General features: G+C 32.6%; 3 protein-coding genes and 1 non-coding gene across 4 annotated transcripts in view; 2 read left to right on the top strand and 2 right to left on the bottom strand.

Moving 5' to 3' along the window:
• Positions 1-381, bottom strand: part of LOC139886177 (3-oxoacyl-[acyl-carrier-protein] synthase, mitochondrial-like) — a 3,056-nt gene extending 2,675 nt beyond the window's left edge. Inside the window, exons 1-2 of the mRNA XM_071869925.1 lie at positions 239-381; positions 1-102 (exon numbers count right to left, since the gene is read on the bottom strand). The exon at positions 1-102 is cut by the window's left edge and continues 128 nt beyond it. Coding sequence (XP_071726026.1) covers positions 1-102; positions 239-362 — 226 coding nt within the window. The 5' untranslated portion in view covers positions 363-381. The remainder of the gene's footprint in view (positions 103-238) is intronic.
• Positions 382-1,269: 888 nt separating this feature from the next.
• LOC139886179 (uncharacterized) lies at positions 1,270-4,531 on the bottom strand. The gene is made up of 8 exons (XM_071869927.1): positions 4,382-4,531; positions 3,489-3,941; positions 3,315-3,395; positions 3,093-3,179; positions 2,902-2,997; positions 1,884-2,687; positions 1,744-1,783; positions 1,270-1,650 (listed from the first exon to the last, which is right to left on the bottom strand). Exons 2-8 carry the CDS (start codon positions 3,930-3,932, stop codon positions 1,499-1,501), a joined length of 1,704 nt encoding a protein of 567 aa, XP_071726028.1. The 5' UTR covers positions 3,933-3,941; positions 4,382-4,531; the 3' UTR covers positions 1,270-1,498.
• A 53,935-nt stretch (positions 4,532-58,466) lies between these two features.
• Positions 58,467-58,573, top strand: LOC139887292 (small nucleolar RNA R71). The gene has a single exon (XR_011773129.1). It is a non-coding gene; the product is annotated as a small nucleolar RNA R71 (small nucleolar RNA).
• Positions 58,574-70,019: 11,446 nt separating this feature from the next.
• LOC139853725 (GDSL esterase/lipase At4g26790-like) lies at positions 70,020-118,927 on the top strand. Its single transcript, XM_071843091.1, has 5 exons — positions 70,020-70,105; positions 70,268-70,312; positions 71,848-72,157; positions 114,103-114,598; positions 118,731-118,927. The coding sequence occupies exons 1-5, from the start codon at positions 70,020-70,022 to the stop codon at positions 118,925-118,927; spliced, it is 1,134 nt and encodes a 377-aa protein (XP_071699192.1).
• Positions 118,928-144,179: the final 25,252 nt, after the last annotated feature.

The raw sequence follows: 144,179 nt of genomic DNA on the forward strand, positions 1-144,179 counted from the left end.
TCAAGTCTTGAATAGATAAAGCCCTAATTCCACTTTCACCTTTTATTAAACGATTCCATGTAGTTTCAACTCCACAACCTAATGGTGTAACCATTCCTAAACCTAACAACAATTCAGAATTAAACACACAATTACTCACTAAAGTTTATTACTGCAAAAACTAAGTTCTACTAAACTGTCATTACATACGAATATCAACGTGAATAACTCATTTTGGAGAGAATTGAGATGAAATTACCAGTGATGACAACTCTTCTTTGAGGGGAAAATGGAGGTGGATTGAAGGGTTTACTTGAAGATGAGAATGAACGATGAATTTGGCGATATAATTGTGAAGATTTAAACCACCATCGTGTGTTCATGGTAGCTGGATTCTTACCAGAAATTGTAAAATTTGTTAAAACCCCTGATAACTGCCTGCTAGTTTTAGCTGACTGACGATGTTTATCTTGTTGTTTTTAGCCCCTGTTGTTTGAAAAAGATGTTACTTTACCCCCCTTAATAAACTAAGTATATTTATTTTATTTTTTATTTTTTTAGGTGAAAATAACGATTACTTAAATAAAAACGAAAAACATTTTCGAATAGAAAACGTCTTCAACAAAGGATACAAAACAGAACTCCGATGAGACTCGTACCTAGAAAACGACAAACGTACAAGTTATCTATACCTCGCCTCATCTTTAGAAAACCGAATCAAAAATCTAAACAACTTTGGGTTCATCAACAAACAAAACATAGACCCGCATGACACTACCAAACACGAAAACGAACAAACCGACTCAAACTTCTTGGAGGTTTTATTATTATTATTATTATTATTATTATTATTATTATTATTATTATTATTATTATTATTATTATATTGCAAAAATAATATATTTAAATAAATAAAATGAGTAATACTTTCTTTCAAAAGATGAAAACTCTCGTACAAGAAACAAAAATTACAAATAGGAAGAAACATCATAAAGTGTCATAGTGAGGTGCAGTTATCTTTATTAAGAAAAATAATAATAATTCAATCCTTCTCAAGTCAGGTTTTGAATTTTTTTAATGTTATTTTTTTGTAATATAATATTTGATGAAAAAAAAATATACCAAAGAAAAATACATATTAAACCGAATCCATTCATATAATTTTCATTAAATATTATATAACACAAATAAAATTGTTATTTTGTAGCGTAAAAATTAACAATAGGAGTAACATTCAATCGGATTTTTATTATGTATTTTCTCATAACCAAGGACCAAAGCCACAAACGATTAACAATAATATTACGTATTTCACATAACCAAAGACCAAAGCCACAAACGATTAACAATGTTCATACAACATGACCGAATTCACTACCCCATTGTTGTTGAAGGTTTCTGAAAATGTAAATACCACAAACCCTATTATACAATTTCAAACACTCCAATATCTATGTACAACAAAAACATATATAACAAACCACAACCAACTTGCTGTCTTTTCAACAAGAACAATAGTCTAGAAAGCAATGCATGTCTCCAAAGAGGATTTAGCAAGCCACAACAAGCCTGGATCACTCCTCTTCAACACCAAGTAACTTTCTGCTTTCCCTATCTCATCTTGAACTACATCTTCACAAAAACCAATCAAAAACAATATCTCCATTGCAGCTGCAAAACCACAATCATTAAACAAACTTAAAAACTGAAATAACTGTGATAACATATAAAATGATGATCGGAAAAAAAAAGAATGATGCTCACCATTGTAGCTAGCTATGTTCTTCTGAATTACAGGGTTAGCCTGCAGATACATCAATCATTAAATTAGATTATTAGTGTATTCAGTAATGAAAATTACAGTGTCTTTTTTTTTTCTTAGTATGAAAACTCATAGCACAAACCTTGCGTAATTTCTTGAATTTCGTTTCATTAGGGTGTTCAATAACGTTCTTGACTATCTTAACGAGAGTCTGAAAAACCAAGGAAGCCACTGATGGAGTAACTTCAGATTGCAAGGTCTCAATGGATTTTTTCAGCCGATTACAAGCAATCACAACTGGATCTTGAATTCTCTGTAGTTCTTCATCTTGCAGCATACCATCATCCGGGTCAGGCTCGTTGATTTCCCTCTTAAGTTCATTTTCAAACCCACCAACAAAGGTTTCCTTAATTTCTGCAGTAGTAACACTGTTTCGGGTCAATTCTTCACATGGTTCAGATTCCATAGCTTTAATGTCGATACTATCATCCGGGTCAGGCTCATTATTCTTGTTCAGTACTTCATGGTCATCAGGGTCAGGTTCATTAGTTTGTTTTTCACTAATGTCCATGGCAACTGATTTAGTCATGATCACATCCATAGAATCATCAGGATCAGGTTCATCATGTGTTTCAGATGTTGTTAAATGATTATTTGATGCAACCACTAAACGTTGGTAAGCAGCAGCGACTGAAGATGCTCGAGCATTAGCCAGTGAACTGGAAACTTGGTTCCCCCCAAGTTTATGAGACAAACTGCTACTACCACCAGTACTGTTACTACTACTATCAGCAACATGAAACTCGTATCCAAATTGTTGTGTCTTCTGGGACCCACTTAACGTGTGACCCGTGGATCTAGTCCAGTCCAGAGCAGCAGCTTCTTTATTAAGCTGACTATCCAGAGCATAGAACTTCGCATCATGTTCAGAGAAAACCATATGGGCCTGAACAAAAACCAAGTGAGTTAATGATATGGATCCGTTTACTAACAAACGGTTTAATTCAGGATTATGTCTCATTTCCAACAGGTGAAGCGGGTTAAATGTATAAATAAAGAGGGAATGGGTCGAATGGAAACAAAGAAGCCTAGACTAATTAGAATCATTTGTTACAGCAAAATAATACAGGTTACAGAGTATGAATGATATTAAAACTTACAAGTTCATGCAGAAGGGTCTTCTTAATGCTCTGATATTTTCTGAAACCTTTCAGATCATCAGTTCGAAGACGCAAAGATATCTCCTCCCCATGATTCTATACCACCAAATTATAATCAAAAAAGGAATATTAATTACACTTATACAACAGAAACTAGATGTTTAGTTACCATTATTCAGAGTGAACTTTACCTTGTTAAAACCAAGGATGCACACAGGACTTACACCAACATAACCTTCTGGAGCCATCTCAGTCATGATTCCCACACGCCACTTATGCTTTACATCAATAAAAGAGACCACCATTAGTAACATAACTATAGACCTATTAGCGCATCCCGTTCTGTTTGATATTTATTAATAGTAATTTTAATACTACAGTGTATCTAATCTGATTGCTAATACAGGTAATACCTTATTCATGATAGCAACAATTCCTTTATCTGCAGCAAGTGTGTGCATTAGTCGAAGTGCCTCTGAAGCTGGAGGATTTAACTATAAGACAAATATAATCATGTCATTTTCTTGAAAACATTGTTATAAAGAAGCTTAGCATTAAAATAGTAACATATATTATCAAAAAAATACCTCGATCCCTGGAAGTTCAAGCGTTTTAAAATCACCAAAAACATAGTTTCCTTCCGGAAGCTTCAACGGTGCATCAACTCCATTTGACATTCTTCTAATACGCTTCTCCTCTTCATCAAATCCAGCTATTCTCATATCCATCTTCGCACTTTTTAAAACTTGATCGATCTCTTCTTTCGGTACCCCCATCATCTGTATTGATTTCCCCTCGATGATGGAAGCTTCCTGCAAACTGAGACGTGCGTGCACATCCGAGAAAGGAGATAACAATTTCGATGATTTCTGAGATTTGACAATAAGCTTTAAAGTATCTGCTTTCACTCCTGTAAGTATTTGTAATTCGTGCCCTAATTCTTTGAGAGTGGCACTTGCATTCATACTCACGACGTACTTCTTTCCTCTCCATGTAACCATTATTTCATGATCATTTCGTTTTTGCTCCATTTTTACCTCCTGCAAGAAGGAACCAACTATTACTAACCATAAAACATGACAAAACCCTAGGTTTATTCGAATTTAGGGAAATCGCAGGGTTACCTAAAGATTGAAATTCACTTAATCCAAAACAAGCAATCAATAACTTGAATTTTGGTGAGTCAACAAAATCGAAAATTCAAACTATACTCACCATAAACTATCAAAGTACATACTTAGGGCTCCAAATTGAGGTTTAATTTCATTTATTGATCAATTGCAAAATTAAGGTTTTGATCATTCTAAATTCTTAAAAAAGCACAATATGTATAGCAATAAGCAATGGAATTTCTAATTTTGACAACATCCAAGGTAACGAATTAGATATTAATCGTACATATATCACCAAAAAAAAACTTAGATCAAACGATAACCAGTAAATTTACTTGAACAATCGATGTAAAATTAAGCGAAATTACCTTAATTTGGTACAGATTGAAGATGGATCGTGGGGATTGTAAGAAAGATTTGGTTGTAGGTAGCTAAAATCAGGAAATATAATTTATGATTGTATTGTATGGTATGTATGTGCAATGTAAATTTGTGTGTGTGTTAGAAGATGTATATGTATGTAGCTTGAATAAGGGGGAAGTATGGGATGGGGTACGTAAATCCTGACGTAAGCGTAAGAGATGGTTCCAGATGGGATTGACTTTCAACTTCCCTAATCAAAACCCAAACGGTGGTTGACTTGTTTGAACGCGCACCCAACTTTCAAAAAGAAAAAATTAAGCCATTGATACTTGTTGATATATACATGCGGTTGAAAAAAACCTTAACTTTGATTTTTGCATTGTTAGTACTTGTGTTTTGAAGAATTTTCGTGATTAGTATCCCATGATAATGTTTGTCAGGACTTTGTAACAACTTCGATTTTTTGTTAAATATTTAACGGCCGTTACATAAACTCTATGATTAGCTATATTAGAAACTTTTTTTTTTTCTAAGAATATTTAAGAGTATATAAGAGTATATTATGTGTTCTGTATTACACAAATTACATTCTTCGGGTTAGAAATATTTGAATTTTTTTTAGAAAAATTACATCGGTTAGTATAAGCGGGAACCGACATTTATGACTTACAAAACTTCCAACAATTAATTATATTAATTGGTTGTGTGCATTATAGAATTCCTTATATGTGTAGAATTTCTACGGTTAAGGTTTCTATAACATAGAGGATGTTAGATAGCGTGAACTGCGAAATCACTAGAAATTGTATCGTACGAGCGTGAGAGGTTTCATGTCGTTTTGTGAAAAATGAAAAGTTCCGGGAAGCCCCTAAGAACTTCCCCAATACCGACTCATGTCCCCTCCCAATATATTTTTGATTGTTCCTTAAGTCACTAAATAATTGAGAAACCTATAAATTGGTAACCAAATAACTTTAACCTAATTTCTTATGATCATAAAAAAATTTCTCTCCTCTCTTCTCTTGCTTCCAAATGACGGTTCCCGCTTTCACTAAGCGAGGTGGTTTTTAAAAAAAAATTCAAATACTTCTAACCCGAAACATGCAATCATGTAATACAGAACACGTATTAAAAAAATATATTCTTAAATGTTCTTGGAAAAAAATAAATAATTTCTAATATGGAAAATTGCAAAGTTTAAGTAACGTTCGTCGAATATTTAACCGAAAAATCAAGGTTGTTACTAGTTATCGTTAAAATGTGACAGACGTTACCATGGGGTACCAACCACGAAAATTCAGCAAAGCACAGGTACCAACGATGCAAAAAACAAAGTTTATTCCTCTGACGAGTTAATGTTTTTATATGGAGGTTAGTTATTGATCAACTCCCTTCGAGCTTGAATTTTCCTATATGAGGATTTGATATTGATGATATTAGATGCGTATTGTGTGGGTACCGGATACAATCAATTGATCAAGTCATTTTTTCTTGCTTCATTGTTTGCGATCTAGAATAGAATTTGTAGATGGGTATAAATTCAGCTACCTGTTTTCGGCAATTGTTAGGAATGGTTACACTGGTTCAATAGCTAGCATTATTCATCCGATGCCAAGAACAATTTTTACGTGATTTTTGCTGCTGCAAGTTCCTCAACAATACTATACTCGCTAATTGGTCGATGAAGAAAGAGATTCTTTTTTTATTCCACTTTTATTGTTTCATTCAATTGAATACATAGTAGAAGTTGTTGGAATTTATGTTGGGACTCTTGACTCATGAAGTCGTTGTAAGTTGTTTTTATCTGTAACATCCCAAAAAAATAAGGTAATATTTTATAAAGTATTAATTGTTACATTTATGTAAGTATTATGTTTGTATTATAATGGTTAATATTTAAAGCTTGTTAAGTTAAAGTTAAGATGGACTAAGGGTGCAAAGTTAGTTTAAGGACCTCCCATATTATGATTTTAGTGGGGAGGGAAGAAAGTGTAAATAAGGCAAAGACAATTTAATTAAATTGGTTAAATGCTGAAATCTCATTATCAGTTGCAAAAAAAAAAAAAAAAAAAAAAAAATACAGAAAGTTAGTGTGCTTGTGTGTGAGTGGAGACCCAAACAAGGAAGAAGGAGAAATCCTCCGGTGGAAGATTTGAAAACATACAAGTAGAAATTCATGTAATCTAGTGTGCTTTAATCATCATAACAAATTGCAATTCTTCAATTTCTTCTCCATTTGTGCACAATTAGGGTTCTTAAATCCCTAAAGACAAGGTATGAACTTCTAAGTCAATGTATCACTAAATTAGGTGTTTTAGATGAATCTAAAGCTTATAAGTTGTTGTATGTTGTGAGTGTGCACATTTGTATGATTAAAAACGAATCTTAATTGATGTTTGGATGTAAGTTCATGTATGAACTTGCTATTTGAGCGTGTGATATGAAAATGATGAATTTGGTGTAACTAATAGTCTAGAATCAAGTCATGCACACTAGGTGTTGGATGAAATGCCTCAATGAAGATGATTATGAGATTTAGCTAAATTGTGAAGAAGAAAGTTTATGTTTTGAATTGTTGAAATTGTTGTTAAGAAGGTTAAGTTCTAAATTGTATGGATTAAATTAGAGAACTTGAATATTGAAGAAAAATGATACTTTATGAATGTTCATGTACTATGATAAGTTAAAAAGGGGGATTAAGAAAGATTAAGTTCAAATGTGTAAGTATATGAAAGTGTTGTAAGCATTTGAAAGATGTAAATTCGTTTCAATTATGTCAATGACGAGATTAGCTCATGTATAGGTGCTAATCAAGACAAAGGAACTTCAAGCGACCAAGGAATCTCTTTTAACCAAGGTGAGTTTATAGGGGGTAAATTGGGCGGGTCAAGAGTGGCTTAGTGTTCCCAAATTGCATCCGTGCAAGAGGGTAACGACTAAGTGCACTAGATGGATAGCTTAGATAGGATTATTAGGCATGCCTAATAATTGTATCTATGGTTGATGATTAGCTTAGGCAAGGTCATTAAGCTTGCTTAATGATCTTGTCTATGGTATGACCTAGCTTAGACACTTAGGGTGTCTATGTATGTATGCATTATGATTAAGGTTAGCTTAGGCATATGTGTATCCCTGTGGTCATGTTTAGCTTAAGCACAATTACTAGGGTTGACCTTAGTAAGTTATGTCTATGGCAAGAAATGGAGTCGGATCCGATAGTAAGTAAGCAACCTTCGGGTTAGAAAGGTCAAGTGATGCATTGCTTATACTCAATGATATGTGTTCTTTTATTCGCCTATAACTCACTAAGCATGAAAGTTTACCCCTATGTTATGTTTATGTTTTTATAGGAACGAAAGGACACCGCGAAGGAAAGAAGCCTATTTGAGGATAGAGGAGCATTGGTCATATAGTAAGTGGTAGTGCAAGTCCCTATTTTGAATCTAGCTCTATTGATACCGCTTATCGACGTTAAAACTTTTGTACTCATAAACTATGTTACTTTTGAGATTTGGGACCAAATTTTATGTTTAAGATGTGTAAACGTGTTATTCATGACTAAATGGTTTTCATAATGTTTGACGATGTAAGAAACTGTTTAACTAAGTTTGTTTATGTACTATGTTGTTAAAATGGTGTTGGGTGAGGAAGAAATGATGAAAATGTGATTTTTAAAGAAAGTTAAAGTTTAGCGCCGCGACAGCACAGGGCCGCGCCGCGACCCCATTCGCCGCGCCGCGCCCTTAGGCGTATTTTGATAACAGGAGGAATGTTAAACTAGTCCGGAATCTTTTGTCTGGCCGCGCCGCGCCGTGCCCAGACTTGCCGCGTCGCAGCATATCACTGGGATGGGTGGTCAACCAAATTTTTTTAAAAAAATTATCGTTTTCAGAGCGTTAAAAGTTGGTATCAGAGCTATGGTGTAAGGAACTTGGATAATACACTATAAGGATTATCTAGGCTTAAACCATCGTTGATAGAAGATAAGCGGTTTAGAACTTGCATGATAGATAAGATTAAAGGATTATGCCATGCTCCATAGGAAAGAGTTTATTGACGAGACCTATAGGATTGTGAATGATTCAAACAAGAATGTAATGCCCATTAACCATGAGTCATAAATGATTAAGTGCGTAATAAAATGGTGTAATGACGACCGGCATTACATCATTATAGTACGCATGAACATCTACTATGGTCATGGTGAAATGAGTTGGAAATCCTTTCGGTCACTTAAGTTATGCTCAATTGTTGACACATGTGTTTGAACTAATGGGTTGGATGTATTATTTCAGAATGGCTATTGTATCTCCTAATAGAAGCAATGAAGAGGACGATGAGTATGTCCACACCCCGTCAAGAGAGTCCGTCGAAGACTCGCAATCTGAATCTGATGAAATTACGATGGAAAATGATCTTTCGGGGCAAATAGGGCAAGCCTTAGTGCGATATGTGACGACCCGAGAATTTTCGATCAAATTTAAACTTAATCTTTATATGATTTCGACATGATAAGCAAAGTCTATAATGTTGAGTCTCAAAAGTTTTGAACTATTTTCATGAGATCATTTGACCTATGACTGTTTCCGACGATTCACGAACAATTAATTGTAAATAAATATGTACATATATATATATACATATATAAATGTAAATATATATAGTAATTAGAAATAATAAAAGTTAATCATTAAAAATTAAGAATGTGAAGTAATATACGAGATAATAAAGTGGTTATTAATTTAAAGCTATATATAAATATATACGACTTCTATACAGAAATATTATGATATGCATATTGGAGTATATATATAAAAGATATAAATATGTATTATATATATATATATATATATATATATATATATACATATATATATACATATTATATAATTATTAGACATTACATAATTAGTAATATGTAATATTAGTATATTAAATTATAAATTGAAATATAGTTGTTATATCAATGTTATTATTTTTATTATTAATATATTAATATCAGTATTATTATTATTAGATACATATAATATATATATGATATTTGATACATTTAATTGCTAATATTATTGTTATTAGTAATATAATTATTATTATTATTATTATTATTATTATTATTATTATTATTATTATTAGTAGTCAAAATTATGATTTTAGTTACTATTAAGATTATTATTATTATTATGACTACCATTATCATTAAGATCATTATCATTATTAATATTTATTATTATAAAAATAATACAATCTATTGTTATTATCATTAATAATATCATTTTTAAAATTATTATCATTATTATCATTTTTGTTAAGATTATTATTAATTATAAAATTATTATTATTATTAGTATCGTTATTGTTACTAGTAATATACTTAATTATTTATTTATACTAATTATATATTATATATAAATTATGAAATCGGATATAATGGAAGTCTGTTAAAAACATCACGATCCAAAAAGAATTTCATGTCTCTAACTGTGATTCCAGTCGAATACAGTTCACAATTAAAATCCAAAATCAGTTATAACTCATAATCCACTTTTATTTTTTTTTATCATATTTTTGTCCTTGAGAATATTTTTCTGTCGATCTTTTTTGGCATTATAATTGATACAATTCAGTGACTAGTGTTACAAATAAAATCACATTATCAAATATCAATCCCAATTATCCTTTTACAGCTTTCAATTTGAGAGAATTAATCAGAAAACCCAGCAAATCAGTCGATTGCTCTGTTCGTTGTGTCCTCAAATCAAATACCACGAATTCAATTTAAACTTCAAAATCTTTTATTTCAGTTAAGTTTGAAATCATCAAAGTAAACTATCTGGAAAGTTTAAAGATCCAATTTTATTTATTGAATCTCAATTTTGAAGTCAAAGTCGAATTTCAAAAAGTCAAACAAATTATTCATAGTAAAATTAGTAATCGTTCTGATGTTTTAATTCAAACTGATGGTCCAGATAGTTTCTAATAACGATTTAAAATCTTTTTCATTAAGGAATCGTGGTCTAAAACGTTCTTGAATTTAAGTTTGATGTTTGAGTTAGTGATGTTCATCGCGAGGCTTTCAAACTCAAAGTTAAACATATACTTCGATTGTTTAAGAATTGAAATGGGTAAATTATTTGGGTCTGCAAGGAAGGAAGAAGAAGGTGAACAGAAAAGACGAATTATACATATATTAGGGTAGTATATTTATAGAAAAACATAAATGGTTCTATGGTTAAGGGTGTGTGCGGTTAACCGAGAGGTCTCGGGTTCGAGCCCGGTCTTGGGCAATTTTTTTTTATAAAAGCATTTTTTTAAAGGTATACACTTTAATTTTCATTTCCATTATTATTATTATTATTATTATTATTAATATTATTATTGTTATGTTGTTATTATTATTATTATTATTAATTAATGTTATTACAAGTATTAATAATGTTATTATTATTGTTATTATTATTAATTTTATCATTTTAAGTATTATAATTATCACTAGTAATATAGTTGTTATTATTATTGTTATTACCAATGAAAGTATTAGTTACCATTTATTATTACTATCACAATTATAATTACAATTATGAGTATTATTATTAATATTGCTATTACTAATATTATTAATATTACTAGTAAGTATTATTATTAATATTATCACTTAGTATTATTATTATTATTATTATTATTACTATTTATAAAATGAGTATTGTTATTAGTATTATCATTATTATCATTAATATAGTTATTAGCGCTGTTATTACTAAACATATTATTATTAGTAGTAAAAGTATTATTGTAATTACTAGTATCATAATTATTATTAGTATCATCATCATATTCACAATCCTTATTATCATTATCACTAATATCAGCAGTAGTAAAATTATTACAGTATTACTAATATCAGTATTAGTATTATTATTAATACCATTATTACTAAAAGTAACATTATTTTAAAATTTTCGTCTTGTTAAAACTAGTAATATCATTAAAAGTAACATTTTTAGTATCATTATCATTATTATTATTATTATTATTATTATTATTATTATTATTATTATTATTATTATTATTATTATTATTATTATTATTATTATTGTATCATCAATATTATTAATATTAAAAACTACTATGGTTATGAAGATAAAGGTTTTGAAGGTATTGTTAAAGTTATAAGCATAAAATAAAGACTATATATATATATATATATATATATATATATATATATATATATATATATATATATATATATATATATATATATATATATATATATATATATATATATATATATATATATATATATATATATAATTTATACACATAACCTAACTACATTAATATTTCCATATATAAAATGAAATATATATAATGAAACTTACTAATTTACTACATATATAAATTACACCACTAATAATAATACATATATTTGTTCGATTTCAATTACGTATGTTAATATATATACAAATAATATAGGTTTGTGAATCCAAGGCCAACCCTACACTTGTTCAATGTCGTCATATGTATTTTTACTACAAAATACATTACAGTGAGTTTCATTTGCTCCCTTTTTAAATGCTTTTGCAATATATATTTTTGGGACCGAGAATACATGCGTTGATTTTATAAATATTTGACGTAATAGACACAAGTACTTAAAACTACATTCTATGGCTGGATTATTAAACCGAATATGCCCCTTTTTAGTCTGGTAATCTAAGAATTAGGGAACAGATACCCTAATTGACGCGAATCCTAAAGATAGATCTATTGGGCACAAAAAGCCCCATCCAAAGTATCGGATGCTTTAGTACTTCGAATTTATCATGTCCGAAGGGAGTCCCGGAATGATGGGGATATTCTATATACATCTTGTTAAGGTCGGTTACCAGGTGTTCACCATATGAATGATTTTTATCTCTATGCAGTTTGCGAAATGCCTGATATGAGATGTATATTTATGGAAAAATGAAATCTTGTGGTCTATTAAAATGATGGAAATGAATGTTTATGATAAACTAATGAACTCACCAACCTTTTGGTTGACACTTGAAAGCATATTTATTCTCAGGTATGAAAGAAATCTTCCGCTGTGCATTTGCTCATTTTAGATATATTACTTGTAGTCATTCATGACATATTTCAAAAGACGTTGCATTCGAGTAGTCGAGTTCATCAAGATTATTATTAAGTCAATTATAGTTGGATATATTATGAAATGGTATGCATGCCGTCAACTTTCGATGTAATAAAAGTTTGTCTTTTAAAAACTAATGCAATGTTTGTAAAATGTATCATATAGAGGTCAAGTACCTCGCGATGTAATCAAATGTAATGTATTCGTCCAGATGGATTAGGACGGGTCATTAGACGATACACCCCAACTCTTCTAGAAAAGATAAAGAAGTTGATTAATGAGCAATTAGACGAAAAGTTAAAGACTCTTATGATGAATAATCCCGTGTTGAGAGGAGAAGGGGGAAGTGGGGTGAGACAAGAGGAAGTAGAAGTCCCGAAAAGGAAGGATGAGCGTTTTGAGTTCAAAAATTTTGCAAATTGTCATCCACCGGAATTTAATGGTAAAGTTGATCCGATTGTTAGTCAAAGGTGGATCGACGAGATAGAAGAAACTTTCATGTTGTGCGAATGTCCTGAACACTTAAAGGTAATTTACGCGGCACACCAAATGAAGGGCAGTGGTTATGAATGGTGGAATTTTATAGTTAAGTCACATGGACGGAATGTGACAACAAGTTTTTCATGGTAAAAGTTTCGTGAGATGTTTATGGATCAATTTGCTCCACCCGCCGAAGTTTGTAGGTTAAAGTCCGAATTCATGAATATTGAACATTGGAGTAAATCCGTAACCGAGTTCAATGCCGAGTTTAATGATAAGTCTTGTTTTTGCCCGGATTTTGTTTCAAGTCCTAAGTTAATAATGGACCACTATCATGAGAAGTTAAATCCCGAAATAAGTGAGTTCATCTATAAGAGTACATATAAGACCTTAGCTGAAATGATGAAAAAGGCTCTTGTGAGGGAACATGAACTTAAGAAGAAAGCCGCGTTTAAACAAAAGTTGGATCAAGATTCAAAGTCAATGCAAAACATGAGCCCGAAGAAGGTAAGTTTAATTCTGACTCCCCACAAAAGTCAAAAGGGGGTTTTGCGCCAGGGAAAGGTAGTGGTAAAGAAGTAAAAACGTGCAATAGATGTGGTAAAAATCATGCGGGCGAGTGTAAAGTGAGTACTACTGATTGTTACTCATGTGGAAAATCGGGTCATATAGCCGCCGAGTGTCTTAAGAAAGGGAAACAGTGTTATTACTGTTTTGAAAAGAGTCATTTTTAAGCTGAATGCCCTAAATATAAAAAGGATCTAGCAAGTGGTGGTGTTAAGAAGGAGGTTAAAATGGAACCAAAGATGAGTCTACCAAGAGCCCGAGCCCATCAGATTACCGCTTCGAAGCGAAGGAATCCCAAAATGTGGTGTCAGGTACCTTTATTGTAAACTCTTTACCTGCGCATGTTTTGTTTGATTCTGGTGCTACGCGTTCGTTTGTTTCTTATTCTTTTTGTAAACATTTTGACATGACCCCAAGTATGTTAGAGCATCCTCTAGAGGTAGAGATAGCAGACAATAAAACCGTTATGGTATATAGTGTCATTAATGGACGTGAAATTATTTTGGATGATGAGAAGTTTGCTATAGATTTAATACCCATGCATATGGGAGAATTTCAAGTAATTGTAGGTATGGATTGGCTAGATGACAATGAAGGAATAATATTATGTCGAAAGAAGATTGTATTAGTTCAAGCACCAAGTGGAAAGGTTATTTGGATTTATGGGGAACGGGCTAGATGTGCTATTCCTATATGTACGTATGCTAGAGCCAAATGATTTTTGTCCCATGGGTGTTGTGCATTTCTGGCACATGTGATCGATGATTCAAAGAATGTTTTTGGGATAAATGATGTACTGGTAGTTAATGAGTTTACGGATGTGTTTCCGGATGAATTGCCCGGTGTTCCTCCCGAACGAGAAGTAGAGTTTCGAATAGAGTTGATTCCCGGAGCCACGCCAATTGCCAAAGCACCATATCGACTAGCTCCGTCGGAAATGAGGGAAATGATGACTCAACTACAAGATCTGACAGATAAAGGTATCGACTATCGTGAATTGAATAAAGTCACTATTAAGAATAAATATCCATTACCGAGGATAGATGACTTGTTTGATCAATTACAAGGGGCATGTTTCTTTTCAAAGATAGATCTAAGGTCGGATTATCATCAATTAAAGGTGAAGGAAGAGGATATCCCTAAAACGGCTTTTCGCACTAGGTATGGTCATTATGAATTCGTGGTAATGCCTTTTGGGTTAACTAATGCTCTGGCCGCGTTTATGGATTTGATGAATACGGTGTGTCGACCGATGCTCGATAGGTTTGTGATTGTATTCATTGACGATATTTTAGTATATTCTAAAGGGAAAGAGGAGCATGCGGTGCATTTACAACAAGTGTTAAAAACTTTAAGGAAAGAAAAGTTGTTCGCTAAGTTATCTAAGTGTGAGTTTTGGCTTCGTGAAGTTCAATTTTTAGGACATGTCATTAATAAGAAGGGTATTTGTGTTGATCCGACGAAGATTGATGCGATAATGAGATGGGAACCGCCTATGAATCCCACCGAAGTTAAAAGTTTTCTAGGCTTAATGGAGTATTATCGATGGTTCATACAAGATTTTTCTAGAATAGCCACCCCACTCACAAAGTTAACCCGTAAGAATGTGCAATAGAAATGGGAAGAAAAGCAAGAATGGGCATTTCAACTCCTTAAAGAGAAACTTGTTCAAGCTCCTATACTAGTCTTATCGGAAGGGAATGAGAATATGACAGTTTATTGTGATGCTTCTAAGAAAGGTTTGGGATGTGTGCTAATGCAAAACGGGAAAGTCATAGCTTATGCTTCTCGACAATTGAAAATACATGAAAAACGTTATCCCACCCATGATCTAGAACTAACGGCCGTAGTCTTTACCTTAAAAATATGGCTTCATTATCTTTATGGTGTAAAGTTCTCCATCTATACCGATCATAAATACTTAAAGTACTTTTTCGATCAAAAAGATTTAAATGATAGGCAAAGGAGAGGGCTCGACTTGGTGAAAGATTACGATTGTGAAATTTTGTACCACCCCGGGAAGGCTAATGTGGTGGAGGATGCTCTTAGTAGGAATTCGAGCCACCAACCAATTAAGGTAATGAGTTTAGTCATGGTAATATCACCCCAAATATTCGATAGTATCCGAGCAGCGCAAGATGAAGCATTAACCCCCGAAAACGTGAGGAAAGAAAGAATCAAAGGGCAAGTTAATGATTTTATAGTAGATTCTCGTGGTCTAAGTCTTAGATATGGAAGAATTTGGGTACCTTTACAAAGTGGTGCTAGAAGTGAGCTCCTTGACTTAGCTTACAAATCTAAGTATTCGATTCACCCCGGTGCTACGAAAATGTATAGGGACCTAAGGAAAGACTATTAGTGGCCAGAAATGAAGAGAGATATAGTAAAGTATGTTCATAAGTGTCTTACTTGCCTCCAAGTAAAAGCCAATCATCAAATGCCGTATGGTAAACTTCAACCACTAGAGGTACCAGTATGGAAATGGGAGCATATCACAATGGATTTAGTGACTAAGTTGCCTAAGACCCCTCGGCAACACGACGCCATTTGGGTTATTGTTGATAGACTGACTAAGAGTGCATTATTTTTGGCAATAAGAGAAGCTTCATCGTCGGAAACAATGTCTAAATTTTATATGAAGGAGGTTGTTGCAAGACATGGAGTGCCGGTTTCCATTGTTTCGGACCGTAACACCCGATTTACCACACGATATTAGAGGAAATTTCAAGAAGAGATGGGCACCAAGTTTCATGTATGCACCGCGTTTCACCCACAAATGGATGATCAAAGTGAGTTAACTATCCAAACTCTTGAGGATATGTTGAGGGCGTGTATCATCGATTTTGGTGGTAGTTGGGATACTCACCTACCTTTAGTTGAATTTTCGTACAATAATAGTTATCATTCTACCATCGAAATGGCACCTTATGAGATGTTGTATGGGAGAAGGTGTAGGACCCCAATATGTTGGGGTGAAGTGGGTCAAAGGGAATTAGGAAGCACGAAAGTGGTGCAACAAACAACCGAAATAATTGATCAAATTCGTGAAAGAATGAAAGCGGCACAAGATCGACAAAAGTCATATTCGGATAAAAGAAGGAAGCCGATAGAATTTCAAGTGGGTGATAAGGTAATGCTTAAGGTTTCCCCGTGGAAGGGTATAATTCGTTTTCGAAAAAAGGGAAAACTGGGTCCAAGATTTGTGGGACCATTTGAGATAGTTGTGAGAGTCGGGAAGGTAGCTTACCGTTTGGCCTTGCCCGATGAATTGAGTAACATATATGACACATTTCACATGTCACAATTAAGAAAGTGTTTAGCGGATGAATCAACGTATGTTCCACTAAATGAGATTGAGGTTGACGATAAGTTAAGATATGCGGAAAAGCCAATAAAGATTTTGGATCAAAAGATTAAGCAATTAAGAAATAAGTCGGTGATGTTGTTGAAAGTTCTATGTCAATTTAGAAGGGGTTCCAAATGTACATGGGAACCCAAAGAATGGCTTATGAAGTATTATCCATCGTTGCACCAAGAGTGGTTCGCGAGGACGCGAACAATCTAACGGGGGGAGAGTTGTAACATCCCAAATAAATAAGGTAATATTTTATAAAGTATTAATTGTTACATTTATGTAAGCATTATGTTTGTATTATAATGGTTAATATTTAAGGCTTGTTAAGTTAAAGTTAAGAGGGACTAAGGGTGCAAAGTTAGTTTAAGGACCTCCCATATTATGGTTTTGGTGGGGAGGGAAGAAAGTGTAAATAAGGCAAAGACAATTTAATTAAATTGGTTAAATGCTGAAATCTCATTATCAGTTGCAATAAATAAATAAATAAATAAATAAAAAATACAGAAAGTTAGTGTGCTTGTGTGTGAGTGGCGACCCAAACAAGGAAGAGGGAGAAATCCTCCAGTGAAAGATTTGAAAACATGCAAGTAGAAATTCATGTAATCTAGTGTGCTTTAATCATCATAACAAGTTGCAATTCTTCAATTTCTTCTCCATTTGTGCACAATTAGGGTTCTTAAATCCCTAAAGACAAGGTATGAACTTCTAAGTCTATGTATCACTAAATTGGGTATTTTAGATGAATCTCAAGCTTATAAGTTGTTGTATGTTGTGAGTGTGCACATTTGTATGATTAAAAACGAATTTTAATTGATGTTTGGATGTAAGTTCATGTATGAACTTGCTATTTGAGTGTGTGATATGAAAATGATGAATTTGGTGTAACTAATAGTCTAGAATCAAGTCATGCACACCAGGTGTTTGATGAAATACCTCAATGAAGATGATTATGAGATTCAGCTGAATTGTGAAGAAGAAAGTTTATGTTTTGAATTGTTGAAATTGTTGTTAAGAAGGTTAAGTTCTAAATTGTATGGATTAAATTAGAGAACTTGAATATTGAAGAAAAATGATACTTTATGAATGTTCATGTACTATGATAAGTTAAAAAGGGGGGATTAAGAAAGATTAAGTTCAAATGTGTAAGTATATGAAAGTGTTGTAAGCATTTGAAAGATGTAAATTCGTTTGAATTATGTTAATGACGAGATTAGCTCATGTATAGGTGCGAATCAAGACAAAGGAACTTTAAGCGACCAAGGAATCTCTTTTAACCAAGGTGAGTTTATAGGGGGTAAATTGGGCGGGTCAAGAGTGGCTTAGTGTTCCCGGATTGCATCCGTGCAAGAGGGTAACGACTAATCTAGTCGGCTAATTTGAGTTTTTCCACGATCCTTTGGTATTGACATTGGTCGGCTAATTTGGCTTCTTCCTCCATGTATAGCCTTTGATTTGAAATCATAGGGGTGTCAGCAGGCTTGCAATCAATCATACCTGTTTCAGCAAGAAGATCAAGGATATATTTCTTTTGACAAATAAAGATTCCCTTTTGGGATCTCAAGACTTCAATCCCTAGGTAGTATTTAAGGCCACCAAAATCCTTCATTTCAAATTCTTTACATAAGTTCGCTTTTAATTTTGAAATTTCCTCTTGGTCGTTTCCGGTAATAATCATTTCATCAACATAGATTATGAGACATGTGATATGATTGTTTCTTTGTTTTAGGAAAAGTGTATGGTCGAAATTACTTTGTTTGAAACCGTAGTTTTTCATTGCTATAGTAAACCGCCCAAACCAAGCCTTAGGAGATTGTTTTAAGCCATAGAGAGATTTTTTAAAATGACAAACTTCCCTTTCTTTAAAGGTAGACGTGAATCTGGGAGGTCTCTCCATATAGACTTCTTCCTTGAGTTCTCCATGTAGAAAGGCATTTTTAACGTTGAATTGATGAAGTGGTCAATCTTTGTTTGCTGCTACTGAGAAAAGAACTCTGATTGTATCGATCTTGGCTACTGGAGAAAAGGTTTTTGAGTAGTCAACCCCATAAGTCTGAGTGTATCCCTTTGCCACAAGTCGGGCTTTGTATCTTTCAATAGTTCCATCGGCTTTGTGTTTAATGGTAAACACCCATCGGCATCCAACTGGTTTCTTTGATTCAAGAAGTATACATTTTTCCTATGTATCTTTAGCCATAAGGGTTTCCATTTCATTTTCCATTTCTTTCTTCCTGTTAGGTGATTTTAGGGCATCTTCAACGGTGTTAGGAATTTCTTCAGAGTATATTGCAAAAGTAAAATGTTTTGCTTCTTGTAATAGATTTCCTTTGGCGATGTTTACCATTGGATATCTTGACCTTGGATTTTCTCTTTCGGGAGAATACCTTTTTGGTGGTATTCCCCGATTAACTCTTGGCAGGAAGAACATATTGTTCTTGTGGTGGTTCGGGTTCAGGTTCGGTTCTTTGATCAGGTTGACTTTGTTGATTAGGTTGTTCCTCAGTTTGATTGGTTCTTTCATGTACTGAAGAATTCATCTCATTCTCAAGGTTAGTAGTATTAGTTTCAAAAGATTCAGAACTAACCTCAGTATGATTGGGAAGATCATTGTCGGTAGTACTGGCAGGTGGGTTATTATGAGTCACTTCTTTGGATGATAGTAGATCAAGCCAACTCACAGTGTCACTGGATTTCGACTCCCCCTCACTCGTGTGTTGGGTATAGAAGTATTCGGTTTTTAAGAAATCACACTTCATAGAGGTGAACATGTGTTTTCTTTTTGGACTGTAACACCTATACCCTTTTTGATTAACCCCATAGCCAACAAAGACACATTTTTCAGCACAAGGGTCGAGTTTAATTCTTTCCCCTTTGGGAATATGAACAAACACCGTGCATCCAAATATCCTAGGTTTGAGAGTAAGGTTTGACGGAGGTTTATAGAACTTGGCTAGTTTTCCCAAGGGGATTTTTAAATTCTAAGGCTCTGGTCGGGAGTCTATTAACAAGGTAAGTTGCCGTTGCAAGGGCTTGGGGCAAAAAAGACTTCGGAACATTTGACTCTATCATTAAAGCACGAGTTATTTCAAGAAGGATTTTTCCTTTCGAAAACACCGTTTTGGTGAAGAGTATGAGGGCATGTAGTTTGATGAATGACCCCTTTGGTTTCGCAAAAAAGTTTCATTTGAGTGTTGACTGAGACGACCCGTCCTAATCCATAAGGACGAATACAATAACATATGATTACATCGCGAGGTACTTGACCTCTATATGATACTGAAGTTAAAGCAGAGGGGTACGAAATAGTTATATTTTTATTGAAAAATACTATTAAATACGATACAATTTTACACAAGTTATTTATTTATTTATAGAGTGGATATACCTAAACCTTGCTACAACACTTATAAGCAGTGTACCTAATCGTACAGTAGTGTAGTTTTTAGTAAGTCCGGTTCATTCTACAGGGAGCAAGCCAATTTTAACGCTATATTTTTAAAACTATATTTGTATACATATACATATATATATATATATATACATATACATATATATATATATATATATATATATATATATATATATATATATATATATATATATATATATATATTTTTCAAAATGATAAGATATAACTTTAATATAAAATGCTTTGATTTAAAATAATACTATCATATATATATATATATATATATATATATATATATATATATATATATATATATATATATATATATATATATATATATATATATATATATGTAGTATTATTATTATTATTATTATAAAAGGGGGTTTTTACCGTTTAATGACCGGTTTGTCAATTTTAAAACTTTAGTTACAATTAAAACCTAATGTAAAATATTAAATATACAAATAACTTAATTTAAAGCGTAAAGTAAATAACGATAATAAAAGTGCGATAAATAAAATTACGATAAATAAAATTGCGGTAATTAAAAAAGTACGATAATTTAAAGTGCGATAAGATATAAAATAAAGGAATTATGCTTATTTAAACTTCCGTAATCATGATGTTCAACGTGTTGATTTTAATTTATTACCATGGGTTAATTGTCCTTTGTCCTGGATTATTCAATATGTCCATACAGTTTTGTCCATAATAGTCCATCAATCATAAATATAAAGTGCGAGAGTCCTCGTCAAATTATCTTTATACCCGAAGTCAAATATTCCAACTAATTGGGGACTCGAACTGTAACAAGGTCTTAATACTTTGTTTAATGAATACACCAGGTTATCGACTGCATGTAATCCAAGGTTTTACTACTTTGTTAACAATTACACCAATTACCCTTGAATGTAATCCACCCCTATTTTAATGAGTCCATTAACCATTAATCCATTCCCGTGTCCGGTCAAATGAACAATAATTCGTATTTATAGATATCCCGCCCACCGTACCCGATTAAGCGTATGTGGTTATATATAAATATGTCAAATTGTAATCTTTATATTAAATTAACGAGGTATCGTTTAGTTAATATAAAGCCCATTAATAGCCCATAGTCTAATTTCCACAAGTGTCGTTCTTTTGTCCAAACCCCAATTACCCACTCGTGTGTTGGGTATAGAAGTATTCGGTTTTTAAGAAATCACACTTCATAGAGGTGAACATATGTTTTCTTTTTGGACTGTAACACCTATACCCTTTTTGATTAACCCCATAGCCAACAAAGACACATTTTACAGCACAAGGGTCGAGTTTAATTCTTTCCCCTTTGGGAATATGAACAAACACCGTGCATCCAAATATCCTAGGTTTGAGAGTAAGGTTTGACGGAGGTTTATAGAACTTGGCTAGTTTTCCCAAGGGGATTTTTAAATTCTAAGGCTCTGGTCGGGAATCTATTAACTAGGTAAGTTGCCGTTGCAATGGCTTGGGGCAAAAAAGACTTCGGAACATTTGACTCTATCATTAAAGCACGAGTTATTTCAAGAAGGATTTTTCCTTTCGAAAACACCTTTTTGGTGAAGAGTATGAGGGCATGTAGTTTGATGAATGACCCCTTTGGTTTCGCAAAAAAGTTTCATTTGAGTGTTGACTGAGACGACCCGTCCTAATCCATAAGGACGAATACAATAACATATGATTACATCGCGAGGTACTTGACCTCTATATGATACTGAAGTTAAAGCAGAGGGGTACGAAATAGTTATATTTTTATTGCGAAATACTATTAAATACGATACAATTTTACACAAGTTATTTATTTATTTATAGAGTGGATATACCTAAACCTTGCTACAACACTTATAAGCAGTGTACATAATCGTACAGTAGTGTAGTTTTTAGTAAGTCCGGTTCGTTCCACAGGGAGCTAGCCAATTTTAACACTATATTTTTAAAACTATATTTGTATACATATATATATATATATATATATATATATATATATATATATATATATATATATATATATATATATATATATATATATATATATATATATATAAGTATTATTATTATTATTATTATAAAAGGGGGGTTTTTACCGTTTAATGACCGGTTTGTCGATTTTAAAACTTTAGTTACAATTAAAACCTAATGTAAAATATTAAATATACAAATAACTTAATTTAAAGCGTAAAGTAAATAACGATAATAAAAGTGCGATAAATAAAATTACGATAAATAAAATTACGGTAATTAAAAAATACGATAATTTAAAGTGCGATAAGATATAAAATAAAGGAATTATGCTTATTTAAACTTCCGTAATCATGATGTTCGACGTGTTGATTTTAATTTATTACCATGGGTTAATTGTCCTTTATCCTGGATTATTCAATATGTCCATACGGTTTTGTCCATAATAGTCCATCAATCATAAATATAAAGTACGAGAGTCCTCGTCAAATTATCTTTATACCCGAAGTCAAATATTCCAACTAATTGGGGACTCGAACTGTAACAAGGTCTTAATACTTTGTTTAATGAATACACCAGGTTATCGACTGCATGTAATCCAAGGTTTTACTACTTTGTTAACAATTATACCAATTACCCTTGAATGTAATCCACCCCTGTTTTAATGAGTCCATTAACCATTAATCCATTCCCGTATCCGGTCAAATGAACACTAATTCATATTTATAGATATCCCGCCCACCGTACCCGATTAAGCGTATGTGATTATATATAAATACGTCAAATTGTAATCTTTATATTAAATTAACGAGGTATCGTTTAGTTAATATAAAGCCCATTAATAGCCCATAGTCTAATTTCCACAAGTGTCGTTCTTTTGTCCAAACCCCAATTATGGTACAAAGCCCAATTACCCAGTCTTAATATTTCGCCCAACATCATGATTACTTCGATTTAAATAAGCATAATAATAACTTAGCTATGAGACATTAATTTAAAAAGGTTGAACATAACTTACAATGATTAATAATATCGTAGCGTTACACGGACAGAATTTCGACTTACACACTTACAAATTCGCCACTATAACCTTATTATTATTAAACTTAAATTAAAATTAAAATTATAAAATATAAATATATTTTTACGTATATAGAAAAGAAAGAAAAAGGGTAATGAATCGATCAGAATGCGCGGCCTTTTATAGGCCCACGTTTCACTGTTGAGCTCCGCGAGTGCGGAGGTTTTCTTCATCAAAGCTCTGCGAGTGCGGAGGTCTGGAATCTAGCTCATAGATCAAATTCAAAACGTGAACTGCGTATAATTATAATATATAATAATATATATAATTAATTATATATTATATTATATTCTTATGCATAGTTGACTTGTAATTTTTGGTCCGTTGCATCGCACGCTGAAAGTTAGTTCATGTCTCGGTTTCGAATTTTCGAACACCTTTTCGTACAATTTAATATCTTGTACTTTGTGTTTCACGGCTTATACTCTTGTAATTTTTAGACGTTTCTCATCAATAATTTGAACCACTTGAATTGTACTTTGTACTTTTTAGCTTTTTGGTCATTTGCGTCTTCAAATCATCGAATCTGTCTTTTGTCTTCACCTTTTATTATTTAAACGAATATCACTTGTAAATAGAACAATTGCAACTAAAATCTTGTCTTTCTTGAGGGATAATGATATGAAATATATGTTCGTTTTTAGCATTATCAAATATTCTCACACTTGAGCGTTGCTTGTCCTCAAGCAATATAGAACTTGAATATAGCTTTACAAGAATCACTTCTTTATTCTTCACACTTTGTACATCAGTGATTTCTATACGGCGGTATGAACAATGATAGTAACGTTGTGGTTTACAGTCTCACATGATTATAAAAATTTAGATCTTTTAAGGAAATTGGATCTTTATGAAAATATTTGATCTTTTTGAAAATTCAATCTAGCTTTTACCCTAGATAAGTTTTCCGGAATAACCCTTCACCGGTGCTTGCAAATTGTTTTTGTGGGTTTTGTGGGTTTCAGATTTGAAAATTTTAGCTCAAAACTTATGGTTTTGTGTCACTCACTTGCTAACCTTGTATTGGGAAAGCAACACGTCCAGTTTACTTGCTCCGTATATTACCTTTCGGTAAACTACCGTCCGGTTGTAAAGGAAAGTGTTGAACATGCAACTGTTAAGGCGATGTCCCGTGACCTGCTTTTGATTATGGTCTATATCGTGTCGGATGCAATTACTATCCTTGATAGGAGAAATAGTAAAGATCACCCTATAGTTTTTCGGTCTGGCACAAGGTCCTGTCTTCGACCATGCTATGCAACCACCGTTCTTACGGTTGACACCTGATTTGGTTCAGGTGACCTAATGAATTCCGGTGAATTCTTAGGATTTTACGTTCAATGGTAATGAACGCATTGAAAATAGGGTTTTAGAAAACAAATTGGTTTGTAATTTGATCAAAATATTTTCTCGTTCAAGCTCGAGTTTAGATATCATTGAATTTCATGAGTTTGAATTCTCAATCTTTATGGTCAATCTCAAGGATTGAGTAATATCAGTCTTAAAAGCTGATTTTTGATCTTTAAGGAGATTATCCTTTCTAGGGATCTGATTCATTAGTCTTATAAACTAATTTGCATGGTGGCCCCCATTGTACGAGACAGATCCTCTCATGGTTAGGATAAGTCTGACCACTTGGCGACCCTGTTTGATGCTGAGGTCCGTGGATTTCCAGCTGATTTTCGAGAAAACTTTTCAAGGTTTTTCGTAGACTCTACAACTGGTCTGGACGACAACTTCCTGACCTAAATCAAGAAGCGCGTGTCTTTTTCTCGGAAGACTTTACTTCCTTTTAAATCAAGTGGCACATTTCTTTCAAATATACTATAAGAAATCGGGTAAAACTTATAAAATTGTCCAAAACAAAAGCATCTTCAATTATTTGTACAAAAATATATGATATATGTTCTAAATAACTTGGTAAAATTTTCCCACACTTGGCTTTTATTTTCCTTTCTTTGCCTTTTTATTTTCCTCTATTCCATTTTAAATGAATTCAAGCGTTTTGAGTTGTTTCTCAATTTATGTCCTTTCCGAGGTAACAATAATTTCGGTGTTAACACCTAGTTTTATCGTTTATAAATATGTATAAACATAATTTTGAGTTCATTTAGTTGAAAATTTTTACTAGAATTGGGTAGTCAGTATATAAGACTAGGGTTGTTCTTTATTATCATAGAGCACTAGATTCTAATACAACTACTGCGTTACTAGTATTATTAATGGTAACCAAGTGTTTAAATTTAAAATTTTAAAAATCCGAAAGAATTTAACCCCTTCTCACACTTAAGATCTTGAAATGCCCTAATTTGCAAGAAATCAGTACAATTTAAATTATTGAGGGTGATTAGCGTAAAAAATGATTAAATTTTACCAAAGTTTCCAAACATATTGTTGTTTATGTTGAATGATAAATGGTGCACATCATTTGTTCATTCCTGCAGTTGTTATTTCACATATATTTTGCATCTTGTCGTCAAAATTAGTTGCTTTTGCTGAACTTAATGTCAGTCTTTGAAAATGCGCTGTTTTACCCTGTTTTGTATATGAGATAAACTACAAACATATATATACATATTTTTGAAGTTGGGTATATCACCCCACATTCAAAAATTATTAAAAATCTAATAATAAAAGTTAGAAAATTATAAAAACTATTATAGTATCAAAAGAAATATTAAAAGTATAAAATTACAAGTTACCAAATAAATAAAAATAGGCATAAAAGAAAATTAGGGTTGATGAGGATGGTGCCAGTAGAGATTCCATTCATAGCCGTATGTGCTGTAGAATGCTTGAGTTGGGTCATATGTAGGGTACGGTGGTCGGGTCTGTATAGTCCAGGGAGGAAATACGGGCTTTGGAGTAGGAATGTAGTTTGTATTTATGTGTGCACAATGTCTTATGATTTGGTTTTGATGATACTGCCAATCTTGAAATGCTCGTTGTCTAGCCATTTCATCCTCATGTTGAGCCATAAAAATTTGCATTTCTGTCATCTGATTCCCCCCTCCCGCATTACCTTGCTACTGATCTCTTTCGACCTGTGGATGATGGCCATCATATGGTGCTGCAGCTTTATGTCGTTTCTTTAAAACCTTAGCACCATGATATACTTTCAAACCAATTGTTTCACGGGGTTCTGGTGCTGCAATTATTAATCCCCCCTGACTTCTATCGACACCGTGATACTCAGCAATTAAAGTAACAAAGATACCACCTCCTATTATACTATTAGGCCGTAACTCCTAACCATAGCTGATAAATAATAACCCACACAATAGGTATACTCATAGCGCTATGTGGGTCTCGAATGCACATGGGATAAAATAAATTATTCTCATTTACTTTTTCTTTGTTCTTACCTCGCTGTGTAATCGAGTTTGCTAAGAACCTATAGATTACTCTTAGCTCAGCTCTATCAATATCAGTATAAGAGTTATTCCTCCCACGAAATCGGTTATGCCTAGTCATTCTACTCCATATTCCTTTCATATCAAAATTTTCATCAACCCTCCTACCATTAACTATTAACCTTTGACAATCAGTAGATGCTAGTTCCTCAGGCGTATATATACACAAAGCCTGAGCCATGTCTAGTAGAGACATATGGCGCATCACACCTCCTAATAAAAATCTAATAAAACTCCGATCGGTTAAGGTAGCTACCCGATCATTTATTTTAACATTACATAATAATTCCACACACCATTCTCTATATACACGCCTACGTATATTAAACAAACGTTCCCAATCATTAAAAGTAGAATTACCATACCTTTGTGTAAGTAATTCTCTGATTAGATCGGCCAATCCCACTGTTTCTAACGGTTCCCAATCTATTACTCTGGGTACTTCAACAACATTAGACTGAAGGGTGTGCAAGTTCCTCTGATATTTTGGATAATCTATCCAATGTCGGTCAAACATTAAATTAGGGTGTAAATCTGCCAATTCTATATTTGAATATGAAATGAATTGATGCGGTAGATTATGTCTATATTGGTCGTTAATCTTCTGTTCTTCTGCATTCTCAGGAGGAGCATTGTGAGCCTGGGATGCGGATGAAGATTCACCCCTTTCAGTCTGCAAAACACATTAACACAATTTTTGTGCATCCAAATATGCATTAGTGTTAGCAAAATCATAAATCAAAACAATCATAATGACATGTTTAATCCATATTAAACTTTATACGCATTTTCATAATATTAACAATTCTACACTTTTACAAATAAACATATATGAAAATGTATACAATATTTGATAATGCTAAAAACGAACATATATTTCATAGCATTATTCCTCAAGAAAGACAAGCTTTTAGTTGCAATTGTTCTATTTACAAGTGATATTCGTTTAAATAATAAAAGGTGAAGACAAAAGACAGATTCGATGAATTGAAGATGCAAACGACCAAAAAGCTCAAAAGAACAAAAGACAATCAAAGAGGTTCCAATTATTAATAAGAAACGTCTCGAAATTACAAGAGTACAAGATTCAAAACGCAAAGTACAAAATATAAAATTGTACGCAAGGACGTTCGAAAATCCGGAACCGGGACCAGAGTCAACTCTTAACGCTCGACGCAACGGACTAAAAATTACAAGTTAACTATGTATATAAATATAATATAATATATAATTAATTATATTAATTATATATATATATTATATTTATAAATAAAAACCGTCGGCAGAGAAAGACTCCAAGGGACTGAGCTGTAATTTCATTCTCCGCGACTCGCAGAGTTTGAAGGCAAAAATGCCGCGAGTCGCGGAGCCCCAAAAGTCGACTTTTTCTATAAAAGCAACCGAATTCTGATCGCAAATGATAATCTTTTTCTTCTTCTCTCATATATACGTAAAATATATATATATAATTTATATTTTAATTTTAATTATAATTATAATTCTAATAATAAGGGTATGTTAGCGAATGTTGTAAGGCTGTAAGTTGAAATTCTGTCCGTGTAACGCTACGCTATTTTTAATCATTGTAAGTTATGTTCAACCTTTTTACATTAATGTCTCGTAGCTAAGTTATTATTATGCTTATTTAAAACGAAGTAATCATGATGTTGGGCTAATTACTAAAATTGGGTAATTGGGCTTTGTACCATAATTGGGGTTTGGACAAAAGAACGACACTTGTGGAAATTAGACTATGGGCTATTAATGGGTTTTATATTTGTTTAACTAAATGATAGTTTGTTAATGTTAATATAAAGATTTACAATTGGGCGTCCCTATAAATTACCATATACACTCGATCGGACACGATGGGCGGGGTATTTATATGTACGAATAATCGTTCATTTAACCGGACACGGGAATGGATTAATAGCCACTAGAATAATTAAAACAAGGGTGAAATTACATTCAAGGGTAATTGGTGTAATTGCTAACAAAGTAGTAAAACCTTGGTTTACACGCAGTTGATAACCTGGTGTACTCATTAAACAAAGTATTAAAACCTTGTTACAATTCGAATCCCCAATTAGTTGGAATATTTAACTTCGGGTATAAGAATAATTTGACGAGGACACTCGCACTTTATATTTATGACTGATGGACTGTTATGGACAAAAACCAGACGGACATATTAAATAATCCAGGACAAAGGACAATTAACCAATGAGCATAAAACTAAAATCAACACGTCAAACATCATGATTACGGAAGTTTAAATAAGCATAATTCTTTATTTCATATTTAATTTCCTTTATTTTATATTTAATTGCACTTCTAATTATCGCACTTTTATTTATTGTTATTTAATCGCACTTTTAATTATCGTACTTTTTAATTATCGCAATTTTATTTTATCGCACTTTTATTGCAATTTCATTATCGTTATTTATTTTACGCTTTAAATTAAGTCTTTTATTTATTTAATATTTTACATTAGGTTTTAACTGCGACTAAAGTTTTACAATCGACAAACCGGTCATTAAACGGTAAAAACCCCCCCTTTATAATAATAATATTACTTATATATATGTTTGTATTTTTATAAAAGTAAACTAATATAGCGTTGAGCTTTGTTTAAAAAAGATTCCCTGTGGAACGAACCGGACTTACTAAAAACTACACTACTGTACGATTAGGTACACTGCCTATAAGTGTTGTAGCAAGGTTTAAGTATATCCGTTCTCTAAATAAATAAATATCTTGTGTAAAAATGTATCGTATTTAATAGTATTTCCTGCAAAAATTTAATACTATTTTGTATACACCCCCTACGACATCAATATTCCTTAGCATTCATCTTCTAAATCATGTCAAAAATAATCATTATAGCAATTAAGCGAGTTCCAAATGGCATTCATATTAATTAAATCGAGTTCATGCATTTTTGACTCAAAAAGTCCACTTTAATATTCAAAAATCATGTTTAGGATCAAAGTTTTGATCATTTAGCAATCTAAACATGTTACACTACTCAATTTAGTATAAACTAACAACAAAATTCGGCAATAACCCGTTTATGTCAAAAAGCCCCAATTTTGCTCAAGAACACGAACCCTAGATTACTCAAAATTTGAAGTTTAAGGCTTCTAATCATGTTAAATAGCATCAATCTAGGTTATACAAGCATAATACACAAACAATTTAAGCATAATTAAACTAGAAATCATCAAAATCAAATTAGGTATAAATTTATTCAAGAACACTAAAAATCCGAATTAAAGAGTATTTAGATGTAGAAATTACCGATCTCCTAGAGTAACTTCTTGGTAGGATCCTTCTCAACATGATTTTAGCACGGACAGGAAGCCCTAATCCTGCATTTATTACGGATTATTATTAATTATTATTATTATTAACCCTAATTATTATTATTATTATAATTAAGTTTATTTTTAATTTAAGTTTTATTTAATTTATATTTTAGTTAAATTAGTTTAATTAAATTGTAAAATTAATAGTTTTATTAAATAAATAATATAAAAATAATATTTTTATAAAAATTGTAATTTTTACAACTTTTTGTATATTTTTATATTTTGTCCCTTTTTAATCATTGTAGCGTAATATTTGTATTTTTCGCTCATATTTAATTTAAACTTAGTTTTTGCCATAGTCATTTTTACTCCTAGATTTTTAGGCTTTGCCGTAGAATTCCTTAAGTGCTTTTTCTTTAGACTAAGATTTAGGTACTTTAGAATTTTGCGACGCCTTTTTAAGTTTTAGTTTCTTTTTAAGTTATTTCCATTTGGGATTTAGTTTTTCCTGTAAGCTTTAATATTTTTAGACGACTTTTACCTATGTATCAATTATCATTCCAATTAGTAATTTCAATTTGCGATTATAATTTTAAGTTAGTTGTAGTAATAAGGTTAGGTTAGTCAAGTATTTTTAAGTTTTATAAGTTTCTTTTATTTTTTCGTCACCTTTTATTTTTCAACCATTTTTTCTTTTTCGACCTTTTTCGACGAACTCTTTTTCTTTCTTATTTCTCGCTATTCTAGTTTTAGGACATAGATTTTTATTCTACTTCTTATCTAAATTTCTTAAAATTACGAAAATTTATTTTAAGTGGTTAAATTAATAGACATCAAAATTTTCTGGTTCGTAGTAATAGTTGGATTTGTACGTGAACCGGGTTATTGGAGCCAAACAGTCCTCAATTATATTGAGACCAAACGAATCCTGCCCCTCTGCTGCATCTTTTGGCTATTCGAAACGTGGGCAAAATCAGAAAAGTCTATTGATTGGATAACTTATTATAATTTTTCTTTCCTTTTTAAAACTAATAGGATATTCAGTGAATGCACCGAGCAAGACGTTCAACACCTTTTGTACGTTCACCACCTGTAACTAGATCAAGACATTTAGCAAATATAACCGCCGTTGATTTTTCTTTAGAATCGTCATCCAGTCGACCAAGTACTTCAGTTCAAATTTCCGATAATCCATTTTTTGAACCCGACCTCACAATTGAGAATCCGGAGAATATTCAGGAACGGTTCGTAGATCCTGAACCATTAAACTTTCCTCCGGAGCCACCAATCATTCAAACAGAGATTGTTGAGGAACGAACCATTAAATCAGAATCATCTAGTGATACCGATTCAACAAATTCAATTATGGAGAATCTGGAACCTTTAAGTATGGAAGACCGAATGAGAGGTAAACGCACTGGCCAAGGTCACGCAATTACTCATCCAGACATTAATGCGCCAGATTATGAAATCAAAGGACAAATTCTACACATGGTAACTAATCAATGCCAATTTAGTGGTGCGCCGAAGGAAGATCCAAATGAACATCTACGTACCTTTAATAGGATCTGCACACTATTTAAAATCCGAGAAGTGGAGGATGAACAGATATATCTCATGTTATTTCCCTGGACTTTAAAGGGAGAAGCCAAAGATTGGTTAGAATCGTTACCTGAAGGGGCGATTGATACATGGGATGTTTTAGTTGACAAATTTCTTAAACAATTCTTTCCTGCATCTAAAGCCGTAAGACTTCAAGCAGAAATTGTTACGTTCACACAGAAGCCAAATGAAACTCTATATGAGGCATGGACAAGATATGGAAAGTTGTTAAGAGGATGTCCGCAACATGGTTTAGACACCTGTCAAATAGTACAAATATTCTACCAAGGATGCGACATCACTACAAGGAAAGACATAGATATAGCAGCTGGTGGTTCTATTATGAAGAAAACCGAAACTGATGCTTACAAAATTATTGATAACACTGCTTCCCACTCACATGAGTGGCACCAAGAAAAAGATATCATTAGATCATCTAAAGCAGCTAGAGCCGATTCTAGCCATGACTCAGATTCTATTTCCGCAAAGATAGATGCTGTGGAGAGAAGAATGGAAAAGATGACTAAAGATATTCACTCAATACGAATTAGTTGTGAGCAGTGTGGAGGACCACATTTGACAAAAGATTGTCTCAGTATTGAATTAACAATGGAACAAAGAGAGAATATTTCATACATAAACCAAAGGCCTGGAAATAATTATCAGAATAATTATCAACCGCCAAGACCGATTTATAATCAAAACCAAAATTATAACCGAAATATTCCATACAACAACCAACAAGGTCCTAGCAATCAACAAGTATCCAATAATACTTATAATCAGCAAAGACCTAATTTTCAAAACAAACCACCACAACAAACCGATGATAAAAAGCCGAATTTAGAAGATATGATGACGAAGCTAGTTGAAACTCAAACACAGTTTTTCACATCTCAGAAACAAACCAATGAACAAAATGCTCAAGCATTTAGAAATCAACAAGCTTCTATTCAAAATCTGGAACAAGAAGTAAGTAACCTAGCAAGGTTAATAGGTGAAAGAAAACCGGGAAGTCTACCTAGTGATACAAATGCTAACCCCCGGAATGAAACAGCTAAAGCTATTACCACAAGAAGTGGTACAACACTTAAACCACCTGAAATACCTGTAGCTTCTGATGAAGCCATTCCTACTCCACAAGAACCACAACCAGATCAAGATAAGGAAAAAGAACCGGTAGTTGAAAAGGTTAATAAAGATAACACAGTTAAGGATAAACCTTATGTTAAACCATATCAACCACCACTTCCTTACCCGAGTAAAATGAAGAAAGAGAAACTTGAAGCCGAGCAATCCAAATTCTTGGATATGTTTAAACAGATAAATGTAAATCTTCCTTTCATTGATGTGATTTCAGGAATGCCTAGATATGCTAAATTCTTGAAAGATCTAATTTCAAATAGAAAGAAAATGGAAGAACTCTCAGCTGTTACTATGAATGCTAATTGTTCAGCAGTGCTGTTGAATAAGATACCAGAAAAATTATCTGATCCAGGAAGTTTCACAATTCCATGTTTTCTGGGTAGTCTTAGTTCAATAGAAGCATTGGCAGACTTAGGCGCTAGTATAAATCTAATGCCGTATTCACTATACACTAAACTAGACCTTGGAAAATTGAAATCAACCAGAATAAGCATACAACTAGCCGATAGATCAATAAAATATCCTAGAGGGATAATGGAGAACATGCTAGTTAAAGTTGGTACTTTAGTATTTCCAGTAGATTTTGTTGTTTTGGACATGGAAGAAGATTCTCAAGTTCCTCTCATATTAGGAAGACCATTCTTAAACACGGCTAAAGCAATGATAGACGTGTTCGGTAAGAAATTAACCCTAAGTATAGAGGATGAGAGTGTTACCTTTTCAGTTGATAGAGCAATGCAACAACCACAATCTACAGATGATACATGTTATTATATTCAAACTATAGATGCACATGCAGAATTATTAGAAGAATTTCCAGAATTACAAGGAACGGGAGAATGTTCTTTAGGAGAAGGTAATGAACCAATTGATGAAGCTGAAATGTTAGCTACACTTATAGCTAATGGATATGAACCAACAACAGAAGAAATTCAAATGCTAAAAGAAGAAGACAGATATCGATACAAATCATCGATAGAAGAACCTCCTAAATTAGAGTTAAAGCCACTTCCAAACCATTTGGAATACGCTTATTTACATGGTGAATCTGAATTACCTGTAATAATATCGTCTTCTCTTACTGAAAATGAGAAATCACAACTCATTTCTGTGTTGAAAGCTCATAAACCAGCCATTGCATGGAAGATTCATGATATTAAAGGAATAAGTCCTTCGTATTGCACATATAAAATCCTTATGGAAGAAGGTCATAAAACATATGTGCAACGCCAACGAAGACTAAATCCTAATATGCAAGATGTAGTTAAGAAAGAGATTATTAAACTGCTAGATGCAGGTCTAATTTATCCAATCTCTAATAGTCCATGGGTAAGCCCAGTTCAATGTGTGCCTAAGAAGGGTGGCATGACTGTCATTACAAATGAGAAAAATGAGCTTATTCCTACTAAAACTGTAACAGGATGGCGTGTGTGTATTGATTATAGAAAATTAAATGACGCCACCAGAAAAGATCACTTTCCCTTACCTTTTATTGATCAAATGTTGGAAAGATTAGCCGGAAATAGTTACTATTGTTTTCTAGATGGATTTTCCGGATATTTTCAAATTCCAATAGCACCCGAAGATCAAGAGAAAACCACATTCACGTGCCCTTATGGTACTTTTGCTTACAAACGCATGCCATTTGGACTTTGTAACGCCCCTGCAACCTTTCAAAGGTGTATGATGGCGATTTTTCACGACATGATAGAAGAATGCATGGAAGTATTCATGGATGACTTTTCAGTCTTTGGTGATACATTTAAATCATGTCTAGTTAATCTGGAACGAATGCTAATTAGATGCGAAAAATCAAATCTAGTACTTAATTGGGAGAAATGCCATTTCATGGTTAAAGAAGGCATCGTTCTTGGACATAAAATTTCAAAAGAAGGAATTGAAGTGGATAGAGCTAAAGTAGATGTAATTGCTAAACTTCCACATCCCACCAATGTTAGAGGAGTTCGGAGTATTCTAGGGCATGCCGGTTTTTACCGACGTTTCATAAAAGATTTTTCTAAAATTGCCACCCTATGAATAAACTCCTAGAAAAGGATGCTCCATTCATCTTTTCAGATGAGTGTATCAAATCTTTTAATATTCTTAAAGAGAAACTCACTAATGCGCCGATCATGATAACACCAAATTGGAATCTACCATTTGAACTAATGTGCGATGCAAGTGATTTTGCAATAGGAGCCGTTTTAGGACAAAGGATTGAAAAACGATTTCAACCTATATATTATGCTAGTAAGACATTACAAGGAGCACAAACGAACTATACAACTACTGAAAAAGAACTCCTTGCTATTGTCTTTGCTTTTGACAAATTTCGATCATATCTCGTTCTAGCAAAAACGGTGGTCTATACCGACCATTCTGCTCTTAGATACCTATTTTCAAAACAAGATGCTAAACCAAGATTAATCCGTTGGATCTTACTCTTACAAGAGTTTGATATTGAAATCCGAGATAAAAGAGGAGCAGAAAATCTCGCCGCTGATCATCTTTCTCGTCTTGAAAATCCTGAGTTAGAAGTTCTAAATGAATCGGCCATACAAGACAACTTTCCTGATGAATATCTATTGAAGATAGATTATAATGAAATCCCATGGTTTGCAGACTATGCAAACTACTTAGTTTGTGGATTCCTTGAAAAAGGATTATCGTACCAAAGACGAAAGAAATTCTTCAGTGATATAAAACACTATTTCTGGGAAGATCCACATCTGTTTAAAAGTTGTCCCGATGGAATAATACGCCGATATGTATTTGGAGATGAAGCTAGTAAAATATTAAACCATTGTCACACAGGACCAACAGGAGGGCATTATGGGCCTCAACTAACAGCAAGAAAATTTTATGAAGCTGGATTCTATTGGCCTACAATTTACAAAGACGCACATCTTCTTTGCAAATACTGTGATGCATGTCAAAGGGCCGGAAAAATAAGTCAACGTGATGAAATGCCACAAAATGTCATCCAAGTATGTGAAGTATTTGACATTTGGGGTATTGACTTTATGGGTCCATTTCCAAAATCTCATAATAATCTATATATACTCGTAGCCATTGATTATGTATCTAAATGGGCGGAAGCACAAGCTCTCCCAACTAACGATGCACGAGTTGTAGTCAACTTTTTAAAACGTCTTTTTGCAAGGTTTGGAACACCGAAAGCTTTAATAAGTGATCGGGGTACTCATTTCTGTAATAATCAACTTGAGAAAGTTCTTAAAAGATATGGAGTAACTCATAAAATCTCCACCGCATATCATCCACAAACAAGTGGACAAGTTGAAAACACCAACCGAGCTTTAAAACGTATTCTAGAGAAAACCGTAGGATCAAATCCGAAGGAATGGTCCATTAAATTGGAGGATGCACTCTGGGCTTTTAGAACAGCCTACAAAACTCCAATTGGAACCACACCTTTTAGGCTTGTTTATGGGAAAGCATGTCATCTTCCAGTAGAAATTGAACACAAAGCATTTTGGGCTTTGAAGACATGTAATCTTGATTTACATGAAGCCGGACGTTTACGATTAAGTCAACTAAACGAATTAGAAGAATTAAGACATGAAGCATACGAAAATTCGTTAATCTATAAAGAAAGAACGAAGAAATGGCATGATAAAAGAATCAGAAGTTCAAAAGAATTTAAAGAAGGAGACAGAGTTCTTCTTTTCAATTCACGATTCAAGCTATTTCCTGGAAAATTGAAATCAAGATGGTCTGGACCATTCATAGTCAAAAGAGTTTTCCCATACGGAACGATAGAATTAATAAATTCAAATGGGATTGAATTTAAAGTTAATGGTCACAGAGTTAAACATTACATACATGGTCCGATGGAAGTCGACAACGAAGTTAATCACAATTTCGATACCACAGCTAACTAAGTGTGGGGAGAATCAAGTCTTTAAAGGATAATATGTATTTCTGTTAGAGTTAGATTGTCTGTTTTCATGTAGTTCTCGAAAATGGAACCCGAATGGTCTTTCCCTAGCAGACCCTAAAGAACTAGTCTTCTCCCCCCATTCTGAATTTTTATTTTTTTTTAGGTTTTTACAAAATGAAGACTGCCTGTGAACTAAACCATGGTCTAATGCTACACGCTTTGATCACTAAACATAATAATGACATACTCCCGAGTGAATTAGTATCAGTAATCAGAGAAAGAATGGACGGAGTTAGAAGAGAATCCAGATGCGAAGATAATAAGTTACAATTTGGTAAAGGAAAATCAAAATCCGCAGCAAAAAGAAGAGCACGACACCTAGAAAGATGTCACAAATGCGGAAAATGGTCACATGGAGGTAAATGTTCAAATAATCAAACCTATTCAAATACCGAATTTGTTACTTTATGCAGAGACGGACCGTTCATATGTTTAGAAGAAAAGACACTGAATGCTCGAGGTTACGCCTATGTAGCCATGGAAAACCAATTAAACCGACTATCTTATGAATGGGATAGATCATATAACTAAGAAATCTATCTCACAGGTATGTCTGTACAGTTTTTATTTTTATTTTTATTTTTAACCTTTTGATAATAAACGCTAATTTGTTCGCTAAAAAGTATTAAATTGGTATTGAATAAAATTAGGTTTGGCGACCGAAATTATTGATATCATTCAAAAATTTATTACATCACTGCGAAATTTAACGTTTATTCTTAAGGTATAAATATCTTTAATCAATCAACCCAAAATATTTTAAAAATTCGTCATGAGTTAAATTAGGTCTTGGAACCGAAATTACTTTACCGAAAAGAGGGGCGCATATTTTTGATAATATTTGATTGATTAAAGTGGGATAAAAAGACAAAAAGATTTTTAATTTTATTTTTACCATATTTTTAAAATTAATATTTAAATCTTAAATTAATATTGTAAACTTTGTAAAAACAATATATTTAAAATTGTAAATATTTGAAAAATTAATATAAGTTTGGTGTGAATTTTTAAAGTATGAATTTTTAATTTTATGCATTTTAAGTTTGGTGTGATTTTTTAATATTAATTTTGAATTTTATATTTAAGTTGTGTGAATTTAAAAACAAAAATTTACTTTATCTTATGATTTTTAAAATTCGTCGTAAGTTGAAGACTAGGTCTTTGAACCGAAATTGCTTTAACCAAGGGAGGGATGAGAACTTTTATTATCAATGTTTTTAATCTTATTGAATTAAAGTATGCCAAAAACATTAAAAAACCCAAAAATCTTAGCTTTTAAAACAATCGCTACAAAAAGACAAATTTTAAAATTTTGTCGAGGGACGGACTAGGACATCGATCCGAAACGACCTCGTCCTAAATAACAAAGGAAACAAAATTTTAAAATTAAGTAATTAATTGTTTTATAAATTAATGATTATAAAAAAAAATATATATATATATATCAAACTCCGCGACTCGCGGAGTTTGAAGAGTAATTCACCGCGAGTCGCGGAGGGATCAAAATACAGAAAAAAATATAAACGCATAACAGATCAGTCCCAACCCAAAACAAAAACATACTGCGAATTCTGCACGAAAAAACCCGAGAAAAAACCCCCAAAATCACAATTTTTAACCGTTAATCACCAAATCTTTTACTAAAATCATGTTGAGAAGGATGCTATCTAGGAATTACTCAAGAAAAACGGTAAATTTCTACACCTAAACACCATTTAATCCGAAATTTGGTGTTCTTGAGTCATTTTTTTCCCAATTTGATTTTGATGCTTTTTAGTGTAATTAGGCTTAAATTGTTTATGTATTATGCTTGTATAACCTAGATTGATGCTGTTTAACATGATTAGAAGCCTTAAACTTCAAATTTTGAGTAATCTAGGGTTTGTGTTCTTGAGCAAATTTGGGGCTTTTTGATATAAACAGGTTATGGACGATTTTTGTCATGAATTGTTGCTAAAATAAGTAGTGTAACATGTTTAGGTAGTTAAATGATCAAAACTTTGAGCCTAAATATGATTTTGAGAATTAAAGTGGACTTTTTCAACTCTAAAATTCATGAACTTGATTTTTGAAAGATAATGCCATTTGAGACTTGTTTAATTGCTAGTAATGATTATTTTGACATGTTATTTGAGTTGAATGCTTATGAACTTGGCGAACATTTTCGTATATGCTTATTTGCAAAAGTGTAGATTTGATAAAAATGTGAAAATGAGCTTAAGTTTGATATAAATTGATCATGTCATTGTAATTATTTTGATTAATGATTTTGCTGACACTAATGCATATTTGGATGCACAAAAATTGTGTTTGATGTGTTTTGCAGACTGAAAGGGGTGAATCTTCATCCCAAGCCCGCAATGCTCCTGCTGAGAATATGGAACAACAGGAGGTGGATAACTACTACAAGCAGGATATACCTCATCCAGTCATGACCTTTTCTGATATGCACTTGGAAGAGTTGCACCCGAACCTGAGATTTGATAGACTTTGGATAGATTATCCAAAATATCAAAGGGGTTTGCATACTCTTCATTCTAAGGTTGTTGAGGTACCGAGGGTTATAGAATGGGGACCCTTAGAAGCTGTAGAATTGGCCGGGCCAATTAGGGAATTACTTGTACAGAAGTATGGTAATTCTTCTTTTAATGACTGGGTACGTTTATTCACCATGCGTAGACCTGTATATAAAGTATGGTGTGAAGAATTGTTATGTAGTATAGAGTTGAATGATCAGGTAGCTAGTTTAACCGATCGTTCTTTTATTAGATTTTTGTTAGGCGGTTCGATGCGCCACATGTCTTTACTGGACATGGCTCAGGCTTTACGTATATATACGCCTGAGGAGTTAGCATCCGCTGATTGTAGAGGGTTGATACTAAACGGTAGAAAGATAGATGAAAATTTTGATACACACGGTGTGTGGAGTCAAATGACAAGCCATCACCGTTTCAAAGGGAGAAATTACTCTTATTTGGATATAGATAGAGCCGAATTAAGAGTGATACATAGGTTTTTAGCTAATTCGATTACATAAAGGGGTAAGAACAAGGAAAAAGTAAATGAACAGGATTTGTTTTACCATATGTGTATTCGAGACCCACAAAGCGCTGTAAGTATACCATATTGTGTGGGTTATTATTTATCAGCTATGGTTCGGGGGATGCGACCGCATAGCATAATAGGAGGTGGTATTTTTATTACTTTGATTGGTGAATATCTCGGTGTGGATATAAGTCGGGGGGGATTATTAGTAGAAGAACCAGAACCCCGCGATACTATAGGTTTAAATGTATACCATGGTGCGAAAGTTTTGAAGAGGCGAAATAACGCCGCAGTACGATACCATGGTAGACATCCACAGGTGGAGACCAACAGCAAGGTAATGTAGGAGGGGGGAATGAGATGCAAGAAATGCAAAGGTTTATAGCTTCTCAGGAATACGAAAATGCTAGACAGAGAGCATTTGAAGATTGGCAAGTTCATCAGAACCAAATCATAGCTCATTGCCAACATATAGGTAGAAACTATATTCCTACACCGAAACCCATATTCCCTCCCTGGTCTATAGGGATGCAGCCACCATATCCTACGTATAACCCTGCCGAAGCATTCTATAGCACCTATGGTTATGCCTGGAACCCCTATTGGTACCAGTATCATCCCTAGTATACTTATTATTTTTTTTTATTTTGTAATTTGTAATGATTGATACGTTTAATACTTTTGTTAATATTGTAATCATTTTTATAATTTTCTAACTTTTATTCTTAGATTTTAATAATTTTTGAATGTGGGGTAATATACCAAACTTCAAAAATATATATATGTTTGCAGTTTATCTTATGTACACAACAGGGTAAAACAGCGCATTTTCAAAGACTGGCATTAAGTTCAGCAAAAGCAACTAATTTTGACGACAAGATGCAAAATATATGTGAAATAACAACAAGACGGAATGAACAAATGATGTGCACCATTTATCATTCAGCAAACAAACGCCAATATATTTGGAAACTTTGGTAAAAATTTAATCATTTTCACACAAATCACCCTCAATAATTTAAATTGTTACTGATTTCTTGCAAATGAGGGCATTGCAAGATCTTAAGTGTGGGAAGGGGTTAAATTCTTTCGGATTTTAAAATTTTTTTACTTTATACACTTGGTTACCATTAAAAATACTAGTAAAGCAGTAGTTGTATTAGAATCTAGTGCTCTCTGATAAAAAAGAACAGCCCTAGTCTTATATACTAACTACCCAATTCTAGTAAAATTTTTCAAAATTTTCAATTAAATGAACTAAAAATCATGTTTATACATATTTATGAACGATAAAACTAGGTTTTAACACCGAAATTATTGTTACCTCAAAAAGGACATAAATTGAGAAACAAACCAAAATGTTAAAATTCATTTAAAATGGAATAGAGGACGATAAAAAGGAAAATAAAAGCCAAGTGTGGGAAAATTTACCAAGTTATCTTAAACATATGTCACATATATCTGTAACAAATAACTGAAAATACTTTTGCTTTGGACTAAACTAAACTGTTTTACCCGATGAAAGAAAAGAAGAGATGGATCTACACGATGAATCAATTCCATCATTAAAAGGAAGTAAAGTCTTCCGAAAAAGAAACGCGCTTCTTGATTTAGGTCATGAAGTTGTCGTCCAGACCAGCTGTAGGTTGACGAAAAATCTAGAAAAGTCATCACTAAAATCAGCAGGAAATCCACGGACCTCAGCATCAAACAGGGTCGCCAAGTGGTCAGATTTATCCTAACCATGAGAAGGATTTATCTCGTACAATGGGGGGGGCACCGTGCAAATTAGCTTGATAAGACTAATGAATCAGATCCCCAGAAAGGATAATCTCCTTAAAGATCAAAAATCAGCTTTTAAGCCTGATATTACTCAATCCTTGAGATTGACCTTAAAGATTGAGAATTCAAACTCATGGAATTCAATGATATCTAAACTCGAACGAGAAAATATGTTGATCAAAATTACAAACCGATTTGTTTTCTGAAAACCCTATTTTCAATGCGTTCATTACCATTGAACGTAAAATCCTAGGAATTCACCTAGGAATTCATTAGGTCACCTGAACCAAATCGGGTGTCAACCGTAAGAACGGTGGTTGCATAGCATGGTCAAAGACAGGACCTTGTACCAGACCGAAAAATCATAAGGGTGAGCTTTACTATTGCTCCTACCAAGGATAGTAATTGCGTCCGACAAGTTATAGACCATAATTAAAAGCATGTCAGGGGACATTGCCTTAACAGTTGCTTGTTCATCGCTTTCCTTTATAACCGGACGGTAGTTTACCGAAAGGTAACATACGGGACAAGTAAACTGGACGTGTTGCTTTCCAAATACAAGGTTAGCAAGTGGGTGACACAAAACCGCAAGTTTTGAGCTAAAATTTTCAAATCTGAAACCCACCAAACCCACAAAAATATTTTGCAAACACCGGTAAAGGTTTATCCCGGAAAACTTATCTAGGGTAAAAACTAGATTTAATTTTCAAAAGATCAAATGTTTTCATAAAGATCCAATTTCCTTAATGGATCTAAATTTTTATAGTCATGTGGGACTGTAAACCATATCGTTACTACCATTGTTTATACCGCCATATAGAAATCACTGATGTACAAAGTGTGAAGAATAAAGAAGTGATTCTAGTATTTTAAGACGATATTGCTTGAGGACAAGCAACGCTCAAGTGTGGGAATATTTGATAATGCTAAAAACGAACATATATTTCATAGCATTATTCCTCAAGAAAGACAAGCTTTTAGTTGCAATTGTTCTATTTACAAGTGATATTCGTTTAAATAATAAAAGGTGAAGACAAAAGACAGATTCGACGAATTGAAGATGCAAACGACCAAAAAGCTCAAAAGAACAAAAGACAATCAAAGAGGTTCCAATTATTAATAAGAAACGTCTCGAAATTACAAGAGTACAAGATTCAAAACACAAAGTACAAATATAAAATTGTACGCAAGGACGTTCGAAAATCCGGAACCGGGACCAGAGTCAACTCTTAACGCTCGACGCAACGGACTAAAAATTACAAGTTAACTATGTATATAAATATAATATAATATATAATTAATTATATTAATTATATATATATTATATTTATAAATAAAAACCGTCGGCAGAGAAAGACTCCAAGGGACTGAGCTGTAATTTCATTCTCCGCGACTCGCGGAGTTTGAAGGCAAAAATGCCGCGAGTCGCGGAGCCCCAAAAGTCGACTTTTCCTATAAAAGCAACCGAATTCTGATCGCAAATGATAATCTTTTTCTTCTTCTCTCATATATACGTAAAATATATATATATAATTTATATTTTAATTTTAATTTTAATTATAATTCTAATAATAAGGGTATGTTAGCGAATGTTGTAAGGGTGTAAGTTGAAATTCTGAACGTGTAACGCTACGCTATTTTTAATCATTGTAAGTTATGTTCAACCTTTTTACATTAATGTCTCGTAGCTAAGTTATTATTATGCTTATTTAAAACGAAGTAATCATGATGTTGGGCTAATTACTAAAATTGGGTAATTGGGCTTTGTACCATAATTAGGGTTTGGACAAAAGAACGACACTTGTGGAAATTAGACTATGGGCTATTAATGAGTTTTATATTTGTTTAACTAAATGATAGTTTGTTAATGTTAATATAAAGATTTACAATTGGGCGTCCCTATAAATTACCATATACACTCGATCGGACACGATGTGCGGGGTATTTATATGTACGAATAATCGTTCATTTAACCGGACACGGGAATGGATTAATAGCCACTAGAATAATTAAAACAAGGGTGAAATTACATTCAAGGGTAATTGGTGTAATTGCTAACAAAGTAGTAAAACCTTGGTTTACACGCAGTTGATAACCTGGTGTATTCATTAAACAAAGTATTAAAACCTTGTTACAATTCGAATCCCCAATTAGTTGGAATATTTAACTTCGGGTATAAGAATAATTTAACGAGGACACTCGCACTTTATATTTATGACTGATGGACTGTTATGGACAAAAACCAGACGGACATATTAAATAATCCAGGACAAAGGACAATTAACCAATGAGCATAAAACTAAAATCAACACGTCAAACATCATGATTACGGAAGTTTAAATAAGCACAATTCTTTATTTCATATTTAATTTCCTTTATTTTATATTTAATTGCACTTCTAATTATCGCACTTTTATTTATTGTTATTTAATCGCACTTTTAATTATCGTACTTTTTAATTATCGCAATTTTATTTTATCGCACTTTTATTGCAATTTCATTATCGTTATTTATTTTACGCTTTAAATTAAGTCTTTTATTTATTTAATATTTTACATTAGGTTTTAACAAAGACTAAAGTTTTAAAATCGACAAACCGGTCATTAAACGGTAAAAACCCCCCCCTTTATAATAATAATATTACTTGTATATATGTTTGTATTTTTATAAAGGTAAACTAATATAGCGTTGAGCTTTGTTTAAAAAAGATTCCCTGTGGAACGAACCGGACTTACTAAAAACTACACTACTGTACGATTAGGTACACTGCCTATAAGTGTTGTAGCAAGGTTTAAGTATATCCGTTCTCTAAATAAATAAATATCTTGTGTAAAAATGTATCGTATTTAATAGTATTTCCTTCAAAAATTTAATACTATTTTGTATACACCCCCTACGACATCAATATTCCTTAGCATTCATCTTCTAAATCATGTCAAAAATAATCATTATAGCAATTAAGCGAGTTCCAAATGGCATTCATATTAATTAAATCGAGTTCATGCATTTTTGACTCAAAAAGTCCACTTTAATATTCAAAAATCATGTTTAGGATCAAAGTTTTGATCATTTAGCAATCTAAACATGTTACACTACTCAATTTAGTATAAACTAACAACAAAATTCGACTGCATGTAATCCAAGGTTTTACTACTTTGTTAACAATTATACCAATTACCCTTGAATGTAATCCACCCCTGTTTTAATGAGTCCATTAACCATTAATCCATTCCCGTATCCGGTCAAATGAACACTAATTCATATTTATAGATATCCCGCCCACCGTACCCGATTAAGCGTATGTGATTATATATAAATACGTCAAATTGTAATCTTTATATTAAATTAACGAGGTATCGTTTAGTTAATATAAAGCCCATTAATAGCCCATAGTCTAATTTCCACAAGTGTCGTTCTTTTGTCCAAACCCCAATTATGGTACAAAGCCCAATTACCCAGTCTTAATATTTCGCCCAACATCATGATTACTTCGATTTAAATAAGCATAATAATAACTTAGCTATGAGACATTAATTTAAAAAGGTTGAACATAACTTACAATGATTAATAATATCGTAGCGTTACACGGACAGAATTTCGACTTACACACTTACAAATTCGCCACTATAACCTTATTATTATTAAACTTAAATTAAAATTAAAATTATAAAATATAAATATATTTTTACGTATATAGAAAAGAAAGAAAAAGGGTAATGAATCGATCAGAATGCGCGGCCTTTTATAGGCCCACGTTTCACTGTTGAGCTCCGCGAGTGCGGAGGTTTTCTTCATCAAAGCTCTGCGAGTGCGGAGGTCTGGAATCTAGCTCATAGATCAAATTCAAAACGTGAACTGCGTATAATTATAATATATAATAATATATATAATTAATTATATATTATATTATATTCTTGTGCATAGTTGACTTGTAATTTTTGGTCCGTTGCATCGCACGCTGAAAGTTAGTTCATGTCTCGGTTTCGAATTTTCGAACACCTTTTCGTACAATTTAATATCTTGTACTTTGTGTTTCACGGCTTATACTCTTGTAATTTTTAGACGTTTCTCATCAATAATTTGAACCACTTGAATTGTACTTTGTACTTTTTAGCTTTTTGGTCATTTGCGTCTTCAAATCATCGAATCTGTCTTTTGTCTTCACCTTTTATTATTTAAACGAATATCACTTGTAAATAGAACAATTGCAACTAAAATCTTGTCTTTCTTGAGGGATAATGATATGAAATATATGTTCGTTTTTAGCATTATCAAATATTCTCACACTTGAGCGTTGCTTGTCCTCAAGCAATATAGAACTTGAATATAGCTTTACAAGAATCACTTCTTTATTCTTCACACTTTGTACATCAGTGATTTCTATACGGCGGTATGAACAATGATAGTAACGTTGTGGTTTACAGTCTCACATGATTATAAAAATTTAGATCTTTTAAGGAAATTGGATCTTTATGAAAATATTTGATCTTTTTGAAAATTCAATCTAGCTTTTACCCTAGATAAGTTTTCCGGAATAACCCTTCACCGGTGCTTGCAAATTGTTTTTGTGGGTTTTGTGGGTTTCAGATTTGAAAATTTTAGCTCAAAACTTATGGTTTTGTGTCACTCACTTGCTAACCTTGTATTGGGAAAGCAACACGTCCAGTTTACTTGCTCCGTATATTACCTTTCGGTAAACTACCGTCCGGTTGTAAAGGAAAGTGTTGAACATGCAACTGTTAAGGCGATGTCCCGTGACCTGCTTTTGATTATGGTCTATATCGTGTCGGATGCAATTACTATCCTTGATAGGAGAAATAGTAAAGATCACCCTATAGTTTTTCGGTCTGGCACAAGGTCCTGTCTTCGACCATGCTATGCAACCACCGTTCTTACGGTTGACACCTGATTTGGTTCAGGTGACCTAATGAATTCCGGTGAATTCTTAGGATTTTACGTTCAATGGTAATGAACGCATTGAAAATAGGGTTTTAGAAAACAAATTGGTTTGTAATTTGATCAAAATATTTTCTCGTTCAAGCTCGAGTTTAGATATCATTGAATTTCATGAGTTTGAATTCTCAATCTTTATGGTCAATCTCAAGGATTGAGTAATATCAGTCTTAAAAGCTGATTTTTGATCTTTAAGGAGATTATCCTTTCTAGGGATCTGATTCATTAGTCTTATAAACTAATTTGCATGGTGGCCCCCATTGTACGAGACAGATCCTCTCATGGTTAGGATAAGTCTGACCACTTGGCGACCCTGTTTGATGCTGAGGTCCGTGGATTTCCAGCTGATTTTCGAGAAAACTTTTCAAGGTTTTTCGTAGACTCTACAACTGGTCTGGACGACAACTTCCTGACCTAAATCAAGAAGCGCGTGTCTTTTTCTCGGAAGACTTTACTTCCTTTTAAATCAAGTGGCACATTTCTTTCAAATATACTATAAGAAATCGGGTAAAACTTATAAAATTGTCCAAAACAAAAGCATCTTCAATTATTTGTACAAAAATATATGATATATGTTCTAAATAACTTGGTAAAATTTTCCCACACTTGGCTTTTATTTTCCTTTCTTTGCCTTTTTATTTTCCTCTATTCCATTTTAAATGAATTCAAGCGTTTTGAGTTGTTTCTCAATTTATGTCCTTTCCGAGGTAACAATAATTTCGGTGTTAACACCTAGTTTTATCGTTTATAAATATGTATAAACATAATTTTGAGTTCATTTAGTTGAAAATTTTTACTAGAATTGGGTAGTCAGTATATAAGACTAGGGTTGTTCTTTATTATCATAGAGCACTAGATTCTAATACAACTACTGCGTTACTAGTATTATTAATGGTAACCAAGTGTTTAAATTTAAAATTTTAAAAATTCGAAAGAATTTAACCCCTTCTCACACTTAAGATCTTGCAATGCCCTAATTTGCAAGAAATCAGTACAATTTAAATTATTGAGGGTGATTAGCGTAAAAAATGATTAAATTTTACCAAAGTTTCCAAACATATTGTTGTTTATGTTGAATGATAAATGGTGCACATCATTTGTTCATTCCTGCAGTTGTTATTTCACATATATTTTGCATCTTGTCGTCAAAATTAGTTGCTTTTGCTGAACTTAATGTCAGTCTTTGAAAATGCGCTGTTTTACCCTGTTTTGTATATGAGATAAACTACAAACATATATATACATATTTTTGAAGTTGGGTATATCACCCCACATTCAAAAATTATTAAAAATCTAATAATAAAAGTTAGAAAATTATAAAAACTATTATAGTATCAAAAGAAATATTAAAAGTATAAAATTACAAGTTACCAAATAAATAAAAATAGGCATAAAAGAAAATTAGGGTTAATGAGGATGGTGCCAGTAGAGATTCCATTCATAGCCGTATGTGCTGTAGAATGCTTGAGTTGGGTCATATGTAGGGTACGGTGGTCGGGTCTGTATAGTCCAGGGAGGAAATACGGGCTTTGGAGTAGGAATGTAGTTTGTATTTATGTGTGCACAATGTCTTATGATTTGGTTTTGATGATACTGCCAATCTTGAAATGCTCGTTGTCTAGCCATTTCATCCTCATGTTGAGCCATAAAAATTTGCATTTCTGTCATCTGATTCCCCCCTCCCGCATTACCTTGCTACTGATCTCTTTCGACCTGTGGATGATGGCCATCATATGGTGCTGCAGCTTTATGTCGTTTCTTTAAAACCTTAGCACCATGATATACTTTCAAACCAATTGTTTCACGGGGTTCTGGTGCTGCAATTATTAATCCCCCCTGACTTCTATCGACACCGTGATACTCAGCAATTAAAGTAACAAAGATACCACCTCCTATTATACTATTAGGCCGTAACTCCTAACCATAGCTGATAAATAATAACCCACACAATAGGTATACTCATAGCGCTATGTGGGTCTCGAATGCACATGGGATAAAATAAATTATTCTCATTTACTTTTTCTTTGTTCTTACCTCGCTGTGTAATCGAGTTTGCTAAGAACCTATAGATTACTCTTAGCTCAGCTCTATCAATATCAGTATAAGAGTTATTCCTCCCACGAAATCGGTTATGCCTAGTCATTCTACTCCATATTCCTTTCATATCAAAATTTTCATCAACCCTCCTACCATTAACTATTAACCTTTGACAATCAGTAGATGCTAGTTCCTCAGGCGTATATATACACAAAGCCTGAGCCATGTCTAGTAGAGACATATGGCGCATCACACCTCCTAATAAAAATCTAATAAAACTCCGATCGGTTAAGGTAGCTACCCGATCATTTATTTCAACATTACATAATACTTCCACACACCATTCTCTATATACACGCCTACGTATATTAAACAAACGTTCCCAATCATTAAAAGTAGAATTACCATACCTTTGTGTAAGTAATTCTCTGATTAGATCGGCCAATCTCACTGTTTCTAACGGTTCCCAATCTATTACTCTGGGTACTTCAACAACATTAGACTGAAGGGTGTGCAAGTTCCTCTGATATTTTGGATAATCTATCCAATGTCGGTCAAACATTAAATTAGGGTGTAAATCTGCCAATTCTATATTTGAATATGAAATGAATTGATGCGGTAGATTATGTCTATATTGGTCGTTAATCTTCTGTTCTTCTGCATTCTCAGGAGGAGCATTGTGAGCCTGGGATGCGGATGAAGATTCACCCCTTTCAGTCTGCAAAACACATTAACACAATTTTTGTGCATCCAAATATGCATTAGTGTTAGCAAAATCATAAATCAAAACAATCATAATGACATGTTTAATCCATATTAAACTTTATACGCATTTTCATAATATTAACAATTCTACACTTTTACAAATAAACATATATGAAAATTTATACAATATTTGGTAATGCTAAAAACGAACATATATTTCATAACATTATTCCTCAAGAAAGACAAGCTTTTAGTTGCAATTGTTCTATTTACAAGTGATATTCGTTTAAATAATAAAAGGTGAAGACAAAAGACAGATTCGATGAATTGAAGATGCAAACGACCAAAAAGCTCAAAAGAACAAAAGACAATCAAAGAGGTTCCAATTATTAATAAGAAACGTCTCGAAATTACAAGAGTACAAGATTCAAAACGCAAAGTACAAAATATAAAATTGTACGCAAGGACGTTCGAAAATCCGGAACCGGGACCAGAGTCAACTCTTAACGCTCGACGCAACGGACTAAAAATTACAAGTTAACTATGTATATAAATATAATATAATATATAATTAATTATATTAATTATATATATATATTATATTTATAAATAAAAACCGTCGGCAGAGAAAGACTCCAAGGGACTGAGCTGTAATTTCATTCTCCGCGACTCGCGGAGTTTGAAGGCAAAAATGCCGCGAGTCGCGGAGCCCCAAAAGTCGACTTTTTCTATAAAAGCAACCGAATTCTGATCGCAAATGATAATCTTTTTCTTCTTCTCTCATATATACGTAAAATATATATATATAATTTATATTTTAATTTTAATTATAATTATAATTCTAATAATAAGGGTATGTTAGCGAATGTTGTAAGGCTGTAAGTTGAAATTCTGTCCGTGTAACGCTACGCTATTTTTAATCATTGTAAGTTATGTTCAACCTTTTTACATTAATGTCTCGTAGCTAAGTTATTATTATGCTTATTTAAAACGAAGTAATCATGATGTTGGGCTAATTACTAAAATTGGGTAATTGGGCTTTGTACCATAATTGGGGTTTGGACAAAAGAACGACACTTGTGGAAATTAGACTATGGGCTATTAATGGGTTTTATATTTGTTTAACTAAATGATAGTTTGTTAATGTTAATATAAAGATTTACAATTGGGCGTCCCTATAAATTACCATATACACTCGATCGGACACGATGGGCGGGGTATTTATATGTACGAATAATCGTTCATTTAACCGGACACGGGAATGGATTAATAGCCACTAGAATAATTAAAACAAGGGTGAAATTACATTCAAGGGTAATTGGTGTAATTGCTAACAAAGTAGTAAAACCTTGGTTTACACGCAGTTGATAACCTGGTGTACTCATTAAACAAAGTATTAAAACCTTGTTACAATTCGAATCCCCAATTAGTTGGAATATTTAACTTCGGGTATAAGAATAATTTGACGAGGACACTCGCACTTTATATTTATGACTGATGGACTGTTATGGACAAAAACCAGACGGACATATTAAATAATCCAGGACAAAGGACAATTAACCAATGAGCATAAAACTAAAATCAACACGTCAAACATCATGATTACGGAAGTTTAAATAAGCATAATTCTTTATTTCATATTTAATTTCCTTTATTTTATATTTAATTGCACTTCTAATTATCGCACTTTTATTTATTGTTATTTAATCGCACTTTTAATTATCGTACTTTTTAATTATCGCAATTTTATTTTATCGCACTTTTATTGCAATTTCATTATCGTTATTTATTTTACGCTTTAAATTAAGTCTTTTATTTATTTAATATTTTACATTATGTTTTAACTGCGACTAAAGTTTTACAATCGACAAAACGGTCATTAAACGGTAAAAACCCCCCCTTTATAATAATAATATTACTTATATATATGTTTGTATTTTTATAAAAGTAAACTAATATAGCGTTGAGCTTTGTTTAAAAAAGATTCCCTGTGGAACGAACCGGACTTACTAAAAACTACACTACTGTACGATTAGGTACACTGCCTATAAGTGTTGTAGCAAGGTTTAAGTATATCCGTTCTCTAAATAAATAAATATCTTGTGTAAAAATGTATCGTATTTAATAGTATTTCCTGCAAAAATTTAATACTATTTTGTATACACCCCCTACGACATCAATATTCCTTAGCATTCATCTTCTAAATCATGTCAAAAATAATCATTATAGCAATTAAGCGAGTTCCAAATGGCATTCATATTAATTAAATCGAGTTCATGCATTTTTGACTCAAAAAGTCCACTTTAATATTCAAAAATCATGTTTAGGATCAAAGTTTTGATCATTTAGCAATCTAAACATGTTACACTACTCAATTTAGTATAAACTAACAACAAAATTCGGCAATAACCCGTTTATGTCAAAAAGCCCCAATTTTTCTCAAGAACACGAACCCTAGATTACTCAAAATTTGAAGTTTAAGGCTTCTAATCATGTTAAATAGCATCAATCTAGGTTATACAAGCATAATACACAAACAATTTAAGCATAATTAATCTAGAAATCATCAAAATCAAATTAGGTATAAATTTATTCAAGAACACTAAAAATCCGAATTAAAGAGTATTTAGATGTATAAATTACCGATCTCCTTGAGTAACTTCTTGGTAGGATCCTTTTCAACATGATTTTAGCAAAAAAAAAAATTGATGTTTAACGGTGAAAAATTTCGAATTTGAGAGCGTTTTGTGTGTGTTTTTCGCAGAAAATTGGGTGTGGTGTGTTGGGGACTGGTCTGTTCGACCAGTTAACCCTTTCTGGGTTTTTCAAACTCCACTAGTGCAGATGTGGGTGCCTTTCATGTTCCGCGAGTGCGGATTTCTTTTTCTTTTTTTTATATAAAAACCTTTAACTAATAAAACATAAATTAATAAATTTTAAAAATTTGTTTCATTTAAGAATGAGGGCGTTTCAGATCGTTGTCCTAGTCCGTCTCTCGACAAAATTTTAAAATTTGTCACTTTTTAAGCGTCGTTTTAAAAGCAAAGATTTTTGGTTTTTTTTTTTTAATGTTTTTGGCATACTTTAATTCAATAAGATTAAAAATAATGATAATAAAATTTCTCATCCCGCCCTCGGGTAAAGCAATTTCGGTTCAACGACCTAGTCTTCAACTCACGACAAATTTTAAATATCAAATTTTTAACTTAATGAAATAAAGTAAATTTTTGTTTTTAAATTCACACCAAACTTAATTTTAAAATACATAAAATTAAAAATTCATATAAATATCATTAATATTTTTATACATTAATTTTACTAACTTATATTAAAAATATTGATTTTAAAAATTTGCATTATATATTAATTTTAAAAACAAGGTAAAAATAAAATTAAAAATCTTTTTGGTCTTTTATCCCACTTTAATCAATCAAATATTATAAAAAATATACGCCCCTCTTTTGGGTAAAGTAATTTAGGCTATATTACCTAGTTTTACTCCTGACGAATTTCTGAAATATTTTGGATTGATTGATTAAAGATATTTATACCTTAAGAATAAACGGTAAATTTCGCAGTGATGTAATAAATTTTTGTATGATATCAATAATTTCGGTTTCGCATACCTAATTTTATTGAATATCAATTTAATACTTTATAGCGAACGATTCAGCGTTTATTATCAAAAGGTTAAAAGCAATAAATAAAAAATAAAAACTGTACATACTTACCTATGAGATAGAATTCTCAGAGACCTGCTTTAGCCGACTCATAGGAGAGTCGTGTGATTTGGTTTTCCATAGCTACATAAGCGTAACCTCGATTCTTTAATAACTTTTCTTCTAAACATATGAACGGTCCTTCTCTGCATAGAGTAACAAATTCGGTATTTGAATATGTTTGATTGTTCGAACATTTACCTTCGTGTGACCATTTTCCGCATTTATGACATCTTTCAAGGTGTCGTGCTCTTCTTTTTGTTGCGGATTTTGATTTTCCTTTACCAAAATGTGTCTTATGATGATCTTTCCTGAGTTCTTTCCTTACTTCGTCCATTTTTCCTCTTATGAATGATACCAGTTCACTCGGGAAGATGTTATTATTATGTTTAGTAATCATAGCGTGTAGTAGTAGACTATGGTTCAGATCAAAGGAATTCTTCATCTCGTAAAACCTAAAAGAAATAAAAATTCAGAATGGAGGGAGAAGACTAGTTCTTTAGGGTCTGCTAGGGAAAGACCATTCGGATTCCATTTTCAAGAACTACACGAAAACAGAAAATCTAACTTTAACAGAAATACATATTACCCTTAAAAGATTCGAATCTTCCCACACTTAGTTAGCTGTGGTGTCGAAATTGTGATTAACTTCATTGTCAAGTTCCATCGGATCATGTATGTAATGTTTCACTCTGTGACCATTAACTTTAAATTCAATCCCATTTGAATTTATCAACTCCATTGTTCCATATGAAAAAACTCTTTTGACTATGAATGGTCCAGACCATTTAGATTTCAATTTTCCAGGAAATAGCTTGAATCGTGAATTGAAAAGAAGGACTCTGTCTCCTTCTTTAAATTCTTTTGAACTTCTGATTCTTTTATCATGCAATTTCTTCGTTCTTTCTTTATAGATTAACAAATTTTCATATGCTTCATGTCTTAATTCTTCTAATTCGTTTAGTTGACTTAATCGTAAACGTCCGGCTTCATGTAAATCAAGATTACATGTCTTCAAAGCCCTAAATGCTTTGTGCTCAATTTCTACTGGGAGGTGACATACTTTTTCGTAAAAGAGTCTAAAAGGTGTGGTTCCAATTGGAGTTTTGTAGGCTGTTCTAAAAGCCCAGAGTGCATCCTCCAATTTCATAGACCATTCCTTCGGATTTGACCCTACGGTTTTCTCTAGAATACGTTTTAATGCTCGGTTGGTATTTTTAACTTGTCCACTTGTTTGTGGATGATAAGCGGTTGAGATTTTATGAGTCACTCCATATATTTTGAGAACTTTCTCAAGTTGATTGTTACAAAAATGAGTACCCCGATCACTTATTAAAGCTTTCGGTGTTCTGAACCTAGCAAAAAGATGTTTTAAGAAGTTGACTACAACTCGTGCATCGTTAGTTAGGAGAGCTTGTGCTTCCGCCCATTTAGATACATAATCAATGGCAACGAGAATGTAGAGATTATTATGAGATTTTGGAAATGAACCCATAAAGTCAATACCCCAAACGTTAAATACTTCACATACTTGAATGACATTTTGTTCCATTTCATCACGTTGACTTATTTTTTCGGCCCTTTGACAAGCATCACAGGATTTACAAAGTAGGTGTGCGTCTTTGAAAATTGTAGGCCAATAAAATCCAGCGTCATAGACTTTCCTTGCTGTTAGTTGGGGCCCATAATGCCCTCCTGTAGGTCCCATGTGACAATGGTTTAAGATTTGACTAGCTTCATCTTCGAATACGCATCGGCGTATTATTCCATCGGGACAACTTTTAAATAAATGTGGATCTTCCCAAAAATAGTGTTTTATATCACTAAAGAATTTCTTTCATTTTTGGTACGACAATCCTTTTTTAAGGAATCCACATACTAAGTAGTTTGCATAGTCTGCAAACCATGGAATTTTATTATAATCAATCTTCAAAAGATATTCATCAGGAAAGTTATCTTGTATAGCCGATTCATTTAGAACTTCTAATTCAGGATTTTCAAGACGAGAAAGATGATCAGCGGCGAGATTTCTGCTCCCTTTTTTTTTATCTCGGATTTCAATATCGAACTCTTGTAAGAGTAAGATCCAACGAATCAATCGTGGTTTGGCATCTTGTTTTGAAAATAGGTATCTAAGAGCAGAATGGTCGGTATAGACCACCGTTTTTGCTAGAACGAGATATGAACGAAATTTATCAAAAGCAAAGACAATAGCAAGGAGTTCTTTTTCAGTAGTTGTGTAATTCATTTGTGTTCCTTGTAACGTCTTACTAGCGTAATAAATAGGTTGAAATCATTTTTCAATCCTTTGTCCTAAAACGGCTCCCATTGCAAAATCACTTGCATCACACATGAGTTCAAATGGTAGACTCTAATTTGGAGTTATCATGATCGGCGCATTAGTGAGTTTTTCTTTAAGAATATTAAAAGATTTGATGCATTCATCTGAAAAGATAAATGGAGCATCATTTTCTAGGAGTTTATTCATAGGAGTGGCAATTTTAGAAACATCTTTTATGAAACGTCAGTAAAAACCGGCATGCCCTAGAAAACTCCTAACTCCTCTAACATTGGTGAGATGTGAAAGTTTAGCAATTACATCTACTTTAGCTCTATCCACTTCAATTCCTTCCTTTGAAATTTTATGACCAAGAACGATGCCTTCTCTAACCATGAAATGGCATTTCTCCCAATTAAGAACTAGATTTGATTGCTCGCATCTAATAAGCATTCGTTCAAGATTAACTAGACATGTTTCAAAAGTATCACCGAAGACTGAAAAGTCATCCATGAAAACTTCCATGCATTCTTCTATCATGTCGTGAAAAATTGTCATCATGCACCTTTGAAAGGTTGCAGGGGCGTTGCAAGGTCCAAATGGCATGCATTTGTACGCAAAAGTACCATAAGGGCACGTGAACGTGGTTTTTTTTTGGTCCTCGGGTGCGATTGGAATTTGAAAATATCCGGTGAAATCGTCAAGAAAACAATAGTAACTATTCTCGGCTAATCTTTCCAACATTTGATCAATGAAAGGTAAGGGAAAGTGATCTTTTCTGGTGGCGTCATTTAATTTTCTATAATCAATATATACTCGCCATCCTGTTACAGTCCTAGTAGGAATAAGCTCATTTTTTTCATTTGTGATGACAGTCATGCCACCCTTCTTAGGTACGCATTGAACTGGGCTTACCCATGGACTATCAGAGATTGAATAAATTAAACCTACATCTAGCAGTTTAATAATTTCTTTCTTAACAACATCTTGCATATTATGATTTAGTCTTCGTTGGCCTTGCACATATGTTTTATGACCTTCTTCCATAAGGATCTTACGTGTGCAATACGAAGGACTTATGCCTTTAATGTCATGAATCTTCCATACAATAGCTGGTTTATGAGCTTTAAGCACAGAAATGAGTTGAGATTTTTCATTTTCCGTAAGAGAAGACGATATTATTACATGTAATTTAGATTCACCATGTAAATAAGCGTATTCCAAATAGTTCAGAAGTGGCTTTAACTCTAATTTCGGTGGTTCTTCTATCGATGATTTGTATCGATATTTGTCTTTCTCTTTTAGCATTTGAAGTTCTTCTGTTGTTGGTTCGTAATCATTAGCCATGAGTGCGGCTAACATTTCAGCTTCATCAATTGGTTCAGTTCCTTCTCCTAAAGAACATTCTCATGTTCCTTGTAATTCTGGAAATTCTTCTAACAATTCTGCATGTGAATCTATAGTTTGAATATAATAACATGTATCATCTGCAGATTGCGATTGTTGCATGGCTCTATCAATAGAAAAGGTAACACTCTCGTCCTCTATACTTAGGGTCAGTTTCTTACCGAACACGTATATTATTGCTTTAGCCGTGTTTAAGAATGGTCTTCCTAATATAAGAGGAACTCGAGAATCTTCTTCCATGTCTAGAATAACAAAATCTACTGGAAATACTAAAGTACCAACTTTAACTAGCATGTTTTCCATTATCCCTCTAGGATATTTTACTGATCGATCTGCTAGTTGTATGCTTATTCGTGTTGGTTTCAATTCTCCAATGTCTAGTTTAGCGTATAGTGAATATGGCATTAAATTTATACTAGCACCTAAGTCTGCCAATGCTTCTATTGAACTAAGACTACCCAGAAAACATGGAATTGTGAAACTTCCTGGATCTGATAATTTTTCTGGTATCTTATTCAACAGCACTGCAGAACAATTAGCATTCATTGTAACAGCTGAGAGTTCTTCCATTTTCTTTCTATTTGTGATTTGATCTTTCAAGAATTTAGCATATCTTGGCATTCCTGATATCACATCAATGAAAGGAAGATTTACATTTATTTGTTTAAACATATCCAAGAATTTGGATAGCTCGGCATCAAGTCTTTCTTTTCTCATTTTACTTAGGTAAGGAAGTGGTGGTTGGTATGGTTTAACATAAGGTTTAGCCTTAACTGTGTTATCTTCCATAACCTTTTCAACTACCGGTTCTGTTTCCTTATCTCGCTCAGGTTGTGGTGCCTGTGTAGTAGGAATTGAGTCATCAGAAATTTCAGGCATTTTAGGTGGTTTAAGTGTAATACCACTTCTTGTGGTAATGGCTTTAGCTATTTCATTCCAGGGGTTAGCATTTGTATCGCTAGGCAGACTCCCCGGTTTTCTTTCACCTATCAACCTTGCTAGGTTGCTCACTTCTTGTTCCAGATTTTGAATAGAAGCTTGTTGATTTCTAAATGCTTGAGCATTTTGTTCATTAGTTTGTTTCTGAAATGTGAAAAACTGCGTTTGAGATTCAACTAGCTTTGACATCATGTCTTCTAAATTTGGCTTTTTATCATCGGTTTGTGGTGGTTTAATTGGAAAAATAGGTCTTTGCTGGTTGTAAGTATTGTTAGATACTTGCTGATTGCTAGGACCTTGTTGGTTGTTGTATGGAATATTTCGGTTATAATTCTGATTTTGATTGTAGTTTGGTCTTGGCAGTTGATAATTATTCTGATAATTATTTCCAGGCCTTTGGTTCATGTATGAAATATTCTCTCGTTGTTCCATTGTTTGTTCAATACTGAGACAATCTTTTGTCAAATGTGGTCCTCCACACTGCTCACAACTAATTCGTATTGCGTAAATATCTTTAGTCATCTTTTCCATTCTTCTCTCAAAAGCATCTATCTTTGCGGACATGGAATCAAAGTCATGGCTAGAATCGGCTCTAGCCGCTTTAGATGATCTAACGATATCTTTTTTTTATGCCACTCATGTGAGTGGGAAGCAGTGTTATCAATAATTTTGGAAGCTTCAGTTGCGGTTTTCTTCATAATGGAACCACCAGCTGCTATGTCGATGTCTTTTCGTGTAGTGATGTCGCATCCTTGGTAGAATATTTGTACTATTTGATAAGTGTCTAAACCATGTTGCGGACATCCTCTCAATAACTTTCCAAATCTTGTCCATGCCTCATATAAAGTTTCATTTGGCTTTTGTGTGAACGTAACAATTTCTCCTTGAAGTCTTACGGCTTTAGATGCCGGAAAGAATTGTTTAAGAAATATTTCAACTAAAACATCCCATGTATTAATCGCCCCTTCAGGTAACGATTCTAACCAATCTTTGGCTTCTCCCTTTAAAGTCCAGGAAAATAACATGAGATAGATCTGTTCATCCTCTACTTCTCTGATTTTGAATAGAGTACAGATCCTATTAAAGGTTCGAAGATGTTCGTTTGGATCTTCCTTCGGCGCACCACTAGATTGGCATTGATTAGTTACCATGTGTAGGATTTGTCCTTTGATTTCATAATCTGGTGCATTAATGTCTGGTTGAGTAATTGCGTGACCTTGGCCAGTTTGTTTAGCCCTCATTCGTTCTTCCATACTTAGAGGTTCCAGATTTTCCATGATTGAAATTGTTGAATCTGAATCATTAGAGGATTCTGACTTAATGGTTTCTTCCTCGACAATCTCTGGATGCGTGATTTGTGGTTCAGGAGGAATGATTAGTGGTTCAGGATCTCTGAATTGTCCCTGAATATCCTCCGGATTCTCAATTGTGAGGTCGGGTTCAAAAAATGGATTATCGGAAATTTGAATTGGAGTACTTGGTCGACTAGATGATGATTCTAAAGAAAAATCAACTGCGACAATATTGGCTAAATGTCTTGATCTGGTTACAGGTGGTGAACGTATGAAAGGTGGTGAACGTTTTGCTCGGTGCATTCACTGAATATCCTATTAGTTATAAAGATAAAAATTATATAAGTTATCAAATTAATAGACTTTTCTGATTTTTGCCCACGTTTCGAATAGCCAATAGATGCAGTAGGTAGCCAGGACCCTTTAAATCGGAAGCCCACAACTCGCCACTAACAAATCCAACTATTACTACAAACCAGAAAATTTTGGATGTCTATCAATTTAACCGCTTAAAATAATTTTTCGTTTTGAAATTTTAGAGAAGAAATAGAAAATTCTATGTCCTAAAAACTAGAGTGTCGAGAAATAAGAAAGAAAAAAGTGCGTCGAAAAATCTCGAAAAATAAAAGGTCGAAAAATTAAGCGTCTAAAAATAATAATAAAATAGCGTCGAAACTTAAAAGTCTAAAAACTAAATATTAAAACTTGCGTCTAAAGGAATTAAAGCTTAAAAGGAATTCTAAATCCAAAATGGCAATAACTTAAAAGTCACTAAAATCTTAAAATGGCGTCGCAAAATTCTAAAGCACCTAAATCTTAGTCTATAAAAAAAACACTTAAGGGATTTTACGGCAAAGCCTAAAAATCTAGAAATAAAAATAAACTACGGCAAAATACTAGATTAAATCTAATTACGAACGAAAACTATACAATTACGAATAAAAAGATATAAAATATAAAGATAACACTTAAAGTTATAAAAATACAATTTTTATAAAAATATTATTTTTATATTACTTATTTTATAAAAGTATCAATTTTATATATAATAAAACTAATTGAAACAAAAAAATACAAAATAAAATAAACTAAAACTAATTAATAAAATAATTAACCCTAATTAGGTTAATAATAATAATAATAATAATAATTAATTAAAAACCCTAATTAGCATTAATTACGTACTAGGTTTGCTGCCAGAGCAGGCTCCGCGAGTGCGGATGTCTGCTGCCCAATATCTCCGCGAGTGCAGGGGATGTAGATTCAAACGAGTAGCAGGCTCAAATTCGTGCAGTTTCAACGTTTAATATTTTTTTTTTACTTTTTTACTTTTAATTTTTTTTATGTTTTTAGTTTTTATAAAATATAACTTAAATAAAACTTATATTTTAACAATTACTTATTAGATTTTTATAATTCTAAAAAAAAAAAATTAAACTTTTTAATTAAAACACCTAAATAGATATATATATATATTTTTATGTTTTTATATTTTTGTTTAAAACTTTTTATATTTTTACAAAAATAGATTAAAAACTAAATATATTTTTTTATAGCGTTTCGCTTCGGCGTTGTATTTTCCCCAGCAGCGGCGCCAAAAATACTTGAAGTTAAAGCAGAGGGGTACGAAATAGTTATATTTTTATTGCGAAATACTATTAAATACGATACAATTTTACACAAGTTATTTATTTATTTATAGAGTGGATATACCTAAACCTTGCTACAACACTTATAGGCAGTGTACCTAATCGTACAGTAGTGTAGTTTTTAGTAAGTCCGATTCGTTCCACAGGGAGCTAGCCAATTTTAACGCTATATTTTTAAAACTATATTTGTATATATATATATATATATATATATATATATATATATATATAAGTAGTATTATTATTATTATAAAAGGGGGGTTTTTACCGTTTAATGACCGGTTTGTCGATTTTAAAACTTTAGTTACAATTAAAACCTAATGTAAAATATTAAATATACAAATAACTTAATTTAAAGCGTAAAGTAAATAACGATAATATAAGTGCGATAATTTAAAGTGCGATAAATAAAATTACGATAAATAAAATTGCGGTAATTAAAAAAGTACGATAATTTAAAGTGCAATAAGATATAAAATAAAGGAATTATGCTTATTTAAACTTCCGTAATCATGATGTTCGACGTGTTGATTTTAATTTATTACCATGGGTTAATTGTCCTTTGTCCTGGATTATTCAATATGTTCATACGGTTTTGTCCATAATAGTCCATCAGTCATAAATATAAAGTGCGAGAGTCCTCGTCAAATTATCCTTATACCCGAAGTCAAATATTCCAACTAATTGGGGACTCGAACTGTAACAAGGTCTTAATACTTTGTTTAATGAATACATCAGGTTATCGACTGCATGTAATCCAAGGTTTTACTACTTTGTTAACAATTATACCAATTACCCTTGAATGTAATCCACCCCTGTTTTAATGAGTCCATTAACCATTAATCCATTCCCGTGTCCGATCAAATGAACAATTATTCGTATTTATAGATATCCCGCCCACCGTACCCGATTAAGCGTATGTGGTTATATATAAATACGTTAAATTGTAATCTTTATATTAAATTAATGAGGTATCGTTTAGTTAATATAAAGCCCATTAATAGCCCATAGTCTAATTTCCACAAGTGTCGTTCTTTTGTCCAAACCCCAATTATGGTACAAAGCCCAATTACCCAGTCTTAATATTTAGCCCAACATCATGATTACTTCGATTTAAATAAGCATAATAATAACTTAGCTACGAGACATTAATTTAAAAAGGTTGAACATAACTTACAATGATTAATAATAGCGTAGCGTTACACGGACAGAATTTCAAATTACACACTTGCAACATTCGCCACTATAACCTTATTATTATTAAACTTAAATTAAAATTAAAATTATAAAATATAAATATATTTTTACGTATATGTGACGATCGCTCCAAATCCATATGGACGAACACGTCATTCATCGATTTCATTGCGAGGTATTTGACCTCTATATGATACGTTTTATAGACATTGCATTCGTTTTGAAAAGGTATATCATAAATGAATATTTAAATTCAAAGTTTTCAACATCTGATGATTTCTACATATAGACAATCACCGTAAATAATGGTTTACAATAATACTTTCATTGATAATGCAGTCAAAATAAGATACATGGTGATGATTTGGTGAATGCAATGTTTTCTTGAATAAAGTATGTCATGTAAGACTCCATGCACATAGCTTGTCTAACATATAAGCAAACAGCGGAAGGCTTCTAGGAACCTGAGAATAAACATGCTAACAAGTGTCAACACAAAGGTTGGTGAGTTCATAGTTTTAGTGTTTCGTATAATCTGTATATAAAAGTGGATCACAAGATTTCAGTTGTTTCATCCAGAAATGTTTATCAAAATATTCTACAAGATTGAGCACCCTGGTAACTAAACTTAACGTATATATAATTTGAACCCTTTGTATAATCATCTTAATAATACACGCAAACCAACGTGTACGCTTCTCAAATAGCATACATCCGTTAAAAGGCTAGTGCTCTAGCTCGGACGGGGATATCAAGCCCTATGGATCCATATACTACTACTCGCGCCCACCAGTTCTTATAACTGGCAGTTACTAGTTACCAAAGTTAAGGGATTTTCGATTTAAACTCAGTATAGAATTTAGTATGTACTTGTGTCCATTGTTTTTAAAATAAAGTTCATGCATTCTCGGCCCAAAAATATATATATTGCAAAATCATTTAAAAAGGGAGCAAATGAAACTCACCTTAGCAGCATATAAAGTCGTTCACCAAAATGTGACTGAAACTCGGATTACCAAATAATCGTAGATCTCAACCTAGAGAACATATGTTGGTCAATAAATGTCTATCAATCTAGGTCAGGTCATAGTGTATAACAATCCTAATGCTCAAGATCGACATACAAAAGTTATCCAAAGTCGTTTCAAAAAGTCAATTTTGACAATAATTCAAAATTGACTGGTCATAGTGTATATGGATTCATTTACTTGGCTGGTAATATTCAAAAATCCAATTTATCAATCTTACAAACAAGTTTCAAAAGAAATTTCAATCAATGTCAATCATAATTCAGTTGATCATATCTTTTAATTCGTTCACCGAAATTACGCGATTTCTAAATGAAAAGTTATTGATTTTTTGCCAGCTTTCCAAAAACATGCATATCATATACCTTTTATCAGTAATATATGTATTTACTTCGTGATTCATCATAACTGTTTAATGACAAAATTTAGCATACAAGCATGCATAATTATATATACTCGAGCACTAGACATGGATACACAATTAATATATAAAAGATAAGATATGAATGCTCACGTATCAATATTGTGATCCAATATTGCAGGAAAGTACGTATACGCAACAGAGATGATAAACACTAGGTTTTTCTTGCGAATAATACCCATGAATATTACCCATAACTTCCATAGTTATAACCCATAATTTCCTTAGCTCTATCCCGTTTGAAAACCTATTTTGAAAGTGACACGCTCATGACCTCGTCGTAGTATTTTATGTATAAATAATAATACTACTAATACTATTAATAATGATAAGATTAATAATAATATTAATCTTAATATTAATAATAATAATAATAATAATAATAATAATAATAATAATAATAATAATAATAATAATAATAATAATAATAATAATAATAATAATAATATATAATTTAAATATATACGGAGTAAAATGATTGAGGAAATAAACTGAACGAAATCGAGTTTTTATAGTATGTGGCCTGCTACAGTACCCCATGCGATCGCATGAGTTTTCAGTGTTTTTGCCATGCAATCGTATGGCCGCCTTATCCGTTTTTGTTTGCTAGTTCGTCGACATCAAATAGTGTTACTGTAGCAAATAGTGTTTTATTGTAGTAAATAGTTTTTTACTGTAGCAAGTCGTTTTCACTGTAGCACTGTAGCAAAGTAATGTTTCACTGTAGCAAATAGTGTTTTACTGTAGCAAATAGTGTTCACTGTAGCAAAGTCATTTTTACTGTAGCAAATAGTAATTTACTGTAGGAAAATCGTTTTTACTTGTACATATATATATATACATACATATAATCGTTCATGAATCGTCGAGAACAACCGAAAGGTATTTGAATATATGAAAGTAGTTCAAAAATTTTGAGATTCAGTTTTACAGACTTTGCTTATCGCGTCAGAAATGTTGATCATACAAAGATTAAGTTTAAATTTGATCAGAAATTTCCGGGTCATCACAGTATATAGAAAAGAAAGAAAAGGGGTAATGAATCGATCAGAATGCGCGGCCTTTTATAGGCCCGCATTTCACTGTTGAGCTCCGTGAGGGCGGAGGTTTTCTTCATCAAAGCTCCGCGAGTGCGGAGGTCTAGAATCCAGCTCATAGATCAAATTCAAAACGTGGGCTGCGTATAATTATAATATATAATAATATATATAATTAATTATATATTATATTATATTCTTGTGCATAGTTGACTTGTAATTTTTGGTCCGTTGCGTCGCACGCTGAAAGTTGGTTCATGTCTCGGTTTCGAATTTTCGAACGACTTTTCGTACTATTTAATATCTTGTACTTTGTGTTTCACGACTTGTACTCTTGTAATTTTTAGACGTTTCTCATCAATAATTTGAACCACTTGAATTGTACTTTGTACTTTTTAGCTTTTTGGTCATTTGCGTCTTCAAATCGTCGAATCTGTCTTTTGTCTTCACCTTTTATTATTTAAACGAATATCACTTGTAAATAGAACAATTGCAACTAAAAGCTTATCTTTCTTGAGGGATAATGCTATGAAATATATGTTCGTTTTTAGCATTATCAGATACAGTACATTTTACAAACATTGCATTCGTTTTTAAAAGACAAACTTTCATTACATCGAAAGTTGACGGCATGCATACCATTTCATAATATATCCAACTATAATTGACTTAATAATAATCTTGATGAACTCAACAACTCGAATGCAACGTCTTTTGAAATATGTCATGAATACTCCAAGTAATATCTCTAAAATGAGCAAATGCACAAGGTTTCTTTAATACCTGAGAATAAATATGCTTTCAAGTGTCTACCAAAAGATTGGTGAGTTCATTAGTTTATCGTAAACATTCATTTCCATCATTTTAATAGACCACAAGATTTTAGATATTTAATTGTACACGTAACTCGAGTACATAATAACACGCGTAACCCGCGAATTAAAATTCATTCATATGGTGAACGCTTGATAACTGAACTAACAGGATGCATATAGAATATCCCCATCATTTCGGGACTCTCATCGGATATGATAATCAAAGTACTAAAGCATTCGTAACCCGAATGGGACTTGTCGAGGTCCATAGATCTATCTTTAGGATTCGCGTCAATTGGTGGCAATTATAATAAACACCAATTCTTAGGCTACCAAGCTAAAAAGGGGCATATTCGATTCGATAATCCAACCATAGAATGTAATTTCGATTACTTGTTTCTATTTCGTAAAACATTTATAAAAGCAGCGCATGTATTCTCAGTCCCAAAAATATATATTGCAAAAGCATTTAAAAAGGGAGCAAATGAAACTCACTCTACAATATTTTTTAGTAAAAATATTCATACGACGATACTGAACAATGCAGGGTTGGCCTCGGATTCACGAATCTATATCAATTGTATTTCTATTAAAACATATAATAAAAATATCATAATTTTCATTTATTAATATATATATTTTGTAGTTAAAATATAAAATTTATACTAGATTCCATTTAAAATCATATACTTTATTTTATATCTTAAATTATATATTATATATTTATTTTGTATATAAAATATTAATTTTTGTTATGTTATATGTATTAAATATATCATTTATATATTAATAATAATAGTAGTTATAATAATACCAAAATAATATTAATAGTGGTAAAAATGATTATAATACTTAATATTATTAATAAGATAATAAGGTTAATAATTCTATTAATGATAATAATAATAATATTAATGATAATAAATGTAAAAATTTTTATTTTATTGTTAATGATCGTTATGATATTGTTTTTAATAATTTTGTAATAATAATTCTCATGATAATACAACTAATAATACTTAGGTTAATATTAACAATTCTATTATAAAAAAATTACTAATACTAATATTTACAAAAATAATAATAATTTGTATTATTTTTATATTAATCATAACAACAATGCTAATAATAATAATAATAATAATAATAATAATAATAATAATAATAATAATAATAATAATAATAATAATAATAATAGAAATAAAAATAAAAGATTATACCCTTTGGAAAGCTTTTATAAAAAGATGCCCTAGACCGGGCTCGAACCCATGACCACTCGCTCACACGCTAACACACAAGACCATTGCTCTGCTGCAGTTTTTCTGATTTAAATCCCAACCCAATTAATATAACTCATTTTCTGTTTATGCTTCTTCATCTTCTTTAATAATCAAACAATTTGACGAAAGTGATTATCATTAACAAGGATTGGTTTTAGGTTTAATGACAAAACAGAAACATTTCATCAGAGTAATTGAACTTAACAGAAAACAAACAACAACAAAAAAAAAAATATAATGAAAAAGGCCTGCTGCTGGCCGTCGCTGCTTAAGAAGAAGAAAAAAAATTGATTTCATTTTCGAGTACATTTTAGCTCAAACTTATAACATAAAATAGGTTGTAATCCACTCCTTGAAACTATTGGTATCGTTAATTGCAGTTTATTCGCAACAACAAACTCGAATTTCCTCAAGAACGAATTCGTTGACTTTTCTTCATAAACTTTTACTTCGAAATTTATAATCGATTGGAAGAATTTGAGTACGAAAATTTGTAGATAGTTCAACTATAAGTATCCTAACATCTGCATTGTTGGATTTTCAAAATTGATTTGAATTTAAGTTTTTGACTCAAACATGACACGAGCAGGGGTATCGGTTGTAAAAAAAAATCAGATAGGTATCAGATTTTTGCAGACACAAGTGATATTGAAGATGATAAAATCGAAAAGGTGATTGATTATATGTGTGGGTCGACAATTCCCTCACAAGCAGAATAGAAGATAGGAAAAAAATGAAAGTTGATTGTGATATGAATTGATTCGGTATAATATATCTGTCTTTATAAATCTTATATAATTATTATTAATAATTAATGAATTTCAATATATTATTCATAATAATACTTTTAATATTATAAATAATAATAAAGATAATAATAATATTAATAAGTAATAATAATATGTTATTTATCATAATAATAATAAAATTATAATAATAACATTATTAATGATAATAATAATAATACTAATTATAATAATATTAATTTTATTAGTGATAATAATATTATTAGTAATATAACAATTTATATATATATCAAATTTCATATTTATATGCATATATACATATTACATATATTAACCTAAACTTTTAAGTAAAATAATATGAATCAACTACACAAACACACTACCCCACTTCAATCAATTTACCTATCATGATTTATGGAATATGATTAAATGATTAATACTATAATAATAATAAATAATAGTAAAAACGTGAGATAGAATGGTGATGTCTAGTCGCCCCATTATGTTCAATCCGTGACTTGTATTATTTTGTTTTTAATTCTTGATTCTAATTTGTATGTAATTGTGTCATAAGTATGTAAATATATATATAAAGAATTTAGATTAGATAGATGAGAGGAGTAATACAGTTGTTAGGCGGATTATTAGGTAGATGAAAGTTAAAAGAACATAAAACAAAACAGAACTTGTACTGTACTTGATTGATCGAATTCATTAAGTCATGGAGTAATAATCATAACAATATAATAATAAATATCTATTTCAATTAAGTCACATATTAAAGAAACGGTTGATTACATCTCAGTAGCCTTACATTTTTTGTCTACTTTAAATAATTCACATCCACTAGTTAGATCATAATCATTGAAAGTTACTTTTATTCATTTGGATCTATCTAAGATGTAACTTAATTATTAGTTAAACTATAATGTTATAAGTAAATTACGTTTCGGGCTGTTATAAAATGATATCTTTAAATTCACAAAGTAAAGCTTAAGTTAATCATTGTCGAAGTAACCTTAAACTATATATGAGTTAAGAGTAAAAGGTATAGATTTTTAAAACAAAAGGGCTATATATTTTCAATACGTTATAAATACATTTTAAATAACACGTTTTATTTTATCGTAAGTTATTAATTCTATCAATTAAATCATTTATTATTTCAACTTATTATATATATATATATATATATATATATATATATATATATATATATATATATATATATATATATATATATATATATATATATACAATTAGTTATTCGTGAATCGTCGAAGGTAGTCGAAGGGTAAATGAATATATAAACATAGTTCCAAAATTTACGAGACTCAACATTACAGACTTTGCTTATCGTGTCGAGATCATAATAAGATTAAGTTTAAATTTAGTCGAAAATTTTCGGGTCGTCACATTGACAAATTCTCCACCATTATCGGATCTTAAATTTTTATTTTACTTTTGAATTTGGTTTCAATCATAGCATAAAAGGTTTTCAATTTTTCAAATACTTCGGATTTGTTCGTTAAAAAATATGTTCTTTTCATTCGCGTGCAATCATCAATAAAAAGTAAGAAATATCTAAGGTTATGCCCCCATTTACCTGTGCGGGTCCCCAAACATCAGAATGAATTAAAGCAAAAGGATGTTCAGATTTAAAATCACTAGTTTTAAACGAGCTTTGATGGATTTTAGCCAAAATACTAGTTTCACATTCAATAACTTTATTTGAAGAAAACAGACTTGGAAATAAAATTTGTAAATAACCAGCAGACGGATGTCCTAGACGTCTATGCCATAACCATTCTTGTCTATTTGAAGTCCCATGAGCAAGCATGGTTGTACCATCTTGAGTGACTTCATCCACATAGTATAACTCATCCCGTTCAGTACAACGACCAACAATCTTCCCGGTTCGAATGTCCTGCAAGATACAGAACGTTGGATGTAATAAGATGGAACAATTAAGTTCTTTTGTTACTTGACTAAGATAGAAGTTTGTGTGAAAGAGCGGGAACGTAAAGACAATTTTTTAATTTTAAAGTTGTTGATATTTCAATCGTTCCCCTCCCTTGACTTGAACACTCCCGCCATTAGCTGTTTTAATTTGCGTTTTATTTGGTTTTGTCTCTGAATAAAAATCCATTTTATCAAAAGTGGTGGCACCAAAATCGACAATCCATTCCTTATTTTTCGTTTTATTAGAAATAATATTAGCATACGAAACATCGTTAGTTGGAAAGGACTGATTTTGCAAATCTTTTTTATTTTTAGAATTGGAACAGGACTGAACATGCAAAACTTCTTTAACCTTGGGCTTGTTTTTAACACTATGGGACTATTCAAGGTAAGTTTTATCCTTTGAAGGGCTATTTGTGAACTTCTTATCAACTAGGGGGTTGATTTTATTAAAACACCTAAAATTAGGGTTTTCATTTAAAGAAAAGTTGGGGAAGGGACCCTTTTGCAAAACCTGGAATCGATTTGGGGTTAAAAACCCTAGATCGTTCAATTGATCTGTACTATTGGGTTTGGGTACAAACCCTAACCCTATATCGTTCAATTGATATGTACAATTGGGTTTGGGTACAAACCCTAGTCCTAAATTACCTCCACCTGAAGATGATGAAGGTTGTTCGGCTACCATTAATCTGAATCCTCCCTGAGCAGTGGTGGTGCCGGAGTTTTTGATCTCTTGATTACCTCTGGTTGCTGCCATAGTTGTTGCTACCGATGCTTTCCCTTTTTTGTGACCATCGTTCAACCATTCAGGTATCCAATTCGCCTAAAGCATTGATCCTTGGTGTGTTGTTTCATTACACACTCTTCACATATGTGATTATCTTTATCTTTGGATGATAGATAATTTAAATGGCGTTGGTCCTTGAAACGAGGCCATGGCCATCTGCTTCTTTGATTTTTGATGCTGGTGCAAGTAGCCCAGAAGCTATGCCTGAGTGATTGATGGGTTCGATCTTGTTGCTAAAGATATTCTGGTGAGCGTTTTCTTTTCTAATAGCAGTATAAGCACCTTCAACCATTGGTAAGGGCTCAAGTCTGAGCAATTCCCGTTTGATATTATCATGTTTATGATCAACATCACTCAAAAATTGAAAAAGTTTTCGCTCTGATCTAATATTGTTATATTTGATAATATTGTTTGGGTGTTCCATTGGATTTGGTATCCCTTAATTCAGTTTCGCCCCAAATCCCCTGTAAAATTAACCATAAATCTTCAATTGATTTACCTTCATGTTTGATGTTGTTTGCACTGACGTGTAGATTAAAAGTTTGAAGTTTATCTTTGCCAGAACTATAAGTTGTAACAAGGGCATTCCACAGTGATTTTGCAGTTGAGAATTGTGTGAGATTACTTGCAATTTGGGATTCAATATTTTGGATCACCCACGAAAAGACAACCAGATCATCCTGGTTACATTTTTGATTGTTGTTTGCTGGTGGATCCTCTGTAAGGTGATTAAGGAGGGCCTCGGATTTGCCTCCGATGGCAACCTTAATCATCCTTGACCAAAGTGAAAAATTGAAATTGTTCAGGTTAACACTGATATTTAATGAGTCAGGTAACCTTTGTGGTTGGTTTTCATTGTTGGACTGAAGTAATCTAGCCAATTGGCTGGTTAGTTCAGTGATGAGTTGATTGTTGGGATTTTGAGTGTTGTCTTCTCTAGACATGTTGGCTTAATCGAAGGAACAAAGAATGAAGAGATGAAACAGTGTTAACAATGATCTAAGATTATTAACACATCTCTGATGCCATGTTTCGAATTGAAAACAAAAGTATTGATCGTTTATTGATTCAAAGAATTGATAAGCTTGAATTGGTGCTTTTGTTCTATTACAACAGTCCCTATTTATACAGAATGAGGCTAACAGCTCAATGCTAAAAACGTGGAACAAATCCTCTATTTCTGGAAACAATGCTGGCTTGATTGTATGCTATGCTGTCATATGAGTAATACTCCCTCCGTCCCATTACAAGTGTCCACTTACTTTTTGCACACAGTTTTAGAAAATTTCACTAACTTCATTCTCCACCAGTCAGAAATCTTCTCTCTCCAGAATAACCTCTTCTCATTGGTTGATACACAAAGTGAACACTTGAAATGGGACATCCCAAAATAGAAAGGTAGACACTTGTGGTGGGACGGAGGTAGTATGATGATATTTTTCTGATCCCCTAAAATCTTTAAACTTTACTGTTTTTTGATTTCTTTTTTATTTCTAACGGAGGTTATTCAATTCAAATATCAAATATATCAAAATATAAGAACAATAGTAATTTCCGATGACCATTATTCCATTAATATAAGAACAATGTTACAATTAGATAAACTTCACAAATGAGTTAACGATTGACATCAATCGATCAAATCATTTGTTTTTTCTCTCTTATAATTCTTACTCCTTTTTTTCATTGAAGATACATGTCCTTTTGTAAACTCATTTTTATAAAAAACTTATGAACTTATAATTTCTCCTAATATATTTAATTACCATCTAATATAAGTGCATTAAATATCATTCGTCATTATTACATCCAGCAAACTTTTGCTCTCCAACGCCAATCCTCATTTTTCTTATTTATACTCACATTCTTACTATTACTCTCACCATTTTTCACACCAAATATGAAATTCTTTACATGTTTTGCTTTTGCTTTCATCATTATCAAAATCAGTACTATCGAAGCCAAGGTACCGGCCATGATCGTGTTTGGTGACTCCTCAGTCGATGCTGGAAACAACAACCATTTACAAACTGTTTTAAAGAGCAATTTTCGGCCTTATGGTCGTGATTTTTATGGAGGAAAGGCGACCGGCAGATTCTCAAATGGGCGTGTTCCGACTGATTTTATTTCCGAGTCATTTGGTTTAAGACCATTTGTGCCAGCTTACTTTGATCCGGCTTACAACATATCGGATTTTGTTACCGGCGTTTGTTTCGCCTCTGCTGGGACCGGTTACGACAATGCCACGTCAGACGTGCTTGTAAGTTTTTCCATTACTCATTTAAGACGATTTATACACGATCAGAAATCGATTTGGAGATGACATTATGTTTATGATGACATTTACTTTTTTGTTTTGTTTTGTTAATGTTTTTACTTAAAGCTGTGAAAAGTTGAATATTTGTGCTGTAAGGACACTATGTATCTGTCTACAAATTAAGTAATTAATCATAAATACTAGGCGATTGTATTAAAAAAATTACCAAACGAATGGCTTCTGATAAATATTCTTATTAGGTAAAATGAATATTAACATCAATATTTGTATATGATTATAATTATATGCCTAATTTATCCTCAAATTAAAGAAAAAATAGGAGTAAGAACTTGCTTATCGTAGGATTATCGTAGGAATGAATTAATTAAATATAGTAATAATTAACAAATTTAAATTAAGATATTACATGTTAGCAAATACCGCAAATATTACACGTTTCTTTTTTGTAACGTGAAATTCTATGAAGAGCTCTCACATATTAGGTAAGCCTCGAACATCGAAAACAGATACGTCACCCTCATATTGGATAAAGCACATTTCACTATGTTGGAAAATGATCTGATGAGTCAAAATGTTTTTGCAGGAGTTTAGAGTCTGAATGTTAGAGTCTGGAGTTGCAGAATCTGTTTGTGTGAACGGTTTAATTACTTGGTAAAGAAGCTATGGGAATTCTGGAGATCTGGATAAATATTTAGAAGATCACGTTTTGATTTGATATTATCTCTAGAAGATAAACACTGATTTGTTTAGAATATTAATAAGTTTTAGTTTATCTTTTCCTATCTTTTAGTCAAGTAGTTTTGGAAACCAAATCTTGGAGATTTGGTTTAACCTTGTATAAATAGGGGTACGATGTTCATTGTATTTTGTATCTCTCAAGCACGATTACTTTGTCTTTCATATTATATATCATTCGTGTTCTCTCAATTTTGTTCATATAATTTGTATCTATTGTTTATTGAGAGTTTAATGTTCATAATCAAGTTATTGTGAACTAATAACTGGTATCAGAGCGGGTTTGGTGTAAATCCAATTCGGTAATCTTAAAACGATCCATATATTGTTCAAAGATGTCCTCCAGTACCATCCCAACTCCAGTTATGGCTGGTAAAGGAGTGCCAATTTTCGATGGCACAGACTTTGCAACCTGGAAACTAAAAGTTCTATGGTTTCTTGGTTCGATTCATGAAGATGCTGAACAAGTCCTTACAGTAGGACCTATTATACCTGGTACAATGGTTGAAGCTGTTCCTGCTACAAGTACTGCTTCTGCTCAACCTGCTTATCTTCGTGAAAAACCAAGAGATAAGTGGACAGAAGCAGAAGCCATAAAGTTCAAGCTTGATAGCAAGATAAGAAGTATTATAGGTAATGGTGTTACTGTTCCAATTCTCAGGAAGATCAGTCATGCTAAAACTGCAAAAGCTATGTGGGATCTCTTGCTTAATGACTATGAAGGTGTCACAGTTGTTAAGACTCAGAAGAAAAAGAATCTGATAAGGTGTTATGAAAATTTTGCTGCTCAGCCTAAAGAATCATTGAGTGATCTTCATTCAAGATTCCAGGTTCTGATTAATGATCTTGAAAGTGTTGGTGTAGAGAAAACACAACAAGTGTTGTGTCAAAAGTTCATTGAACTGTTACCTTCAAACTTTGAATCTGTGATTACATCAATGGTAATCAGTGAAAAGATAGACACTTATGAACTAAGTGAGTTGTTTGGCATATTGTCAAACTTTGAAGAATCACAGTTGAAGAACAAGATCAATGCTAAGAGAGTTGTTAAAGATCCAGAAGCTGCATTGATAGCTACTACTAAGAAGAACAAGCAATTGTTCTCTAGTTACTCTAGTAGGGTTGATTCTGAATGTGATGAGACCTCTGATGATAGTGATTCTGATGTAGATGAGGAGATTCAGGATCTGGAAAGTCAAGTGGCTCTTTTGACTCAAAGGATTGAGCAGAAGAAGTTTGGTTTTAAGAAGGGTAAAGGCAAGAGTTCTTTTGATCCAAAGAAAGCTAAATGTTTCAAGTGTGGCAAGGTAGGTCATATAGCTGCTGATTGCTGGTCCAAGAGTGAAGGAGGTTCAAGTTTCAACAAACCTGTTGACAAAGCAAGAAAGTATAAACTCAAGTACAAGAAGATGAAAGGTGAAGCAGAAAAGTTGAAGAATAAAGAACAGGAGAAAGCATTGTACACAGAAGCATGGGAAGATGAAGATTCATCATCTGATGATGAAGAGGATAAGTGTCTGATGGCTATAATTGAAAAGGATAGTGAGTCTAGCAAGTTTGAGGAAGATTTGAAAGCTATTGAGAAGATGGATAAAGACTCTACTTGTAACAAAGGTTCTGCCTATAAGGTACAAAACTTTGTAAACTATCTTAATAATGAAAAAGTGAGAATGTTTCAGTATTTGTTGCTTGATTTCAATTGGTGCTTAGAAGATAGTGACAGGTTAAGAACACAGATCATTGAGCTTAAGAACACCATCAAAGATAAAGATGCTGAAATTAAAGTATTAAAAGAATGTGAGGTAGAACTTGACACATACAAAATGGCATATTCAGAAGAAACTAAACGGTTAAATACTGAATTAGGAAGATCAATTAAAAAGGCAAACCATTATGAAAATATTTGCAAATCTTGGTGTGTTTCTTCCAAAAAGAATTCTGATGCTATTGCTAAGCAAGTACCAAATGATGTCAAAGCTATACTTGGTGAAAACTACACATTAGATAATAATGTGGAAGTTGATCCTATTATATTTAAGCCTGACATTTTACCAAATACTTTTATAAAATTTGATGGTGAGAGAAAAATTTTAACTAATGCTTTTGTAAGATCAACTGAGTTTGTAAAATCATTAGAACCTGTTAAACCTTCAGAGACTATAATTTTAGACTGTAGAAATCCATCAGAGTCTGAACTATTGAAACCTTCAGACTCTAACAGTTTAGTCTCTAAAAGTGAAAGTGTATGTTCTGACCTAGAATCTGACACCCAAGAATCAAGTAGCATAAGTGATACTGAATCATCTTCTGATAGTGTCACTTGTCCAGATCCTAAATGGTCAACTAAAAGAAAGTCAAAGTCAAAACAGGCTAAGACTATTAAAAAACTGAAAAGGAGAATTTCAAAGCTTAGTGAAAGATTAAAGGGTCAAGAAAAATTCTCAAAATCATCTTGTTTTCCTGAAAATTTCAAAAAGGTATGGAAACCTAAAGTTTGTGAAAATAAAGGTGTTTTGAAAACAGTGATGGATAAGTTGATCTGGATTGGTAACAAAGCTTTTGTATGGAGAGTTAAATACACTCCATCTGAACCCACTGCAAAGTGGGTTCCCCCTAAGATTTAATCATTTTTCTTTTGCTTGTGTCTTGTGTAGCAGGGTAATAAGTGGTATTTAGACAGTGGTTGCTCAAGACACATGACTGGATGCAAAGAGCATCTTGTAGGGTTTGTAGAAGAAAAGGGTCCTTCTGTGAGATATGGTGATAATTCTGTTGCAAAAACTATTGGTTATGGTACTGTTATTGCTGGAAGTGTGTCATTCAAGAAAGTTGCTTTAGTTGAAGGGTTAAAGCATAATCTGCTAAGTGTGAGTCAAATTGCTGATGAAGATTGTGAGATCAGAATAAGAAAGAAAGCTGGAATTATTTATGATCCTAAAGGAAGACCAACTCTTGTTGCCTGGAGATTTCAAAATGTGTATATGCTGGATTTGGATTCTGTTGATTCTGAAATTGAAACATGCTTGTATTCTCAGTCTGTTCCAGAACTTAATTGGCTTTGGCATAAAAGGCTATCTCATCTGAATTTTAAAAATATTAATGAGCTTTCCAAAAAGAAGCTTGTTAGAGGTTTGCCTCAGCAACCTTTCAAGAAAGATAAACCTTGTTCTACTTGCATTATGGGTAAACAAACCAAAACAAAGTTTCCCTCAAAATCCCTAGCTACTATTAGTGATCCACTTCATATGCTTCATATGGATCTTTTTGGTCCAATGAACACTAGTAGTCTAGGTGGGAAAAGATACACTTTGGTTGTTGTTGATGAGTATTCAAGGTTTACCTGGGTTATCTTTTTAGCTGCAAAGAGTGATGCTCCTGAAGAAATCATTAATTTAATCAAGAAAGAGCAGGTTCAAAAAGGTGTTCTTGTTAAACAATTGAGAAGTGACCATGGCACTGAGTTCAAGAATGTTACTTTAATTGAATTTTGTGAAGAATCTGGAATTGGTCAAAATTTCTCAGCTGTTAGAACTCCACAACAGAATGGAGTTGCTGAGAGAAGAAATAGAACACTTATTGAGGCAGCCAGAACCATGTTATGTCAATCAAATGTTGCACTCAGATTCTGGGCAGAAGCTGTCAATACAGCTTGTTATACTCAAAACAGGTCATTAATTGTGAAGAGACATGGCAAAACTCCCTATGAATTGTATCATAAAAAGGTGCCTACTATTCATTACTTTCATGTATTTGGATGTAAGTGCTATATTTTGAATCAAAGGGATCAGCTTGAAAAGATGAGGCCAAAATCTGATGAAGGTGTGTTTATTGGTTATTCTTCTGTGTCTAAAGCATATAGAGTGTATAATAAGAGGAGGATGAAGATTGAAGAATCCATTAATGTTTCCTTTGATGAAAGTCCCATTGAAATGGATCAATCCTCTAGTTCTGAGCATTCTGCACTTGGTGAATTGTCAAATTTAATTTCTGGTAACAATACTCAGACTCTAGATTCAGAGTCTGAGACAGATGAATTTAATTTGTCTGGACTGAAACATTCTGCAGATAATGCTCTCACTGAAGAAGTTCAACAAGAAGATGAGCCAATTGTTATTCATGAAGATGATCAACCTTCCAATACTACTGTGAATCCTGTTGTTCCTATTAGAAAATCTTCTAGAAATATTGTTATTCCAAAGCATCTTGAAGATTATGTTGTAGATCCTACTGGTTTACCTAAAACTGGTTCTTCATCTCAGACACCTGTGTCTGATTTTGCAATTGCTAATTATTGTTTCTTCTCAAATTTTCTTTCACTCATTGAACCCAAAGAAGTAGATGAAGCATTGTCAGATAATGATTGGGCTGAAGCTATGACTGAAGAATTGACAGAGTTTGAAAGAAATGATGTGTGGGAATTGGTTCCAAAACCTGAAGGTAAAACTGCAATTGGCACTAAGTGGGTTTATAGAAACAAGGTTGATAAAGATGGTATTGTGGTTAGAAACAAAGCAAGGTTGGTGGCTCAAGGGTATAGACAAGAAGAAGGTATAGATTATGATGAGACATTTGCTCCTGTTGCTAGAATTGAAGCAATCAGATTGTTTCTAGCTTATGCCTCAGATAAAGACTTTGTGGTGTTTCAAATGGATGTGAAGAGTGCTTTTCTGAATGGTATTTTGCAAGAAGAGGTGTATGTGAAACAACCTCCTGGTTTCAAAAATAAGAAGTTTCCAAAGCATGTTTACAGGTTGAAGAAAGCTTTGTATGGTCTGAAACAAGCTCCCAGAGCCTGGTATGATACTCTGTCAATATTTCTTCTAGAAAAGAAATTTTCTAGAGGAGCTATTGACAAGACTCTATTCATCAAAAAGGAGAAAGGTGATGTGTTACTGGTTCAAATTTATGTTGATGACATTATTTTTGGGTCTACTAATTCAACTTTGAGAAAATGGTTTTCAGATATAATGTCAAAAGAATATAGGATGAGTAATTTGTGTACTCTAAACTATTTTCTTGGGCTTCAAATTAAGCAAAGTCAAGAGGGTATTTTTATTAACCAAAGTAATTATGTTTCTGATATGCTTACTAAGTTTGGTTTTAAAAATTGTTCCACTTTAAGAACCCCAATGAGTATTTCTGAAAAGCTTGATAAAGATGAATCTGGAAAACCAACTTGTCAATCAACCTATAGAGGTATGATTGGATCTTTGTTATACTTAACTGCTAGTAGACCTGATATAATGTTTGCTACATGTATGTGTGCACGTTATCAGTCAGATCCTAAAGAGTCTCATTATAAGGCTGTGAAAAGAATTTTTAGATACCTGAAAGGTACTCCTAACCTGGGTCTTTGGTATGCTAAAGACTCAGGGTTTGATCTAATTGGTTATACAGATGCAGACTATGCAGGTTGTAAGTTAGACAGAAAAAGCACATCTGGTGGTTGTCAATTGTTAGGTGGCAAATTGGTGAGCTGGTCAAGTAAAAAGCAGAATTCAGTTGCTACTTCAACAGCAGAAGCTGAATATGTAGCTGCAGGGAGTTGTTGTGCTCAATTGCTTTGGATGCAACATCAGTTATTGGATTTTGGATTATCATTAACCAAAACTCCAATCATGTGTGATAATGAAAGTGCTATTGCTATTACTGAAAATCCAGTGTTTCATTCCAGGACCAAGCACATAGAGATCAGACATCATTTTATAAGAGATTGTGTTGAGAAAGGCAAAGTGGTTTTAAAACATATTGGCACAAAAGATCAACTGGCAGATATTTTTACAAAGGCACTTCCTGAAGAGAGGCATTTCTATCTTCTAGAAAAACTTGGTATGATAAATCCATCAACAGAAATGTTGACATGTGAAGACACTCTCTAATCTTGTTGTTGTAAAAAAAAAAAAAAAAAAAAAAAAAAAAAAAAAGAGTCTGATTTTCAGAGTCTGGATGACGTCATATTTATCCAGAGTCTGAGGTTATTTATTTCTTTTATTTTTTTTATTATGTATTTTAGTATATTTTTTTTTGTTTTTAAAAGGGGTAAACGGTAAATAAGTTGGAGGGTTAAAAGTAACTTTTTGAAATCTTGTTAGATATAAATATCCCTCCATCTGTCACAATCGATTTCAATCTTTGAAACCCTAAATCCCCTTTTCGATCTTCAAGTTCAAAATTCCCTCAATTTTACTGCAATTCTCCTTCGATCGATTATAATGGCACGCACAAAGTACATTCCTTATGTTCTGGTACCCACTCCAAACATGATCCGAGCTGTAGAGATCAAAGCAAACAAAGATGTTATGGTTTCAGCAAACAATCGAGTTGCTTGTAATAGTATTCCAGAGAATTTTGTGAATGAAGGTTATGAAGAGGTGATCGAGTTCATGCATAATCATCCACTAAGGGATGCATTCTTCAAAACGACCATAATGTTTCCTGAGTTGTTAGCCGAATTTTGGTACACCTGTGTTGGTGATAGAGAAGCATGGACGCTTACAGGGACTTACAGAAACGGTAACAACACACTTGTCCTTACTGAAGATCATCTAAGGTTAGCTTTAAACTTTCCAATGAGAAACGATTATGTTAGAACGACTTCTAAATCAGCTGCTAGATTAAGCTTTAATATGGTAGGTCAACAAGTGACTGATTCAACTGTTAAAACAAGTATGTTTTCACCTCGATGGATGTTTGTTTTGTCGAATGTTGTAAGGAGTTTGAGTTTCAAAAGTGGTAGCTTGACTGAAATCAATGATTTTGAGGCTTACTTGTTTCATGCTATTGTTACTGGGAGGAATATCGATTTTGCAAGGTTGTATTTCAATGAGATGTTGTTGTTAGCTGAAAGAACACCCAGAGATCATAATGTTCCATTCATAAGGGTTTTAAGTTTGATGATAGAACAGGCTATTACTCCTAATTTGTATGATGGGTTGAGGGTGTTCAGGGTTTATGAGTTTACAGCTGTTCCTGAGTGTAGCACAAGGATGTTTCACAGTCACATCCACAACAATGAAATTGGACTCACTCCAGCTATGCTTCAGTGGATCAACAATGGTCAACCAGCTCAACCTGGTCAACCAGATCAACCTTTAGATCATGAGCAATCAGGGTCTGAAGGGGAATCACATGCAGGGTCTGATCAACCAGGGTCTGCAGGTGATCAAAACATTGATCAACCAATTATAGAATCTGATCATTCTGATTCTGCACCCCCAGTTACTCCACCACATAATGATCAACAAGCAGAGCAGGCAGAAGGCATGAATGAGGAACTCCAACTTGATTCAAACCCACCTTCTCCCACTGCTCAAGAGGTCCACTCTCCATTAAACAACCTTATGAGCTTACCAACTCATATTGAGAATATTCACATGTCTGAAAACCTAGTTGTTTCAGCACCCATAGATGCACATCAAACATCTATTAGGCAAGGTGCTGCAAGTGCAACTCCATCACCTCTGCTAGAGGTTGGTGAGGGGAGTACTTTAACCCAGCCTAAACCATCTAGGATAGTGAGCTTGGATAACCTCATTACAGTTACTGAATTAACCCCCTCAGATAACTTAAATCAAGTCCCAATCCTGGACTTATCAAACCAAACTCAAGACCAATCTATGGCTAAACCTACCTCAGACATCAGTCTGCCACTCCACTCTCCAAATGTCCAATCCTTACACATTCTTGCACAGGCTGCCAATGCTTCATTCAGATCACAGGATGAAGTACAAGTCTCAATAACTTCTTTGTCCAAGGATCACTCTACTTCACAACAGGTAAGTGTTGAGGACATACAACCTTTATTAATCCCAACTGGTTCTACATTGCAGGCTGAGGCACCAGTCACAGAGGTTGGCTTTTCTCAAGCTTTGACTTCTATGGCTCAGGAGTTTGATGACAAGCTTCAGGGTGTGCAGTCACAAATTAATAAACTTCATTCTAACTTTAATAATAATTTGGTTTCAAATAATGAGGTGTTGGAGGTTAGGAGGTTGGTTGGGATTGTACAGGGTTCTGGTGATATTGCAGGTTTTGGTGATCGATTGAGCAGTTTGGAGGCTAAGATGCAGGGTGTTGAAGAAATTAAAGAGTGTTTTGCTGGTTTTGCCTCAGATATCAAGTCTATTAAGGATGATCAAGCTGAAATTTGGAGATTCTTATCTGCTCTCTCTCAAGATGATGTCAAAAAGGGGGAGAAACGAAAGAGGTTAGCTGCAGGTGGTGATGGTGAGTCTTCCAAAAGGGCTCATATTGAGGGGGAGTTACAGGTTGAGGGGGAGAATAATGATAATGAAAGAACTGAAACTGAAGCTGAGGTTATCGAAACTGAAGTTGTTGATGCTGAAGTTGTTCCAATGGTTGAAGATGAGATTGTTGTTAGAGATGATGGTGATCAAGTTAGAGATGATGGTGATCACGCAGTTTCTCAAGAAAATGTTGAAAATGTTCAAGTTGTGGTTGCAAATGTAAGTCAAATGGGTACAGGTGATGGTGTTGACACAGGTGAGGATGTACAAATGAATGTTGAAGAGTGTGGTGCTAGTGTTGATCAATCTGGTGTTCAAACCGATGTTGGTGAAAGTGGTACTCAAATCATAGTTGGTGGTCAAGAAAGTGTTCTTGATATTGCTGCTGCTCAAGAGAGGCTGAGGTCTTTGATGAATAAAAGTTTTAGGTTTAAAAGGTATGAAGGAGATGTTGTCAGTGTTGAGATTGTGAAGATTGAAACTGAGGTGAATTTGTTATTAACCATGACCCATTTGTCTGATAGAAGAATAAAGGTGAAAGTGAGTCATATTTTGAGACTTGGTTTTTGTGAATGGAGAGGGTTGGCTGTTTGTATTCAAAGATGTGAGGGAGATAAGGAAATTGTTGATGAAGTGTTTAAGAAAGTTTGTAATTTAGTTCATCTTGTGTTTGAAGAAGGTTTTATTAGCTCAAAGGACTATGAAGTTTTCTGTAGTATGTTTAATTTGGAGATGAAAGAAAGAAGGTTTAGAGGTCATGTTGGGAGATACTCTGTTCCAGAACATTTGCAGTTTATTGATGAAAGCTATGTTGAGTATTTGGATGCCTTAATGATCAAAACGACTGGAAATCTAAGAATGCTGATTAGAGTGGATCAGTTTGAAGGTGCAGATATTAATTTGTTGCTTGGATTGTTGACCAGGTGCACAACTGAACAGACTCATCCTTTTAGAGTTAAGTTGTTGAAACATTTGCAGGGTAAGTTGCCCATGTTGAAGAAAATGAGATATATGAAGAGCAAGTGTAAGTTGATTGAGAAGGAGCTTACAAAACTGAAGGAGTAGAAGAACAGGTAGTTTTGACATTATCAGATAGGGGGAGATTGTTGGAAAATGATCTGATGAGTCAAAATGTTTTTGCAGGAGTTTAGAGTCTGAATGTTAGAGTCTGGAGTTGCAGAATCTGTTTGTGTGAACGGTTTAATTACTTGGTAAAGAAGCTATGGGAATTCTGGAGATCTGGATAAATATTTAGAAGATCACGTTTTGATTTGATATTATCTCTAGAAGATAAACACTGATTTGTTTAGAATATTAATAAGTTTTAGTTTATCTTTTCCTATCTTTTAGTCAAGTAGTTTTGGAAACCAAATCTTGGAGATTTGGTTTAACCTTGTATAAATAGGGGTACGATGTTCATTGTATTTTGTATCTCTCAAGCACGATTACTTTGTCTTTCATATTATATATCATTCGTGTTCTCTCAATTTTGTTCATATAATTTGTATCTATTGTTTATTGAGAGTTTAGTGTTCATAATCAAGTTATTGTGAACTAATACACTATAAATTTCTAATTAGACTCTCGTGATGACCACTTGAGCAAAGCTTTAAGTGGCTCAATATTACATGTTTGGATGATATCACATGTATGTATGTACATATTGGTTTCGGAATATATTTTCTTGACATATGTATTTTCTTATCATTTTGCATGGTAGTATTTGTAATATGATAGTACTCCGTACTATTTACAATTTCATGATTGAATTGAAGCATAAATATACAGGAAAAGCATAAGTAAGTGAATACTAGTACCTTTGAAAAATTAGTTTTTGAATAATTTAAAATCTATTACTATACGCCTATAGCCCGTTTGTCTAATATCTTATCTTTGAAGCTTAAAATCAACTACCTATATAACGACATACTTATCATTAAAATATTATTTTTACATATCTCGTTTGTCTAAAATCTTACAGTTAATAGTTATAAATTTAATATAATTTAATGCTCTGTTTCAACAAAAAATTATTATTTTAGTTAAAAATTAATTATACTTGCTCAAAGTATTGAACAGTGAAACACAAATGCATGAAAAAGCAGATATAACTCACCATCACTAAATAGTTAGATTATTTAGTAACGTGGTTAATGTGTGGAGAACTTTGATTGTATTTGTTTTTTTTTTTCTTTTTATTTAGTAAATAGTTAGATTATTTACCAATTGAAGACATGGGAACCGAATGATTATTTTCCACGAGGAGCTCGTTAATGGTGTAGTAGTTAAACGAGCCCATATTCCACCATTTGAATATACGCTCCCAAACCTCGCTAGCATGGCTACAAAAAATCAGTGTATGATCCACCGACTGTGACGACCCGAAAATTTCCGAACAAATTTAAACTTTATCTTTATATCATTAGATAAATATTTCAAACATATATATTACGTACAAATTTACAATTCTAAATAAAAATATATATATATTTTAACTTAGTCATAAAATGTCCCAATTTAAAATAATATATTTTGGTAAACAACGAGTCACTGATTTATAGAAGCAAATAACCAAAACACTCAAATAAATAAAGTTATACTTTGAGTAGAATTGTTTTCATTGTTTAAATCTATTGTTTTTATAAAGGTACGAGTCACTAAACGTAAAAGGCTAGTTTTCTCAGCGTACGAAACATCGTTCGAAAAACCGAAAGTGGTATATGAGTCGAGTGACAACGTACGAGTCATTTGAATAAAAATTACATTTTTACTACGCACGTAAATATAATATAATATGTAATTAATTCTAAAGATTAAATATATTATATATTAAATAATATATATATAACAACACTCATATTTCAATGCCTGAATTGACTAATTTGACTATATGGTTGTTATCCATACGTAATATATAATTAAAATTGACATTGATCAAATATTTATTTTTAGTCGACACTTTTTGTTAACTAAAGTTTACACTAATTATATAAAATAACTTTAGTTAATATTAATGCGTATTATATTTAAAACTATATGTAACATAATTATTAATTAAATGATAAGTTATTTTAATCATTATATATATTTTTAGCTTATAAAAAAATAAACATAAAAAGAAATAAGATTTTTTTTTATAAATTAAATAATGAGCCCATGAATTTTGACTAAATATTTTCAAAAACAAAAACTTATTAAAAACATTTTTAACATGTTTTTATTATTTTGTCTAAATTGGCACCTTTATTTTATTATTTTTTTTCTTTTCACCAACCATTTTTTACATATAAATACATGGCTCCTCATTCATTTTTTCTTGCCAAACTCAAAAACTTAAGTTATTCTCTCAAAACTTTGAAGAAAATTTGAGGTACTTTCTATTTTTATTAAATTTTTTTCAATATTGTCATTTATATTTATATTTATTGTATATTCTTTGTAAAATTCAAAATTAATTATGTTTATATGTTATAATTAGTATTATAAGTGTTATGATGCATAAAAATAATTTTGATAATTTATGGAATATTATTTATAATTAAATACGAATTATGTAGTGTTTAAACGTAAAAACAATGTAAAATTTGTAATAAATACTTTTAACCAAAAATAAAATATATATAATTTTTTTCTGAGTTTTTAAAACTTATATACATCTGAAAAAAATTATAAAAATAATTACTTGGGTCTAATTGGTATTTATTATATAATTAAACTCTATTATTATGTAATTCGAAGGTAAATTAAGAATAAATATAAAATAATAAAAAATATTTTTTTATATATTTTTCTACAGGTTATTAGACTGATAGAAACTTATAAAAATTATAAAAATAATTATTTGGGTTTATTTAGTAATTATGTAGAATTAAAATTATTTTGTGAATACATTAAGGGTAAAAACAAAAATAAATACAAAAATATAATAAAAACATTTTCTTAAATTTTTCTACTAATCTATATGATTAACTAAGACTATAAAAATTATGTATGTAATTTTTAGATATTTAATTTATTATTTAGACATTTTTGAATAATGTTCGATTAATAAAAACTATTATTTTTGAAGTAATTTAGGTATTTATTTAAAGGTAATTATATTTAATATATATAAGACATACTAAGGTATAATAACTAAATATTAAATAAAACTTAGGTTATATTATCACATATATAATTATTAAGTACATTAATAATTCGTTGTGTGTAATTGTGTATACACCTAAAGTGAAGGTTAATCAAAGATAATGTATAATTCATGTGAACTTCATCGCTACTCACGGTCGTAAGTGAATGATGTCTAGGTTTCCATTTATGGGTAAGCTTGTGGATCTCGAATGCCATGACTTAGATTCTGGTCAAGAATCCAGGGCCCCCGGTTACATCTGGTCATTCCTGACTTATTTGATAGCAACGAAGTTTGAGTAGAGTTGTACAACGTCTTGCTAAAGATTAACCCGAACTTTCTAAAATTGGAAAATTACTATAAGTGGAAACTTTCCATAAATAGTAACCTTCCGAAAATGGAAATTCTTTAGTGAACCATTACTATCAATATAGTACTATATACTATTGTCTGTTAGGCAATGTCTGATCATACGTTCTATCTCTAGGTTGAGATCTCGGTCACGTCCTTCCGTTCAATTCTTTCGTGTGCTACTAAGGTGAACTTCATAGCCTCACTTTTTACTGTTTCATTACTGTTTTACAACTTTTGGGGTGAGACACATGCTTGCTTTATAAATGTTTTACACTTAGACACAAGTACTAAATTGTTAACTATGCTGTCATGCTTTGATTCATGCTAAATCCCTACCGTAATATCGTCAATTGCTACGTTTAAATGCAAACTTAATTATTGTGAGTAGGCCTATTGAGAGTAACGTCTCTAACCATTCGACCGTTGGTCTTTGGTTACATAATAATGATTCCACAACACTGACAGTACAAGGTGTCATAGGGTAAACTTGTTTAGTAGCGATATTACAAAATGCAGCAACACTTTTAGATTGATATTTCTATATCAATCAACTTTAAACTAAATCTTGTGGTCTAAAACTTTGGATATTATTTATAAACCTGTGAATTTCACTCAACCTTTTTAGTTGACACTTTAAGCATGTTTTGTCTCAGGTGATGATTGAGCTAGCTGTTTGCAACTTTGTGATGATATATTTGATGCTTGCATGGAGTCCACATCGCATATTATATTTTAGTTCATAAACATTTATTTTACGTTTTAATAATAATGTAAACATGTATTACTGCTTCCGCTGTTTTATTAACAAAGGTTTTATTTAAAAAGTCTCATATAGAGTCGTTCTCGTTTATACAACTGTGTTATGATATGATTGGTCACAATTACCCCTGGTCCATTTTGGGGGTGTGACAGATTGTTATCAGAGCAGGCTGATGTAGAGAACTAGGATTGCATTTTATGTGTGCCTTATACAATTAGGTACCTTAGCAATGTAGGACTACAACTTTTCTTGACTATAGTGCCTTTAATTGTTGCCTTAAACTGTTAAATGCTACACTATACTTTAGAAACTTTACTTATCTTAGAATGCCGAGCCAACCTAAGAACTCTGCTCACTTTCCTAAGTACTATTCAATTCCGCCACCACATTTAAATGCGACACCGTTCTTGACATTCCTATGTCATCTATCATAGTTTTGTGTATTACATATGTATTACATGAAATGTTATCCATGATTTTTAAAACTCCTATATTTGTTACTATTCATACTCAAACGTATATAACTCCTTGTTATATCACGTACCTATATGCTTTATGCCTTTATGCATCGGTTTGTGAACCAGAAAATGTCATTGAGTTATCTCAAAGACATTATAATGTCATCACTACTCATATTCATTACTTTTAAATCTTTGATTTCTCGTTATTTTTTTATCATTGAATTTTCTTGACGGATGGCGTCTACGAAACTCTAGAATAGAAGGGTTTGGATTATTGATTTAAAGGATCCTATAGCTCAAGCCGTAGACCTGAATAGGCCATTACGAATTGAAAGTCTTTAATCGAAAGATTATCAGATTACATACTTATCATTTTATGATCTTGACACGTCATACTGCTATTATTGGAGTATAGACACATCATATCTTATTATATCTTATCATATCTATCTTAATAGACTTTGTCTAACACTTTTTCTAAATTTCCTCCGTCAATTACGGAAATCTTTTTGCTATATATACGTATATCAAGAAGACAAATATATCATTCAATATTCAACACTCATCTTATAACAAAAACCCTTATTCCGATCAGATAATATGGATTTCTCACTTGATTCCTTGAACTCCTCAAGCTCTAATGGCAGCGTAACCGGAATGAACCAACCAATTAGTCATCACCTTTTCTGGATGAATTGGGGGTGGGTTCGTAGTCTACTTAATCAATGGAGAAGTGAAGAAGGTGATCCTTTTCACCCACCACATTGCCCTATTGGCGAAGAACCTGAAGCACTTACCGGCGAACCCGTTCAGAACACTATTTTCACCCTCATTTCCAGGATATCCAGTCACGAATATATAATATCTAGAATTTCAGATCTTATTCATCCCCTTGTCCGAACCGCCAATCATCCCGGAATAATAGAAGAAGTCAACGAGCTTCGCGCTCGAGTAGTGGCTTTGGAAAATATGGTGCAAAACCTACGAGCACCAGCAGCAACACCAGCAGCATAACCAGCACCACCAGTACCATCAGCATCACCGCCAACAGCATCAGCTTCACCAACAACAACATCTGCATTTCACGCCTCAACATCACACTCAGTACCTCAAACATTAACATCATACGCCCCATAGATACCAAGAAATATTAGTAATAATGAGTTAAGATGTATTGACTCATTCTTTCTGAATAATTATATATGTATACTTTATATATATATGGTTTGGAACAATAATAAATATTTTCGTACTAAGCTATTACGTGTGAATCTTAACTAGTAAATACTACTCGGATAATTCATATCACTAATATGCTATGATGTACATCCTTCGTTAATGACTTAACAATCGTTAATCACTGCTTCAGCACACTAAACTCCATTTTCATAATAAATCAAGTGTATTATTCAAATACATGTTTGATTTTACACTTCCATTTTCGATGTACTCAAAACTTTCTAGAAAACATTATTCATGCCTTGTGAATTTCATAAGAAATCCACGAGCACCAACATCATATACCGAGATATATCAATAACAATGAACGATGAAGTATTGATTCATAACTTCATTAGCGAAATATTTCGCGACAATTATTAAATCTCTAAGGTTTTGGAGATTATTAATTCTCATTTCAACCGTAAATCAAATGAGTTTAATATTATATTAACTCATTAAATCCATGATTACATCTGAAAGAAAATATATATGTACGTATATTTTCATAAAGATTGTAGTTAAATATTCTGTTGTACAAACTGTTGACGGTGAAAATATTTTAACGGGTAGGTAATACCCGAGAAATATTTATATCTCACATTAATATGTTACACCGTACATTCTTCAATTCTGATTCAACAGTCATTAACTATACTACTTACATCCACATATGTATCCGTTCACTAAAGAACAACCATTTTCATACAAATTCAAATACATATTCTGATTTTGACATATCGGAATTTAAGTAAAACTTTAGCAAGTGTTATCTTCTTAAAGATCACTACATTCATGAATTATATTCATTCGTATTCTATGATGAATTATCACATCAAACCACCGAACTTACCATTCCTTACTTTTGAAAATCACAAACATTTCTTCATCAACTGTTAGATCCATTGATGGATGCATCTTACGCTTAAACACTTCAAATTCAAAATTTTTGAAAACATCCTTTGAATCTTGACGATCACAATCAGCGTTCAATCATCTAAAAATGAAATTTCTTGAAACCATCTCAGATTGATAACCGACGATTCAAATATGGCTGCATTAAATGCAGAGGAAACAGCCAAATTGTAGATGGCCTAAATAGCCAGGAGTTTGATGATAAAGAATGGGGTATTGGGAACGCTCGATAGAAAATTTGGTGCTGAAAAATGGATTGAGCAAACCATGAAGGAGACCGTGGACAAATCACAAGGATTAAACCTGTAATCAAAGAATCTAGATGATTCGATTTCTGATGAAAATCACAAAAGATCTCCTTACGCATTCTAAATCCTTACAGAAGAATTTTTCTCGTTATCATTTGATCTTAGAAAATTATAAGATATCATCGTATCTTTCGTTATAAATATCCTCCATATTTCTGAAGATACATTCATAACTACTCTTGTCCGAAATTATTTATCACTTCACACTTTCTGTGTTACATAATAAAGGAAACTGTTTTAGTTTCTATATTTCTATAACATACAAGTTTAAATTTTGAATAATTTGAGGTAGTGTTGGGAATTGAATCATGAGTTAGTATAATATAATGATGTCAGGCCAACGTGATTATATTACAGTAAGTCATGCTAAATTTTTAATGGAAGATGATGATTCATAGACTTTATAATCATCATTTGCCATGTTACATGACTTTTACATTCTACTTAACCTCTGAACATATCAAGAACATATATTCTTGATAGTTCTATCCTTAGTAATTCTAGTAATTTGACAAATCAAATCGTGCTATTACCTTTCCTTCTGCTTTATATATTATGATCATTTGAAACTCTATACCTACGAATTCTAGACCATTATTCGCTTGACTTGAAGTCGGGAAGGAAAAACAAGAACATAGAGCTCCGACATATAAGGGAAAATATAAAGCCCGATAACAACACGAAAATTACAAACCGTGTATATCAATGCGTATAGCAACATAAAGACACGGGAGAATTAAAAACACTATAACCCCAGGGTAATTGTAGAAGTAAACAGATTCCTCTGGGGGTAAATGAAAAAGAAGAATGACAGAAACGATAGTCAGAAAAATATCCAGGATAAGAACTGGATGGAGCATTTTCACAATCTTTGGAAGTATGAATCGAGAAAGAAAGTATAGAAGTGGTGAAGATAATGAAACAAAAGAAGCTAATTTATAGAAAATTCTAGACACAACAATCAAGGCAATTTTAATTTCCTTAATTACCGGAGAATCAAATCTTATACAGATTATAAAGATTTCCTTTAAATCCCTTGAATTCCGGAAATCACCTTTAATTATGTCAAAAGTTAAGGCAAACTGATATTTTCTTATTTCAAACTTTTAAGATAACTTCATTTATACTCTTCCTATAATCGAACCGTTTTATCCATATTACCCAATGTTGATAAAACAATATTTTCAACTTATATTCATCATTCTTGTTGTAAAGAATGACAATCTCTATCAAATTTCATGACTATGATTTTCATGAACTCCTTTCTATTTTGTCTACCCTAGCGTGGTGGCATAAACGCTCAAGGTTTAAATGAGCTCGATATTATTCATAACACATTTTATATATCCAATTTACTGAAATGACTTGTATAACATCATCATTTTGAATGATCTCCGCATTAATAATAAAATGCACTTCGTAGAAGAACTTGTAGAAATTATGGTTTGTATGATTTTAATTCTTGAAACAGAACAATATTCTATCCGTTAGAATTCACGCAAGGCCCCGAGCATACCTGGGAACGTGAAAACCAAATAAAACGTAAATATCCTCGTCTATGTACGAACAACACCGATTAATGGCAACTAAATTTCGGGACGAAATTTCTTTTAACGGGTAGGTACTATAACAACCCTCATATTTCCATGCCTGAATTGACTAATTTGACTATAGGGTTGTTATCCATACGTAATATATAATTAAATTTGACATTGATCAAATATTTATTTTTAGTCAACACTTTTTGTTAACTAAAGTTTACACTAATTATATAAAATAACTTTAGTTAATATTAATGCGTATTATATTTAAAACTATATGTAACATAATTATTAATTAAAAGATAAGTTATTTTAATCATTATATATATTTTTAGCTTATAAAAAAATAAAAATAAAAAGAAATAAGATTTTTTTTATAAATTAAATAATGAGCCCATGAATTTTGACTAAATATTTTCAAAAACAAAAACTTATTAAAAACATTTTTAACATGTTTTTATTATTTTGTCAAAATTGGCACCTTTATTTTATTATTTTTTTTCTTTTCACCAACCATTTTTTACCTATAAATACATGGCTCCTCATTCATTTTTTCTTGTCAAACACAAAAACTTAAGTTATTCTCTCAAAACCTTGAAGAAAATTTGAGGTACTTTCTATTTTTATTAATTTTTTTCAATATTGTCATTTATATTTATATTTATTGTATATTCTTTGTAAAATTTGAAATTAATTATGTTTATATGTTATAATTAGTATTATAAGTGTTATGATGCATAAAAATAATTTTGATAATTTATGGAATATTATTTATAATTAAATACGAATTATGTAGTGTTTAAACGTAAAAACAATGTAAAATTCGTAATAAATACTTTTAACCAAAAATAAAATATATATAATTTTTTTTATGAGTTTTTAGAACTTATATAGATCTGAAAAAAATTATAAAAATAATTACTTGGGTAGAATTGGTATTTATTATATAATTAAACTCTATTATTATGTAATTCGAAGGTAAATTAAGAATAAATATAAAATAATAAAAAATATTTTTTTATATATTTTTCTACAGGTTATTAGACTGATAGAAACTTATAAAAATTATAAAAATAATTATTTGGGTTTATTTAGTAATTATGTAGAATTAAAATTGTTTTGTGAATACATTAAGGGTAAAAACAAAAATAAATTCAAAAATATAATAAAAACATTTTATTAAATTTTTCTACTAATCTATATGATTAACTAAGACTATAAAAATTATGTATGTAATTTTTAGATATTTAATTTATTATTTAGACATTTTTGAATAATGTTCGATTAATAAAACACTATTATTTTTGAAGTAATTTAGGTATTTATTTAAAGGTAATTATATTTAATATATATAAGACATACTAAGGTATAATAACTAAATATTAAATAAAACTTAGGTTATATTATCACATATATAATTATTAAGTACATTAATAATTCGTTGTGTGTATACACCTAAAGTGAAGGTTAATCAAAGATAATGTATAATTCATGTGAACTTCATCGCTACTTACGGTCGTAAGTGAATGATGTCTAGGTTGCCATTTATGGGTAAGCTTGTGGATCTCGAATGCCATGACTTAGATTCTGGTCAAGAATCATGGGCCCCCGGTTACATCTGGTCATTCCTGACTTATTTGATAACAACGAAGTTTGAGTAGAGTTGTACAACATCTTGCTAAAGATTAACCCGAACTTTCTAAAATTGAAAAATTACTATAAGTGGAAACTTTCCATAAATAGTAACCTTCCAAAAATGGAAATTCTTTAGTGAACCATTACTATCAATATAGTACTATATACTATTGTCTGTTAGGCAATGTCTGATCATACGTTCTATCTCTAGGTTGAGATCTCGGTCACGTCCTTCCGTTCAATTCTTTCGTGTGCTACTAAGGTGAACTTCATAGCCCCACTTTTTACTGTTTCATAACTGTTTTACAACTTTTGGGGTGAGACACATGCTTGCTTTATAACTGTTTTACACTTAGACACAAGTACTAAATTGTTAACTATGCTGTCATGCTTTGATTCATGCTAAATCCCTACCGTAATATCGTCAATTGCTACATTTAAATGCAAACTTAATTATTGTGAGTAGGCCTATTGAGAGTAACGTCTCTAACCATTCGACCGTTGGTCTTTGGTTACATAATAATGATTCCACGACACTGACAGTACAAGGTGTCATAGGGTAAACTTGTTTAGTAGCGATATTACAAAATGCAGCAACACTTTTAGATTGATATTTCTATATCAATCAACTTTAAACTAAATCTTGTGGTCTAAAACTTTGGATATTATTTATAAACCTGTGAATTTCACTCAACCTTTTTGGTTGACACTTTAAGCATGTTTTGTCTCAGGTGATGATTGAGCTAGCTGTTTGCAACTTTGTGATGATAGATTTGATGCTTGCATGGAGTCCACATCGCATATTATATTTTAGTTCATAAACATTTATTTTACGTTTTAATAATAATGTAAACATGTATTACTGCTTCCGCTGTTTTATTAACAAAGGTTTTATTTAAAAAGTCTCATATAGAGTCGTTCTCGTTTATACAACTGTGTTATGATATGATTGGTCACAATTACCCCTGGTCCATTTTGGGGGGTGTGACAATATAAATTATGTATCATATGTAATAATGGAAGTGTCGGCAGCGTTTAAAATCATGGATATGAGCTGGAGAATGCTTGCATGCGATCGCATGCACATGTAGTAGATACCCCATGCGATCGCATGGGGTGAGTTAGATGGCCAAGTGTATTTAAAAGCTCGATCGTCTCATTCTCTGATTCATTTTCATTTTCAATCTCTCGCATCTCTCTACATATATATATATAATTTAAATATTTTTATTATTATTAAGATTAAGATTATTATTATTATTATTATTAATCTTAATATTATTTAGTATTAGTATTAGTATTATTAGGTAGTGTTATTATTAGTATTATACATAAAATACTACTACAAGAGGTACGCGCGAGTTATTTCAAAACACGTTTTATGAGCGGGATAGGCTAAAGAAATTATGGGTTATAGCTATGGAGGTGATGGGTAATGTTCATGGGTATGCTTGTGAGATCAATTTAGTGTTTATCATCTCCGTTGCGTCTACGTACCTTTCCTGCAATATTGAATCTCAATATTGATATGTAAGAACTCATAATTTAATTTTTACATATTAATAGTGTATCCCTGACTTGTGCTCGAGTATATAGGATTATGCATGCTTGTACTTTTGATATTGTCCTTAGATAGGTTATGTTGAATCTTGAATTAGTTACCTATACGGTTGAGATAAGGTATAAGATATGCATGTCGTTGGAAAGCTAGCGAAAAATCAATAACTTTTCATTTAGAAATCGTGTGGTTTCGATGAACAGATTAAAAGATATGGTCAACTGAATTATGATTAACATTAGTTAGAATTGCTTTTGAAACTGTAAATTAATATTTAAACAACTTGTCTATGAGATTGATAAATTGAATTTTTAAATATTACTAATCGAGTAAATGAATTTCTATATAAGGCACGTCTCGTCTTGTTGAGCAATTGTCAAAGTTGACTGTCTTATCATGTTATAAATCTTTATAAACACTACAATCTGATTTTACAAGTATTGGAAAACTATGTGAAATAATAAAATATGTTCGATTGCCATGATAATTCAAATATAATATAGCTCCTGAAATAAATAATATCTTGAGTTTGATAAACTATAAATTCGTTCAATTATCTTGACTTATATTATGTTAATAGACATGTATAGATTTAAAGATCATATTGGGTAAGATTAACTTTTGAGATGACTTTTGTTAACTTTTGTATGTCGGTCTCGAGCATTAGGATTGTGATACACTATGACCAGACCTAATTTGTTAGACATGTATTGACCAACATATGTTCTCTAGGTTGAGATCTACGGTTATTTTACATTCCGAGTTTCGGTCACATTCCGGTGAATTACTTTATGTGCTGTTAAGGTGAGTTTCATTTGCTCCCTTTTTAATTGCTTTTGAAATCTATATTTTTGGGCTGAGAATACATGCACTTTATTTTAAACGCAATGGATACAAGTACATACTAAATTCTACACCGAGTTTGAAGCGAAAATCCCTTAGCTTTGGTAACTAGTAACTGCCGGTTATAAGAACTGGTGGACGCGAGTAGTAGTATATGGATCCATAGGGCTTGATATCCCCGTCCGAGCTAGAGCACTAGCCTTTTAACGGACGTATGCTATTTGAGAAGCGTACACGTTGGTTTGCGTGTATTATTAAGATGATTATACAAAGGGTATAAAATATATATACGTTAAGTTTAGTTACCAGGGTGCTCAATTTCGTAGAATCTTTTGATAAACGTTTCGGATGAAATAACTGAAATCTTGTGATCCACCTTTATATACAGATTATGCGCAACATTAAAACAATGAACTCACCAACCTTTGTGTTGACACTTTTAAGCATGTTTATTCTCAGGTTTCTAGAAGTCTTCCGCTGTTTGCTTATATGTGATATAAGCTATGTGCATGGAGTCATAAATGCTTTAAATCGAGAAAACGTTGCATTCACAAAATCATCACCTATCTTATTTAGACTGCATTATCAACGGATGTATTATGGTAAACTATTATTTATGGTGATTGTCTATATGTAGAAATCATCAAACGTTGAAAACCTTAGAAATTGATATTCATTTATTGTGTACCTTTTGAAAAGAATGCAATGTTTACAAAACGTATCATATAGAGGTCAAAACCTCACTATGAAATCAATGAATGATGTATTCATCTAAAGGGATTTGGACTGGTCATCACACCGACTCCAGGCTATCGTCACAAAGAGGACATCGGGTACTATGAAGATCAATTCCACGATTGTCTAGCTCGACTCTTACCGGTAGTTTTTTCTTTATCGCTCGCCAAGCAAATAGTTCCACCTTTTTCGGGACGACCTTATTATGAATTGTTTCCTGATGTGAAGAACACTCGAATAGAATCTGCTCATCAATGACTTTCGACAGCCCTTTGACACTAAATCCACGATTGAGATCTAAAGACCAAAGCATCTTGTCGACACTGCCATTATCAATTTTTGCAGATGACAGGATGTTTACAAGTGCTTCTAGCTCACGAACAGCTCTTCCTGGAATTGCACGCCTCCACTTCCAATTAAATATTCCTTCAGCATTTAATGTCATACGTTCACGAACAGAAACATCGGGATCAAGCTCAAGCTTAAATAATCTAGGAAAAAGATTACAAAGCTTATCATTGCCAATCCAATGTTCCTTCCAAAATAGAGTGTTGCTTCCATTACCCACTGATTTCACGAAGAAACTCTTGAAGTCCACCTGCAATTTTTTCATCTCCTTTCCTGCTAAAACAATGTTATTCCAAATGCCAAACGAACGAGACAAAGCATCATCCAAGAGCAATCCACCGCTAGCGCCATGGATACTTCGAATAACCTTTATCCAAAGAGAATCAGTTTCGGTTTTAAACCTCCACCACCACTTCGCAAGTAACGATAAATTTTTACCCTTTAGAGACCCAATGTTTAACCCCCCATTCCCATACTAATTTAGAACAAGATTCCATTTAACCCACGAAAGTTTAGATCCCGAACCCGACCAGCCCCAAAAGAAAATTCGTCTTACTCTCTCAAGAATTTTTAATACACACGAAGGGGCACGAAATAAAGAGAAGTAGTACGTTGGCAAACTCGAAAGAACCGATTTAATTAGCACCAATCTTCCCCCCATTGACATCGATCTCATTTTCCAACCCGAAAGTTTACTATTGAATTTATCTATAACCGGGCTCCAATCTTTTAAAGAATTCATCCTTGCGCCAATAGGTAGACCGAGATAAGTAAACGGAAAGTTTCCCACTTGGCACCCCAAATGACGAGCAAGTTGAAAAGTATCAGACTCTTCTACCCCCATACCATACACATTACTCTTTTGAAAGTTGACTTTTAACCCGGATGCAAGTTCGAAACATTTAAGAATGTTCCGAAGATTACACGCATTAGAGTGACTCCACTCTCCAAGAAAAAGAGTGTCATCCGCGTATTGTGAAATGTCCCGTTCATATTGATTATAAACGTTCCATATTAATTAATTTCGTCGCGAGGTTTTGACCTCTATATGAGACATTTTTCAAAGACTGCATTCATTTTTAAAACAACCATAACCTTTATTTTATCGATAAAGGTTTAAAAAGCATTACGTAGATTATCAAATAATGATAATCTAAAATATACCGTTTACACACGACCATTACATAATGGTTTACAATAAGAATATATTACTTCAAAAATAAGTTTCTTGAATGCAGTTTTTACATAATATCATAAAAGCATGGACTCCAAATCTTGTCCTTATTTTAGTATGCAACAGCGAAAGCTCTTAATAATCAACTGAGAATAAACATGCTTAAAATGTCAACAAAAATGTTGGTGAGTTATAGGTTTAACCTATATATTATCAAATCATAATAATAGACCACAAGATTTCATATTTCAATATACATCCCATACATAGAGATAAAATTCATTCATATGGTGAACACCTGGTAACCGACATTAACAAGATGCATATAAGAATATCTCCTATCATTCCGGGAAATCCTTCGAACATGATAAAAATGAATTCGAAGTACTAAAGCATCCGGTACTTTGAATGGGGTTCGTTAGGCCCAATAGATCTATCTTTAGGATTCGCGTCAATTAGTAGATCGGTTTACTAATTCTTAGGTTACCAAGCAAAAGGGGCATATTCGGCTTCGATCATTCACCCATATAATGTAGTTTCAATTACTTGTGTCTATTTCGTAAAACATTTATAAAACTGCATATATTCTCATCCCAAAATATTAGATTTTAAAAGTGGGACCATAACTCACTTTCACAGATTTTTACTTCGTCGGGAAGTAAGACTTGGCCACTGGTCAATTCACGAACCTATAACAAATATGTACATATATATCAAAGTATGTTCAAAATATATTTACAACATTTTTAATACATTTTAATGTTTTAAGTTTATTAAGTCAGCTGTCCTCGTTAGTAATCTACAACTAGTTGTCCACAATTAGATGTATAGAAATAAATCGATATATATTATCTTGAATCAATCCACGACCCAGTGTATACACGTCTCAGGCTAGATCACAACTCAAAGTATATATATTTTTGGAATCAACCTCAACCCTGTATAGCTAACTACAAACATTACTGCATATAGAGTGTCTATGGTTGTTCCAAATAATATATATAGATGGGTCGATATAATATGTCAAAAACATTTGCATACGTGTTTATGGTATCCCAAGATTACATAATATATTAGAATACATGTATAATACAATATAAGTTAGCTAGGATATGATTAATATAAATTTGTTTCCAATTTTCACGTAGCTACAACAAGCAAAAATATCCAATCTTGTTTTACCCATAACTTCTTCGTTTTAAATACGTTTTGAGTGTTTAAAGTTGCTATGGTTTCATATTGAACTTAAGTTTATGAATCTAAACAGAAAAAGTATAAGTTTATAGTCGGAAATATAGGTTACAATTCGTTTTTGTAAAGGTAGTCATTTCAGTCGAAAGAACGACGTCTAGATGACCATTTTGGAAAACATACTTCCACTTTGAGTTTAACCATGTTTTTTGGATATATTTCATGTTCATAAGAAAAATGATTTTCCCAGAAGAACAACTTTTAAATCAAAGTTTATCATAGTTTTTAATTAACTAACCCAAAACAGCCCGCGGTGTTACTACGACGGGGTATATCCGATTTTACGGTGTTTTTCGTGTTTTCCAGTTTTAAATCATTAAGTTAGCATATCATATAGATATAGAACATGTGTTTAGTTGATTTTAAAAGTCAAGTTAGAAGGATTAACTTTTGTTTGCGAACAAGTTTAGAATTAACTAAACTATGTTCTAGTGATTACATGTTCAAATCTTCGAATAAGATAGTTTTATATGTATAAATCGAATGATGTTATGAACATCATTACTACCTCAAGTTTAGTAGGTAAACCTGCTGGAAGTGACAAGAAATGATCTAGCTTCAAAGGATCTTGGATAGCTTGAAAGTTCTTGAAGTAGAATCATGACACAAAAACAAGTTCAAGTAAGATTATCACTCGAATTAAGATAGTTATAGTTATAGGAATTGAATAAAATTTTGTATATGAGTATTACCTTGATTTAGAATAATATCTTACTGTAAAATACAAGGATTTCTTGAGATTGAATGATCACTTTACAAGATTGGAAGTGAGCTAGTAAACTTGGAAGTATTCTTGATTTTATGAAACTAGAACTTGTAGAATTTATGAAAAACACTTAGAACTTGAAGATAGAACTTGAGAGAGATCAATTAGATGAAGAAAATTGAAGAATGAAAGTGTTTGTAGGTGTTTTTGGTCGTTGGTATATGGATTAGATATAAAGGATGTGTAATTTTGTTTACATGTAAATAAGTCATGAATGATTACTAATATTTTTGTAATTTTATGAGATATTTCATGCTAGTTGCCAAATGATGGTTCCCACATGTGTTAGGTGACTCACATGGGCTGATAAGAGTTGATCATTGGAGTGTATATACCAATAGTACATACATCTAAAAGCTGTGTATTGTACGAGTACGAATACGGGTACATACGAGTAGAATTGTTGATGAAACTGAATGAGGATGTAATTGTAAGCATTTTTGTTAAGTAGATGTATTTTGATAAGTGTCTTGAAGTCTTTCAAAAGTGTATAAATACATATTAAAACACTACATGTATATACATTTTAACTGAGTCGTTAAGTCATCATTAGTCGTTACATGTAAGTGTTGTTTTGAAACTTTTAGGTTAACGATCATGTTAAATGTTGTTAACCCATTGTTTTTATTATATCTAAAGAGATGTTAAATTATTAAATTATCATGATATTATGATGTATTAATATATCTTAATATGATATATATACAATTAAATGTCGTTACAACGATAATCGTTACATATATGCCTCGTTTCGAAATCATTAAGTTAGTAGTCTTGTTTTACATATGTAGTTCATTGTTAACATACTTAATGATATACTTAATTATCATGTTATCATGTTAAACATAGTGTATCAATATCTTAATATGATTCTTATGTAATTAGTAAGACGTTGATATAACGATAATCGTTATATATATCGTTTTCGAGTTTCTTAATTCAATAGCTCATTTTTATGTATATAACTCATTGTTAAAATACCTAATGAGATACATACTTATCATAATATCATGTTAACTATATATATATCCATATATATGTCATCATATAGTTTTTACAAGTGTTAACGTTCGTGAATCACCGGTCAACTTGGGTGGTCAATTGTCTACATGAAACCTATTTCAATTAATCAAGTCTTAACAAGTTTGATTGCTTAACATGTTGGAAACACTTAATCATGTAAATATCAATTTCATTTGATATATATAAACATGGAAAAGTTCGGGTCACTACAGTACCTACCCGTTAAATAAATTTCGTCCCGAAATTTTAAGCAGTTGGAGGTGTTGACGTATCTTCTGGAAATAAGTGCGGGTATTTATTCTTCATCTGATCTTCTTGTTCCCAGGTGAACTCGGGTCCTCTACGGGCATTCCATCGAGCCTTAACAATTGGTATCTTGTTTTGCTTAAGTCTTTTAACCTCACGATCCATTATTTCGACGGGTTCTTCGATAAATTGAAGTTTTTCGTTAATTTGAATTTCGTCTAACGGAAGAGTGAGATCTTCTTTAGCAAAACATTTCTTCAAATTCTAGACGTGGAAAGTGTTATGTACAGCCACGAGTTGTTGAGGTAACTCAAGTCGGTAAGCTACTGGTCCGACGCGATCAATAACCTTGAATGGTCCAATATACCTTGGGTTTAATTTCCCTCGTTTACCAAATCGAACAACGCCTTTCCAAGGTGCAACTTTAAGCATGACCATCTCTCCAATTACAAATTCTATATCTTTTCTTTTAATGTCAGCATAGCTCTTTTGTCTACTTTGGGCGGTTTTCAACCGTTGTTGAATTTGGATGATCTTCTCGGTAGTTTCTTGTATTATTTTTGGACCCGTAATCTGTCTATCCCCCACTTCACTCCAACAAATCGGAGACCTACACTTTCTACCATAGAGTGCTTCAAACGGCGCTATCTCAATGCTTGAATGGTAGCTATTGTTATAGGAAAATTCTGCTAACGGAAGGTGTCGATCCCAACTGTTTCCGAAATCAATAACACATGCTCGTAGCATGTCTTCAAGCGTTTGTATCGTCCTTTCGCTCTGCCCATCAGTTTGTGGATGATAAGCAGTACTCATGTCTAGACGAGTTCCTAATGCTTGCTGTAATGTCTACCAGAATCTTGAAATAAATCTGCCATCCCTATCAGAGATAATAGAGATTGATATTCTATGTCTGGAGACAACTTCCTTCAAATACAGACGTGCTAACTTCTCTATCTTGTCATCTTCTCTTATTGGCAGGAAGTGTGCTGATTTGGTGAGACGATCTACTATTACCCAAATAGTATCAAAACCACTTGCAGTCCTTGGCAATTTAGTGATGAAATCCATGGTAATGTTTTCCCATTTCCATTCCGGAATTTCGGGTTGTTGAAGTAGACCTGATGGTTTCTGATGCTCCGCTTTGACCTTAGAACACGTCAAACATTCTCCTACGTATTTAGCAACATTGGCTTTCATACCCGGCCACCAAAAATGTTTCTTAAGATCTTTGTACATCTTTCCCGTTCCAGGATGTATTGAGTATCTGGTTTTATGAGCTTCTCTAAATACCATTTCTCTCATATCTCCAAATTTTGGTACCCAAATTCTTTCAGCCCTATACCGGGTTCCGTCTTCCCGAATATTAAGATGCTTCTCTGATCCTTTGGGTATTTCATCCTTTAAGTTTCCCTCTTTTAAAACTCCTTGTTGCGCCTCCTTTATTTGAGTAGTAAGGTTAGTGTGAATCATTATATTCATAGATTTTACACGAATGGGTTCTCTGTCCTTTCTGCTCAAGGCGTCGGCTACCACATTTGCCTTCCCTGGGTGGTAACGAATCTCAAAGTCGTAATCATTCAACAATTCAATCCACCTGCGCTGCCTCATGTTCAGTTGTTTCTGATTAAATATGTGTTGAAGACTTTTGTGGTCGGTATATATAATACTTTTGACCCCATATAAGTAGTGCCTCCAAGTCTTTAATGCAAAAATAACCGCGCCTAATTCCAAATCATGCGTCGTATAATTCTGTTCGTGAATCTTCAATTGTCTAGACGCATAAGCAATTACTTTTGTTCGTTGCATTAATACACAACCGGGACCTTGCTTTGAGGCGTCACAATATATCACAAAATCATCATTCCCTTCAGGTAATGACAATATCGATGCCGTAGTTAACTTTTTCTTTAACAATTGAAACGCTTTCTCTTGTTCATCTTTTCATTCAAATTTCTTCCCTTTATGCGTTAATGCAGTCAAGGGTTTTGCTATTCTGGAAAAGTCTTGGATGAACCTTCTGTAGTAACCAGCTAGTCCTAAAAACTGGCGTATGTGTTTCGGAGTTTTCGGGGTTTCTCACTTTTCAACGGTTTCAATCTTTGCTGGATCCACCTGAATACCTTCTTTGTTCACTATGTGACCGCGGAATTGAACTTCTTTCAACCAAAATGCACACTTTGAAAACTTAGCGTACATTTTTTCTTTTCTCAGCAACTCTAGCACTTTTCTCAAATGTTCTTCGTGCTCTTGATCATTCTTCGAGTAAATAAGTATGTCATCGATGAAAACAATGACAAACTTGTCAAGATATGGCCCACACACTCGGTTCATGAGGTCCATGAACACATCTGGTGCGTTAGTCAATCCAAACGGCATAACCATAAACTCGTAATGACCGTAACGCGTCCTAAAAGCAGTCTTTGGAATATCATCCTCCTTCACCCGCATTTGATGATATCCAGAACGTAAATCGATCTTCGAATAAACAGACGAGCCTTGTAGTTGATCAAATAAGTCGTCGATTCTCGGTAGTAGGTAGCGGTTCTTGATGGTAAGTTTGTTCAACGCTCGTTAGTCGATACACAACCTGAATGTACCATCTTTCTTCTTGACAAACAAAACAGGAACTCCCCATGGTGATGTGCTTGGTCGAATGAAACCACGCTCTAAAAGTTCCTATAACTGACTTTGTAATTCTTTCATTTTGCTGGGTGCGAGTCTGTATGGAGCACGAGCTATTGGTGCAGCTCCTGGTACAAGGTCTATTTGAAATTCAACGGATCGATGTGAGGGTAATCCCGGTAATTTTTTCGGAAATACATCGGAAAATTCTTTTGCGACGAGAACATCACTGATGTTCTTTTCTTCAGGTTTAACTTCCTCGATGTGTGCTAGAATGACGTAACAACCTTTTCTTATTAGTTTTTGCGCCTTCAAACTACTAATAAGATTTAACTTCGAGTTGTTCTTTTCTCCGTACACCATTAAAGGTTTTCCTTTTTCACGCATAATACAAATCGCATTTTTGTAACAAACGACCTCTGCTCTCACCTTTTTCAACCAGTCCAAGCCAATTATTAAGTCAAAACTCCCTAACTCGACTGGTATTAAATCAATTTTAAACGTTTCATCCCCCAGTTTAATTTCTCTCTCCCGACATATATTATCTGCTGAAATTAATTTACCGTTTGCTAATTCGAGTAAAAATTTACTACTCAAAGGCGTCAATGGGCAACTTAATTTAGCATAAAATTCTCTACTCATATAGCTTCTATCCGCACCTGAATCAAATAAAACATAAGCAGATTTATCGTCAATAAGAAACGTACCCGTAACAAGCTCCGGGTCTTCCTGTGCTTCTGCCGCATTAATATTGAAAACTCTTCCACGGCCCTGCTCATTAGTATTCCCCTGATTCGGGCAATTTCTAATAATGTGGCCCAGTTTTCCACATTTATAACAAACAGCGTTGGTATTACTTGCTCCGACACTATTCGTTTCGGAATTACTTGGTCCGACATTATTTGTTCCTTTAGTTCTGTTAAACTTTGGTCCGTAGACCTCACACTTTGTCGCGCTATGACCATTTCTTTTACACCTGTTTCAAAATGTCGTGCAAAACCCCTGATGATTTTCTTCACACCTATGACATGGCTGTTTTTGGTTTTTGTTGTCGTTGTTGTTATTGAGGTTGTTGTTGGGGTTGTTATTGTTGTTGAAACGGTTGTTGTAGTTGTTCTTGTTGTTGGGATGTTTGTTGTAGTTTTTGTTAGGATTGCGGTTATTGTTGCGATTGTTGTTGCGGTTGTTGGGATAGTTGTTGCGATTGTGGTTGTAATTGTTGTTGTTGTTGTACTGGTGACTCTTGTCACCGTTTTCCTCCCATTTCCTCTTGAGTTGTTTCGTGTTAGCTTCTTTGACCGCCTGCTCTTTAATTCTTCCCTTAATCTGATTTATGAGTTTATGAGCCATTCAACTTGCCTTCTGTATAGAAGCGGGCTCGTGTGAACTCACATCTTCTTGAATCCTTACTGGTAACCCTTTTACAAATGCGTCAATCTTCTCTTCTTCATCTTCGAATGCTCCCGGACACAATAGACACAACTCTGTGAATCGTCGTTCATATGTGGTAACGTCGAACCCTTATGTTCGTAACTCTCTAAGTTCTGCCTTGAGTTTATTGACTTCGTTTCTAGGACGGTACTGCTCGTTCATCAATTGCTTGAATGCCGACCACGGTAGTGCGTAAGCAGCATTTTGTCCTACCTGTTCAAGATAGGTGTTCCACCACGTTAACGCAGTACCTGTGAAGGTATGCGTAGCATACTTAACTCTGTCCTCTTCAGTACACTTACTTATGGCAAACATCGATTCGACTTTCTCGGTCCACCGTTTCAATCCAATTGGTCCTTCGGTTCCATCAAATTCCAAAGGTTTGCAGGCAATGAATTCTTTGTAGGAGCATCCTACACGATTTCTTGCTCCGTTACCTGCATTGCTAGATTCAGAGTTATTGTTGGTATGTAGCGCAGCCTATACTGCGGCTATGTTTGCAGTAAGAAAGGTACGAAATTCCTCTTCGCTCATATTCATGGTGTGTCGAGTAGTCGGTGCCATTTCCTTCAAAATAGCCAACTGAATCGAGTTAATCATACAGAATATTAAGAGTAGTCAATAGTATTTCGTAGCATAATATGAACTCATTTATAAAAGCTTTTTCTTCATATTAGCGTTTTATAAGTTTAAATTCGGGTACTACCTACCCGTTAAGTTCATACTTAGTAGCTAATATACAATTCAACTACTACAATTCCATATGAAAAACTGATTATAATAATATATCACATATAAATATTCTTCAAACTTACAACATCGCTATATTACATATAACATGAAATATAGTACACTTTGATACAGGATAGTTTTGAAGATAAATCTAGTTAATACGCAAGTTGTTCAGCAAAGGAAATAAAGACACGTAATTCATAAGTCCAGAAAAAAGTCATAAGACGACTTCCCATCCTTGGTCTTGTGGAAAATAACCGTTATGACCATTGGCTAGGCAGCATGTTGTAATGTCGTCAAAAGGACGGGGGTTTTGTAATGTCCAACAGCCCCGTAATAATCTAAAAACCTTGTTTCTCACCCCAACTACTGAATTCGTTCACTTGTGGGAAGGTTTTATTTAAAAGTTGTAATCCGATGTTCTTTTTCTCACTTTGGTAAGAAGCGAACATCACTAACCCGTAAGCATAACATGCTTCTTTATGTTGCATGTTAGAAGCTCTTTCTAATTCACGAAATCCTATGTTGGGATAAGTTGAGTCAAAATAGGTTCTTAACCCGTATCGTAAAATTGCATTTGGGTTCCCCGCATTTAATGCTTTAAAGAAAACACGGCGTAACTTACGGTCTCCTTAATGTGATATACCCCACCTATCAAAGGAAAGCCTTTTATAAACTAAGGCATTTCTGGAAAGTCTTTCAAATGTTTGACAAGTTAATTTCGCCATAACTAAATGTGCTGATGAATTCTGACTGACTCTAGACAAGATTTCCTCAATCATATCCTCTGGTAGGTCTTCTAAAATATTCGGTTGTCTACCCTTAACGTCCATTTTGTTTTTATACTGTAAAATAGACAAGGATTAGATTCGTAAAAGATAATTAACAAACAATACAAGCAATTTTTACATAGAACATAAAAGTACAAGCACACTACAATACATATAATACACAACATGATTACAACCCTCAAATCTGAATCACTGGTTTCTTCTTCTTTGGACTTGGTTCGTTTTCCTAATATTCTAGGAATATATGGTGTTCCTCTAATACGAGCCGTCGTTTCCCATAATGGTTTAGAAAAACCTGGTGGTTTAGAGGTTCCCGGTTCATTGTTACATTTTAGGAAATATGGATGTTGTCGATACATATAAAGTTCATCGGGGTTGGAATCAGGTTTCTCTATTTTTATACCTTTTCCCCTATTATTTTCTTTCGCTTTATTAAATTGGGTCGAGGTAATTTCTATAACATCATCGAAATCCTCATCGGGATCCGATTCATCGGAAAATTGGTAATATTCCCAATATTTTGCTTCCTCGGCGGAAACACCATTGACCATTATTAACTTTGGTCCGTTGGTTGAGGATTTTCTTTTATTTAATCGATCTACTATAGGTATCAATATTTCTTCCTCCGGAACCTCTTCTTCTTCTGGTTCCTCCTCTTCCGATTCCTCTTCTTCCGGTTCCTCCTCTTCCGGTTCCTCCTCTTCCGGTTCCTCCTCTTCCGGTTCCTCTTCGGGAATTTGTGAATCTTCCCAAAATATATTCGACTCTTCATTATTATTAGGTGAATCAATGGGATTTGTACTAGAGGTAGACATCTATCACACAATATCAAACACGTTAAGAGATTAATATATCACATAATATTTACATGTTATAATATATAGTTTCCAACAAAAAAATGTTAAGCAATCATTTTTGAAGAAAAACACGATCGAAGTCCAGACTCACTAATGCATCCTAACAAACTCGGTAAGACACACTAATGCAATTTTATGGTTCTCTAAGACCAACGCTCTGATACCAACTGAAATGTTCCGTTCATATTGATTATAAACGTTCTATATTAATTGATTTCGTCGCGAGGTTTTGACCTCTATATGAGACGTTTTTCAAAGACTGCATTCATTTTTAAAACAACCATAACCTTTATTTTATCGATAAAGGTTTAAAAAGCATTACGTAGATTATCAAATAATGATAATCTAAAATATACCGTTTACACACGACCATTACATAATAGTTTACAATAAGAATATATTACATCAAAAATAAGTTTCTTGAATGCAGTTTTTACATAATATCATACAAGCATGGACTCCAAATCTTGTCCTTATTTTAGTATGCAACAGCGGAAGCTCTTAATAATCACCTGAGAATAAACATGCTTAAAACGTCAACAAAAATGTTGGTGAGTTATAGGTTTAACCTATATATTATCAAATCATAATAATAGACCACAAGATTTCATATTTCAATATACATCCCATACATAGAGATAAAATTCATTCATATGGTGAACACCTGGTAACCGATATTAACAAGATGCATATAAGAATATTCCCTATCATTCCGGGAAATCCTTCGGACATGATAAAAACGAATTCGAAGTACTAAAGCATCCGGTACTTTGGATGGGGTTCGTTAGGCCCAATAGATCTATCTTTAGAATTCGCGTCAATTAGTAGATCGGTTTACTAATTCTTAGGTTACCAAGCAAAAGGGGCATATTCGGCTTCGATCATTCACCCATATAATGTAGTTTCAATTACTTGTGTCTATTTCGTAAAACATTTATAAAACTGCATATATTCTCATCCCAAAATATTAGATTTTAAAAGTGGGACTATAACTCACTTTCACAGATTTTTACTTCGCCGGGAAGTAAGACTTGGCCACTGGTCGATTCACGACCTATAACAAATATGTACATATATATCAAAGTATGTTCAAAATATATTTACAACATTTTTAATACATTTTAATGTTTTAAGTTTATTAAGTCAGCTGTCCTCGTTAGTAACCTACAACTAGTTGTCCACAATTAGATGTACAGAAATAAATCGATATATATTATCTTGAATCAATCCACGACCCAGTGCATACACGTCTCAGGCTAGATCACAACTCAAAGTATATATATTTTTGGAATCAACCTCAACCCTGTATAGCTAACTCCAACATTACTGCATATAGAGTGTCTATGGTTGTTCCAAATAATATATATAGATGGGTCGATATGATATGTCAAAACATTTGCATACGTGTCTATGGTATCCCAAAATTACATAATATATTAAAATACATGTATAATACAATATAAGTTAGCTATGATATGATTAATATAAATTTGTTACCAATTTTCACGTAGCTACAACAAGCAAAAATATCCAATCTTGTTTTACCCATAACTTCTTCGTTTTAAATCTGTTTTGAGTGTTTCAAGTTGCTATGGTTTCATATTGAACTTAAGTTTATGAATCTAAACATAAAAAGTATAAGTTTATAGTCGGAAATACAGGTTACAAGTCGTTTTTGTAAAGGTAGTCATTTCAGTCGAAAGAATGACGTCTAGATGACCATTTTGGAAAACATACTTTCACTTTGAGTTTAACCATGATTTTTGGATATAGTTTCATGTTCATAAGAAAAATCATTTTCCCAGAAGAACAACTTTTAAATCAAAGTTTATGATAGTTTTTAATTAACAAACCCAAAACAGCCCGCGATGTTATTACGACGGCGTATATCCGGTTTTACGGTGTTTTTCGTGTTTTTCGGTTTTAAATCATTAAGTTAGCATATCATATAGATATAGAACATGTGTTTAGTTGATTTTAAAAGACAATTTAGAAGGATTAACTTTTGTTTGCGAACAAGTTTAGTATTAACTAAACTATGTTCTAGTGATTACATGTTCAAATCTTCGAATAAGATAGTTTTATATGTATAAATTGAATGATGTTATGAACATTATTACTACCTCAATTTTAGTAGGTAAACCTACTGGAAGTGACAAGAAATGATCTAGCTTCAATGGATCTTGGATAGCTTGAAAGTTCTTGAAGTAGAATCATGACACAAAAACAAGTTCAAGTAAGATTATCACTCGAATTAAGATAGTTATAGTTATAGGAATTGAATCAAAGTTTGTATATGAGTATTACCTTGATTTAGAATGATATCTTACTATAAACAACAAGGATTTCTTGAGGTTGGATGATCACTTTACAAGATTGGAAGTGAGCTAGTAAACTTGGAAGTATTCTTGATTTTATGAAACTAGAACTTGTAGAATTTATGAAGAACATTTAGAACTTGAAGATAGAACTTGAGAGAGATCAATTAGATGAATAAAATTGAAGAATGAAAGTGTTTTTAGGTGTTTTTGGTCGTTGGTATATGGATTAGATACAAAGGATGTGTAATTTTGTTTACATGTAAATAAGTCATTAATGATTACTAATATTTTTGTAATTTTATGAGATATTTCATGCTAGTTGCCAAATGATGGTTCCCACATGTGTTAGGTGACTCACATGGGCTGCTAAGAGATGATCATTGGAGTGTATATACCAATAGTACATACATCTAAAAGCTGTGTATTGTACGAGTACGAATACGGGTGCATACGAGTAGAATTGTTGATGAAACTGAACGAGGATGTAATTGTAAGCATTTTTGTTAAGTAGAAGTATTTTGATATGTGTATTGAAGTCTTTCAAAAGTGTATAAATACATATTAAAACACTACATGTATATACATTTTAACTGAGTCGTTAAGTCATCGTTAGTCGTTACATGTAAGTGTTGTTTTGAAACCTTTAGGTTAACGATCATGTTAAATGTTGTTAACCCATTGTTTATTATATCTAAAGAGATGTTAAATTATTAAATTATCATGATATTATGATGTATTAATATATCTTAATATGATATATATACAATTAAATGTCGTTACAACGATAATCTTTACATATATGCCTCGTTTCGAAATCATTAAGTTAGTAGTCTTGTTTTACATATGTAGTTCATTGTTAACATACTTAATGATATACTTAATTATCATTTTATCATGTTAAACATAGTGTATCAATATCTTAATATGATTCTTATGTAATTAGTAAGACGTTGATATAACGATAATCGTTATATATATCGTTTTCGAGTTTCTTAATTCAATAGGCTCATTTTTATGTATATAACTCATTGTTAAAATACCTAATGAGATACATACTTATCATAATATCATGTTAACTATATATATATATATATATATATATCCATATATATGTCATCATATAGTTTTTACAAGTGTTAACGTTCGTGAATCACCGGTCAACTTGGGTGGTCAATTGTCTACATGAAACCTATTTCAATTAATCAAGTCTTAACAAGTTTGATTGCTTAACATGTTGGAAACACTTAATCATGTAAACATCAATTTTATTTAATATACATAAACATGGAAAAGTTCGGGTCATTACATATTGCAAATGAGAAACAAGCACGTTATCATTACCAACCTCAATACCTTTAAAGAGACCCTTGTCTAAAGCAGCCTTGGTCAAAATATTCAACCCCTCGGCTGTGAGAATGAATAAAAAAGGTGATAACGGGTCGCCCTGTCTAACCCCTCTTTCAAGCCTAAACTCTAAAGTAGGTGAACCGTTTACTAGAACCGATATCGAAGCGGACTTTAAACAAGCAAGAATCCATGATCTCCATCTAATCCCGAACCCCATGCTTTTCATCACATCCATTAGAAAATTCCAATTAAGACTATCAAATGCCTTCTCAAAATCCGCCTTAAGTATGAAACCCCTCTTATTGTTCATTTTTAAGTACTCAATGGTTTCGTTGACAATTAGGGCACCGGCAAGTATGTAACGCCCCTTTAAAAAGGCGCTTTGTTCGGGACCAATGAGACTGGGTAGTACTTTCCTGAGCCGGTTTGATAATAATTTGGACAGTATTTTATAGTAACTGCCTATTAGGCTAATGGGCCGGTAGTCGTTTAGATTCAAGGGGTCATTTTTCTTCGAGATAAGAGTGACAAAAGACGCGTTACAACCCCTCGAGATCTCACCATTCTCCCAAAACTAAGACACTGCTTCCACGAGATCACCTTTAATTTCTTCCCAATACTTCTTAAAAAAACGCATATTAAAACCATCGGGCCCCGGTGCTTCGGAACTTCCACAATCAAATAGTGCTTCACGGATCTCATTTTCTAAAAAGTTGCATTCGAGACGATCAACTTGTTCCACCGAAACTGTCGGATAGTGCAAGTCTACAAGCGAGGGCCTGAGCAAGTCAGGTTCCTGAAAAAGTGAGCTGAAGTGATTTAAGGCTGCCTCTTTGATTGCTTGCGGGTTATCGTACCATACCCCATTTAAAGGTAGACCATGAATGTTGCACCTGCTGTTTTTGTGTCGAATTAGGGAATGAAAAAAATCTCGTGTTTTCGTCACCATCGACTACCTACCGAAGTCTGGATTTTTGCTTCAACATACTAACTTTCAATTTTTCTTTTTTGAGCCATTTTTTACGTGTTTCTTTCCATAGTTCTGCTTTCGACTGATCAAGAAGATTAGCCTCTGCTTTTAGTTCCAAAGAATGAGCCTGAGATTTAAGCGTGTCGATTTCCCCATCTAATTGACCAAAATTAGATTTACTCCATTCTTTTAACGCTTTTTTGACACCTTTCAGTTTGAACAAAAACCTACGGTCCAGTCTGTTACCTGATACAGAAGTGCTAGCCCACGAGTCAATGATGATCCTATCAATACCATCAACGTCTAACCACGCATCAAAGAATCTAAAAGACTTTGGACCATAATTTCTTTCCTCATCTTTAAGCACTATAGGACAATGGTCTGACTTAGATCTCTCCAAGGCTATAGCGAACAAGTTATCCCAAACAGTTAGTGCTTTTTCACAAACCAAGAAATGATCCAATTTACTAAACTTTATCCCGTCATCGCTAACCCGAGTAAACATTCTTCCCCTAAGTGGAATATAAATTAAACCGTTTGAGTTTATGAAGTTGTTAAATCTCCTTGCACGATATTCTATGAAATCACAATTTAATCTTTCACCTTGTTCTCGCACTTCATTGAAATCACCCCCATGTTCCAGATTTCGTCATCCTTTCCGGCCATCAAATTTGATAATGAATCCCATAAGATTTCTTTTTTGTGATCATCGTGTGGTCCGTATATGTTAATCACATTGAGGGTATACCCATTCCCTTTCCGAAAACCCCTTATACCCACCACCCTATCGAACATAAGAACATCAGAGGCCTCAAATACATTTTTATCCCATATTAGGAGTAGACCCCCAGATTTGCCTACCATCTCCTGTTGAAGAAAATCACACTCAGTCGATCCCCATAGGTTGTGAATCCATTGAAGATCAACCAAATGTTTTTTGTTTCTTGAAGTGCCAAAAAGGAGGGATTCTCAGCCCTAATTAGTTTCTTAACATCCCCGAACTTACATTCCTTACCCAACCCGAAACCTCTCAAATTATAACTTAAAAACTTCATTATAAAACAAACAGATACCGAAGGGAAGAAAAAAATTGAGCTTACAAAGGCTGAGATGCTTTCTTCTGCCATTTCAATCCAAGTTTGCACCCAAATTCATATACACCATCGGTGTTGATTGAGTTATAGGAGGAAGAAGCAACTTCGTTAGCAGCAGCATCACTCCTCAAACTAGAACCCGGCTTGCAAACTGAGTCTACCCGTGTTTCTTTGCCAGTCTGTGCTGCACATGAGGTGCATCTTGATCTCAAAATTTTATTATCCTCAAATCCTTTTCGAGCTGCATTCTTCAAATTCATCATTCTTGAAGAAGTCTTCCATCTCCTTATACTGGACCAACAGCAATCTTTTCTGTCTCTGCCTAAAGCTTTACAAAACGATTTCTCTTTCCTTGAATCCCTTGTGTCCCTAATCCCCTCACGCTTACTCCTAATTGAATGAATAGAATCAGAAATTGCTCGATTGCCTTTGGATCCGTGTTGTCGGTTGGGCGATGCCGTATGAATTGTCTCGTTTGACTTCTCCTGATCTAATTTTATCTCTGATCCGTTCTGGGTATGCCCATTAGAATGGGCTTCCTCATTCTTATTAGGTGGGTTAGGTGAAGTTGGCCCACATGTTTGATTTGGCCCATTGCTCATCGAAGGCCCAATAACAGATCCATCTTTTGCTATATTTTCCTTCGTAGGGCAATGTACCGTATCTTGAATATTAACAGCCGTTTCATCGATTACTGTTTTATCGTGTACTGAGTTGGTGCACTTCTCCACAACACTCTCATCATTATGACCTCGTGAATGATTCACAGTTACCACTCCCTGACTCCTCATCTTCTGCCATCATCTTTGCCTGGACATGGACATCGTCACCGGAATTATGAACAAAATTGTCTTCGCCGGCATCACCAACATCTCCTTCAGATTCGTCTTCTTCGATATTGTCACGTGCACGTTGTTCAGACATGATATCTTCATCATCCGAGAACCCGAATATATCATCAACAAACTCATCATCTTCCCCATCTTCCCCATTATCTTCAACAATTTTGGTAGGACTGGACAGGCCTGGAGTTCGATTTCTAATATCCATCTTATTTTCAAAAGAAAACTCGAAAACTTTATTCATATCCTCCTTGACACTTACGTAAACCAGGTTGGCATCATCTAGCAATTTTACAAAACCTTAATATTTAACAGTTCTACATCTAGCATGTACAAGAACACGCCCAGATACTAGTGACTGATTAAAGGTATTGATTGAACAATTATCTAATTTTAAAATTCTGCCCCACCATATCATATTTTAACATTAGTTTCCATTTCCATTTTCATTTGTCAATTGTCCAATAGATATAAGTACGAAAAATTTATTTTTAGAAAGGAATAGTTAAGAAACATTAATACTTTAAATAAGGACACAAGGCACATATGGTATTTTCTTAATACCAAATAATACTCCGTATATATTTTTAAGCATATTAATTATGTCATAATGAAATAATTAAATATTACTTATTTCAAACATTACATTCATATTGTATATTTGTTTTATTATGCAGTCAGTAATACCCCTTTGGAAAGAAGTGGAGTACTATAAGGAATACCAAAAGAAACTAAGAGCACATTTAGGTGACCAAAAAGCCAACACAATTTTATCAGAAGCAGTCTACCTTATAAGTATGGGTACAAATGATTTCCTTGAAAACTATTATACACTTCCAAACAGAAGAAACCAATACAATGTCACACAATATCAACATTTTTTACTCAAAATAGCCGACTCGTTTGTCAAACAACTCTATAGCCTCGGCCCAAGAAAAGTTTCGCTCGGTGGGCTTCCTCCAATGGGTTGTTTGCCGTTGGAACGAACCACAAGTTTTATGACCGGGAATGGGAATAAATGTAATGCCGACTATAATAAGGTGGCGTTAACGTTTAATGGGAAGTTGAGTGGTTTGGTAAAGCGGTTGAATGTTGCACTTTCGGGGAGCAAAATTGTCTTCTCTAATCCGTACATGATTTTTCAGCAGATTATTCGTAAACCGTCAGCTTATGGTAATGTCACTCACGCTTATTTAAATTCCACATTACAATTTACAATCTACATTTATTCGAAAAAAATAACGTCCACTTATAAAGAATCTCTTTTATCTATTAAAAGAGAAGCATAATCTTTCTTCCTACAAAATAGGACCTCTTTTATGACCCTAGGATCAATTACACTATTAAATCTTAACCATTCAATTCACACATTCGCTAACAAAAAAAAGTGATTAGCTAATCAAAACTTGAAATGCCTTAAATACCCTTTAAAAGTTAAAATAATTGCTGGAATAAACAATTAAAACACACCGTACACAATCAAAATAGGGGCTCACAAAAGATGATCAGTTTTCACGTTCACAAAGAAACCCTAGGCTTCTTCCCCAAAATGAAGGACAAAATCTTATGAAAATAAGATGGGTTTCGCCCAAAATTTGGAGATAAGCAAGTTGAAAATTTGTTCAAAGATTTCCGTCAATTGATTGTCTCATCTAATCACATATAAACAATAATCGATCGTATATGAACGTTTATCACTTTTTTGCTCTGAAATATGTTCAAGGATTTCGCAGAAATCATTTTTGTTTGTGGCTTCCGTCATAAAATCAATCATTATCATGAATCAACTGAATACGTACGTTAACTGTTGTTTTCATATATTCCTTCTGTGTTTTATCTATTCCTTATGATGTTGATTTTCGTTAAAGTTGAATGGTTGTTAATACATAGATATAAATTATAAAAGTTCTTTTACCTCTTTTGTCTAATTAATTGTGTTTGAAGATTGAAATTTTTAATATTTTTTCATCGGGTCTGATTAGGAAAATGGATGTATGAAATTTAGATGATTCTTTTTCTCATGCATATAAACCATTTGATGAAATGCTTGCATAACACAAATTAAGTTAATATTGTGTTTCGATATTGTACACATCTAAGAACCAAAGAGTTGAACCAAGAGAATGTTAGACAAGTGATTCTTGCCCGTCCTGTTATTGGTATAGCCTTCCCTTTACAAACCATAAATCAATTAATGATTTATCAATCACGCCCAAAATCTATTTCAACTATACCACCAATTTGGATCAATTCTGGCAACTAAATTGCTAAATGGAAGGGGTTTTCTTTTAATATCATAACTGCAATATTGCAACATGTATGCAGGTTTCAACCTAAATTGTTACTTTCCTTGAAAAATGGATGTTTAGTAATCAAATCTCCTTAATACTGATTTGAATTGATAACCTTTATTAACTCTTATTCAATTTTTATTTTAGCGTTGATTAGCTTAAAGTTGTGTTAACCTTTTCAAATGGAAATGGAAAGTATGATTTTGTAAATGTTGATCGAGTGATATGTTAAGTTTGTAAACACGATACTTGCACTATATTCGATGAATGTTTTTACACTATTTGAAAATTGTTTAAGTGGTCGATTAATAATTAAATCGTATATTGTATCATATTGTTGCGAAAATACAGCGAAAATCATGTTATCTCTTACGAAGAAATAGTGCGGACAACCGAGTGGTTAACGATGGAAGCCGCTAATTGAAGATGTATTTCTCAATCCCTATTATTGACAACATCAGACAATGAATGATGCTAATATACTATCTGAAAATTATACGTTCATTGTCTCATTTGAAATATGTACTTATCTCATTCTTTTAAATGATTAATACTCTTATCAATTGTTAACATTTGCTATCTGTTTTTTAACTTTTGTTTTAGGTGTTGCCGAATCTGTAAACCGCTGATTAGCTTGGGTTACACTATTCAAATGGAAGGTATTATTTTGTATACGTTGATCGAGTGACATGTTAATTTTGTAGACATGATATTCACAGTATATTGGTTGAATGTTGTACATATGGTTATTATCATGATGTGGTTTTGTATATATTTGGAAGGTGAATACATTTTGATACTTGAAATGTGAGTATAAGCAATCTAGATCGAGTTTATAAAACACCATATTTCTGTAAGATAATGGTCACTTTATGTGACTATTATTGGTGGTGTTGAGGGTTTTAGTAAGAGTATGTGATCAGTAGCTTAGACTTTTAAGATTTATTTCATGGTTTGGCATACAAAAGATGGGAAATAAGAGGCATGGTAATAGCCTAATAGAATACTGTAAAATCTAATTATTATTATTATTTTTTTACTTTTTGTGATCATGATAAAGATAGCTGATTGGTTGTGTTATGCAATTTATGACACTAAATTACGAGTCTCTTTTGTCATTCGAGCTTTACTTATATGTACGTTGTGTTATGTCTTGGAAAGTTACAGGAAGCATATGCTTTTTGGAGTTTACATGATGTTTATGATGGGCAGTAGCCAATAAGGTTGAGTTTTTTGGACTCTTGAATGATGAAAGTATCCTTTCGCAACCAACCAAGCTCTACTTGACCTGTTTTCCTTCCGCATCTTTCTTTATTTCGAAGACCCATTTCAGACCGATTGCTTTCTGACCCATTTCAGAACGATTGCTTTCTGACTTATTGCTTTCAGACCCGTTATCTAACTTGTGACCCATTTTTTTATGAGTCTTTGCACTGATTTGTGGTTATTTAACTCACAAGTCACAAGGATATAATTTTTCGCTATTTTTAGTGTCTAATCAATGGGTTTTGTTTATTGTGTTGATTTTGATAATGGGTGAGATATTTATTTTTTTGCTTAACATTTTGCACCTTTTTTGATCTTAGAAATTAGATTGTTATTGAAGTTACTGACCAACTTTACGTAAGTGTATTAATACGATTCACGATTAGGCGCTACCTTATGAAGTCAAATTGTATTATATTGCTTTAGTGTCATGAAATTATTACTTCTGATTTGTGGGTCACAGATCTTGCTCATATATTCGAAATTGGAATGAAAAACGTAACACCTATTGCAACTCACATGTTAGTGGACTCTTCTTTAGTTGATATTTCTAGTGATGATTAGTTTGAATAGGACTACAACTATACAATCAATTTTGTCAGTTTCCCATTTCCTATATAAGAATATAGTCTTTGAAATTGAATGGTAAGAATGGTTCCTAACTTGGAACAATAAGATTTCATTTGATTTACTAAACAACTCTAATGTACCATGATGATATTTTTGTATTCACCACGGGACATCGTTGGAGCCATGAGATAAAAACATTGTCAAATTTTGATTTGATTAATATTTCAGGTTATTTCATGTTGAGCCTATTACTATTCATATTTCATATAATATATAATAATCAATCCTTGAAGTTCCAATTTAAACATTACTGTAACAAAATTCACTAAAAGATCCCGTTAATTCGCGGGTCTTTAACTAGTTTCTATTGTAAAAGAAATCATTAAATTCCACATTAAAATCTACATTTATATTATTTATTATTCGGGAAAAGGGATCTGACATTTTTATTTATACCTTCAAATTAATTTTAAACAAATAAAGTTTATAAATTCTAAGAAGCCAATACAATTTGACTCGTTCAATTCAGAATCAGTCAATTCTGGATAGGTTAATATCTTGAAATCAAAATATTTTGATTGCATATTCAAAAAGCTTATATAAAATCCTATTAATAAAAATTTCCTTTTGTAGACCATTATTAGTTATTAACACAATTTTATAAAACTCTAAAGATGTAGATGGATTATCCTGAGTCATTCCGATTGAAAATGTTGTATTTTATTCAATTTTTTTTAAGTATACAAATTTTAGTACAGGACCTGAACTCATTGGTATGTGTTTGGTGCATAAATGCATTGGTGGGGTAGGAGACTGCTAGTTGTGTATGTGACACGTCATTTATGATTAAATTCTACTAATAAATACTCCATAATGTATTGGACAAAAAATCATACATGTGATATCATATAATCATATCGTATGGAGGTGCATTCAATATTGTTGGTGACAAATCTATTCCGTTATATCGTGTTAAGTTAATTTATAAAACATTAAATTGACAAAACCTTGCAGTGAGAAGTTTCCAAAGTAACATCTATAACTATCTTCTCAATATGCCTTACCTTGTACTGTAAAAATAATAAAATGAAGTATAGTTTCATTTAGTATTTTATACTCAGTATTAAAGATGTATAAAATTGTAACAAAGATAGTGATTTTTGTTGATAATTGTGTAGGGTTCGAGACCGCAGTTGTGGCTTGTTGTTCAACAGGATTATTCGAGATCGGATATATGTGTGATCAATATAATCCGTTCACATGCTCTGATGCCGGTAGATACGTATTCTGGGATTCTTTTCATCCTACTGAAAAGACCAATCGTATAATCTCTGAGCATCTGTTCAAAATCGTTCTCTCAAAACTATTGTCATAATTTTGAATATATCAACTTTATATGGAATATAAAGTTATAAGATATAGATACATTGTGTGTTATATTATCTATTACTATTATTATTTTATTAATATTATGATTATGATTATGATAAGCCATGCATGTAATCTCTATTTTATATCATATACATGATGTATATGATAGTAGTATACAATAGAGATTGTGTGTGGTTGATTATGAGTGTTAGGTATTTACTTCCTTTGAATAATTGGATCACTTCTATTTGGACTTGATGTGGCCTAATTGGTGTGGCCTAATTGCTATGACCCATACATAGTTATTTGCACTTTTGCAGTTTCGTCTTTTCTGCAAAAACATATCTATATTTTATATAATAAAATAACTACCCTGTAATTCAATAATAATATAAATATAAATAAATAATAAATATAAATATAAATATAAATATAATAAAAAACAGAGTATTATTAAAGACTGTATATTAATCTATAATTAATACCAGCATCAATATTAAATTTGTAAAAAGTGATACAAATTATTGGTACAATAGTGTAATAGAACTAGAAAATGAGCCCGCGCGATGCTGCGGGGCCTTTGGGTTGCGTATTCATAGTTAACGGAGTGTGTTATAGGTGTGTGTATGTGTATTGAATATAGTCCGAGATATTGAGCGTTTTTTTTTGAAGTGTCCGTTTCGCGTATAGTTAGTCCCGTTGTGTTCGTAAGTTTTTTTGAGTTAAACGGTGGGTTCGGAAAAATTTAACTCGCACCGAGCGAAAAGATAGGACCCGCTAAAAAAATGGGTGGAGTTAGTTTTTATTTTATTTTAATAAGATTGTATATTTACACTTTTTACCCCCAAAGAAATGTTAATTTGAGGGGTCGTTGTGTAAATTGAGGCAAAGATGAGGGGCCGAATGCAGTGTGAACGCAAACACAAAACTACAACTCAAATGTATTGAAATTACAAAAATTGTAGTGGCTATTAGTATATAGGGGTAATTGAATAGTAAATGAAAACACAACACCCAATCTCTCGAATGCGAGATATAGAGATGTGAGGTGTAGATAATCCTTCCTTTACCTTAAAATAGAAAAGAGGTTGTCTATCCACCCACGTGTGAAAAAAGAGTTCTCCACTCAAGAAAGAAAAAAAATCATCAATCTCTCTACTCGAGAGCAGAGATATTGTTTCCAAAAAGATCTCCAGCTTATAAGATATTAAAAATTTATGTATTTCTTTTTGTGAAAAAAATATAATAACATTATAATCGATCCGAAGATCAACAAGTGCAATCGATACAATAGATTCAAAACGAGTCGTAGTCAAACAAAACGATCCTAAACAAAAACGATCTCACCAACATAGTGAGAACCCATTTAATTTTAGGAAGTAAAACATGCCTACAACTATAACTGTAACGACCCGGATTTTTCCGCTAATATATAGAAGATTAATATTTACATAATTAATGTTTCCAACATGTTAAGCGATCAAACTCATTAAGATTTGGTTATTTGAAATGAATTTTATACAAATGTTTGGCCACCCAGTTTGTCTGACGATTCACGAACGTCATAACTCGAAATAATTATATAATGATGTATATATGGATATATATATATACTTATGATTTGATAAAATGATATTTAAGTATCTCATTACATATAATAACAATTGGTTATATACATAAAATGAGATTACTAACTTAAAGACTTCAAGATTATATACATGTATATATATATATATATAACGATTAACGTTGTAATAACTTCTAAATTAAAATATATGTATATGTATTGTATTAATATGTATTAATACACTTTTGAAGGACTTAAACATATATACTAACATACTTATACTCAACAAAGATAGCTATACTCATAATCTCATTCAATTCCATCAAGAATTCTATTCGTATTCATTCGGTATTTATACCCGTATCATACCCAGCTTTCATACTTAAATACTATGAGTATATACCAATATGAAATACCAATTATAGCCTCCTTAGCAGCCCTATGAGTCACAAGACAAGTGAAAGGACCCGTTCATATACATTATAAACGATTCACAATAGTTGATTACATTGCGAGGTATTTGACCTCTATATGATACATTTTACAAACATTGCATTCATTTTTAAAAGACAATCTTTCTTTACATCGAAAATTGACAGGCATGCATACCATTTCATAATATCCACTATCCAACTATAAATTGATTTAATAATAATCTTTGATGAACTCAATGACTCGAATGCAACGTTCTTCGAAATATGCTATGAAAGACTCCAAGTAATATCTTTAAAATGAGCAAATGCACAGCGGAATATTTCTTTAACACCTGAGAATAAACATGCTTTAAAGTGTCAACCAAAAGGTTGGTGAGTTCATTAGTTTATCATAATCATTTATTTCCATCATTTTAATAGACCACAAGAATTTCATTTCCAGTTCTCATAAATATACGTCCCATGCATATAGACAAAAATAATCATTCATATGGTGAACACCTGGTAACCGACATTAACTAGATACATATAAGAATATCCCCTATCATTCCGGGATCCTCCTTCGGACATGATATAAATTTTGAAGTACTAAAGCATCCGGTACTTTGGATGGGGTTTGTTAGACCCAATAGATCTATCTTTAGGATTCGCGTCAATTAGGGTGTCTGTTCCCTAATTCTTAGATTACCAGACTTTAATAAAAAGGGGCATATTCGATTTCGATAATTCAACCATAGAATGTAGTTTCAATTACTTGTGTCTATTTTATCAAACATTTATAAAAGCGCATGTATTCTCAGTCCCAAAAATATAAAGGGTAAAAAAGCAAATGAAACTCACCATACTGTATTTCGTAGTAAAAATACATATAACATCATTGAACAAGTGCATGGTTGGCCTCGGATTCACGAACCTAAATTAATTATATATATTTATGTGTTTGTCAATATTTGTCTAACAAATTAGGTCAAGTCATAGTGTACCACAATCCTAATGCTCGAGACTAATATGCAAAAGTCAACAAAAGTAAATTTGACTCAAAATAATTTCCAAAAATTTATACATGATTAATATATAGTTTAAATATCGTTGTTTTATATTTTTAAATATTTTTAAAATTATTTATTAGAGTAAATAATATAATTTATTTATTAATAAATAAAATTTTATATAAAATTTATATAATAAAATATACTTTTATATATATTAAGTAATAAAATTTATAGGGTTCATTTAATATCATAAAGATAATATGATAGGTATTATTAAAGTAAGTTATTACACGTAGTAAAATATGTTTGTATCACATATTTATTTGATAAAATAATATCTATAATGATAGTAAGTAAAAGTTGTATTATTTTGTAATAATAATTATTATTATAAAAATACCAATATTTATAATTACTAAGATGACATTAGATAAAACGATAATTCTAATTATGATAACTTTAATATTTACGATAATTTTTAATATTATCTTTAAAATAATAATTCTATTTAAAATAATAATAATAATGATATTTTATAGTAACAATGACATTTCTATTAAAATGATAATTTTTGTTAAAATGATAGTTTTAATACTAACGATACTTTTAATAATAATAGTAATGATAAAAATAATAAGAACGATAATTTTATCTAAATCAATATCTTATAATATTTTAATTTCATCATGATACTCTTACCCATTATTTCCTAATCGTTTCGTTTAATAGCTTTTAATCGTCTTTTATATCGTGTTCATAATAATGATAATAATAGTAATCAAAATAATTAGGTGTTACAAATATTTGTTTTAATTACACTAATATTAATAATGATAGTTACTATAACATTATTAACGATAATACTAATAATTATCTTAATGATAATATAGTAATAATAATAATAACAATAACAATAACCATTTTTAAATAATGATATATATATTAATAATGATAATAATAATAATAATAATAATAATAATAATAATACCAATAATAATAATAATAATAATTGGATAATAATAATAATACTAATTATAACTTTAACGATAATAACGATAGTAATAATAAAAAAATAACAATTTTTAATGATAAATCCCTTTTATTGATAAAGATAATAATAATGATAATAATAAGATAAAACTAGAACAACGATAAAAACGACGATAATAATAATCATTTTTAATAAAAATATCAAAAATTCAATTGATTATAACTTCTAATCCGTTCATCGAAACCATTCGATATCTAAAGGAAAAGTTCTTAATTTTTCGCTAGCTTTCCAAGGACATGCATATCTTATACCTTATCTCAACCGCAAGTGTAACTAATTCAACATTCAACCTAACCTGTCTAAGGGCAATATCAAAAGTACAAGCATGCATAATCCTAAATACTCGAGCACTAGTCAGGGATACACTATTAGTATGTAAAAGTTAAATTATGAGTACTCACGTATCAATATTGAGATTCAATATTGCAGGAAAGGTACGTAGACGCAACGGAAATGATAAACACTATATTGACCTCACGAGCATACCCATGAACCATACTCAATCACCTCCATAGCTATAACCCATAATTTCCTTAATCCTATCCCACTCGAAAAACAATTTCGAAATCACTCCGACAGCACTCCGTCGTAATATTTTATGTATACTAATAATATCTTGAAATAATACGGAGTAAATATATATATGTAAATCGATTGAGAGACTTTAGAGAAAAATATTTTCAAGTTTCTATGAAATAATGAAACCTATTGAATTCTATTTATAATAGATTTTTGAATTATTAAAATGAATTATTAAAGTATGAATTATTAAAGTGAATTATTAAAGTATGAATTATTAAAGTGAATTATTAAAGTATGAATTATTAAAGTGAATTATTAAAGTATGAATTATTAAAGTGAATTATTAAAGTATGAATTATTAAAGTGAATTATTAAAGTTAAAGTAAAGTAAAAATAAAGTAAAGGTAAAGTTTAAGTATAGTAAAAGTATAAAACTATGTACGTATAATACGCGTATAAATATATATAATATTAATTTAAATCGTTATATATATAAAATAAAATATAAATATCATTATCTTTATCATACTAGTTAAGTAATGAGTTGTCAAAAGTGGTTCTAGATATTTATAAAAGTTATATACGTTTTAATAATAAAGTTCTTTTTAAACTGAAAATGTTTTTGTACGTTTGAAACTAAATAGATCAATCGAGTCTTTATGAGATTCAATCTTCCACTATCCTTTGTCTAGTTCTCAATGATTGACAATTTGTTCTTATTTATAAATTACTTTACCATTTTTCGAATATTGTTAAAATGGAAAGATTTCTCAAATCAACGTGGGCCTTTCAACAGAGACTTGTAATCATAATTCAATATATCTGATAATTCAATCATTTGATCTTATCTTCTAATTTCATTGATAAACATTTTGAAACAGATACAATCATATAAAGTATTTAATCTAATATTTTGTTTACGTTTCAAGTTATAATGTATATACACATATACATATATAATCATATTCGTTTAATGGTTCGTGAATCGTTGGAACTTGGTCGAGGTTGAATGAATGTATGAACATAGTTTAATATTCTTGAAATTTAACTTAACAAATATTGCTTATCGTTTCGGAAACATATAAAGATTAAAGTTTAAATTTGGTTGGAAATTTCCGGGTTGTCACAGTACCTACCCGTTAAAGAAATTTCATCCCGAAATTTGAGTGGAAAGGTCGTGAATGATAATAAGTATGTTTTCATGATGCATACGGGCTAAAAATTAGAGTTTTATCATCAGAAAATAATTTGAATAAACAATCCATTTATATTAAGAGTACGAATGAAGCTAACATAGAAGAGTGAAATGAGTAAGTGTAGATTCATCTTATCATTTGACGTAGATATGATTGATTCCCAGATTTCAAGGGATTTGAAGAAAATCTTCTTAATAAGATTTGACTCTCCGGTAATCAAGGGAATTAGGATCCGCTTTAAATGCGATCGTCCATTTAAATTGTTCTGTCGGAGATTTTCTTATAAATTCACCTCCTTCGTTTCCTTACAACTCACACCTTCTGTTGATGCATTTTATGCAAGTCCCTAGACATCTACCCACGTCCATTGCAGGTACAACAGTTTACAGGCCACCATGATTGCTCATTATTATCCTATACGTGTTTGTATGTGGTTACAGGAACTGCAGGAACGAGATTTAGATGTTTGACTATGTTAGACTTAGTTAGACGTACGAGTGAAGCCTCACTAGTACGGCTGACAGGCTCATACGCACGGTTGATGCTGAGCTAAGTCACAATTATAACCTAAATGAGAAGACACGAGTGAGTGATCACCCGTACGGCTGATGAAGCCAACTCGTACGTGTGATGAATGAATCGTATGGGTGAGTCAACATCAGGGGTATATAAAGTCTTATGTTCTTCATTTTAGGTTAAGCCTCTCATTTGTTACACACACTCAGATCTAGTGAGCTCCTCCAATTTTCTCTCAGTCCAAATCACCCAGGTGGTGAATAATAGCTCTAGGTGTTGATCTAATCACACTTGATTTAGTTGTGGTTTGACTAAATTAATCAAAAAAAAATTAACCTATTCACTAGAGGGTTTGATTCACTTATTCCGCCATTGTGTGAGTTAAATCTGTTGATTTCTAAGTTCCTAGTCATGTTTCATCAACTTCTATTCTTTCCCCCTCAACTCATATTTTAAAGTATTCATCAATATGCTCCATCCAGTTCTGATTCTCGATATACTTCTAACTTTCATATCGGTCATTCTTCTTTTTCATCTACCGCCGGAAGAATCTATTTACTTCTACTATACTCTTGAGTTTATAGTGTTTCTAGTTCTCCCGTGTCTTTATATTGCTATATGCATCGATATATATGGTTTATAATTTTTGGTTTATCATTGGGCTTTATATGTTCCCTTATATTTCAAAGTCTCTGCTTCTGTCTTCTATAATCATTATCATTAACAGTTAATGCTCTCTTTTATTTGCTGCAATTTATACCCCAATTTTTATTTCGGAGTTTTGTCCTTTTGTTTCTTCTTCTTGCGATTAAGCACCGCTTGTAATGGTCCAGAATTCACAGATATGAATTTCAGAATGAACATTGTTAATGTTCTAGGAAGGAAATTGTGATGGCACGATCTTGACTTGTCAAATTACTAGAATACCTTGGAAAAGGCCGAATCATCAAGAAATATTTTCTTGATATTTTGGAGGTTAAATAGAATACAAGAGTCGTATAACATGGCACATGATGATATTATGATCTGTGAATCATCACGTTCCATTTAGAAACTCAGCATGACTTACTGTAATATAATCACGTTGATCAAGTGTCATTATATTATACTAATTCATGCTTCAGTTCCCAACACTACTTCAAAATATTCCTATTTTAAACTTGAATGTTTCAGAATTTAGAAACTAAAATAGTTTCTTTTATGATGTAATACAGATAGTGCGAAGAGGTAAATGATTTCAAATAAGAAAAATTAAGAAAATATCTTCAGAAATATGGAGGATATTTATAATGAAAGATATGATGATATTTTAGAATTTCTAATATCAGAGGATGATGAAGAATATTGTCCGCAGGGGTTTAGAGTCAGGAGCAAGGTATTCGTTAATGACTTCAGCAGGTACTGAATCATTTGGATCCTTTGAAGTCAGGTTCAGTCTTTGTAATTTGTCCAAAGCCTCCTTCCTACTTTGCTCAATCCGTTTTCCAGTTCCAAAACTTCTCTTTTTCTGCGCTTTGCCAGTACACTTCATCATTATCATTCAGCTTTTACCGTTTAAAGTCGTTTTTAGTTTTTGCTGCTTCATCAGCATTTTTTCCATTTTCGGAGAACCAATTCTTAGTTCGGAGTGTTTTTCAGAAACTTCACATTCAAATTAAGTCCAGAAGATAGACGTTATATATACACATATAACTGTTGGCATAGACATGCTGCGAGATTTCAAAATACTGATTGCTAATTCCCAATGATTCGTATGGTAATTCTCATTACAAGATGCGAATGAGTAAATGATGGGGTTTCAATAAATAATTATAATGACTTTTTGGAGAGGCTAAAGTTAAAGGGTAATGAAGTTGTTGGTACATCTGCTAATAATGTGGTGGAATGTAAAAGGTTCCCTGGTAACGATGGTGTATATCTCAAGGTTATAATAAGGTTAGTCTGACTGAAAAGTCGAAGCTGACTTGCTGGAGCTGTGACAAAACTGGCTACTTTGAATAGGAGTCGCAAAGTTAGTTTTGCTAATAAATGCCAAAGAATCTGACGCGGATACGTTGTTTAAATTTTACTTTGGTTTCAAGAGTTTTTCGGGTACATAACTGTGGGTAACATGTGGTTGGATCATCATCTTGATTGCTCATCATTCGAAGTGTCTTCAGAAATTTTCGAAGGGTTTGAACACAGATTGTAATCGTTAACATACATTTGATGTTCTAACACAGTTTTGAAGTCAAAATATAGCTTGTGAAAGATGTAAGGATCTAAGAGTGATGATTTTGGTCATATCTCGAGTTGAATTTTGAGATTTCAAAACCAGAATATGTAATTAAATTTTGAATGAGTATGGTTGTTTTGATTTCTATAAAAGAATGTATATTGTTGTGAAAGTAGGGAGTATAATGGATAATTTGCTGAATCAGATTCGAAGAATGTAATATATTATTTGTGAATTTATATATCTCTCGGGTATTACCTACCCGTTAAAAAAAAAATTTCACAATTAATATTTTGTACAAAAGAATTTTATTACAGTCTTTATGAAAATATATATATGTATATTTTCTTCAGATGTAACATAGATTTAATGAGTTAATATTAAATTAAACTCATTTGATTTACGGTTGAAACTAGAATTTAATAATCCCTAAAGGCTTTAAAAAGTACATAACTTTTACGCAGTATTTCTTTAATGACATTGAAATTATGAATCAATACTTCGTTATTTGTTGATGTATGATGTTCGGTTCGTGGAATTCTTGTGAATTTCGCAAAGTACGAATGATGTTATCTGAAAAGTTTCGGGTACATCGATGATGAAAGTGTAAAATCAAATATATACTTGATTTATTATGAATTGGAATTTGTTGAATTGCGACAGAGATTGTAGTTAACGCTGGTTAAGTTGCGGCCGAAGGACGTACATTATTGCATATTTGTAATATGAATTAACCGAGTAGTTAAGATTCACACACAATAGTTTAGCACGGAAAGATTTATTTCAAAATATATATATATATATATATATATATATATATATATATATATATATATATATATATATATATATATATATATATATATATATATATATATATATATATATATATATATAATATGCATATAATTTCTTGAGAGGGAATGAGTTAATTCTTCATAACTCGTTGATACAATATACACGTTATTGATTCGTAATGATGTCCACGGTGATTCTTGAACTGACGGAGTTTGTGGTGTTATCGGTGTTGTTGATTCGGATGTTGACTGTACTGACGATGCTGGTAACTCTGACGGTACTGCTGATGCTGTTGGTAAAGTAAGTTTAGCTTGTTAATCACACACCATTTTTGTCAGGGTTTCTACTCTTCCTTCTATCATTTTTGGTTCACTTAACTGATTTATGGTTAGGGCTAGATTAGATAATCTCTAAGACTTTAGAGATTACATAATCGCCGCAGAATGTTTCTCCAATGAAGTTATGAATTAATACTTCGTCAGTTATTGTTGTTGGTACTACTTGGTATCTATGGTGCGTATGACGTTGATGCTCGTGGGACAGATTGTGAAGTTGAGGTTTACGACGCGGTTGTGGTTGGAGGTGGTAATGGTACTGTTGGCGTTGATGATGGTGGTACTGGTTATGCTGCTGATGCTGCTGCTGGTGTTTGTAATCTCTGCACCATATTCTCCAAAGCCACTACCCGAGCGCGAAGCTCGTTGACTTCTTCTATTACACCGGGGTGATTGTCGGTTCGGACGAGCGGATAAATAAAATCTAAAATTTGATGTAATATATAATCGTGACGAGATACTCTGGAAATGAGCGAGAACATGGTGTTTCGGACAGGTTCGCCGGTAAGTGCTTCAGGTTCTTCGTCAAGAGGGCAATGTGGTGGATGGAAGGGATCACCTTCTTCTTGTCTCCAATGATTGAGGAGGCTACGAACCCATCCCCAATTCATCCAGAATAGGTGATGACTGATTGGTTGATCTATTCCGGTCACACTGCTTTCGGAGCTTGAATGGGATTCCATTTCGGAATCTAAGTGACTTGAACTGATGACGAATTCCATTTCGTACGATTGGATAAAGGATTTTTTTTTTTTTTTGATATGAAATGATTTTGGCTAACGGATGGTATTCTAATTACATAGAATATATATATATATATATATATATATATATATATATATATATATATATATATATATATTGAAATGTCCCGTTCTTATTGATTAAAAACGTTCCATATTAATTGATTTCGTTGCGAGGTTTTGACCTCTATATGAGACGTTTTTCAAAGACTGCATTCATTTTTAAAACAAACCATAACCTTTATTTCATAAATAAAGGTTTAAAAAGCTTTATGTAGATTATCAAATAATGATAATCTAAAATATCCTGTTTACACACGACCATTACATAATGGTTTACAATACAAATATGTTACATCGAAATCAGTTTCTTGAATGCAGTTTTTACACAATATCATACAAACATGGACTCCAAATCTTGTCCTTATTTTAGTATGCAACAGCGGAAGCTCTTAATATTCACCTGAGAATAAACATGCTTTAAACGTCAACAAAAATGTTGGTGAGTTATAGGTTTAACCTATATATATCAAATCGTAACAATAGACCACAAGATTTCATATTTCAATACACATCCCATACATAGAGATAAAAATTCATTCATATGGTGAACACCTGGTAACCGACATTAACAAGATGCATATATAAGAATATCCCCATCATTCCGGGACACCCTTCGGATATGATATAAATTTCGAAGTACTAAAGCATCCGGTACTTTGGATGGGGTTTGTTAGGCCCAATAGATCTATCTTTAGGATTCGCGTCAATTAGGGTGTCTGTTCCCTAATTCTTAGATTACCAGACTTAATAAAAAGGGGCATATTCGATTTCGATAATTCAACCATAGAATGTAGTTTCACGTAGTTGTGTCTATTTTGTAAATCATTTATAAAACCTGCATGTATTCTCATCCCAAAAATATTAGATTTTAAAAGTGGGACTATAACTCACTTTCACAGATTTTTACTTCGTCGGGAAGTAAGACTTGGCCACTGGTTGATTCACGAACCTATAACAATATATACATATATATCAAAGTATGTTTAAAATATATTTACAACACTTTTTAATATATTTTGATGTTTTAAGTTTATTAAGTCAGCTGTCCTCGTTAGTAACCTACAACTAGTTGTCCACAGTTAGATGTACAGAAATAAATCGATAAATATTATCTTGAATCAATCCACGACCCAGTGTATACGTATCTCAGTATTGATCACAACTCAAACTATATATATTTTGGAATCAACCTCAACCCTGTATAGCTAACTCCAACATTCACATATAGAGTGTCTATGGTTGTTCCGAAATATATATAGATATGTCGACATGATAGGTCGAAACATTGTATACGTGTCTATGGTATCTCAAGATTACATAATATACAATACAAGTTGATTAAGTTATGGTTGGAATAGATTTGTTACCAATTTTCACGTAGCTAAAATGAGAAAGATTATCCAATCTTGTTTTACCCATAACTTCTTCATTTTAAATCCGTTTTGAGTGAATCAAATTGCTATGGTTTCATATTGAACTTTATTTTATGAATCTAAACAGAAAAAGTATAGGTTTATAGTCGGAACAATAAGTTACAAGTCATTTTTGTAAAGGTAGTCATTTCAGTCGAAAGAACGACGTCTAGATGACCATTTTAGAAAACATACTTCCACTTTGAGTTTAACCATAATTTTTGGATATAGTTTCATGTTCATAATAAAAATCATTTTCTCAGAATAACAACTTTTAAATCAAAGTTTATCATAGTTTTTAATTAACTAACCCAAAACAGCCCGCGGTGTTACTACGACGGCGTAAATCCGGTTTTACGGTGTTTTTCGTGTTTCCAGGTTTTAAATCATTAAGTTAGCATATCATATAGATATAGAACATGTGTTTAGTTGATTTTAAAATTCAAGTTAGAAGGATTAACTTTTGTTTGCGAACAAGTTTAGAATTAACTAAACTATGTCCTAGTGATTACAAGTTTAAACCTTCGAATAAGATAGCTTTATATGTATGAATCGAATGATGTTATGAACATCATTACTACCTTAAGTTCCTTGGATAAACCTACTGGAAAAGAGAAAAATGGATCTAGCTTCAACGGATCCTTGGATGGCTCGAAGTTCTTGAAGCAGAATCATGACACGAAAACAAGTTCTAGTAAGATCATCACTTGAAATAAGATTGTTATAGTTATAGAAATTGAACCAAAGTTTGAATATGATTATTACCTTGTATTAGAATGATAACCTACTATAAGAAACAAAGATTTCTTGAGGTTGGATGATCACCTTACAAGATTGGAAGTGAGCTAGCAAACTTGAAAGTATTCTTGATTTTATGTAACTAGAACTTGTAGAATATATGAAGAACACTTAGAACTTGAAGATAGAACTTGAGAGAGATCAATTAGATGAAGAAAATTGAAGAATGAAAGTGTTTGTAGGTGTTTTTGGTCGTTGGTGTATGGATTAGATATAAAGGATATGTAATTTTGTTTTCATGTAAATAAGTCATGAATGATTACTCATATTTTTGTAATTTTATGAGATATTTCATGCTAGTTGCCAAATGATGGTTCCCACATGTGTTAGGTGACTCACATGGGCTGCTAAGAGCTGATCATTGGAGTGTATATACCAAAAGTACATACATCTAAAAGCTGTGTATTGTACGAGTACGAATACGGGTGTATACGAGTAGAATTGTTGATGAAACTGAACGAGGATGTAATTGTAAGTATTTTTGTTAAGTAGAAGTATTTTGATAAGTTTATTGAAGTCTTTCAAAAGTGTATAAATACATATGAAAACACTACATGTATATACATTTTAACTGAGTCGTTAAGTCATCGTTAGTCGTTACATGTAAGTGTTGTTTTGAAACCTTTAGGTTAACGATCTTGTTAAATGTTGTTAACCCAATGTTTATAATATCAAATGAGATTTTAAATTATTATATTATAATGATATTATCATGTATGAATATCTCTTAATATGATATATATACATTAAATGTCTTTACAACGATAATCGTTACATATATGTCTCGTTTAAAAATCATTAAGTTAGTAGTCTTGTTTTTACATATGTAGTTCATTGTTAATATACTTAATGATATGTTTACTTATCATAGTATAATGTTAACTATATATATATCCATATATATGTCATCATATAGTTTTTACAAGTTTTAACGTTCGTGAATCACCGGTCAACTTGGGTGGTCAATTGTCTATATGAAACATATTTCAATTAATCAAGTCTTAACAAGTTTGATTGCTTAACATGTTGGAAACATTTAATCATGTAAATATAAATCTCAATTAATATATATAAACATGAAAAAGTTCGGGTCACTACAGTACCTACCCGTTAAATAAATTTCGTCCCGAAATTTTAAGCTGTTGAAGGTGTTGACGAATCTTCTGGAAATAGATGCGGGTATTTCTTCTTCATCTGATCTTCACGCTCCCAGGTGAACTCGGGTCCTCTACGAGCATTCCATTGAACCTTAACAATTGGTATCTTGTTTTGCTTAAGTCTTTTAACCTCACGATCCATTATTTCGACGGGTTCTTCGATGAATTGAAGTTTTTCGTTGATTTGGATTTCATCTAACGGAATAGTGAGATCTTCTTTAGCAAAACATTTCTTCAAATTCGAGACGTGGAAAGTGTTATGTACAGCCGCGAGTTGTTGAGGTAACTCAAGTCGGTAAGCTACTGGTCCGACACGATCAATAATCTTGAATGGTCCAATATACCTTGTATTTAATTTCCCTCGTTTACCAAATCGAACAACGCCTTTCCAAGGTGCAACTTTAAGCATGACCATCTCTCCAATTTCAAATTCTATATCTTTTCTTTTAATGTCAGCGTAGCTCTTTTGTCGACTTTGGGCGGTTTTCAACCGTTGTTGAATTTGGATGATCTTCTCGGTAGTTTCTTGTATAATCTCCGGACCCGTAATCTGTCTATCCCCCACTTCACTCCAACAAATCGGAGACCTGCACTTTCTACCATAAAGTGCTTCAAACGGCGCCATCTCAATGCTTGAATGGTAGCTGTTGTTGTAGGAAAATTCTGCTAATGGTAGATGTCGATCCCAACTGTTTCCGAAATCAATAACACATGCTCGTAGCATGTCTTCAAGCGTTTGTATCGTCCTTTCGCTCTGCCCATCAGTTTGTGGATGATAGGAAGTACTCATGTCTAGACGAGTTCCTAATGCTTGCTGTAATGTCTGCCAGAATCTTGAAATAAATCTGCCATCCCTATCAGAGATAATAGAGATTGGTATTCCATGTCTGGAGACGACTTCCTTCAAATACAGTCGTGCTAACTTCTCCATCTTGTCATCTTCTCTTATTGGCAGGAAGTGTGCTGATTTGGTGAGACGATCAACTATTACCTAAATAGTATCAAAACCACTTGCAGTCCTTGGCAATTTAGTGATGAAATCCATGGTAATGTTTTCCCATTTCCATTTCGGGATTTCGGGTTGTTGAAGTAGACCTGATGGTTTCTGATGCTCAGCTTTGACCTTAGAACACGTCAAACATTCTCCTACGTATTTAGCAACATCGGCTTTCATGCCCGGCCACCAAAAATGTTTCTTGAGATCCTTGTACATCTTCTCCGTTCCAGGATGTATTGAGTATCTGGTTTTATGAGCTTCTCTAAGTACCATTTCTCTCATATCTCCAAATTTTGGTACCCAAATCCTTTCAGCCCTATACCGGGTTCCGTCTTCCCGAATATTAAGATGCTTCTCCGATCCTTTGGGTATTTCATCCTTTAAATTTCCCTCTTTTAAAACTCCTTGTTGCGCCTCCTTTATTTGAGTAGTAAGGTTATTATGAATCATTATATTCATAGATTTTACTCGAATGGGTTCTCTGTCCTTCCTGCTCAAGGCATCGGCTACCACATTTGCCTTCCCCGGGTGGTAACGAATCTCAAAGTCATAATCATTCAATAATTCAATCCACCTACGCTGCCTCATATTCAGTTGTTTCTGATTAAATATGTGTTGAAGACTTTTGTGATCGGTATATATAATACTTTTGACCCCATATAAGTAGTGCCTCCAAGTCTTTAATGCAAAAACAACCGCGCCTAATTCCAAATCATGCATCGTATAATTTTGTTCGTGAATCTTCAATTGTCTAGACGCATAAGCAATCACCTTCGTTCGTTGCATTAATACACAACCGAGACCTTGCTTTGATGCGTCACAATAAATCACAAAATCATCATTCCCTTCAGGCAATGACAATATAGGTGCCGTAGTTAGCTTTTTCTTCAATAACTGAAACGCTTTCTCTTGTTCATCATTCCATTCAAATTTCTTCCCTTTATGCGTTAATGCAGTCAAGGGTTTTGCTATTCTGGAAAAGTCTTGGATGAACCTTCTGTAGTAACCAGCTAGTCCTAAAAACTGGCGTATGTGTTTCGGAGTTTTCGGGGTTTCCCACTTTTCAACAGTTTCTATCTTTGCCGGATCCACCTTAATACCTTCTTTGTTCACTATGTGACCGAGGAATTGAACTTCTTCCAACCAAAATGCACACTTTGAAAACTTAGCGTACAATTCTTCCTTCCTCAATACTTCTAACACCTTTCTCAAATGTTCACCGTGTTCTTGGTCATTCTTTGAGTAAATAATTATGTCATCAATGAAAACAATGACAAACTTGTCAAGGTATGGTCCACACACTCGGTTCATAAGGTCCATGAACACAGCTGGTGCATTAGTTAAACCAAACGGCATGACCATAAACTCGTAATGACCGTAACGTGTTCTGAAAGCAGTCTTTGGAATATCATCTTCTTTCACCCGCATTTGATGATACCCGGAACGTAAGTCAATCTTTGAATAAACAGACGAGCCTTGTAGTTGATCAAATAAGTCGTCGATTCTCGGTAGTGGGTAGCGGTTCTTGATGGTAAGTTTGTTCAACTCTCGGTAGTCGATACACAACCTGAATGTACCATCTTTCTTCTTGAGAAACAAAACAGGAGCTCCCCACGGTGATGTGCTTGGTCGAATGAAACCACGCTCTAAAAGTTCTTGTAATTGGCTTTGCAGTTCTTTCATCTCGCTGGGTGCGAGTCTGTAAGGAGCACGAGCTATTGGTGCAGCTCCTGGTACAAGATCTATTTGAAATTCAACGGATCGATGTGGGGGTAATCCCGGTAATTCTTTCGGAAATACATCGGGAAATTCTTTTGCAATGGGAACATCATTGATGCTCTTTTCTTCAGTTTGTACTTTTTCGACGTGTGCTAGAACAGCATAGCAACCTTTTTTATTAGTTTTTGTGCCTTCAAATTACTAATAAGATGTAGCTTCGTGTTGCCCTTTTCTCCGTACACCATTAAGGGTTTTCCTTTTTCTCGTATAATGCGAATTGCATTTTTGTAACAAACGATCTCTGCTTTCACTTCTTTCAACCAGTCCATACCAATTATCACATCAAAACTCCCTAACTCTACTGGTATCAAATCAATCTTAAATGTTTCGCTAACCAGTTTAATTTCTCGATTCCGACATATATTATCTGCTGAAATTAATTTACCATTTGCTAATTCGAGTAAAAATTTACTATCCAAAGGCGTCAATGGACAACTTAATTTAGCACAAAAATCTCTACTCATATAGCTTCTATCCGCACCCGAATCAAATAAAACGTAAGCAGATTTATTGTCAATAAGAAACGTACCCGTAACAAGCTCCGGGTCTTCCTGTGCCTCTGCCGCATTAATATTGAAAACTCTTCCGCGGCCTTGTCCATTCGTGTTCTCCTGGTTCGGGCAATTTCTAATAATGTGACCCGGTTTTCCACATTTATAACAAACTACATTGGCATAACTTGCTCCGACACTACTTGCTCCGCCATTACTCGTTCCGACACCATTTGTTCCTTTCGTTCTATTAACCCCTGGTCCATAGACCTCACACTTCGCCGCGCTATGACCATTTCTTTTACACTTGTTGCAAAATTTGGTGCAGAACCCCGAGTGATACTTTTCACACCTTTGGCATAGCTGCTTCTGATTGTTGTTGTTGTTGCGGTTATTATTGTTGTTGGGATGATTGTTGTAGTTGATGTTGTTGTTGTTGATGTTGTTGTTGTTGTTGTTGTTGGGCCGTTTGTTGTAGTTGCGATTGATGTTGCGATTGTTGGGATAATTGTTGCGATTATTGTTGTAATTGCTGTTGTTGTTGTATTGGTGATTCTTATCACCGTTTTCCTCCCACTTTCTTTTGACTTGCTTCACATTGGCCTCTTCAGCAGTCTGTTCTTTAATTCTTTCTTCAATCTGGTTCACTAGTTTGTGAGCCATTCTACATGCCTGTTGTATGGAGGCGGGCTCGTGTGAACTTATATCTTCTTGGATTCTTTCCGGTAATCCTTTCACAAACGCGTCGATCTTCTCTTCCTCATCTTCGAATGCTCCCGGACACAATAGGCACAATTCTGTGAATCGTCTTTCGTACGTGGTAATATCAAATCCTTGGGTTCGTAACCCTCTAAGTTCTGTCTTGAGCTTATTGACCTCGGTTATGGGACGGTACTTCTCGTTCATCAAGTGCTTGAATGCTGACCACGGTAGTGCGTACGCATCATCTTGTCCCACTTGCTCTAGATAGGTATTCCACCATGTTAATGCAGAACCTGTGAAGGTATGCGTAGCGTACTTCACTTTGTCCTCTCCAGTACACTTACTTATGGCAAACACCGATTCGACCTTCTCGGTCCACCGTTTCAATCCGATCGGTCCTTCGGTTCCATCAAATTCTAAAGGTTTGCAGGCAGTGAATTCTTTGTAGGTGCATCCTACACGATTTCCTGTACTGCTAGATCCAAGGTTATTGTTGGTATGTAGCGCAGCCTGTACTGCGGCTATGTTTGAAGCTAGAAAAGTACGGAATTCCTCTTCATTCATATTCACGGTGTGTCGAGTAGTCGGTGCCATTTCCTTCAAAATAGTCAAATGGAACAAGTTAATCATACATAATATTAAGAGTAGTTAATAGTATTTCGTAGCATAATATGAACTCATTTATAAAAGCTTTTTCTTCATATTAGCGTTTTATAAGTTTAAATTCGGGTAGTACCTACCCGTTAAGTTCATACTTAGTAGCTAATATAAATTCAACTACTACAATTCTATATGAAAAACTGATTATAATAATATTTTGCGTTCAAACTTTTACACAATATTTTACAAACTTACAATACCGCTTATTTTACATATAGCATGAAATATAGCACACACAATAAATTTGATACAAGATGGTTGTGAAGATAATTCTAGCTAGTACACAAGTCGTTCAGCAAAGGCAATAAAGACACGTAATTCATACGTCCAGAAACAAGTCATGCATTCTGGTTTTACTAGGATTACTTCCCATCCTTGGTCTTGTGGAACATAACCGTTATGGCCGTTGATAAGACAGCGTGTTGTAACGTCGTCAAAGGGACGAGGGTTACGTAATGTCCAACAGTCCCGTAACAATCTAAAAACATCATTTCTTACCCCAATTACCGACTCCGTCACTTGTGGGAACGTTTTGTTTAATAGTTGTAGCCCGATGTTCTTGTTCTCACTTTGGTGAGAAGCGAACATTACTAATCCGTAAGCATAACATGCTTCTTTATGTTGCATGTTAGCCGCTTTTTCTAAATCACGAAGTCCAATATTCGGATATTTTGAGTCAAAATAATTTCTTAACCCATTGCGTAAAATAGCATTTGGGTTCCCCGCAATATATGCGTCAAAGTAAACACATCGTAACTTATGGATTTCCCAATGTGATATCCCCCATCTTTCGAACGAAAGCCTTTTATAAACCAAGGCATTCTTGGAACGTTCTTCGAATGTCTTACAAACTGATCTCGCCTTAAATAGTTGTGCCAAAGAATTCTGACCGACTCTAGACAAGATTTCATCAATCATGTCTCCGGGTAGGTCTCTTAAAATATTGGGTTGTCTATCCATTTTGTGTTTTTATACTGTAAAATAGACAAGAGTTAGATTCATAAAAAAATACTTATTAATACAAGCAATTTTTACATATATCATAAAGCATAAGCACACTATATTACTTATATTACACCACACGAATACAACTATCTTATTCCGACTCGCTTGTTTCTTCTTCTTCGGTTTTGGTTCGTTTTGCCAAGTTTCTGGGGATATATGATGTTCCCCTAATACGAGCCGTCGTTTTCCACATTGGTTTAGAAAAACCTGGTGGTTTAGAGGTTCCCGGGTCATTGTTACAACTTAAGGACTTCGGGGGTTGATGATACATATAAAGTTCATCGGGGTTGGAATTAGATTTCTCTAATTTTATGCCTTTTCCCTTATTATTTTCTTTTGCCTTTTTAAATTCAGTTGGGGTAATTTCTATAACATCATCAGAATTCTCGTCGGAATCCGATTCATCGGAGAATTGGTAATCCTCCCAATATTTTGCTTCCTTGGCGGAAACACCATTGACCATAATTAACCTTGGTCGGTTGGTTGAGGATTTTCTTTTACTTAACCGTTTTATTATTTCCCCCACCGGTTCTACTTCTTCATCCGGTTCCGATTCTTCTTCCGGTTCCGATTCTTCTTCCGGTTCCGACTCTTCTTCCGGTTCCTCTTCGGGAACTTGTGAATCAGTCCACGAATCATTCCAATTTACATTTGACTCTTCATTATTATTAGGTGAGTCAATGGGACTTGTTCTAGAGGTAGACATCTATCACATAATATCAAACGCGTTAAGAGATTAATATATCACATAATATTCACATGTTAAAAATATATAGTTTCCAACAAAATTTGTTAAGCAATCATTTTTCAAGTAAACACGGTCGAAGTCCAGACTCACTAATGCATCCTAACAAACTCGATAAGACACACTAATGCAAAATTCTGGTTCTCTAAGACCAACGCTCGGATACCAACTGAAATGTCCCGTTCTTATTGATTAAAAACGTTCCATATTAATTGATTTCGTTGCGAGGTTTTGACCTCTATATGAGACGTTTTTCAAAGACTGCATTCATTTTTAAAACAAACCATAACCTTTATTTCATAAATAAAGGTTTAAAAAGCTTTACGTAGATTATCAAATAATGATAATCTAAAATATCCTGTTTACACACGACCATTACATAATGGTTTACAATACAAATATGTTACATCAAAATCAGTTTCTTGAATGCAGTTTTTACACAATATCATACAAACATGGACTCCAAATCTTGTCCTTATTTTAGTATGCAACAACGGAAGCTCTTAATATTCACCTGAGAATAAACATGCTTTAAACGTCAACAAAAATGTTGGTGAGTTATAGGTTTAACCTATATATATCAAATCGTAACAATAGACCACAAGATTTCATATTTCAATACACATCCCATACATAGAGATAAAAATTCATTCATATGGTGAACACCTGGTAACCGACATTAACAAGATGCATATATAAGAATATCCCCATCATTCCGGGACACCCTTCGGATATGATATAAATTTCGAAGTACTAAAGCATCCGGTACTTTGGATGGGGTTTGTTAGGCCCAATAGATCTATCTTTAGGATTCGCGCCAATTAGGGTGTCTGTTCCCTAATTCTTAGATTACCAGACTTAATAAAAAGGGGCATATTCGATTTCGATAATTCAACCATAGAATGTAGTTTCACGTACTTGTGTCTATTTTGTAAATCATTTATAAAACCTGCATGTATTCTCATCCCAAAAATATTAGATTTTAAAAGTGGGACTATAACTCACTTTCACAGATTTTTACTTCGTCGGGAAGTAAGACTTGGCCACTGGTTGATTCACGAACCTATAACAATATATACATATATATCAAAGTATGTTTAAAATATATTTACAACACTTTTTAATATATTTTGATGTTTTAAGTTTATTAAGTCAGCTGTCCTCGTTAGTAACCTACAACTAGTTGTCCACAGTTAGATGTACAGAAATAAATCGATAAATATTATCTTGAATCAATCCACGACCCAGTGTATACGTATCTCAGTATTGATCACAACTCAAACTATATATATTTTGGAATCAACCTCAACCCTGTATAGCTAACTCCAACATTCACATATAGAGTGTCTATGGTTGTTCTGAAATATATATAGATGTGTCGACATGATAGGTCGAAACATTGTATACGTGTCTATGGTATCTCAAGATTACATAATATACAATACAAGTTGATTAAGTTATGGTTGGAATAGATTTGTTACCAATTTTCACGTAGCTAAAATGAGAAAAATTATCCAATCTTGTTTTACCCATAACTTCTTCATTTTAAATCCGTTTTGAGTGAATCAAATTGCTATGGTTTCATATTGAACTCTATTTTATGAATCTAAACAGAAAAAGTATAGGTTTATAGTCGGAACAATAAGTTACAAGTCATTTTTGTAAAGGTAGTCATTTCAGTCGAAAGAACGACGTCTAGATGACCATTTTAGAAAACATACTTCCACTTTGAGTTTAACCATAATTTTTGGATATAGTTTCATGTTCATAATAAAAATCATTTTCTCAGAATAACAACTTTTAAATCAAAGTTTATCATAGTTTTTAATTAACTAACCCAAAACAGCCCGCGGTGTTACTACGACGGCGTAAATCCGGTTTTACGGTGTTTTTCGTGTTTCCAGGTTTTAAATCATTAAGTTAGCATATCATATAGATATAGAACATGTGTTTAGTTGATTTTAAAAGTCAAGTTAGAAGGATTAACTTTTGTTTGCGAACAAGTTTAGAATTAACTAAACTATGTCCTAGTGATTACAAGTTTAAACCTTCGAATAAGATAGCTTTATATGTATGAATCGAATGATGTTATGAACATCATTACTACCTTAAGTTCCTTGGATAAACCTGCTGGAAAAGAGAAAAATGGATCTAGCTTCAACGGATCCTTGGATGGCTCGAAGTTCTTGAAGCAGAATCATGACACGAAAACAAGTTCTAGTAAGATCATCACTTGAAATAAGATTGTTATAGTTATAGAAATTGAACCAAAGTTTGAATATGATTATTACCTTGTATTAGAATGATAACCTACTGTAAGAAACAAAGATTTCTTGAGGTTGGATGATCACCTTACAAGATTGGAAGTGAGCTAGCAAACTTGAAAGTATTCTTGATTTTATGTAACTAGAACTTGTAGAATATATGAAGAACACTTAGAACTTGAAGATAGAACTTGAGAGAGATCAATTAGATGAATAAAATTGAAGAATGAAAGTGTTTGTAGGTGTTTTTGGTCGTTGGTGTATGGATTAGATATAAAGGATATGTAATTTTGTTTTCATGTAAATAAGTCATGAATGATTACTCATATTTTTGTAATTTTATGAGATATTTCATGCTAGTTGCCAAATGATGGTTCCCACATGTGTTAGGTGACTCACATGGGCGGCTAAGAGCTGATCATTGGAGTGTATATACCAATAGTACATACATCTAAAAGCTGTGTATTGTACGAGTACGAATACGGGTGCATACGAGTAGAATTGTTGATGAAATTGAACGAGGATGTAATTGTAAGCATTTTTCTTAAGTAGAAGTATTTTGATAAGTTTATTGAAGTCTTTCAAAAGTGTATAAATACATATGAAAACACTACATGTATATACATTTTAACTGAGTCGTTAAGTCATCGTTAGTCGTTACATGTAAGTGTTGTTTTGAAACCTTTAGGTTAACGATCTTGTTAAATGTTGTTAACCCAATGTTTATAATATCAAACGAGATTTTAAATTATTATATTATCATGATATTATCATGTATAAATATCTCTTAATATGATATATATACATTAAATGTCTTTACAACGATAATCGTTACATATATGTCTCGTTTAAAAATCATTAAGTTAGTAGTCTTGTTTTTACATATGTAGTTCATTGTTAATATACTTAATGATATGTTTACTTATCATAGTATCATGTTAACTATATATATATCCATATATATGTCATCATATAGTTTTTACAAGTTTTAACGTTCGTGAATCACCGGTCAACTTGGGTGGTCAATTGTCTATATGAAACATATTTCAATTAATCAAGTCTTAACAAGTTTGATTGCTTAACATGTTGGAAACATTTAATCATGTAAATATAAATCTCAATTAATATATATAAACATGGAAAAGTTCGGGTCACTACATATATATATATATATATAGATCAAAAGATTTCGTAGATTACGGAGGACTTTGCGGGATATGTCAGGAAAAGTTTAAAGTAACAGATACGATAAGATATGATTTAGCAGATATGCTAAGATATGAATTTTTGTCTATACACTATTCTTGCAATCAATGTAGCAAGACGTGTCTTAGACTAAAAATGATAAGCAGGTAATTTTCTGAGGATGATAAGTAGTTAATTTTCGACACAAAATGATAAGCAAAACTTTTGACATGCAGACACGGTCGAAGTCCAGACTCACTAATGCATCCTATCGACTTATCAGTTAGACACACTAATGCAGACCTGGTTCGCTAAGACCACTGCTCTGATACCAACTGAAAGGACCCGTTCATATACATTATAAACGATTCACAATAGTTGATTACATTGCGAGGTATTTGACCTCTATATGATACATTTTACAAACATTGCATTCGTTTTTAAAAGACAATCTTTCTTTACATTGAAAATTGACAGGTATGCATACCATTTCATAATATCCACTATCCAACTATAAATTGATTTAATAATAATCTTTGATGAACTCAATGACTCGAATGCTACGTTCTTCGAAATATGCTATGAAAGACTCCAAGTAATATCTTTAAAATGAGCAAATGCACAGCGGAAGATTTCTTTAACACCTGAGAATAAACATGCTTTAAAGTGTCAACCAAAAGGTTGGTGAGTTCATTAGTTTATCATAATCATTTATTTCCATCATTTTAATAGACCACAAGAATTTCATTTCCAGTTCTCATAAATATACGTCCCATGCATAGAGACAAAAATAATCATTCATATGGTGAACACTTGGTAACCGACATTAACTAGATACATATAAGAATATCCCCTATCATTCCGGGATCCTCCTTCGGACATGATATAAATTTCGAAGTACTAAAGCATCCGGTACTTTGGATGGGGTTTGTTAGACCCAATAGATCTATCTTTAGGATTCGCGTCAATTAGGGTGTCTGTTCCCTAATTCTTAGATTACCAGACTTTAATAAAAAGGGGCATATTCGATTTCGATAATTCAACCATAGAATGTAGTTTCAATTACTTGTGTCTATTTCGTCAAACATTTATAAAAGCGCATGTATTCTCAGTCCCAAAAATATAAAGGGTAAAAATGCAAATGAAACTCACCATACTGTATTTCGTAGTAAAAATACATATAACGTCATTAAACAAGTGCAAGGTTGGCCTCGGATTCACGAACCTAAATTAATTATATATATTTATGTGTTGGTCAATATTTGTCTAACAAATTAGGTCAAGTCATAGTGTACCACAATCCTAATGCTCGAGACTAATATGCAAAAGTCAACAAAAGTAAATTTGACTCAAAATAATTACCAAAAATCTATACATGATTAATATATAGTTTAAATATCGTTGTTTTATATTTTTAAATATTTTTAAAAGATTTATTAGAGTAAATAATATAATTTATTTATTAATAAATAAAATTTTATATTAAATTTATATAATAAAATATACTTTTATATACATTAAGTAATAAAATTTATAGGGTTCATTTAATATCATAAAGATAATATGATAGATATTATTAAAGTAAGTTATTACACGTAGTAAAATATGTTTGTATCACATATTTATTTG

Source organism: Rutidosis leptorrhynchoides, chromosome 1 (assembly GCF_046630445.1).
Source record: "Rutidosis leptorrhynchoides isolate AG116_Rl617_1_P2 chromosome 1, CSIRO_AGI_Rlap_v1, whole genome shotgun sequence".
Lineage (NCBI taxonomy): Eukaryota > Viridiplantae > Streptophyta > Magnoliopsida > Asterales > Asteraceae > Rutidosis > Rutidosis leptorrhynchoides.

What these genes read in the sequence shown, in the direction of transcription:
- LOC139853725 (XM_071843091.1), top strand. Translation starts at nt 70,020, where the DNA reads ATGGCGTTGGTCCTTGAAACGAGGCCATGGCCATCTGCTTCTTTGATT. An exon ending in AGCCCAGAAGCTATGCCTGA is followed by an intron (nt 70,106 to 70,267) that starts GTGATTGATGGG and finishes AAATTGAAAAAG; the next exon opens with TTTTCGCTCTGATCTAATAT. An exon ending in TATTTGATAATATTGTTTGG is followed by an intron (nt 70,313 to 71,847) that starts GTGTTCCATTGG and finishes TATCAAAATCAG; the next exon opens with TACTATCGAAGCCAAGGTAC.
- LOC139886179 (XM_071869927.1), bottom strand. Translation starts at nt 3,932, where the DNA reads ATGGAGCAAAAACGAAATGATCATGAAATAATGGTTACATGGAGAGGA. An exon ending in TTGAACTTCCAGGGATCGAG is followed by an intron (nt 3,396 to 3,488) that starts GTATTTTTTTGA and finishes TTTGTCTTATAG; the next exon opens with TTAAATCCTCCAGCTTCAGA. An exon ending in TTGTTGCTATCATGAATAAG is followed by an intron (nt 3,180 to 3,314) that starts GTATTACCTGTA and finishes ATTGATGTAAAG; the next exon opens with CATAAGTGGCGTGTGGGAAT.